We start from the raw sequence: 144,167 nt of genomic DNA on the forward strand, positions 1-144,167 counted from the left end.
AATCACATCTTTTAAATCATATTTAAATAATGCACATTTAAGAAGGATGAATTCCCTTGATTTGTCATTGACCACTAGAAAGTTTGACCTTATTATTGCTCACTACAATAAATTGACAGAATTTATGTGTTTTTGTTTGGAGAAAACACATATATACAATTAACAGTTGATGACCTCTTTGCAATCTTTTAATGCACATGAAAATTTTTTGAATGTATATAAAAGGGCTAGTTTTTCACTCAATTTTTCATAAGAATCCAGTCAGTAAAAATGGCTAGTTTTAATTATTTTTTCTGTATTCTAGGAATACTTTTTTGTCAAGTTTGTAAGTAATGAATATTCTCAATCATATTTTTATCTCTTTCTCTAAGTTATATCACACTCGTGTTTACTCATTATTTTATATAACAATTTTTCCGAAACACGTTTAGGTAAAGGATTTAAACCTATTACCTGCTACTGTTAATTTATTTATAGCAATGTAAAAAAAGAAAACAGTAGCGCGGAATTAGCACTTAAGTTTAGCTTATCAGCTTCCAAAAGTTTAGCTTGTCAGCGTAAAAAAATCAGCAGCGAAATTTCTAAAATAATATTCTAAAACTCACCTTTCCAATTATTTAAAAAAATATTTTAGAGAATCTCTAATAATGTAATTTATTTGTTTAATTGTTTTACAATAATCGTTTGGTCTAAATTGTTAAGATAAATTTAATTTGTTTGAATTTAACCTATCCTAATATTTTTAAAAAGTTGTATTAGTGTTTTTTAAGTTTCTTTCACTTTAATCCTACATCCTGAAAGAAATAGGTTTCTTCCGGACAATTATTACCTCAAAGTTATTTGTTTAACAATATAATTTATTTTTTTAATTATTTAACAATTAAAATGTTTTGTAAAAATGTTAAGCTACATGTAATTTGTTTAAATTTAAGCTATTCTTCAAATACTTCAAGTCAATTTATTGGTCTTTTTTAGTTTCCTAGATTTCTTCCACTTTAAGCAGTTTGAATACAGCATTCTGAAACAAATAGTTTTCTTCTGGATAATCATGCTCTGAAAGAAACTGAAATTTATTTGTTTAACAATATAACTTATTTGTTTAACCATTTAACAAAATAATTTATTTGTTTAACAATTAAACAATTGTTTTGTCAAAATGTTAAGCTAAACTTAATTGTTTTAAGTTAAAGCTATGCCGGGTAGCGGCTCTGAACCTTAAAAAAAAAACATTGATTTAGGGTACACCGGGCAGTGTCATTTAACTAGACCTCGTATATATTTCGGTTTTTTACCAAATCGGCTATTCACCGGTCGGTTCGGTTTTTTTACCAAATCGGTCAACATTCACCGGTGGAATTTAACAACCACCAATTTCGGTCATTCACAGTAACATATATATGAGAACACTTACATGAAAAAATGAATATTTTTTTTCTATCTCCTTAGCTTAACAAAACGCTTATTCACAGTAACATGTATGATATATATACACCGAAGAGCCATTACATTATGACCATCCTCCATCTATAACAACGGGCTCGCCCAGCTTTTCATGGTTTCTAGCCCAGGAGCAATGTTTTCATGGGGCACATTAGGACCCATAATCCTCATAGCACAATCCCTGACGTCTGAAGCTACTTGAACATAGTTGCAGACCAGGTTCACCCATTCATGACAACAGTTTTTTCTGCGGGGGATGGTGGTTACCAACAGGATAATGCACCATGTCATAAGGGTCGAGTCGTCATGGATTGGTTCAAGGAACATTCCAGTGATTTTCAAGTCATGTCTTGGCCCCCAATTCACCTGACCTTAATCCAATAGAGCATTTGTGATCCTACTTGGAAAACCAAATTCGTGCTGCCACGCTACCCGCTCGCAATGTGAGGGAATTGCAGGACCAGTTGGTGAGCGCTTGGTACCAGATACCTCAGACTACCTATCAGCACCTTATGGTATCAATGCCACGGCGGATGCTAGCAGTTTTGAGGGCTAAAGGTGGTCCTACATGTTATTAGTAATGTAATGTAATGACTCTTCAATGGTCATAATGTAATGGCTCTTCGGTGTATACCTCTATTAATCCCATGCGTTATTTAATTCTCTGTGTGTTGTTATGATTGCGCTGTCCTTTCTTTTTTCTTTTTTAACTTTTCTCAATTTCATTAATAACTAATTACTAGTTTAATCCTACTTAATTTTAATTTCACCCAATGTGTCCGCAAACATCACACAGGTACTGAGGTGCCTTCGTTGGCCGTGTAAATGTTCGTACACATTCTTAGTTTCCTCACGTGCGTCATGATTTTAAAATTCCAGAATTTCGGTGTCATTGATTTTAAATTATTTCTATTAATTACGTATAAAAGATTTAAAGGAATTCCATAGGCTAATATGCTACGTAGTGTTGCTTTCTGGACGAATCTTTTATTTACTCGTTTCAAAATTTATGTTATACTCAATGATTCTTCGTTTAATAATTTTGATTTAAAATAATTCTATCCATTATTAAGGCTAAATATTTAAAACATGGATATAACACGCCATGTTGTTACAAATTTACAGTAGTTCGAACACACCTAGAAAAAATTTAAAACTGGTATCAATTTTGTTGTTAAGAAACTATTTTAATGATAGCTTCTACTAACAAATTAAAATTTCATATCCTTCACCTTCGGATCTAGGTATAATTACTGAAAGAAGAGGATTACTGAAATTGAGGGACCTAGAAGCCAGCAGACTTGTTTATCTCGCTTTGCAAGTGGTCACTTGAGGTGTCTCTCGTATGTTCAGGGGCAAAAGACTTTTGGACTTTGCACTAAATGTAGGACTGCTCAGGCTTCGTCCGAGCATATTCTAAACTGTATCGATTTTAAGATCGACGAGGTTTTTTCAAAACCTTATCTGTTTTTAGACTTCCTGGACATTTTTGGACTTATGGAATTGGTCTAATTAGGATGGACCTCTTGGGGATTCGAAACAACAACAACACTGAAAGAAGATAGAATATTCCGGTATCTGCAAACATAATTATGAAGGCACCAATCATATCATGGGGATGGTTAGTCCATTTTTAGCGGTTAGGGGAGGTAGTATCATTGCAGTATTATTTTATTATGGCCGTTTCAGATACATTTCAATTTAGATATGAAGGAGGGATCCCAGAAAAAGAAATAAAGTCGTTTAGGAAAATTTGATTTATTATGTAAATCTTATTGTATTCAACATGGCCGATTCAAAAATTATAAACTAAAGAAAGTCTTTTAAAGAGATCAAAAGAAACATTCTTGTTATGTTCTCTAGAAAAACGATTAATTAGAGTTGGGGCTTAGAGCCTAAGCTTCCAGTACCTACGCCAAGAATTGAAAATTATAAGTAAGTGAATTGTTCCCAACGGACAATTAGGAGCATGGGAAGAGAACCGTGGATGGCGATTTATAGAAACATAAGATAGCCTAGAACAAAGCCACTCACCTCCCCCCCCCTCCCGCAGTCAATATTAAGTTTGAAAATAATATATCTAATCGCCAAAATACTGAGAATTAACAATGCAACTGGAACATTTTTGTGGTTACAAAAAGAGTTATAAACAGATTTTGTCTTCAATTTAGTTACGGCAGTGAATTAACACGTTCACGCCGGGAAAAGTGAAAATACTGGTACGGGAATAGAAAAAATACTGGTAGAAGAACTATTTTAATAGTTCTTCTACCAGTATTTTCTGTCCTGCACCTGCAGATCCGTCGATGTCTTCGTAATCTATTGTAGTAGAGATCCGTATTCGAGGAACAACCTCTCTCGTCCGTGTCTTGGACGATTCTAATTATGATTGTAGTTAGAAAGACGAAATCTTTCTGTTTATGAAATAATAAGATGTTCTTTTAAGAACTTTCCAGCATGTTTTTCTGTCCGTAAATTTAATTATCAAAGTTCACAGATTGTATTTCAGTCTTTTTCACATCAAAGATTAAACTATCGTTTCTAATCACACAAAAAATATATAAAAATAAAATAAAAATTCCCTTTGCATTTATTCATCTTTGTTTTGACTCTCATGAGAACTGAACCAAACGTAAAACTGTTCTCACCGCCAAGTCAAGAAAAAAATGTAGATATGAGATATATATTTATGAAATATTCTTGTATTTTTTTTTCAATAATCGAACTAAATAACTGAAACCTTCAAAATCTGAAATCAATTGACATTCTGCGTTTGTTCTTTCGATTATTGCTTATCGGCAACAGTTGTTTATCGCTTGTTTCATTTGAGATAACGATATCGGATAACGGATCGAAGTAGAGCCCCTGAATTAGACAGGCCGACCTATCATTTATTGTTGGAGCGAAGAGTTATCATAAGCACAGCGAATAAATATTTTCAAGTGGTAGTTTATTAATTGTAATTCTTGGTTTCATAAGTTCAATTTAGTAGATTTTAATCCACCATTATTTCTAAACAATGCGTAGGCTTATATAATTCACCACTTTATAGTAATTTTTACATGCTTTACATTTTTAAAAGCAAGCAAATATTGTCAACTATTTGCAAAATTTACTTTGTAGTTATTTACCGTTTTTTAAATTATTTTGGCGTGTCCGCAGCAGTTGGCATCTCTGCATAACGAATAGTAAAATAACGTTAACTTGCGAACTTGTTTGCTTCAATATTGCTTGATAGGTCAGCTCTGATAGTATAGGAGCCTTAGATCGAAGTATTGTCGGTACATTCCTATTTATTATTGATGTGATGTTTGCATGTTTACTCAAAATTTTGTCTAAATTACCAGCGCGTCAAATAGACGCATAGAGATAGGTATACCACAAAGAAAATTTCAATATTTCAACGCTTTTGAAGAAAATAGACTTCAATATATAGTTACCTCGATCAATGGATAAAAGTCATTACAAGATATAAAATAAAACTTCTATCTGGTTTTGTAATTTTCGTTACAAAACTCAAAATGACGCGTACCATAAACCTAGTGTTAACCACTCTGCGTGCAAAAGGTTAAAATCTTTCAAAATTTGAGTTTACTAAAATCAAATATTTATGTTCTAGGTTTGATCTATTCATCTTGCGAAAAAATAGAAGACCTAAGTGGCGCTATTTCTCATTCCTACTCCATCTTAGGGGATAGGCTCTATCATAAATGTTGGACTTTGGAAAATCCAGACAAGAATGTGATTTTCATTCAACTCAATAACATTACTTTACATAACGGAGTAAGTATATCTTACATAAATTCCATGTAATTAAACGCATTCCATTCAATTATAACAATAATAATCCACGAAAAAAAAACTTTCAAAAAGTGCGAAATTAAAAATGAAGAGGGAATCTTAATTTGAATTTTAATGTTTTCCTAATTTTTAAAAACTTTAAGAAATTCATTTTCCTTCACCTCATTAGCATGAATCTACGCCCCATCGTAGGCGCCACTGCTTCCTCGGTAGGCTCAGAATTCTAGGGGGAAGTTGAGACTCGTATATAAATAAGAATTGAAGAATAAATATTTAAAAATATTTATTAAATATTGAGTATTATTGTATTTAATTTGTTTGAGTATTTAACTTGTTTCGTATCAAAATTTCATAAAAATATTTCACTACGCGTATATAACATTTTATTAATGCAGCAGTTAATTGAATTGTAGAAGCTTAAATGTGAGACGAGAAAATGGATGTGCCTGTTTGGACAGTAAGCCGGAGTTTGGCGGTAATGGGATATGACAGCAGCGCCTTTACTAACCGCTCAACATAAAGTCCAGCACCTTTCCTGGACTCGTGACTCATATTGGTTGGACCCTGGGTTAGATGAGTTACGATTTAAGATGATAGGAGAGTTCGAGGGTGGCAAAGATCCCACGAAATCATAGACCCGCGTTGTGAGCAATGCCCTGTGTAATCTGGTTGTGGCTCCATAATAGTGTGGACTGCTTTTTCATGGCATGGACTTGGTCCTATGGTCCGATTGCACTGATCATTGTCTGTAAATGGTCGCGTTCACCTACTTACAGTCATTCAAGGACTTCACGCACCCAAACAATGATGGGATTTTTATGCCTGTCAATGCGCCATGCTAACTGGTCTTCATTAATCGCGACTGCTGGTTTGAAGAACATTCTGAATAATTCCAGTGAATGAATTGCTTACCTAAATTGTCAACATGAATCCCATCGAGCATTTATGGGACATAATCGAGAGACCAGTTCGTGCACAAAATCCTGTGCACCCGCAACATTTTCGCAATTATGGGCCATCTATTGAGTATGCATGGATGAATATTCCTGTAAAAGATTTCCTACTGTTTGTTGTGTTCATACCACGTCGAGTTTCTACACTACCTTGAGCTAGAGGAGATCCGACACGATATTTAAAGGTATTCCATGACTTTTGTCATCGCAGTGTATAAAGGGCTTGAACACAGAAGAAAAAAAAAACATCATGCCTTTGATTTGTTAGTATTAATAAATTAATCAGCATTTTGAAATTATAAGGATTCTGTAGCATACATTAAATTATGTCTTTTTTTGCTTTGATTATTATTTAGTGTTTGCAGCCTGCTTCAGGTGGTGTTTTAACAATAAAATTCTTGCCAGAAAACGAAGTTTTTAATTTGTCTTCTCAATCTCAACTACGCAATTTTACAACCACATCTTCTGTTGTTGAAATCCACTTCAAAGTGAATGCAGCTCAGCTTGCCGATGGGATGAAGACAGGTTTCTCATTAAATTTCACTCATAGTAGGTATTATTTTTATATTCATAATTTAGAATAATTTAATTAATAAATTCATTTCTCTCGCAATTTTTTCCTCACCTCTATCATTGTTCTCTAACTCTTTGATACCGGACTTTAAATATTACAATACACATAAAAGACGGATATTTCTTTATGTAAAAGTTTGTTTTCCATAATTTCATCTCGCATGAAGAGCAGCACCATCGACTCAAGACCGTTACTTGAGACTTCAAGGTCAAAACGGATGAGACCGTGACACATTTGACTCGCATCCTGTGTAGTGCATCAAAAATATCCATTTCAGGGATAACAGTCGAACAGAAACTCAATGCAGGTGACATGTAGTTTCTTTCACTATGAAACACAAAAAGAACCTGCCTAGCACGGAGCCGAGAACACCAGTCTTAGACAGAAGATGAGTGTAGGCGGATTTTTTGCTAGTGATGAGTCGCGATTCAGTCTGGACGGTGGCTCAAGACGCATTCTCATCTGGCGAGAACCCAGGAGTCGATATCGACCCTCTAACATTGTCGAAAAGGAACACTGACCTCGAGGTGGTTTGATAGTCTTGGAAGGCACATTTCTTGAAAGAATAGCTGCTTTGCCTTGATGTACTATCCAGTTCTTTCCAGTGATTATAATTTTACATTTGGTTTTGTCCGTAATTTAGGACTTAATAAGATAGTTCTGACTACTCTAATATATAATTAATAATATAAAAGTTAAATAGTCCCGCAACAGCTCATTGTGAGCCAAGGGCTTCAGCATTAAAATGACAATGCTTTTTATTTTATAAAAAAAAAATTTATGTCGTTGAATAGCCAACCTAATTTTATTAGTTTACGACTACTAATGTTCAACGCGTAGCTTTGTGATTTTGAACCAAATCCAGAAGACAGGCGAACTCCTGGATTTAGTATTGGGACAAATTTGCCTTGGAGGATTTTTTGATGGAGCTAACCCGCATTTTCGTTACATGGAGAGGAAGACCACGAGAACCTCTCACGGTCAGTCTGATGGGAAGGAGACTCTAACCCGTGATATGTCTACCACTGAGGATAATTCACATCAGCACTGTGGTCGGTACAAGCCGGATGCGAAATTCGTATCGACTGGGATTCGAACCCAGTTCGCCTTATTGGAAGGCGAACGCTCCTCCCCCTGAACCATCGCTGCTCAAAATAGCAATACTGTCGGCATTGAGCACAGATAGCCTTTACTTTCCAGACAAACTGATACCGACCTGTTTTCAAGCAACCACTGAGAACTGTGTGGTGCGATAACCACTGAGGATTCGCTGATCATTATTTTTAGTGTAAATATTTATATTAGGATCTAATGTCAAAGTACGGTACTTTTTTTCAAAGCTAAGTGGCAACCGAAAGAAATAATCGCTTGATATAAGCAAATTTTTGATACCACTTTTTTTACACAGCTGTTTTGCGTAAAACAGGCACTCTAGGGTTAAAGATAGTTTATTGGTATATTTTTAAGTATCGAATCAATTACTGGCGACGAGTTTATATATTTATTGTTCATATTATAATGAACCGAAGTATGAAACACGTATACCTGCCAACTTTCACTCTTTCTGAGAATGAATTTTACAAGTGGTAGTGAAACAATTACAGAAAAACAACCTTACTCAAAAATATAATATTTTGTATTTTGACTAGGTTAAAATTCGCTATCGTTAAGATTAGTATGCTTTGATATATTTGTTGTAATTATTTAAACGTAGTGGTGGTCAAGCTCATTTAAAATTATTATTATAATTTAAAAATTTTAATGACATGACATGAGTTTCGGTACCACTTTAAATACAAAATTAAAATCTTCCGGAAAAACCGGAAGAGTTGGCAGGTATGAACTATGGTTTGTCTATGTAAAGAACTCTCCTAGGCAATCGTCTGGAATAATGGCGGTGACTATAGTGAAGAGGTTTAACTATTTTTACCCTTTGGCATATCATTAAACAAAATCTAAACTGTGGGGAAATAATTATTTCTTGATATAGAAATGATCTTTGACTGCGCTGAAAACAGCAACTCGCAACGAAATGTTGACAGAGAAGCCAACTGCTCCGGACATCCCAAAATAGTTTTTAAAAAAAACAGCAAGTTGGCATCTCTGTGCTGACGACGTCTGAGACACGTCAATTATTGTTTTGACATAAGAAACAAATGACGTCTCCCAGACGTCTCGTATGTCAAGGGGTTATGCAGCGGTATTATATCATTAACCGGTTAACGCCCAGCGTCATATATTTAGGACAGTTCCTTTTTTCAAAGACATTCATTGTGGTGGGAAACATTTTTCAGATTTTTCATTTATCTGGGTGAATTAACCCTTTTGAAGGCCGTGGTAAGTATACTTACCACCACATTTTACCACTTTTAATTTAGGTTTCCATTTTTCAATAACTTCAGCTTTCTTGAATTGAGTTGGAATAAAATTGGTAACCATTTGGAGCAAGTACTTTTTGATCTATCAAAGACTTTTTGAATGCCCTAGCAGTAGAAAAACCAATTAATTTCGATAATATATTATACCACCTTTTTCATAAAACCACTTCTTGTATCATTTCAATATATAAAGTCGGGACAAAACGGATTAAGACAGGTTTTGGTTCGTGTCGGCGAGAGAAAAAAAAATCAGGGCAAGAAGCTCCCCTCTGTGAAATGCGCTATTTCTTGTTTCCATAACAACAGACGGCCTTAGATTTCTTGGCGAGTGGAGTTCTTTCTATAGAAAAACTATACGGAGTTCTTATTGTTTATCTTTCTTTGTTTATTTCAGTCCAGATTTTGTTGTTAAAAAGGTAAAGGCCTCATAATGGCCCAGATTCTATGTAACATAGTCAATTTTATAATTTCTTTTCGTTTCACTTAAAATTATTATAATTTTCAGACTGTAACAGGGTGCTGACTGAGTTTAATGGCAGTATATACAGTCCATATTATCAACAAAACAGACGTATATTGGGAGCAGAATGCATTTATATAATAAGATTGAGACCAGGATATCTGGTTAATATTACTTATCACGATGTAAAAATAGGCTCTCATTTTTATCGTGATGGTTGTAGTGAAGATTATCTAGAGGTAAGATTCTTTTTTTTCTAATCACTAAAGAACCGGTACCCTTTTAAGTAATGATTCACTAAAGAACCGATAATGATTAAAAATAACGTTTAATTTTTAACTTAACTAGGGAAAATGGGGATTTTGTGTAATCTATGCTTAATTTGACATCTCTCAGATTTACGCATCATCACGTAAGCTCTATAACGCAACTTTTGAAGTAACTCGCATATTTTCCTGATACTTATCTTTACGTTGTTTGGAAGCGATAAGAATCATGCAGCTCTTTCATGTATCTGGCATGTTAATCCCCATAATGTGCGCATATGGGATCTGAAAACCCCCATGAATACCTTGAGATACAAAGGGATCCCCCAAGGTTAATGTGTGGTGTGGACTAATGTACGACCGAGTCATTGGGCCTTTCTTTTTTACAGAAAAGACGGTCTCATCAGTCGTATTCTTAGACATGTTGGAAAACTTCGTACTTCCACAACTACTAGAGCTTCAGCCACATGTCTTTTTGCAACAACATGGTGCACCACCTCATTGGGGAATCATCGTTCGTAGTTCTTTGAATGACCATTTTCCAGGAAGATGGATTGGGCGAGGAGGTCCAATTCCTTGGCCAACCAGATAACCTGATATAACGCCGCTGGACTTTTTTTCCTTGGGGATTTATAAAGGACAATGTTTGCAGGAGGATTGTGTCAAACATTGATGACCTAAAAGCCAGAATTACAACCGCAATAGCCTCTGTGGATGCCGACATGCTTGCCGCTACCTGGCGTGAAATTGACTATCGACTTGCGACGAAGGTAGCACACGTGGAAGTTCATTGGAAAGGATCATGAAACTTTTTGAATCTATCTAACCATTTACGTTATTAATTTGAATCTATCTTTATTATTTTATAAGTTATTAAACATCAAAATGGGTCCGGGACTTTATGAACACCCTGTATTTAATTTCAAAATTTTGATTGAATAAGATGTGTGTAATCCATTACTTTTTTATGTAAATGTAAAAATTATAAATACAGTAGTTATTGCACTTAAAATTTTATTTTTGTAATTAAAAACCATTTTCTAACTTTTATAATAATATATAGAAAAAAAAAATAAACAGTCAAAAAATTTTCCATTCTTGGCCCATTTTTCTGAAATATACGTCACTGGTAAGGGCTCTATAAAAATTATACTGCCCTCACCAGTTAAAAATTATAGGGCGGGAGTATTATTGGGGGTATGCCTGGGGTCGCTTACTTTATAATTCAGACCTGCATAACCGATCTGCATAATTGATCACTGATTCAGTTTAACATCTTAGTTCATTTCATTTTATATATTGCATACCTGCCAACTCTTCCGGATTTACCCGAAGATTTTATTTTCATATTTAAAGTGGTAGTAAATATATACTATTATTTCTTTTATAAACTTAATTTTTAAATGATTTTGATCACCACTATTCTTACAAAAATGAAGCACATATATTAATATGCGTTACTATCATGGTTGTCAACTTGAGATTTTTCAAATGCAACGTATTTGTTTGCTTAAAATTGAAGTTTTAATTCCATTTTAATACCACTGGGAGAAATGATAATGGAAGGGATTAAAAGTTGGCAGGTATGATATTGCGATCAACAGCAATGGTATAGTATTTATCCTATTCTAGATTAATGATGGAAACACTGAAAAAAGTCGTCCAATTCGCTTGATTTGCGGAAGTTCGGAGTCGTTTTCTGTTCAGTCAACAAGCAATCACCTATGGATGAAACTCAAAGCTAGCCATTTTCTAAATAAAGGATTTTATGCTAGTTACAACGCAGTAGAGATTGGTAAGATAAATAGTTTTAGGTTTTCTTTTAAAGCGTAATATTTTAAGATATATTTAACATTTTTATTATTATTGATCTTAACTTTGAAGCTTACCTCTTTATTTTCTCTCTTAATCAAACGTTAGTACTGCTTTGAAATTATGATTAATTTTTCTTTTCATTTTTTGAAGTATATCATTTCAATTTCACTCCTAAGTTCGGGTAGGGATAAAAACAAAATAAATATCTCCATACAACTCTCATGGTTTTCTACTTTCAATAGAAACCCAAAGTTTAATTAACATACATAATTTTAAAAAAGCCGAAAAGTGTCCAGTACCACAGATTATAAAAAAGAACTGCTATTATGTGCTAGTGTTCGTAGGATGTTATTGTTGTTTTTTTATTTTTTATTTATTAATTTAAAACGATGTTTTAACTTAAATTTAAATACTGATTCTTTTCCTATTCAAAAATATCCTTATTATTTTACAATTTTTAAAATTATTGCACCAGTAAATACGTTGCTGCCAATACCAGCAAGCCTTGCTTCGGTAGATTAAAGAGAATATAAGGCAGAGGAATGTGCTCCTTGTTTTTAGCGTGACAGAAGGTCAAATATACGACTTTGTCACGCACATACGTTACAAGGGAGATCTCATTCCTACATCTCTCATCCATTTGCAGATCGTAATTTTGACCTGAACTAGAGAAAGATCATTCTCCGATCCAGTAGTAGCCCCCAGAGGCATTTATTTGTTACGGGAAATTAAAAGGACTTTGTGACCCCGACAAATTTAGCATGCAACAGTCACAATTTTTTACATGGTAAGTCTTCGATCGGCGGAATTCAAACTCAGTGCGTTTTGAAAATTGGATAACGTCCTACTATCCAGGCCATCCCGACCTACCAATGAATATTGATCTGAATGGCCAATGAATAAGTGTGCTTAACAAAACTGTTTTAAATTCATCTTCTCCATCTTATTCATATCATCCTTATCACTTTCATTATTTTTTTTTCCTTCAGAATATGAGGGTTGTTATCCTAGAGACAGCTTCGGTTGTGACCGTATCACTTGTATTCCACGGAGTGAAGTCTGCGATGGAATAAAAAACTGCGAAGATGGCGAAGACGAGTTTGGTTGTGGTAAGAGAATCGCATTTAAAATCATTATCACAGTAAAATAAAAAGGCAGTGGTTCGCAATGTATGTATATATATATCTGTTACTCTTTGAAACAATTAACCTAGTAAATGGGTAGTGTGGCCGGTGATTATTGAAAATAAATTCAGAAACATGGAGAAATAATAGAATTTTATTAAAATGAGGGTTCAGAGCCCCATGTTGAGAATATTACATGCTGGTGGATTGATAGAAAAGAGAGAGATTGACCTTGGAAAGAGGGTTTTTATATCTTTTTAACCAATATATTTAAGTATTAATAGATCTTAGTAACGTGACACTGATCAATTTCCGAAGCTATTAAAAACACATCCAGAGATGCCAACTTGCTCCGGGCAGCAAATATTTTCGAGTGGTAGTTTAATAATGAGTGTTTTTTGGTTTACAAAATTCAATTTATGTGGTTTTTATCCCCCACTATTTCTAAATAATTCGAAAGCTTATATTATTCGCCACTTTGTTTTAATTAAGTAGAGGCTTCCCTGGCAAAGCGGTATCGCACACCTGCCAACTCTTCCGGATTTTCCGAAAGATTTCATTTTCATATTTAAAGTGGTAGTAAATATATACTTTTTTTTCTTTTGTAAACTTAATTTTTAAATGATTTTGATCACCACTATTCTTACAAAAATTAAGCACATATACTAATATGCGTTACTATCATGGTCGTCAACCAATGTTTTCTCAAATACAACGTGTTTGTTTGCTTAAAATTGAAGTTTTAATTCCATTTTAATACCACTGGGAAAAATGATAAAGGAAGGGATTAAAAGTTGGCAGGTATGCAGAGATGCCAACTTGCTCCGGACAGCAAATATATATTTTAAAGTGGTAGTTTATGAATTGTGATTCTTGGTTTAATAAATTCAATTTAATAGATTTATAATCACCACTATTTTTAAATAATTCGTTGGCTTATATAATTCACCACTTTATAGTATTTATGTCACCGACAACTCTATATGGAAAATGGCCAAGAAACTGAAAACAACTCCTCAAATAGACAGACCAATAAATGGACCATCAGACACAGCTTACTCAATATCAGAAAAAATCGAAATATTCGCAGATTCACTTCAAAATCAATTTTCACCAAACATCAACTCTGACCAAAATCATCACAATATCATCACAGAAGAAGTTAATAATTTTCAAACTGAACACCTCATCCCAGAATCAAGAAGTTAGCTGCATTATACAAAAACTGAAAAACAATAAAGCTCCAGGTGAGGACGGGATAAAGAATAAGATGATAAAACTATTACCAAACAACTACATCTGCAAAATCACGCATATTTTTAATGTCTGCCTTGTTCATAATTACTACCCACAAATCTGGAAAAACGCATCAGTCATTCTATTTCTCAAGAAAAATAAGAACCCAAGCTGCCCTGAGAGTTATCGCCCAATCAGTCTACTTAACATACTTGGAAAAATATACGAAAAAATCATCTACAATAGAATAAAACCACTTCTTACAGCCCTCCCCGACGAACAGTATGGATTCCGACAAAAACTAGATACCACCAAACAGTTACTCCGAATAATAGACTATACTGGCAGAGCAATCACAACTAAAGAAACAATAGCCTTCCTGATGATCGACATATCCAAAGCATTTGATAAAGTATGGCACACTGGTACAATATATAAACTCATGCAGCTGAATTTTCCACCCGGCATAATCAAACTTCTATCCTGCTATCTTTCTAATAGAACATTTCAAATCACCATCAAAAACAAAAAATCCACAAAGAGAAACATCACAGCCGGAGTACCACAGGGCAGCATTCTGGGACCGATATTATACATATTATACACTTATGATTTTCCTATAAACAAAGCCGATTATAACAGCATAACAGCCTATTACGCAGACGATACCGATATTATTATTAAATCCAGAAACCCAAATCATGCTCTTCAAAAACTGCAAGACCATATAGACGAAATAGAAGACTGGTGCTTAAAATGGAAAACTGCAGTAAATGCTGGAAAATCACAAATATTAATTATACAAAAAAGAAGAATTGAAATACTTCCACAACTTCAACCAAAAATGTTCAACATACCAATACCAATAGTTAAAAAAGCAAATTATCTTGGCCTTATAATCAATAGCAAACTCACCTGGAATGATCACATCAAAAGCACAATAGATAAAGCAAATGCAGCAATAATAGCCATACAACCATTAATATATAATCAGAATATGTCACTTAAACTAAAGAAGTTACTATATACAGCAATGATCCGCCCAATACTTACCTATGCCTCACCTGCCTGGACAACGATACCTCAACATCTACTGAAGAAATTAAACCAATGCCAAAACAAGATCCTTAGAAAAATAACCGGTGCAAGATGGTTCATCCGGAATACCAATATACATGCAGACCTCAAAATACCAACTCTATCACAGCATATATGCAAGCTAAACGCAGATTTTTTCGATAAAGCCATAGAATGTAAAACAGCAAATTTTAATGAAATCTTTAAATTTGAAAATTATATCAAAGATAAAAACTACAGACCAATAGCTGCACATTTCACCTCCGACGCCTCATATCATAACTATCAAAACAAATAATTTCATCAACCTTTCTGAAAATAACGTTTACTCATGCTGATACAATTCTGAACAACTCCAAAATCAAACAAACACAGTTTAGAGCAAGCTGCTCAATTTATTTTTGATTCCTTTTTAGTTATTCAAGCAAAGAGCTTGAAACATTCATAAAAGCAACTCCATTGCCTGCTTACCTCATTGCTCAACCAAAACTGTTCTAAAATTCCAGATGAATGGGATAGGGGGCGCTTCGCGGCCCAGGTGCCCAATAAGATCAAAACACTAGGACTAGTATTTATGTCATGCTACACCTTTTAAAAAGCAAGCAAGAATAGTCAAATATTTGCGAAATTTACATTGTAGTTATTTACCGTTTTTTTAATTATTTTGGCGTGTCCGGAGCAGTTGGCATCTCTGGGTATGGTATCGCCCGCCAAACGCTCTGTTAAGCGTGGAGGTGGAGGGTTCGAATCCCGCCGTAACCCTGGATGCATTCATTGTGATATCCTCCTCTGTGTTGTACTATCTGTCCTTCTATTTGACAAGGTTTTATAAGCCTGAGCACACAAGCCTGGAAATGTATGTTGTATCAATATAATTAAGTCGTAATAAACGGTTTAAAAAGTAGGCAAAAGTAGTCAAATATTTGCAAATTTTAGTTTGTAGTTGTTTACCGTTTATCAAACAAATATGGCTCGTCAGGGGCAGTTGGCGTCTGCACATTTTCTGAGATAATTAGATCAATATTATTACTGTTAAAGGTTTTAAATGATTGCGCGTCAGATATATGCTCTTTTTATGGATTATATTTTATATATAATACTTTTAACTTTACATGATATCCCCTCTCTGAAGAAAGGTCTGACCAATAAGTTAGCCTATACGTCAGAATTTCTTCATTCACGCGATGATAAACAAAATTAATTAAATTTTTTATATTGTCCAATTTTCAGAATTTGTGAAAAGTTATTTTCCTGGAATAAACTGGATCCATTGTTCCGGACTGTAGTTTTCCAAATTTATTAAATTATTCATCCACGGAAGAAGAAATAAATAATGTTTGCAGTCTTTATACTCATTGTTTCATTCTTGAAACACTTATTATTCATAAAGTCATTTATAAAACATTATATATAAATATTAATAGATTTTCTTAGCGAGGGCCTGATCAATTTTCCTAGCTACTAAACATACATCATCGCATTTTCAGAGCTAATTAGACCAATACTATAACTTTCTTTGATGGAAAGGTTTTAAACGTTTGAGCGTTAGATATAAACTCTATTTGAGGTTAATATTTATCACGTAGAAATCCACTCTAATTTTACATTGCTTACTCGTCTGGCCAATCATTTTTTTCTTCCAATGCCCACTTGTGTTAACATCCGTCAATTCAGGCATATACAGGGCGATTTTGTTGGCCTCTCTTTCTGGGCACCATATTAGGTGGGCCAACGTCGCTCCCACAGTGAGGACAGATAGTACAAAGAAGGAAAGAGCATCCATGTCTTGCCCGGAATTCGAACCCAGAACCTTTCTGATGCAAGGACAGTTCCCTCCCCCCTACACGGGCCGTTCGACGTCTGGCCAATTTACTAACTAAAATAGTACTACATATTAAATTCTCAAATATTAGGTAGATTTTGCTAACTTTTTAAAAGGTTAAGCATGATTTATACGGATGCTGGATATTGGGGTTATCTCGGCGTTTGGCGCGAAGCGCCACTAACCGATTCATCGATTCTGTTTTGTCGTATTCTAGGAGGTCCTAAATATCTTTGAAGTTGTAGTATGTTGTAGCGACAAATCAAGTCCTTAAAGAAGTAAATCTTCAGTTTCGAAGTGAAAATCATCTTTGGAATGGGGAGATCCCCTTGAGTAGAGCTTTATGATAAAGTTAATAATATTTTGATAGTATGCTGTCTGAGCATAAAAAGGCGGTAATTGGGCTGAAATTCGAATTATCACGGATTATATCAATATCGAACAACTTATTGAAATCTGATGTGGTGCATGTTTTTGCGTCGCTATAAAATTTTGTAGTCAATTTAGCTATAAAGCAATTGATATCATCAATGTTTAAGTCTTTTCTGAGTAATCTATTGCTAATCGCCCTTGGGGCGCCAGTCATTGTGCGTAAAAATTTACCTTCAGTTGTAGATAGCTTCTTTTTTAGGTTGTTGCTTATAGTAGTGAGGGCTGGGCAAGCATACGTAAGAATTGGTCGAATCGTTTGTATATAGATAGTTCTTTTATTTCCTAGCTCAAGTTTTGAATTCTTATGCAGGAGGACTTTGAGCGCAAAAAACGCTCCTCTGGCTCTTTTGATTATGTCGTTTAAGTGAGTATTCCAGCTCAGATTATATGAGATCGTGACGCCGAGGTATTTAACGTGTTTCACTGGTTTGATCTCAGTATTAAAGAGATAGATGTGGGGAGTACTTTGTTGTTTTTTCTTACTATTTATGATTAAGAATTGACTTTTGTCGGAGTGTAGTTTTGCGCGCCATTTGCTGCACCATGTTTCAACTACTTGTAGTTTATCTTGTAGCAGGGTAATAGCGCGTTTTGTATTCATTGACTTAGTTATGATTGCCGTATCATCAGCATATAGTGCTACAAACTCGTTTAGGTTATCATCATTAGTCGGAAAATCTGCAGTGTACAGGATGTACAGAACAGGGCCCAGATTTGAACCCTGCGGTACACCCGTGATTTATACGGTAAAAAGTGGTGAATTATATAAGCGTACGAACTGTTTAGAAATAGTGGTGGATCAAAATCTATTAAATTGAATTTATTAAACCAAGAATCACAAATAATAAACTACCACTTGAAAATATTTATTCACTGTCTCGAGCAAGTTGGCATCTCTGTGTATATAGATATAACTATTTTTGTGTGTTGCTCGAATTATGTGTTTCTAATAACCTTTGCTTCACCGGTGACCTCCCACGGCGTTACGAACAAACTCAGTGCCGGTCACCTCGGTGACCCCAATGGCATTCAACGTGTTAATATATAATGCATTTAACATTATATATATATATATATATATATATATATATATATATATATATATATATATATATATATATATATATATATATATATATATATAAAAGTTCAAAATGAAGATAAAACAAAGAAAAATTATAGACATATAAATAAGGGGGAAAATAATAAGTAAAAAAATAACAAACAACAGTTTTAAAAAAAATGGATGATATTTTATTTAAAAAAAAACCGGGGGAAAAAAAGATATAATCTTTTCATCAGCTCACACGATTATATCCGCAAAAAAGAGTGCTCTCTGATATTGTATTAGTATAGCCAGAGCAAAATATATTAATACAATAGTGTGAGGAGCACTCAAGAAATATTTTTTACAAAAATTACAACAAATAAAATAGAACACAATAAGTAAAATTAACATATAAAAACAGAAAATAAAAGAAAAAGAAAAATCAGTATAAAACATAGACTATAATGCGAGTAGCGAAATCAGATGTACTTACATGGACGGGAAATTTTTCAAGAATGATTTAAAAATGTTTTCGCTACAAGATTGCCAGATTACAAAATGTGAAAACAAAAGCGCAAATTGAGATTAACTAGAGGGTTTTAAGTGCTGTTCTTACAGCATTGCTGAAGTGATTTGTTATTCTATGCATTGATTTGTTAGTTACCAAGGATGGGCCCGAAATGTATGTGCGCAAGGTAATATTATACTGTATAATTTAAAAAAGTTGACCATTAGCAGTTTTAGAAAATAGATGTTTATTTAAGATAAAATATAAAAGAGAAACATAAATTGCCTGTTTTGCAAATAATTTTAGCCACGGATTTGCCCGAAATGGATTTGCACATGGAAAAATTATATAAATTATGAAAGAAAAAAAATTTTAATCGATAATTTTCACTCGGATTTGCCCGAAATGGATTTGCACATGGAAAAATTTTATAAATTAATAAAGAAATTTTTAATAAATAATTTTACCCACAGTTTTTCCAAAAATGGATTTGCACATGGAAAAATTTTATAAATTAATAAAGAAATTTTTAGTAGATAATTTTAGCCATGGATTGGCCCGAAATGGATTTGCACATGGGAAAATTATATAAATTAACAAAGAAAATGTTTAGTAAATATATCCACAAAAATATGCGATTAATTCAATGATTTTATATAAAATTTTATTACGTTAGTTGGGTATCAATTATTTTTTCAAATTTTGAAAGAGTTTACCGATTTGTTTTTTGAATGAATAGATATTACTACACATTCTTTTAATTATGTTCATTTCATTAAAAGTGGTATTTAAATAGATGCTCCTAGAAACATTAGAATTCCAAGTAATTAGTTCATTAATATTAAAATTAAAATCATTTCTTTTATCGTATAAATCAACAAAGCAGATATTTTCATCTTTTATAATACCCAAATCCAAAAAATTGAAATTAATATTATCATCATATATATATATATATATATATATATATATATATATATATATATATATATATATATATATATATATATATATATATATATATATATATATATATATATATATATATATACGTATAATTTTTCTGCTAATTTAGAGCAGAAGATCGATTCTTTTATATCTATATTCTAATCAAAAATTTTATGTTTGAAAAGTAATATATTTTTTATGTTCGTTCTTTCGTTGTAATAGAACTGGGCGTCTGGGGCCTTGCGGTCCTTTTACATTTCTTATGTTACATTTTCATTTTATTTTCTACATTTGCAGTGATTAATTGTGAAGGTAACGACAGCTTCCGTTGTTCTGAAAATACTTGTATTGCCAGGAGTGAAGTTTGCGATGGAATGATAAACTGTCAAAATGGTGCTGACGAAATTGACTGTCGTAAGAAAAGTTTAGATTTATTTCAATGATAAAGAACTACAAAAATGAAGTGGTATTTAATAAATGTTTTTTTTTCTAAATTGTTATAATGTAATTAGCTTAATACTCGTTCTTCACACGGGGTGAATAAGAGAAAAAAAGGATAAAAACGAAAAAAGTCAATACATACAGAAAGAAACCCTATGCAGTCATGCTCAAAATTTAAAGACGTGTATCAACACTATTGAAGAACTTAGTGGAAGAACCAGGTAAGTAACATTTTAGGGAAATTGGTGAATAAGAGAACGCAACATAAGGTGGTTGCATCAATATGGATATGTTTAATGTAACAGAATTGTTGTTACCTTGACTTTAATCTTAACTAAGTAATCCACTTTACTTTTTAGTATGCTTGCATGATTTTTATTTCAAATTAAGCAACGGTAAATAATGAAGGAAAGAATTGTTAGTCCCGATTTCTAATAAATTCGAATAAAATAGTTCAGAAAGCACTTTTTTCGCATTACAATAATGGCCTCTCCGAAAATGTCACTTATTTCAGTCTTCCACTACGTTCTTCAATTAATAAAGCTAAAATAATTTCAATTTTTATTTATGCAATATTATTTGTCATCCTTTCTGATAACTTTACGTTATTAAACTAAGGAAAACTCGTTTTTTTGTCGTTCATCCCAACAGAGTAAATATTAACTGTATTTAGCCTCACTTGACATGATAGTCAAAATTTACCACGATCAATTTTTCCTATTCATATCCCTTTCAAGGGGTAAATAATCATTATAATACTTGTACCTATGTTATATTTAGTACTTTACGACATAATCCTTTATTCGAGTTTTGTACGAAACACATTTATCAGTGGCAGCAAACTAAATCCAAATTAAAAAAGAAAAAAAATAGAATTCTTGTAAAAATTTGAAAAAGACTTCACCACCTATCTATCTGAACTCAGCAGAATAAAATACATATAAGCAGTGGTGTGAAAAAGTTCTTTTAATTCTAATTCATTAAAATATCTATATATTAAAATAGATCTTTGCTACCACTAAAAAAATATTTTCTGAAATAACGGAAAAACCATTTTATAAGATCTTATCGAAACTGCCCAATTTACCATTGTTACAGATTTACATAGTATCAAAATAATTAAGCGTCATCTGAGTAAGACGATTTTCTACGGTTAAATGAATTTCGAAATAAAAACTATTGCCCATTAACCTCTTGGGGACGGGTGATTCAGAAAAGCATTCGTACAAAATCAGAATCAAGTTGTAATTAAATAAAAAACGGTAACTTAAATGTAGTCGTTGCTAATTTGACAGACTTACTTTGCTTTTACTTTAATTATTGTTAGTTTAATCATATATATAATCCATGTTAATTCAAAGTATAACTAAATAGTTTTATTTTGAACAAAGTATTGGTGAATTAAATAAATCAAACAATTATAACTCCACCCACAAATAAGCTGCTAAAGAAAAACTTTGATTACCAGTTTTATATTTTTACCCTGATTGATACAGTTTTATGCTGTCACGTATTTGTGACAGTCGGCGCGAAAGGGTTAATACGTTCACGCCGGGAAAAGTGTAAATACTGGTACGGGAAAAGAGAAAATACAGTAGAAAAACTATTTCAATATTAGATAATATTCGGGAGGAGTTAATCTATTCTCAACAATAACAATTCACTGTAAGGAAATTTATCACGGCGAAGAAGCAATTCTATATAAAAATTGCATCCGTTAAAAACTATTGATAGTTATGGATTTTTATTATTCCAGGAAAAAAACTAAAAAATGAAATTTATTTGTTACCAGTTTTTACTCCGGTGTGTCGCCAAGATGAGAAAATCTCCCGGCGTGAAAGTGTTAACGTTTTAGCACATTGTTTATTTATACTATATGTTTAAAAAAAAATTCAATTAATGCAGAGATGCCAACTTGCTCCGGGCAGCAAATATATATTATAAAGTGGTAGTTTATCAATTGTGATTTTTGGTTTAATAAATTCAATTTGTAGCTTTTATCCACCGCTATTTCTAAATAATTCGTAGGTTTATATAAATCACCTCTGATTTGTACTTATGACAAGCTATACCTTTTAAAAAGTAAGCAAAAAAAGTCAAATGTTTGCAAAACTTACTTTGTAGTTATTTACCGTTTTTTAAATTATTTTGACTTGTCCGGAGCAGTTGGCATGTCTGAAATAATTCGCAGGCTTATGAGACGCGCCACTTTTTTACAGGTGAGCTGAGTTGGGCCTTGAAAAATGTTAGCAAAATTAACCTAAAAACGGCATATTATAGTTTGTATTTCTTACCGTTTTTTAAAATATTTTGTCGAATCCGGAACAGTTGGCATCTTTGTTAACCCCTCGGGGACGGGTGATTCATAAAAGCATTCATACAAAATCACGATGCAAAAAAATAAAAAACGGTAACTTAAATATAGGCATTGCTAAATTGACGAACTTACTTTGTCTTTACTTTAATTAATGTTAGTTTAATCATATATATAATCACTGTTAGTTCAAAGTATAACTAAATAGTTTTACTTTGAACTAAAGTAATGGTGAATTAAATAAATCAAACAATTATAACCCCGCCCACAACTAAACTGCTAAAAAACTACTTATGTTATCAGTTTTATCTTTTTACCCTGATTGATACGGTTTTATGCTGCCAGGTATTTGTGACATTCGGTGCGAAAGGATTAATGCAGATAGCCCGAGTGGCTACAATTTTGAAAAGTAGTAGAAACTCACTACATTTTTATTTATTTAACATCTCTAATAATTCAAACGTTAGTACCACCATGTCTTGCAATTCAAATTTATTCATATTTAAAGCAAAAACAATCATATCCTTCTTGTTTAAGCTAGTAGTCTCTGTTGGTAGTAGTCTCTGTAAGTCTGTTAAGCTAGTAGTCTCTGTAGGGTCAATCTCAGATGAGGGATTGAAGTCCATGAAAAAGAAACCTACTAATTCTTAGTCTCTTTTAAGAAAGTTTTAAATATTATTGCTTTTATCTCATCGTTACTCTTTTAAAGAGTAGGCGTAATTTTCCTTAATCTACAAGTTTTATTATTTAATTCTATACTAATTTATTAAAACGTTTTCATCAATTTGGCATTTTGGTCGAAGTTACTAGAACTTACTAGTACAATTAAAACAAATATATAAATTGTTTGCCTACACGAACAAATTATCTACATACCGTTTAATTTCTGCACAGCTATAGCTCAGTTTGTTTCAACTTTTTATTACCCAAGCGAAGAAAGAATTTTCATTCAAAAATTTGTAAGCATGTGCGCTAAAGAGTTCAGGGTTTTGGCTTCTCTCTCGCTTGACATTTCATTCATTTGTTGCCCAACTGATAAGGAAAATTAAACAACGTTTTTTTTAACAGCATACATACGCATTTGCGATATATTTATACATTATATATTATTATTATAACAAATGCATGTTTATATGGATGAAATAGTAACAAAATAGAGATACTAATTACATTAATAATTTTTCAGATGACGATAATTCCGCCGATGACAAGTTGGAATCCACAACAATGGCACTCGAATTGCCTCCATATGCAAATGGTAAAAATATTTTTGACAACTATTTAAACGCTGTCTAATATTTAAAATAGACTACTGCAAACAATGCTATAATGTTTAATAATTCAAGAAAAATTCTTATAAACCTAGAGTTTAAATATTTTAAGCGCATAATTAATCTGTGATAATAATATATTAAAATCTCAAACTTTTACCTTTAAAAAGCTAATTTTACATTGAATGACGAAACATTTTGTCGCTTTCAAATCAAACCACTTTATTTTATATCCGAAGTTAAACAGCAAACCCATTTTTGGATTTATGACTATTAATATTCAAATGAGTATTCGATCCAGTAGTCAAGTGAACTCCTGGATCAAGTATTGGGAGAAAATTGCCTTCTTGGAGAACTCTTTAATGGAACTAACCCGCATTTGTATATCATGGAGAGGGAAACCATGAAAACTTGCCACGATGAGTACATCATCTAGATATCACCCACTGAAGCATTACGTAGTTTCATGAAGCTTGGAGAGATTATATACAGCTAGATCTTCTCGCGTCCGTCCATTTAATGCTCGCATGTGTTGACTCATTCAAGCTTTTGACATTTGTGAATAACCATCGCATTTAGTGGATCAAATTCTCATACTTCCATAGAACATCCCACCATATCAATTTTATTCCCCTTTTATGAAGTATAGTAAATATTATGTTGATCTCACCATTTATCAACAACTCTTCACTCTTCTCATCGACATCAGTATCCTGAATATGTTTTCATTGACGTTTCAAAATCTGCGAGATGTGTCAATTGTGGTGTCATCATCGCTGATGATGCCCATAGCTTCAAAATCCCAGATATTTGCTTCGTCTTTACTGCTGAAGCTGTTGCCTTCCTCTTGGCATTGCGGCTGATCTCTACGCGTTCTACAAGGAAGTATTGCATAAACTCCGACAGTATGAGTGTTTTGCGTCAGTTGGAAAGTTTTAACAATGATACTCATCCAATTTTATGTTTCTTTAATAATTTATTGATTATCCTTCACAAAAATAGATTTCATATTTTATCTTGTTGGATACCGAGTCACGTCGTCCAGGGAATGACTTGGCTGATTCGGCTGCAAGATCTACTGCCTCTGTTTTAACTCTATCTGTGCCTTTCTTGGACACAAAAACTTATATTCGACAATTTATCACATCTCTATGGAAACAACAATGGGATCTTGAAATTTATAATAAATTGCATTCAGTAAAAACATATTTTATCCCTTATACTGTATTGTGCCAGTGGCATGCGGATGTTAAGTTAAACCGTCTCCGATTCGGCCACATACGCCTGACCCACATGCATTTGCTATTTGGAGAACCATCTCCCCAATGCAGAACTTGCAAAGGTTTACTCACTGTTCATCATATTTTAATTATTTACTCATGCTTTAACCGTCATCGTCTTACCTTTTCCGGTAGTTCTATTTTAACTCTTAAGGATTTGTTAGGTGACTCCCATCATCCTAACATTTTGGTTCTTTTAGTTGCAATTGGTATTTTATACTGTATATAACTGTTTTATCCTATTTCAAATTTTATCGGTTTTTTTTTCCATCTTAGAATGCAGCTGTTTTATGATGTATTACTGTTTTTACATTTTATCTGATTTTACTCACTTTTGAATACGTCTGTTAAGTTGTATTCAATTTTATAAATCTCATGTGATTCTAGTAAGAAAAATTTGTAGTATGTATTTATCTAAGATTTAATTTAAAACCGTTTGTTTGGCGCTGCATTTCCTTATGAGGCACTTTGTGCCATTAAACCCTACATTCAATTCAATTCCCGCGGTAAATGCAAAGTCACGGGAGGTCTGATCCAGCATCCGTTCACAGCTCAGGATATTTTAAGTCGAGCTGGGAGATGAATTTGTATTGTCCAGTCATCACTGGGATTCAAACATGAGTCCTCTCATTAAGGAGTGAGAGCTCAATTCCTTGAGTCACCACGACTCTTAATTAAACTAATCATCAGTGTTGCCAGGTACCGATAACCGTTCGCGAATTGATAAAACATACCGTAGATTATAAGCTAGGCGATTGCAAGTGGAATTGGCGATGGATTACGCGTAAATGTGGTGGGAGAACGAAATTACATTAACCTAAACAGTGAAATTCGATATTTTTTTTTCTCCTCCTCGACTAGCCATGATGAATAAAAATAACTCATTAATTCATTTTAGTAGAGAATTAAAAAAGAAAATAACCTTTTTATTCTCAGGATCCGGTTACAAATAAACTGTATTTATATTTTATTAAGCGCAATAATTTGTATTTTATAAAACGATCTAGTTTTTTGATATAACAGATTTAATTTTTTAATTTTTTTTTTACAAGAATTGCGTTTGTGAAGAAATAAAAATAATTTATTAATGAACCAATCACAAAAAATAACGTAACATTTTAATACCTTGTTTTATTGGAACACTATTTTGAAGAAATAATTCTATTTAGCTTTTATTGTAAGAAAACATAACCTGTTTTAATTTAGTGATTTTCTCTGTTAAATCAATCTTGATAAAAGAATAATGTAAACTTTTTTATGAACATTTTTTTTTAGAAATTAACAAAGACATATTATTTATTAGAAAAAAAATTGGAGTATTCAAAAATGTTATCTATCACGCTTTAAAGTAAAAATTTCTTGCAAATGAAAAAATCGATATTTTTAGAATTTTAAAGTAATCGGAAATTCGCTAGTGAAAAAAGAAATACGTGAAATAATTTCAAGAAGGCAAAAATGTACAAATGAAGGGATTTTTCTTCAATGACCTATATCGCGTTTGTTTTATTACTAGAAGCATTTATTGTAAAAAAATATTTATTAAATAACTTTTTTTTCAATGGGATGAAGTCTTAAACTTCGTGAAAAATTTATTCAATTCCTTAATATTTATAAAAAAAGTCCGTAAATACTTCACTTATTATGGAGGTCATAGATACTTTGATACTCTTTCAGTATAAGAATAATAAATGCAATTAATAGAAAATGCACAATTTTAAAAATATATTTTATTTACATATATTGTGTACAGGTTATTCTGCAAGGATCATACGTAGCATAAATTTATAGATTCCTAAATACTGTTATATGAATTAGATAATTAAAAACATAATTAAAAAAATAACATAATTAAAAAATAACATAATTAAAAAACATTTCAACCTTTAATTAAAAACTTCCTGTTGTCAAGTATTAATAATAATTATAATTTTTAACAACTTTTTTAAACAAAAATTTTCAATTCTCAAACTTAATACTATCCTTCATATGAAAATATCCGAAAATTTGTAAAAGAAGAACTATATTTTAAAATTGAGCCATTGGCAACAACAGAGGTCAGATGTATATACTGAGTTTAAATGAATTATATATTATAGAACTCACATTTAGGACTTAGATCAATTTATTATCAGTTCATAAGAGTATTTTTTAATAAATATATGTAGTGATTGTTTGATTTATAATTGTAAGTCCTGAGTGTTTAATGTTAAGTTATGTTTCCTTTGAAATAATTTTTGAACTATGCAAAGCAGGGCGACATTCATTTCAACTTAAAATATATCAACTTAACTTTCAATAACTATAGATAAATAAGAAACAAAAATTAGATAAAAACTTTAAATGAAATACTTTTAGAAAAATACCTTCTAAATAAGATTTAAATAAAACGCAATCACTTCGCCTGAGTGATTTTGTAAAGAATTATAAACTTTTTAATTTTACAAGTTAGGTGAAAAGTAAATATCTTACAATAGTGGTAGGAAATTAAGGAATTTCTAAATTAAATGAACATTAAAACATTGAGTGCAAAAATTTTTCAATTCACTTGAAAGTTCACTGGAAAGTTCCCAAGATATGGTGAAATGCGCAAAAAGTAAAGTTAACACTAAGGGGTCCTAACATTGCATTGCTTTCCTGACCAAACTATTGGGATAATATTTCCAGATAGCGGCAACCCCTATATACTGGGGATCAAAAATCCGAATACGCAGGAAAAAAATTTCTCAAAGTAGGCTCGTTTTAGTGTCTGATTTCCGAACTTAAAATATATTGTCTGCTATAATTAAGCGGCATATTTGAACTCACCCTCTCGATCCATTAAGATTGAGTCCTAGAAGGTAAACATCTGATCATTAGATCAAAAGTTAGTTTTAGATTTTTGTTTACTGCTCACTGTACACTAAAACGTGATTTTTTTTCTTTTGACATTTCGATTTTAATGCCATTACTTCGATCTCCTTCGGGTTGTGCTTACTTTATTAATTTAATCTCAACTATATTTTTCTCTTTTTGACTTTTAGACTTTTTCTCCATTTGTAAATTATGAAAAAAATTATTAATCTGATTGCGTAAACAGTTAATTCATTAAAATTGGACATTCTCAATTAATTCCTTTCAATAGTCATTTATATTATTAATAATTATTATTTACACAAAATTATAATGAGGGAAAGTTTGATTAGAAATTTAAAACTTTTTGCTGCTATAAATAGGGAATTTTTATCGACAAAATTCAATTAATTTTTTTTTCCGGAGCAAAATGCATTTTTATTTAAAAGGGAACAATACTGACTTAATATTTATACGATAAAAGACTCTCTAATCGCTAACACCGATGACAGGAGAAGTTTTCAATTTTTTCTTTTTAACAAAAAGTTTAAAACTTAAATTGTTGTTCTTTCATTATAAAGCAATCGTATAATATTCTCGTATCATGTAAAACTTTATAACGAAGTTATTTATCTACCGTTTTGCAGTTATAAAATGAAATAATTATTAAATTATACTTGCATTTTAAAGTGTAATACTCAATTGTTCAATGAATTTTACGATTATTATTATAAAACTGCGTATAATGAACATTTCAATTAAAATAATTAGTACAAAATAGCTGCTAAAAATTCTCTTAAACATTTATAAATACTATACATTTATAAATTTCAGCTTTTCGCATTATTGCTAAATAATCTCTACGTCGAAAAATATTTAAAGAATTTCATAATAACAGAAAATTAAATAAAATTTTAAAAAAATTGTAAATGGTTATCGAGCAGAACCATCAAGTTTAATTAATGAATATAGAATTGGAAACAAAGTCTCTGATAAACAATAAAATTTTTTTTTAATCTTTTAAGTAAACAAACTTTATTATAATAATCATTTCATTATTAAGGATTAAAGGTTATTGTGAAATTATTAATTCTAATTAGTGGATGAGTAGGAAAAGAATTTCACTACTCGAAATGCATTTAATGAAAGTTATGAAACTATAGAATATGTAATAATGCGTAATTTTTCTATCTTAGTTCTATTACGACTTTTTAAAAAACGCTAATAAACACAATTTAGTCAACAGATACAAACGATTATGTTGGCGCTATAACAGAAAAATACGCTTTATATTTTATTTGATGCAGAAGAATCAAATGAAGACCCGCTTAATTTAAATGTCGCACCCATATCTAACTTGTTGAATGCTATGCGATACCGAAAATAAAACAAAAACATAAGCACACAGCTGTTTGGCGATTTCGAGAACGCTCCTTTAACACCAATAGAAACTTTCGCCAGCCCTTTGCAATCTACGGTATGTTTTGGCAATTCGCTAACCGTTCACCCCCAGATGGCGTTGTAAAATCCCCTAAAAATTTTTAAAAAACCCCAAAATTTTTAACTTAATGAATAAGTTTTAAAAAATAGTACAAAAGTTAAATAATGTATAAAAAACGTTGCTTGAATACTTCTTAATATTTTATTATCAACAAATTAATAATGTGCTCATAATTTTAAAAAAATGATGAACAATTGTACTATTAATTTACCTTTAAACTGCTTTTCGTGTTCCCAATCTTTCTTGTACTTTGATACGTACTTCTTTTTTTCTTTATCCTTTGGCATTATTTTTAAACCATGCACATTAAAAATTTTAAATAATTTGAATTCAAATTCACCAACGTACAGGTTGATCGAGCTAAGTAATAACCTACTACATTCAACAAAGGGGTTACGTTCTAAAATTAAATCTTAATCTTTTTGTTTTGGTTTATCATATTGATTTTCATATTACCATCTCACACATTCAGTTATAAAATTTGATATTAGAACGTAACCAAAATGAAACTAGTGAACTTCAAAAATAACCCTAAAACAAACCCCTAAAAACAAATTCCCCTAAAATACCCATTGAAGATAAAAAATCCCCCTAAATTTAGAGGGAAAACCCCTAATCTGGCAACACTGCTAATCATCCCTTTTAAATACAACTCATTTAAAGAACGTTCAACTTGATGGTTCAAGGAATATAGAGCGAGGTGAACCGGGTTTGAATTCAGCGACGGCTGGTCGATACCAATTTCGCAAACAACTCTTACCGACCACAGTGCCGACGTAATATATCCTCAGTAGTAGACAGATCATGGGTTAATGTCCCCTCTATATCACTCAAATCATGGGAGATTTTTGCGGTTTTCCTCTCCATGTAACGCAAATGCTGGTTAGTTCTATCGAAAAGTCCCCGACGGAGGAAGAATTTACCTCAATACTTGATCCAGTTCCCTTGGATTGAGTTCCAAATTAAAAGGCTACGGAATTAAACATTAGTATTCGTAAACCCGACAGTTCTTAAACGACGGTTATGAAATAAAATAAAATGTACTTTTAATTGCGATGGTGTTGTTGAATTGTTCACTTACTGAGATGAAATTTTAATATCTGCAATGCTAACTCGAATTATCATTTACAGTAACCATATAGTTCTTATGGTTGCTTAAAAAAACTTGAATTAAGGGCAATATAACTTTTATTTATAGTTTAGTAAGAATCAATGTATTATTTTAACTCTTCCAAGTTTATAAGTATAAAATCTCGCCCCTAATGTGTAATGCGATTCTTCATTTACATCTATTATTTAGAGTTGACTGCATAGAGATTACAGGGCTACTTTAATAATAATCACTCTGTGCAATCTAAGGTAAACAACGTTAAAGAGCACAAAAATATTATTAAAAGCAGACAGCTGTTTCGGATGCTCAAAGGGCAACCTTCATCAGTGCAATAGTTGCACTGATGAAGGTTGCCCTTTGAGCATCCGAAACAGCTGTCTGCTTTTAATAATATTTTTGTGCTCTTTAACGTTGTTTACCTTAGTTTGTATTTTAGCACAAAGGTCGCCCACTTGTGTATTCACTTTGTGCAATGTTCTTTTAGGAGCCACGCACTCGACTATAAAGGATTTCATGGATATGGAAGTTAAGGAACATCGTCGTCGTTTAGAAGTGATAGAGCTCCAAAAAAAAATACGAAATGGCTAGAATTGAATTCCAAAAACAAATTGAAATTGAAAGACTGAAACAAAGAAACAATACCATAACTTTAAAATTCGAGGAGCTACAAGAAGACGCAATTAGGATAGTTTTTGGGAATAGGTCAGCAAAAGCTGTTGTCATCCATAATTGACGCACCGCTATCTGTTTCTGCTTAAAACCTTTGAATTTGTGAAAAAATAAATAAACATTGTATTTGGTTTTGTTATTGAAATAAGTGTGGTGATTTTCTGCTAATGGACAAATTAAATACACATTATTGGCTAAAACTAACAACCTTACATTTCTAGGGCCATAAATCGTAAGATTACAGTATGAACTGTAAATTATCAACTTGGAATAATCGATATATTTTCAAAATTTCAACGAAACAGAACTTTTCTTCTCTCAAAATATCTCAGCAAGCAAGATACTTAGATTATATCTAGCATATACTTGACGCACTGTGTGACATATAAATATCCCATTTAACAATCTGACGCATTTTGAGAATAAATTCAAATGCTGTACTTCAAAAATTAAAAAGAAAGTCAAAACTGTTGAAGCATCATAAAGAAGAGAGGCTAAGGAGGTTACGACCTATGAAGCTGCTTGGAAAAATATATTTTTCCGACATAAAGAAGTTCAATATGGATGATCCTTATGGTAAAAATTACTTCTGGTATCATTTGCAAACAAGATCTTTAGATTACTTATGTAGGCAGATGGGTGGTGGTCTTGGGAGCCTTAGAATCTGATAGTAAATGTGACCTGCAGTAAATGCAATCGTTATTAAAAACTACTTTACCAACACCTCATACCCTTTGGACAACATCTAAAAGGGTCAAACTGGAAATTGCAGTAAGACAATGGTCATGCCATGCGTCCCAATCAACTTAAAATTAATTAGTTTTTGAAATCAAAAATCGATTTCTAAAACTGGCCAAGCCCTAGTCCTGATCTCAATCTTACAGAAAACTTGTGTGTCTACTTCACTTGACAAGTGTAGGCAATTAACCACCAATATGAATCTGTATACGACCTGGAAGTAGCTATCATGGATGAATGGGACAAAATTCCTAAGACTTTAATTGAAAATTTGGTAGAGTAGATGAAAAAGTCAGTCTTTGAAGTTAACCTGAAAACTTGTGGATCAACATCTTTTTAGTTTTGTCAACAAATTTATTTTAAATGGCGGTTCAATAATTTTGTAACAGATATTTGAGGGGGGATTTTGATATTGTTAGCAAATTATTTATAGTTAAATATAAAATATTTATATTAAATGATATGAACATATTCTGTTTTTCATTCATTTAATTAACTATATTTAATTTTGAAAAATGTATATTACTTATAATAAAAGTCACACAAAAAATGTGGTCTTATTTTGTTGCGCACTGCAAGGTAACATACATAATATAAGGTTACATAAAATACTTACAACTACAAAAAAGGCTGTTGTTGTTTCAAAGAGAAAGCGAATTAATTATAACTTTCAGCTCATTTTTCACTCATTTGCTTTCTTTTCTTCTGCTGTTGATAAAAGAGGAGCTTATTCATTGAACATTGACAAAGGACAAAAAAAGCCTATTTTTACTCAAGATTCCTTTTTCCAGCTTTCTTTTCGGTTATAAACGGAAGGCAATTTAATTGATAAGAAAAATCTTTCGGCTCGTTTTGAAACTGAAAAACGTGGATTAATTACTGACATTTTTTATAAAGTAGTTCATATTCATCGCTGGGTTTACGTAAATAACTGTAACCTGAATAGATACTGTACCTTCAAGAACTGTAACTTCAATAACAATCATACCTTCAAAAAATCTAACACAAATTATAACAGCATTTTCAAGAAATGTAATCTCAATAATAAGCATACTTTCAAGAACTGTTGGTTCAATCAAAACCGTACCTTCAAATAGCTGTAACTTTAATCTTAACAGTATCTACCAGAACTGTAACTTTAATAATTACCGTACAACCAAGAACTGTAACTTCAAAACCTGAAACAGAACTGTTACTTAAATAAAAGTCGTACTTTCCACATATGTAGCTTGAATAATAACTTTAGCTTCAACAACTGTTATTTTAATAAAATCGGTGAAATAATAAAAATCTGTAACACCAAATATTACTGTGTTAATCAAATATTTAATCGCTATTAAAAGTTGAATGCAAAAAGTAGATCTATTTTGCATTCAATAATAATACTCAAAGAAGACTGATAATTTCCTTTTCTTTGAGACAAAATCTTGGTTTTTCTTCATACTGATACTTTTCTTACTTTTCCTAATTAGAATCGAAGTTGATGGCTAAAAACTAAATGTAATGATTCCTAACACTTCGATCTCTCCACTAAGGCACCATCAACAGTCACCACTTTAAAATTAAGAAATTTTACAACTTAATAATTAGTAACCACATTATTATAAGAATTTTTAAATTGTATAATAATATTGTATTTTTAATGCTATAGTGCTGATAATAGATCAAACAGCTTTTTAAAGTACTCCGAGTGCGAAGGGTTAAAAACTATAATTGTTGATGAAAAGCTTCAATTCAGAGCCTTCAAAACCAAATAATAAGTCGGATTTAACGTTATTTTTAAGATGTTCATACCTGTACCAAAATTTAAATCATTTACTCGAGTTAAATCACATCTGCCAATTTTGTCTAATTTCAAAAATACTATTTTAATTAAGTTAATAAGCTGACTAGTTTTCACTTAAGCATATTTTAAGAGATACAATACTATAAATGTGTTTAAATTATTCAAATTTAGTGGAATATAAAGTAAATTTAAAGCACATTTAAGAATAAAATATGAATACATAAACTTTGCTACCAAATTAAATATAAAAGTATAATTCTGTGCAAAAGATGGCAGGAAGGGGTTTAACCCCTTGGGGACGGGTGATTCATAAAAGCATTCGTACAAAATCAGGATGTAAATAAATAAAAAACGGTAACTTAAATGTAGGCGTTGCTAATTTGACAGACTTACTTTGCTTTTACTTTAACTGTTGTTAGTTTAATCATACAAGTAATCAATATTAGTTCATAGTATAACTAAATAATTTTATTTTGAACTAAGTAATGGTGAATTAAATAAAGCAAACAATTATAACCCCGCCCACAAATAAACTGCTAAAGAACTACTTTGATTGCCAGTTTTATCTTTTTACCCTGATTGATACGGTTTAATGCTGGCACGTATTTGTGACAATCGGTGCGAAAGGGTTAAGCATACCTGCCAACTTTTAAACCTTTCGATGATCATTTTCCCCAGTGGTAGTAAGATGGAATTTAAATTACAATTTTAGGTAGAAACACACACAGTATTTTGATAAAGTTTGCGAAAGACTCTACCTCAGTATTATACATTTATATATGTGCTTAATATTTTTAAAAGTAGTGGTAGTGAAAAAGATTATAAATTAAGTTTATAAATGCAAGAAATAAATGAAAAGCATACATTTTACTACCACTTTAAAGATTGAAATAAAATTTTACGCCAAATGCGTAAAAGTTGGCAGGTATGGTTAAGGGTTTGCATTTGCACGGCCCTTAAAGAAGTTAACCTCTTCGAGACGGACGAGTCATATATGCATTCTCAGGCGGAGTCGATAATCAGGATAAAAAAAAAGATAGAACTGGCTGCCAAACTATTTTTCAAAGCAGTTTATTTGTGGGCGGGGTAATAATAGTTTACTTTATTTAATTTACCACTACTTAGTTGGAATTAAAAATTGTATAGTTACACTTTTAGCACTTAGGCTTGTATGTGTTAGTTTTAATGTGAAAGCAAAAATAAGTCTGAGAAAGTAGCTATGCCCAAGCTTAAGCTACAGTTTTTTATTATCCGGATTCTGATACCATACGCATACCTGCCAACTTTTAATCCTTTCCTTTATCATTTTTCCCAGTGATATTGAAATGGAATTAAAACTTCAATTTTAAGCAAACAAATACGTTGGATTTGAGAAAATTTAAGTTGACAACCATGATAGTAACGCATATTAATATATATGCTTAATTTTTGTAAGTATAGTGGTGATCAAAATCATTTAAAAATTAAAATTATAAAAGAAAAAATAGTATATATTTACTACCACTTTAGATATGAAAATAAAATCTTCCGGAAAATCCGGAAGAGTTGGCAGGTATGCATACGACTACATTTATGACTCGCCAGTCTCGTAAAGGTTGAAGAGTAATGCTAATTGTTCCGGACAAGCCAAAATAATTATAAAAAAACGGTAAAGAGCTACAAAGTAAATTTTGCAATTATCTGACTATTTTTGCTCGCTTTTTAAAACGTATGGCTTTATTTAAGTAACGTAGAGAGGTGAATTATATAAGCCTACAAATTATTTAGAAATAGTGGTGGATAAAAATGTACTAAATTGAATTCATTAAATCAAGAATCACAATTGATAAACTACCACTTTAAAATATATATTTGCTGTCCGGAGCAAGTTGGCATCTCTGTAAATGAACGCGTGTTTCTTTATAAAAGATTTCACAGATATTTACATTTGGAAGAATTAAAAATCATGATAAACATATTTTAATACAGCTAATTTTCTTATTTTTGCTACCACATAAGTACTTGAAGGGCCGCGAGAACCCTTAGTTCAATAAAACAGTTGAAAAATAATCTAAATAGCGATTGAATCGCCACATAATATTCTATAGCTTTAAAAAAAAATTTTGTTTAGTTTTTGAACGACACAATATAAATGGTGATTGCAAAATTAAATTTTTTTATAAAAAATAATGCAACAATATCTTGACTTGAGAAAATTTAAAATAAGACATTATGCTAATATGGATGCCAACTGCTCCGCTTTCTCCTTTAGTTTTAGCAAATTGGCTGCGAATTAAAGAGTAAAACTTTTGGAATAAGAACTTTTTTTTAAGTGTCATCTAAATATAACTGTAATTAAGTGAACATGCAGAAATTCTGATAAATTTAAGTAATATATTAATTAATTAATACGTTCTAGACAGACTTGTACATTCAGACTAAAATTAAAAAATGATTTAAGAATTTAATGAACATGCAGAAATTCTAATAAATTTAATTAATATGTTATTTAATTAATATGTTAATCAATTAATACACTCTAAACAGAAATTAAAGGAAAAATTTAATGAACATGCAGAAATTCTGATAATATAATTAATCTGTTATTTAATTAGTATATTAAAATTTAATTCATACATGAATGAATATATTATGAATGACCAATATTCACAATATACATTCACATTTCATTAATAAATAATTATATGTTTACAGTATCATTTAATATTTCTTTTGCAATTAACAAAGTTTTAATCGATCAAAATATTGGGAAACAAGAGTTATAAAATTAAATAAAATACACTTTCGGTTCTCATTAAAATGCAGAATATAAATTTAATCTAAAGCGTTATGACAAATTCCTGAAACTAAAAATTTTAAATATCATAAAATCTCTCTTTATTTCTTACTAAAATATTTAAACAAAAATGAAACTATTTAGTCCTTAAGCAATTTCACACTTTGTACTGAACTAATCTAAAATCAGAAACTATTCTTTTTAGTCCAGCTGCCATAAGAGAAGCAGTAAATAACTGAGTAATTAGATGCTTTTCCTTTCAACTGATACTCTAAATTCTGGGTTTTTGCCAAATTCTGGGTTCAATTTTCCTTTAAATACAGATTTGTTTTTGCAAAAGGTACAGTAGATGGAAACAGGTGCGTTCTATAATAGAAAACTTATTATAAAATGGAGCTATTTTGGTAAAATCTTTTAACATACTCACTACAGGCTTTTCTTTTCCAAATGAAAAATTTATTTCTACATTCTTTGTCTAAACAATCTTATTCATTTTGAAAAATTAATTAATCAGAATATATATTGTAGTACAATTACCCTCTCAAATACTATTAATAGTGTCTCATTTTACTAATTTTAACTCATCAAAAGATTTACACCCTCCTTAAGAGACTACTGCTAATTGATAAATTATTTATAACAATAATTATTATAAATTACATAATTGCATATACAATTAAAAATAGAGTATTGAAATTTCCATTCAATCAACTTCAAATTAAATTTATTTTGTACAAGTACTTAATGTTCAAACAAATATTTAATTAATAATTATTTAAATTTATAATAATTAATGAGGTTATAGTTTTCTATGCTCTATCCTCGGAAACACCGTAGCTTCATGGCACTTCCTAAAACTTTAATACCTAAATTGTATTTTTTATAAGCATTACATAGAACCGTCCTTTCCCATTGAGGTGACTCCGGCACGAATCCCTGCGCTGGCTGGTCGATACGAATTCTGCATCCAACTAGCACCGATCACAGTGCTGCAATAAAATATCCTCAGTAGTAGACGAATCATGGGTTAGAATCCCGTCAGACTAAGGGGTTGTCTTGGAAGGTTTTGTCGTTTTCCTCATCATGTAACACTAATGCTGGTTAGTTCTATCAAAAAGTCTCCCAAAAGGCAAACTTCTCCCTCCACTTGATCCAGGAGTTCACTTGTCTTCTGGATTGGGTTCAAAACTACAAGGCTACGGAGTTGAACATCGGTAGCCGAAGAATCAAAATTGGGTTAAGGGGACATTTTACCTGTATTTCATTCATACAATTATCGAAAATTTGTTTGTGACTCTAATTAAATTTAAATTGATTTGTTAGACAACAATGATGTTGCCACATTCAATTCTTAGAGTCATAAATCTTTTCTTAATTACTTTCCAAAATTATTATGAATTTAGAGTTGGCTCATGATTCGTTTGCTCGATTAGGAAAAATGCAGTAATAACTAAATGCAAAAGTAAAAAGCAGAAGAATTAAAAGTTTTCTTTTATTACCTAAAGAATTATATTACCAAAGACACTTTCAATCCTACTACACTGGAGTGGTCTTTTTATTTATTAGTTATCTAACTTTAATTATGCCATTTATCTGTTATGTAACATGCCTCATTTAATTATTGATTACAAATAAATACTTTCGATTGACATCTCTGATTCATAGTTCTACGTAAACTTCAATTTGTTTCAACATAACGTTGAAATAAATTGATATGAGATCAAATTCTTCTTGCTATAAAAACAATTGATTCCAAGCTTCAATGTTGTAATAGAAATTAGTCGAAGAGCGAGTGTGTTTGCAATGTTAACTTTTTACTTTTTATTTTTCATTTCAGAAATTCTGTTCGGCCGAATTTGTAAGTTACTATTTCGAAAATTGCTTTGATTTCATATGCGTGCGTAAGTATATATATATATATATATATATATATATATATATATATATATATATATATATATATATATATATATATATATATATATATATATATATATATATATATATATATATATATATATTAAACTTAAAAGTAAAAGTTATTAGATATTAAGGAATTTTGTTATTAATTAAAAACATCCTTCATAATTTTAAATATTTTTATAAATCTGATTGTTTTTATTTTAATCAAAATTTTGAGAAAATAATTTTTTTTATTCTTTAGAAAAGAGTATATTTCATCTTATATCCTGTGTATGCCCAATAGTATATACATTCCATATTTATTTACAAATCTTTTGATTCGTATGAGTGATATTTATTAAATATAATAATATTTTGATATTGAGAAACATGTTACTGTGTGCGTTCTTCTTACTATAAATATTACATATCATCGTCCAAAAAGTTTTTGAGCTAGCTATAACATAGGCACAATTATAATATGTAATAAATTTTCGTTATATTATTAGTATTTTGATATTCACACCTACTTGGGGGTCATAGAGTTAAACACAGGGCTGCCAACTTTCAAATGTTTTGTGGGGAAAAAAGTTAATGTTTTATATGATTGTTTAGTAAATTTGGTGTAAAGTAATTTTTCACGCCAGTATAATTGAACATACATTACTTTAAAAAAAATAATGAATAAAAAGAAAGAAAATTTGATTTCGGAAAGTAAGGAGTGTGAGTATAACAAAAAAGTACATACACAAAATAGAAAAAAAGTAACGCTTTTGAAGTACATTTCGAAAAAATCAAAACCCAGATGTACCTTAATTTATATTAAAAATTGAGAAATATAATTTAAAACAAAATAAAACCAAAGTATAATTTCTTTTTAATTTGAAAAAAATTTAATTTTTTAAAATTAAATCAAATGTGTAAAATTAAGAAAATGTTACGTGATTCGATGAAATAATGAACGTTGAAAACTCCCAGAATCACAACTAGATATCAAAACTCAATATTTTCATGTAAGAAGGAGTTTTATCTTTTTTTTGAAATTCAAAATCTTTAGAATTTTACTTTTACTTTCGGAAATAGATTAGTTATGACTTAACTTCTTGGAGAAATTCAATAATCACTATATTTTTGTTTTAAAAAATATTAGTAGATAAATAAAAAAATTTTATCAATATGCCTTAAACTCTTTGAAATCCATTAAAGTAAAAGTTATATTTTGTAATTATATTTATATATTAATATCAAGATCTATAATTTGTTTAATGTTTCAGTTAATTTTCCGAAATTATTTAAGTAAAATGTTAATTACAAAAAAGTTTTTTATTTATAAAAATCCTACAATTTATTGAATCAATTACGAAAAGGATATGCATTTATAAAAGTTTGCATAAGTTTTTCTCATATTTTTAATTTAAAGTGAAATAGTGAAACATAAATAAGAAAAGAGTTTCTCTAAAAAAATTTTTTTGAAAACCATAATTCAGCTTATTTTATTTTCAGCTTATGCATGCTCCATAAACTAACTCTTAGAACTAGATTAGAAACCATTCCAATACCCGTGAATTCAACTGCCTGAGATGAAAACTAATTTTAAAGCTTTTATTTCTTAACCATTAAAAAAAATATTTTTAAAATAATTATTAATCTTTTTATCGTTAGTATATACACTGAAGAGCCAAAAAAACTGGTATACCTGCCTAATATCGTGTAGGGCCCTCGCGAGTAAGCAGAAGTGCCGCAACACGACGTGGCATGGATTCGATCAATGTGTGCAGTAGTGCTGGAGATAATTGATACCATGAATCCTGCAGGGCTGTCCATAAACCAGTGGGAGTAGGAGGGGGTGGGGATATCTTCTGAACATCACGTTGCAAGGCATCCCAAATATGTTCAAAAATGTTCTGTCTGGGAATGGATCCAAGAGCACTCTTCTGAATTTGGACACTTCCGCTGGCCGCCAAAATCCCCAGACATGAACATTATATCGAAAAGTCCATCGAAAGTCCTCTCCATTACCACTCGTTTTAGTTCCAACAAATTAAAATTATTTTCTCCGATTTATTCTATTGGAAAAACACAACTTTTAAATTATTTGTTTAATTTTGTTATCGTTTTTTTTCTGTTTGATTCTTTATTAAAACTTGTTTCCGAATAAAAATAAAAACTTATTTTTTTTTAAGGAACAACTTTTAAAAGAGAAATGCATCATCATTTGATAAAATAAACATATTTGATTGAAATATGGATTTTTAAACAATGATTTCATTCATATTGATAAGCTTTTGTATTGCACAGAAAAGTTTTGTTTATCATCTTAAACCTCTTGAGCACTTGAAATCCTCTTCAAAAGATACATATAATTAAAGAAAAGGGGAAATTTCCCTTATATTATCACTGACCATCGGCAAGTTTGACCTCGTGGATGTTATCTTATTTTTTTCTCAGTAAACGTATATAAAAGAGTGTAAGTAAATTTTGTAGTTTATAATATTAGAGTATTATAGAAAGAATTTTAGTCAGTAGAAATGATTGGAAATAGTATTTTCTTCTGCATTCTAGGAATATTATTCGGCCAAATGTGTGAGTATCGAAGTTTTATTGCCATATTTTTAACATTTTCTCTGCTTTATTAAAGTATAATTCGTCATAAAAGAAAAAATAAACAATCGGTATTTTTTATATTTTTATTATTCCTTCATATGGAGAAAATTCTAGATAACAGTTTAAGTCAAAAACAACCAATATGTAATAGTTTCAAAATAATTATAAACAAAAATGTTAAAGTTATGATTAATTGAACTAATATTTAAATGAGAATATTTACATCTGTTCTGTATCATTTTTAAGCAGGATCATCACCAGTGTTACAAATTTTTAAAAAACAAATTTCAAAAACATGAAAATCAACCAGTATCAATAGTTACTAATATTTGTGACCACCACAGCATTTTTTAAGGAAGTAAAATTGTTCTCAGACTTTTAAGCAGCCCCAAGTTGCAGGATCAGAACTCTAATCGCTGAAGTTACGCTTTATTAAAGTGATACTTTATTAAAGAGATACTTTATTAAAATGATATTTTATTAAAATTACTCCCTCTACGTAAACTTACCACCACTGTTATACGTTTGTAAGATCCACAGATGAGCTAGCAGAACAATTTGTTAGATTTTTTTTTTTTTTTTGCATACAATGAGATATGTTGGTCTCTTTATATGTTTTATTCATTTTTTCCCCAGTTTCTTGTTATTTTTATAATTTTTTTTCTTTTTTTCCCTTTTTTCATTGTTCTGTAATTTTTTCCATGTTTCCTCTACACTTTGAACTTATTTTATAAGTTCTATTTACTTACAGATTATGCACAGTAAATGAAACTTATTGTCTTGCTTAATTTTCTTCGTGTTTTTTTTCCTTTTTGTATTCATTTATTATGCTATATATATATATATATATATATATATATATATATTTGTTTAATTAAACAAATTTTTTTTCTTTCTATAACTATTGTCTAAAGCTTTAATTTGAAAGAATATTTGCATACACAAACAAATAAAAAAACGCTCCACCATGAGTAACTCTTGATTTAATGATTAAATCTTCACGTTTTAGGACTCAAACTTAATGGTCGGAGGCAGTGACCTCAAATATGCTAATTAATTTAAAAGTAACGAAATCAGACACAAAAGCGTACTTTCTCTGACTAAAGATACCTTTATTCGACGAACTCGTATTTCTGACCCTTAAAATATAGGGGGTAGCCGCAATCTGGGAAACATATTCCCATAGTTCAATCAGGAAAGCCATCCAAATCTTAGACTCCCTAATGTTAATTATACTTTTGCATATTACCATTGAAATTTTTGAAATGAAAATTAAAATTTTTTTCCCGCACGATTATAAAATTTGTTTGCGTACAGTTGATTCCATGTAAAAAAAAATTAAAAAAAACTCTACATATAACCTCTACAAAGCTACATATACTTTTTCACCTCTACATATAAAACATTTTAAGTATCATATCCAATGCATCGTCATTGCTACTATTTTGTTTACCCCAATGTTGCTAAATTCAATGTTTTTATATCAATGTTTTTTATTTTTATGATGTATGGGATAGGGGCCGCTGAGCTTCCCAAGTGCCAAGTTTTTTCTAAATAAAGCAAGCAAGCTACTATTTTGTGATGGTGCTTTAAAAAATAGGCGTAATTCTTCTCATTCTATAGGTTACAATAGTGAATTCACTAACAATTTTTTTATAACTTCAGCAGAAAGAGGAACAATTGGCATCCCTATAAGAAACACTAGGTTAACCCATTAAAGAGCAACGCGATTCCCAAGTGATGCTTTACGTAAATTTGTTTCTACCGATGCCAAAAATTGAGGACATTCAATTTTTCATGCCAAATTTTAATTTGTCTTTGCAAACACTCTAATGGTCAGAATTTTATGACATTTGGTTTTAGGGAATATTTTTGCTCCATAAATCGAATTTGAAGGAAACATTTATATGTTTCTTCTGAAAAAATGAGTGTTTTGCTACAAAAAATAGCGAATTCGACTCCGGTTACAGATAACCAAGACGGAATAATCAAGATATTTCTTTGAGATATTGCCATGACAATTTAATGAATGAATGAACCAATAGTTCAAAAGTTACAAGAGAATATAAATTTTCTTTTTCGCTTACATTACAAAGGTTTAAAGATTACTTAAGATAAAATTTAACAATTGCCACTTAAGAAACCTGAGAAAAATAAATCGTAATTTAACTGGCAATTTGATAAAGAATGGATCATCCATGGTCCAGGTTATATACGCAGAATAAGGTGAAGTTCTTACGTCTGCAGGAGTTAAAGTGCTTTAATGCTTAAACATAATTATAATTCTACAAAACATAATTATAATTCTACAAAATGCTACTAATCTTGAAGGTTACTAAAATCAATACATTTCAGGTTTGGTTTTTTGCTCTTGCTCAGAAAGAAGACAAACAAATGGCACTATTTCAGATACCTATGTCGTTCGTGGAAGAAGCTGGTATGAGAAATGTTGGACCATAGATAATTCAGATAAAAATTTACTCCTCATTGATCTAAACAGCCTGAATTTAGGCGATAAGGTATACTCTTTTTTTATTACAAGCTTGCTTCTTATATAAAATGATAAAAGCCTTGTAGAAAGAATGTTTTCTTTAGTGATTATTCAAGAGAGGTGAGCTATTCATGATATAATACACATTCACTCATTTAGTTGAGTGAGACATGAATAATATGTGTGTGCGTGTGTGTAAAATTCAAAATATAGAGAAAAGATGGAAAAATTACAGAATAATGAAAAGATAAGAAGAAAAATTATTAAAATAGAATAACATTAAAAAAAATTTCAAAAAATACATAAATAAAAATCCGGGAAAAAATATGTATGGGTGATTCTCACGAAACATGACATTCACTGTCACTTGCTCCAAGATCTAATACTATTATACTAAAAGAACTTTTTTTAAAGAAAAATTAATAAATAGCATTGCTGTTAGCATTTTAAAATGACTTTGCACTAGCATTGACTGTTGTATACTTAAAAGACTGTTGTATACTTATGAAATTTAATTGAATATCAAAATGTCATTTTCCTGGCAAGTCCCAAACAATATTTCCAATAATAACTAGCTTTAAAACTTCCCATACATTTTTTAAAATCCAATTTTTTTTTATCTTATCCTATGTAAGCATTTCTAGAATATACGCAGAGGGTATTGCTTACTAAAACTTAGTTTAAAAATTTTTTTTCTGTCAATAATTTGTTTGTCCCATGAAAATCTGTCATTTTCCTGGCTACTTTTATTTAGTGATTTGTAACCAAAATAGATAGCACCAGGAATTAATATCTTATGTTAATATATTGATTAGATACCCTCCTATCTGAACATGTCTTGTTTCATGAATAAAGAACCAATTTTCTGGCTCTAAATCTATTTCAAAAATTTTTTCAAGGTGAGTAGGTTTTTATGCTGTCATTTTCCTGGCTTCTTGAAATCATTAATAACAAAAACTACACAGATTTATCTGAGTTATTTTAAGAAATACTGTTGTTTTCTGCAGAATATAAACGCCTTAGGCCAAAATATTAAATTAAAGTTATATGCTATAAAATTATCCGAATTTGTCATTATCCTGGCTGTCATTTTCCTGGCTTATGAATGCCAGGACATTGAAGTGTTACCAGAAATTCTTTTTAACTGCTTATACTGTAAAGGGGGAAAGCAAATATTAACCTAATACCAAGTTTATGTGTGATTGTAATATGCTTGGATGTAATCAAAGTTATTTATTTATTTAATGATTGATTATTATACACAATTTTATTCTGCTAATATCAGCAACAAAACTTTTTCTGTTTCTTTCTACAGTGGATAAAAATAATTAATTTAAGAAATTTATGGTCCATTTAACATAAAGGCTTAAGTTGAGTTACTTACTATTAACTTAAAATGACTGTTTTTTAAACTTCTAAGGTAATATGTCATTTTCCTGGCATTCAAGATTTGGTGAATTGCTATTTTTTTTTCTCTCGAGCAAATGTCAATAAACTACACTGCTGTCTATAAGATATTAATAAGTGTAGCTAAAGAAGTATACAAAAAACTTTTTAGATTATTTTGAAAACTTTGAATTTGAAGAAATTTTTTGGTCAGAATTGTCATGTTTCGTGAGAATCACTCATATATTCTTTTTTTCACAAAGAATTGCTGCCTATTCGTGTTGCAGTGCTAATCGCAGCTGCGGAATTGTTGCTGGCGACTGTGGATAAGCGTCTCCCTAGAGTGCCCACATGTTTTCTATTAGTTTAAAATCCTGGGATCTCTCCGGCTATACCATGCATGCAATATCTTTACTTTCCAACAGTTCTGTGACAGCCATTGTACGACGAGGTGTAACATTATCGTCCAGGAAGATGAACTCAGAATCGACAGCAATCTAAAAAGAGAGGAAGGAGAGCCTTGGTGCATTAACGGACACCAGTGTTTGAAATTCCTTGGAAGATGAGTAGATCAGTATGGGTACCAAGCATCATACCGTCCCCCTCCCCTAAGAACTCCGCACCCTCCAAATCGGTCTTTTTCGTTGATGTTAGAGAAGATATTGCGCGTTTCTTCCTCTCTCCGGGTGCGTATGCGTCCAAAATTACTGGTCAGACTAAATCTGCTCTCATCCGTAAGGCTCCATTGCGTATCTGTCCAACTTTTGTGTTCCCGGCACCACATTAAACGGCGTATCAGGTGAACTATCGTTAATGAACCTCAGTCTAGCAAATAGACCACCCTTGTTCAGTCTATTGGGCACGATAAAACTCGATATCGGGCTTACAGTACTTTGCTGTGCATGCCTAGCGATTTATCCTACTGTCTGCCGCCCGTTTCCTCTACCTTGAAGGAATATATACCAGTCAACCACCGCAGCGGTTGTGCTGGGACGACATCTACTAAACCGCTGGACAGGTGTTTCTGTCCACTGAAAAATGTTCCAAGCTCATGAAACGATGCTGTGGGCGATTTTGAACTGCTCAGCCAAACTGGTCACGCTTCGACCTTCTTCCAACTTCCCGATGACACGACCTCGCGTAAACTCATCCAGATGTCGTCTTCTGTGTTGTCTATCAGCCGTATCACTCCATGACAACAAATTCAGTTCGTTTAAACTTATTGATACTGTATAATTCCATTCACATAAATACTGAGCTTCCGCTATTTCACCACCAGGTCGTTTTATTTCCTTACGACAAGCCCGCTGGTACCTCATGGTGCACATAGGTAAATTTTCTACTTTACCTTACCTTGATTGGTCTTCTTAATGACATTTCCCTCCTTGTAACTGCCTGTTTTTGCGCTGTGGTAGTTTTTCCATTTTGTACTAATTTTTGCGCAGCAGTGTACTAATAGTATAACAAAACAAAACTTAGTAGTGTTGTTGCGTACTATGGATAAAGTCCTTAAAACATTTCACTTTCAAAGAAATGACCTTGAACAATCGTGAGGTAAAATTTTCTACAGGGAAGAAAAAAATTATTTTAGGAGCTTGAACATTATTCATAACCTACTTCAATATTAAAAAAAATCATTCCAAGCAAAAAATCTAAGTTCAAAATAATGCCTCTTATTTATTGACTGTTCATCACTGCTTAATATGTTATCATCCTCATTTGCATAAGAACTGGGCACCTGAGGCTTTGCGGCTCTTTTCCCATTCATCTTGAAAATAAAAGAGAAAAATAAGCATGGTAACAGTTAAAGATACAGCGCGATAAATGGAGCGTTTAAAATTTTATAAACGAATATATATTTAAATATTAAGAAAACTAGTGGTAGTTATAGATCACTTTCCTTGGAGAAAAAAGCGAAAAGGAAATATTCTTTCAGCCAATATTTTATGTCAAAATCTAATTAGTTATTTTTAGTTACATCATATAAATCTTTATTTAAATATTAATCGTGAAAAGTTTTATTATAGCCTTCTTCAGATGGCGTTTTATTCATAACATTAAAGCCGGAGAACAAAGTTGTTTACTATTGGTCGAAATCTCTGATGGGCAATTTTACAACAACTTCACCAATAGTTGAAGTCCTGTTTAAGGTGAATTCAGCCCAGTTTAACGATTTTCAGGAAACAAGCTTCTCATTAAGTTTCAGACAAGGTATGTACTCTTTCCCTTTACATAATCCTGTATTTTAGAGATTTAAAATTCCCTATGAATCTTCATAAAGAGTAAAAAGCGTTTTTTCGAGTCACTCATAAATTTGCAACTCCTGAGAATTATATATATTCAACATAAAAAGCTTCTACTAATCTTTTTATGTTACTTCTTTGCTATAAAACAACTCCTAATTAATTATTCTAATGGAAACGCTTTCTCGTGCTTTTAACCCTTTGACGGTTATGAACGAGTTCAGCTCGCAATCGAATCGTACCTCATAATGCGCGCAGACGAGTTCCGCTCGGGAGCAAGATTTTGACCGTAATGGTTAGTAACGAGCACTACTCGCGTAGTGAAATTTTTTCCCAATGAGCGCTGACGAGTTGAACTCGTTCGCCATTATTATTCTGCCTTGACTATGTTAAAAACGAAAAGTACGTAAAAACTGTTATTTATATACTACGAATACTTTAAGAAACTTTTAAAACGCGTGAGGCGAGTTATCTACCGCATCCAGAGATGCCAACTTGTTCCGCTTTGTAAAATAGTATTTCCTAGTGATAGCGAAAGTCAAGTTACTTTCAGTTTAGTATTTTTCCTTTTAAGTAATTTTCTCACCAGTAAATATCAAAAACTATAAGTAACATATAAAATGCAACGTTGTAGCAACAATCTACTGGTTACTCTAATAAAAAGTAGGCGTAACTGTCCGTCTCCAACGAAATTTACTATTACAATTCCAGAAGACGAAGCAGTTGGCATCGCCACAGAAGGGTGACATTTTCGGAAGAACGGAGGTGGAAAACAGATGCCACTTTCGACCACTGTTTGCATGTAATACTGCGCGAATTAATGAAACGAAAACTGCTCATTTCCCTGACCGTCAAAGGGTTAACAAGCCACAACCTGTTCTTAAATTTATTTTTGGCTCAAGTATGCATAATTAAAAGTAAAGACTTTTTTACTTTTACTCTTTGAATCGCTTGACCTAGTTAATAAACCAATAGTAATTTGTAAAATTTCACTCTTTTCCCTAGATCGAGACATTTTTGGATTTTCCCCGCCAGAAAGACTGAACGTTGATAGAGTAAACTTTACTTTTCGCTTGTCACTCAACAAAGAATGATCAAATAAGAATTATTTTGCTTTCATTAGAATTCTGTGTCTGTTTTCCTACTCGGTCCGACTGCATCATTTTACAAGCCGAGCAGGATTATAAAACCTGCTGGAAACGGGCATAGGATATGAATAAATAATCTTTCTCTTGTCAAAATATAATTCAAAAATAAAATTACAATTGGCTGAATCATGAAATTGATGCTGAATTGACATTGGTGTCTGAATGCTGAACTGATATTGCTCTTGAAACAGATAACACTCGTGAAACATATTATCCCTTCTAATCCTGAAAAGAAAAAAATCCGAAATATCTCTATCTAGGAAAAAGAGGGAAATCTTAGAAATTACTATTGGGTTATTAACAAGGTCGAGCGACTCCCAGAGATGCCAACTGCTCCGGACACTACAAAATAATTAAAACTACGGTAAATAAGGACAAAGTAAATTTTGCAAACATTTGACAATTTTTGCGTGCTTTTTTAATCGGATTGCATGACATAAATATTATACAGTGGTTAATTATATAAACCTACAAATTATTTAGAAATAGTGGGGGATAAAAATCCACTAAATTCAATTTACTACGCCAAGAATCACATTTAATAAACTATCACTTTAAAATATATATTTGCTGTCCGGAGCAAGCTGGCATCTCCGGACTCCCACAAAGAGTAAAAGGAAAAATTTCTTTACTTTTAATTATGCATACTTGTGCCAGAAATAGATTTAAGAGCAGGACGTGGCTTTTTAAGATGTAAAAAGTTTTAATTTTAAAGTGATGACTTCCATCGTAGTGCAAAGAGTTAAAGCATGAAGTTTGTTTGCCAATGAAATATATATATATATATATATATATAAATATATATATATATATATATATATATATATATATATATATATATATATATATATATATATATATATATATATATATATATATTAGCTGTAACGAATCAAGCAAGCTACATTAAAGAAACTGTTCTTTTTTATTAAAACACATTTATTTGGCAAGCACACACAAACTAAGCAAAATTAAATTAAAATACCCATAACGGTTTGATAAAAACCTTGCAAAATAAATGAAAAAAACCGTGACGGCTAAGTATGAACCAAAAATTCAAAACAAAAACTATTCTCATTAAAATCAAGAGATTTTGATGCGACATTCTTTAAATTTTAAATTTCTGCTTCTATTTTAATTATTTTATTTCCTCTATGTAAAACATATGACCATCAAATGACCATACAGTTCTAAGTCTAAGCAAGCAACATGTGTTGTAAATTTTTATGATTTTAATATTCTAATTATTTTTGCAATATACTACCAGTCTACAAAAAATAGATTTGTGGGCAGTTTTGCATTCTCTTTTGAAATAATTTCTTATACAATTTCTTCTACTGTTGCCTATTTATTTTCTTATTAAAATATATTTAACTTTCAGAATGTGGTGGTGTTTTCACTAAACCTACGGGAATACTAAAGAGTCCATATTACCCAGCAGACTATCCAGCTCTAGCAGAATGTATATACGAAATTCGTACGAGTCCTGGACATATAATCAATATTACATTTAACAATATGGTGATAGAACGTGAGACCCGATGTGAATATGACTATTTAAAGGTAAAGTAGTTTCTTGTCCGTTAACACAGGGGCTCTGCCCCTGCTAGCTTCGCTCACCAACTCCTATAATCACCATAATCATTTTTGTGTGTGTGTTTTGTCAATAACATACTATTCAACTGGAAATAAAAATGCGTTTTAATTCAAACTGAATTCAATTCAAGTGTATTAAAATGAAGGATCCCAAAATGTTTTTTTTATTGGATTAACGCATATTTGGTTTTACAGATTTAGTTCCTGATTCTATTGATCTAAATTTGGAATCAAGTCATTTGGCTGGACATCAATAAAACGTCATCTAATATATTTTTCAAAAAATTCCCATTTAATATTTGGTTACTTAAGAAACTTGTTTTTCGACAGAGTGATTAGTTAGAAATAGTGCAAAAATGGTTATTCACAATTATGTCTACAATTTGTACTCGTTATTTTAATTGCCTGTGTAGACTTGAAAATAATTTTACACAAGTTTTTGATCAAGGTAAATATAAATTATGTATCTTATGTATTAAGATTGAAAAAATTAGATTTACATAAGTTTATCAAAAGTAATCATAAAATTTTCCTTAATAAGGTACTGCCGGGTGGATCCTAAAATGGCCCACCCCGTGACGATTTTTTGAAATCTCGCCAAACACGTTTTTGAAATCTCGCCAAACTAGGTTTCCGGAAGATATTTCATGGAGATTATTTTGAACTCCCGATCACACCACCAAAATTCTTAAACCTGATTGGTTATTTGATATGTATACCTACGCTAAAGTTGGATTTCGTTAGAAAAGAGGTAAAAGGGTTTATTTTTTCGCTATTTATGCTTTGATCTCTTGATGTTAGAATCATCGTTATTTTTATCGTCAAGTTATTTTTATTATATTAAAACACATTTTAATCAATATGTATTAATTTAAAATATTTCTTAATAATCAAAAAGTAACGTTGGTTTCAGTAATAATGGCCGATTTGGCGAGATTTCAAAAAGTCGCCTTGAGGTGGTTTATTCTACGATTTTACCAGTAGTGCCACAGTATTTGTAACAAAGAAATACTTTCTTCTAATTTTATGCCTTTAATTTGGAATACAAAGTTTGAAACGTAATGGAGGCAGAAGATATACTAAGAAAAGATAATAAATGTATACTTCATGAAAATTAGGGATAAATAAATATTTTACTGGTGAACTTTAATATTTTTTATTGTTTTAAGCTGATGACAATCTACGAAATTTGATATTCCTGTGAGAAAATTAGATCGTATCATGCAATTTTATGACTAATTTGAATGGGCCAACAGCAATTCAAATTTCTTTTATGCATTCATAACACGTTTCTATATTACATAGAGAAATTAATTACGTTGTATTTTTATTAAATAAAAACAAATGAAACTTTGCAATATTTTAATAAACAAAATTTCTCTGTTGCTTATTTGTAATTAAATATTTGTTACTTTTTTAAAAATTGGTTTTTAATAGTTCAAACACAAATAGCCTTTTTAAAACCCATTTATAACTCAGTTAATTTTCTACTGAAAAATAATATCTTGAATGATTTGTTTGTAAATTATGATAATAAAAGACAGAACCATTTACATTTTTTAATTTAGATTCAAGATGGTGAAGAGAAAAACAGCTCTGTTATCGCACTGTTTTGTGGAAGTGTTGTGCCAAAGCCACTAATATCTACAAACAATTACTTAAGATTGACTTTTAGAACTGATGGTGCTACTGAGTATCGAGGATTTTATGCAGCTTATACTGTTGTAGAAAATGGTGAGATCAAACAGTATTAATTACTTTTTTTTAACCACTCATGTAGAAGGGTTGGACAAAATTATATAACAGTTCTATACTAACTCTATGTGAACAATCTTTCTTTTAGCAACAAATGTTTTGTAATGGCAAAACTGCCAGCACAATTTGAAAAATCATGATTGAAGCTTTCAAAATTGGTGTCTTTTTACCCATTACAAAATAATACCTTATTTGTGCTTCGAGCCCAATGGCATGATTGTGGTATTGTGAAGAGCACTACTCACAGGCTGCCTTTGCTTCCCTGACAAGCTTGTACCCATCCATATGAAGCTGGGTGGGTTTCAAGCGGTCATTGAAGATCGAACTTCAATCCTTCCCTATGAGAATTCAGTGCTTTTAACAAGTCAAGCATCGCGGCTCATAGATGGTTGGAAAGTAGTCGTAAAATTTTGATTACAAGAGCCGCTCTGCTTAAACTAAAATGTATTTAAAGAAGATAAATTATAAATCAACATTTCAATAATAAAAATAGAAATGAAGTGTGTGTACTTATTAAAAGTGTGTTATGAAATAAGACTTACTCTACAATGACAAAAGTTTAAAAAGCAGTATCTGTCTTTTATTTTAGTCACAGTATGGTAAACTGAGTGCATAATTTCGTATTATACCAGGTTTCCAGGGTATAATTAAAATACGAATCGTTATTCTTAGTCATATAGAGAGATTAATTAAATTAAATAATATCTAAACTATAACAGAAATTGAAAAAAAAATAAAACATTGATTAACTGTACATAAATTTTATGTACTATATTATATATTTACTAAGAGAAATTTTTTTTATTAAGAAATATATTTACTAAGAGCAAAAAATTGTTCCTGTCAAAAATATTTCAAAATCAGTAGTAACAGTAACAAAATCAGTATACTAAAACGTCATTTCGTTGTTTTAACACATTTGATATCAGCTTCTCCACAATTATTCTCGGTAAATACAATATCTCCTTAGAGGCTTTTGTTCCTTCAAGCGATCTTTTCAGAATTTTCCTACCTTTTCTAATTTTTATTTCATCTTCTTCTCGAGCACAACACTCTTTTGTAGGCCTTGGTTGTTTCAACCACCTGTCTTTACCACCATCTTGTATCTGCAGCGATACCCCTTTAATTTTTAGCTTTAAGACTTTAAAAAGAAACTTTTTAAAGTCATTCAACGATCCAATTAATGGTTCCAACTTTCTCCAGCTATCAAAATTTTATCAGAGTTACATTGCAAACTTCACCAAATATGGATCAGATATCTTAATTTATTGCGATCGCGTATAAAAATGTTCACATGTCCGATTTTCCAACAAAAATCTCTTGAGTAAATTTAGTGGGAAATTATGTTATTTTATATGAAAAACTATGTATCATAATTGTCGTATCTATTATTCGAAGAATTACATACATTAGTGAGTTTTTCTATGTGTAACTGCAACATCTTTGTCTATTCCCAGAACATAGCAAATGTTCCCTTGGAGATAACTTTCACTGTTCCAATACCACTTGCGTTCCAAAGAGTGAGGTTTGTGATGGAATAAAAAACTGTGAAAATGGCGCTGATGAATTTGGTTGCGGTAAGAAAATGTTATTTAATTGCATTGTTTTATAATACAACGAACAAGCAATGAAGATTTGAAATAAATGAATCGTCTTACTCACAAGAAATTGATTTTTTTTTTAATATTCAGCCGGAAAACACACTACTATATTCTTCGTAGACGCATTTTTCCCATTACTGCAAGTAAACGGTTAAGATTCTTTGTAGTGGTAGCATACCTGCCATACATGTCTCTTTCCAAAAATAATTTCCCAAGCCGTAGTGAAATGAGAATTGAAAAATTAAATATCAGCAAAACTACTTTTATTATTATTATGATGGAGTTAAAAGATATAAGTCTACTATTATTATACAATCATGTAATTGTTAAAAACATTCTAATTTTTAAAAAAAATTCCAGTAATAAAATTTCAAGCTTGCTAAAAATCTTAAAAAGGGATAACTAATCATTGGCAAAAATCTATTAAAATTAGCAGCTATTTTTTCTAGCTCATTTCTTTCAGATATATATATATATATATATATATATATATATATATATATATATATATATATATATATATATATATATATATATATATATATATATATATATATAAAGAGAGAGAGAGAGATACATACACATACCTGCCAACTCTTTCGGATTTTTCGGAAAATCTTAAATTTACAGTTAAACCGGTAGCCAGTTTTCATCCATTTAAACTCGATTCTTGTTTGAATACATTTGTTTAAAATTATTTTGATTACCGTTACGTTTATTAATTTAAACACTACTAATTGTGTCGTCTTTCACTGAGTGGATTAATTATAATTGGAAATTCTGACAATGTCAATTCAAATTTCGTTTTACTACCACTAGGTTAAAGCTATTTTGAAGAGATTAAAAGTTGGTAGGTATGTATTTGTGAGCCACGTCCTTAGCGACCAACCTCATGATGTAAACATACGACTCATAAGGTTTAGAAAAGGTTCATGAAAAATATATATTCAGTTTTTTTTACTACATAGTTATCATAAAACATGTTTGCACACGTTCAAAATCATATTAACATAAACTCTAACATTTGAATTTCTCGCAATAATTTTTTCTAGAGTTAGGAAACTGAAGCTACATTTTTCCTAACTGATAGAATTATCAAATTTTAAAAACATGACTATTGGTTTGTATGAAATTTATATAACAGTTTAAATTACTTATACGTAGTAAATGAGATTCATTTAATTTTAATTCATAAAAAATGTTAATTCAATACTTTTATTGCCATGGAAAAAATATATATTTTCTGAAATTACGGAAATTTCGTAATACTTGAAGAGTATGTTTTTATAACAAACCGTTTTAGAATTGTTTAAATGTTTTAAAATTGTTTAAATGCGGACACATAACTGTGGTGGTATGTCTTCGAATGATGATCCGAAAACATACCATCTCAGTTTTGATTCTCTACAGAGGGGATGGCTTCCCCTCTTTGGGAGCACTTTACGTTAGACCAGTTTCACGAGGACCTATTCAGCGCACCAGCTTTTCCAATGCTGGCGAATCAAAGCTGTCACCCACCCTCTCATTGACTACTGTCAATTATACTTGACTTCAGTGTTCTACCGGGAACCGTGTCCTTACAATCACTTCACTCCGGGACGTGATTTTTAAAAAGTTTACCACACATCAAAGAGTTTTATATTCTTCTTTTGCAAAATTCTTTTTAATATACAGTTTTTACTAATTTGCACTGAATCATTTTGTAACAGGTATAGCTAAAATAGAAGGTGTAGCTGCGGCACTCTCGAAGGAAATACAAAGATTGAAAAGTAAGCGCACTTCCTCCTGGGGTTGGAATGAGAATACGGCTAGGGCTCTCCTTGCGCTGTTTCTATCTGGTGGTGCTAAATTTGACGGGCGAAACCTCGAAGAGGAAGTAATGGCTAAACACTCAGAACTTAAAACATCTATTGCTTTATTAAAGTAAGCTTTAAATCTTTTATTTTCTTTGAATTTTATAATTTTTTTAGATCATTTGATTATTTTTCAAGTTAAAAATATTTAAAACTAATTATTAAAATTAAATTAACAAATTTTAAAGTTTATATTCCATACTCTATTGCAAGTTAAGAAAAAACCAATGCGGTATGGGGATTTAAGTAATCATCTGCGACTGCATATAGTTACATTTAATTTCGTTATCAAATTATACAATATAATTTCGTTACAATTATGCTTTCAAAACAACATAAAAGCCTTAAAAAGGTTAACATGTCAGACAGAAATTTAATTCTTGCTATCTTTTACAATATATATCATAGAATTATAAAATTAAGGTTGTAGTTTCGTAGTCTTACTGGAATCCTTGACTTCGGGACATATTTCGATAAATAAGGAAAACAGCCGCTCTTGAAAATTAAACAACTATATGACGTTGCAAGAGGATTTGATTGGACCACTAAAAAACGGTGCTTCTTATGCTGACTTGCTCTTAACGAATCAAATAAGAGATAAAAGAAACTTTTACTTTTGTTTAGTTGTAGAAGAAATTCGTCTCGAAAAAACAATGTTACTCTTCCATCAATTTCTTTAAATGCGAACAGAAAGACGAATATTTGTTATAATTTTTAGATATCAATTTTATCAATTCTTATTACTTGTTAATTGCAAGTTCAGTTTTCTTTATTTCAAACGATGTTGTATTTCAAAGAAAGAAAGCAAAAAGAAGGCTGTGCAACGTCGTTTCAAGAGTGGGCGATGTTGTTATACGTTCGTATATTAAGTACGTTCTTACTTTCGTTCGTTGATATACGTAGCTTGGCATCCATTTGGTGTCTACTTACAGGGAAATAAGCTCTTTCCACAAGGATAAAGGTTTTTTCTTAATGTGCAACAGTGTATAGGCAATTTATATCGTAATATGCAATTTATTTAAGGCTTTGTGGAGCAGAAAAATTGTATCAAAAAATTTAGTCGAGAAGATCTACAAAAACTGATCACTGTGTACTTGTCCTGCGGAAATGAGGACTCCTCAGTAAATAAGGATCAATTGCTAACTCGAAATTTGAATTACAAAGAAGTTAGTGGATAATTAAGGTTATTATTAACATATTATTATTAGTTAGTTAATATTAACAAATAAGAGAAGAGAAGAAAGGCGAGAAAAAGGATAACACAAAAGTATAGAAAAAAAATCCGTACGCAAGATTAGCTCAGGTTCTATCACAACGTTCTACTCTTAGCCCTAGTATGTATTGGGATCTGGATATTATAGGTTGTGCAGCGGCCCTTGTGCCATCTATCTTGATAACATTTAAATGATGAGTTGAAATCATTGTCAATGGGAATGCTATTTATGTATGCGAGCTCCTTGCTAGGTAAAATAAAAATGATGTGAAATGAAATGTAGCAGTCTTGCTTTTCAGACAATTACAATGTGAAATTAGTTGAGAGTGATTAGCATGGAGGTCTGACATAGACGTGAGGTAACACCACTTTGATAATTTTTCTCCAATTACTTGTTTTGCTGAAGATGGTAAAGTTGAATATTATCTGTTTTGTTAGTTTCGATATGAGGCGTCGTTGCAGAGGTGTGCTGCTGTATGTCTGAGATGGATGTCTTAATTGTAGTTTTCATATTTAAAGATTTGATTGAAGTGGGCTGCGGTACATCCAATTACTTTATGAAAAAAGTCGGCATTTAATCTTTTAATTTGTCCTAGTGTTTTGATTTTATTGGGCACCTGGGCCACGAAGCGACCCCTGTCCCATTCATCTGGAATTTTAGCACTGTTTTGGTTGAGCATTGAAGTAAGCAGGCAGTGTAGTTGCTTTTGTGAATGTTTCAAGCACTTTGCTTGAATAACTAAAAAGGAATCAAAAATAAAATGAGCAGCTTGCTCTAAACTGTGTTTGTTTGATTTTGGATTTGTTCAGAATTGTCTCAGCATGAGGTGTTAATTTGTTCTGTGTTCGAATCGCTTTATGGCTTCAGTTTTCAAAATTAAAAGTGGTTGATTAAAACCAGAATAGGTTAAGTCAAAAGTGGCAATTTTTAGGGGTTTACATTATAATCAAATATAAGTGGGATGGTCACCATGGCACCTGAATGAGTTAATTTATATAAAAAAAACTGCAAATGATTTGTAGAGAAATAAATTTTTACTAAATAATTTATAAATCATATTTATTGTTATGAAGAGAAAAATAATTTCAAAAAATGATGCCTGGAAATTGTAGTATTAAACACAATGGGATTTTATTACTTAAATACAATTCAGATCTGCCAACTTTCTCCACTTTTTTTGAGAAAACTGCTTTTGTTGTTGCTGTTGTGTATGATTCTTTGTTTTGTAAAAGTAAATTGAAGTTATTTTTCACACCCCTACACGTAAATGATTCAAAAGTTCATATAAAACACCACCTATTTTAATGTGGTGATGCTTTTGGCGAAATTACTAAAAATCTGAAAGCTTCAGTTTTTATTTGTCCACCACTCTGTAAGATATTTTACAAAAAGTTAACCAATTAGCATTCGTAACAATAAAAATATAAAATAATTAGAATGTACAAATTGACCTTCTTATTTCAGGAAGTCACTTTCAAATGAACAACTGAGTATGATCGTCAATGGATTATTGGTAACGTGTCACAACCCTCGTCATTTTTATGGACAGAACTTAATCAAACGTCTTAAGGAGCAAGTACAGATGCCAAGTAATTTCACACACCCAATAGCGTATTTAACTCTTTGCAATGCTAAGGAATCTTGGCCGCTTAAAGCTATTGGAGACCTGAATAAAATTTTAAGTACCAATTCTAGCTATCCTTTCATTCGAGGTGAGTAAAATCTACTTAGGAATGAGTTACTATTTTTTTAAAATTATTTTTGCTATTTATTAAACTAACTCATCCGTTACATGTTTTTAAACTACACACATAAAGCTAAATCAAAATAAGACCCCGCTTTTTTTATTGAAATATCTAAAAAATAATCAATATTTGGAACTTTAGCTTGGATGTTGCGTTTGATGCAAAAACACGAAAGTTAGCTCCATGATGCGTAGTATTTCTTTAAAATCTGTCTACAACTTTTTATGTCTGTACTGTGTGTGCGATAGTACTGTCTTTCAACGTCGAACTAGATCTGCATCATTTTGCCTCCATTTTTGCTTATTTTATATAAGTAAACATTTATGCTTTATAAACGTCATATATCAATTCTCAGTGAATTCTGTCTTTTAAATTTGTGTGGTCCTGGGTAAACAGGAAAACAGCTAGGAATCCTAGGAAGAGACGGACATTTATCAGTGAAGTTAACCATGGCTTACAGCTCACACTTTCACCAACCACAGTTCTGGCATGACAGTTAGTCAGTAGCAGACTGATTATGAATGAGAAATCTCTAACCATGAGGCTGACCCTGATTTTTTTCTCCATCAAATACAAATGATGGTTAGTTCCATCTAAAAGTCCTCCATGGAAGCTAGTTTGTTTAAATGCCAATCCTGGAATTCCCATATTTCTGCGCTTAGTTCGAAAGTTGCTGTGGTGTTAAACATTGGTACCCGAAAATCATATGTAGGTTAGTTGGGAAATTTCGGTTGCAAAATACTCAAATATTGTGCATTCACTTACGTAAGTTCTGCCCAAAGCAGTTATTACAGTATTGTGTTTACATGAGAGTTTGCCCAGAACATATGAGCGGTGGCATTGAGGAAAATGCTAAAAATTCGTAATATATATTCGGAGTAATTTTTAATGGGAATTAGGTTATCATTAAAACTTACAAAAATTGAATGTGAGCCGCGATGGCTCAGGGGATAGAGCCTTCGCCTTCCAATGAGGTGAACCGGGTTGGAATCCCAGTCGATACGAATTCCGCATCCGGCTTGCACTGACCACAGTGCTGACGTTAAATATATTCCGTTTTAGACGGATCATGGGTTAGAGTCCCCTTGCCGTCAGGCTAATCGTGGGAGGTTCTCGTGGTCTTCCTCTCCATATAACGCAAAAGCGGGTTAGTTCCATCAAAAAGTCCTCCACGAAGGCAAATTTCTTCCGATACTTGATCCAGAGGTTTCCTTGTCTTCTGGATTGGGTTCAAAATTTCAAGGCTACGGAGTTGAACATTAGTAGTCGTAAGCCCAAAAATTGGGTAGGCTGTCTAATGAAGGTTTTAAAAAAATTGGATATAAATTATTGTTTTAAAATAACATGCAAGTAATTCTCGTAATTAAAATTTAAGGATAGTAAGTTAGATCATAAATGTTAACTAAAAGCCTCCCGAAAAGCACATTAACTAATAAAATTTTATATCAAGTTATTTTTTATTTTTACTGTAACTAAAGGACCTGACTTTCTGGTGGTGTACAAGATCGAAGAAGAGATACTGACTCAAGTTTCAGTTGGTAACGTCATTTGTTTGAAAGTAAAATAAAGTTACCATTCGCAATATGGGAAAATTACTTTTATTAATAGAGCTGATGTTTAAATCTAAGCTAAGAAAATTACATACTTCCGTTGACGTTTTTAGTTTTAAAACACCAATAAAAAATAGTGTATTTATGAACATTTTCACATAAAAGACATAATATTTCAAAATAAATACTAATGAAGTAAGTTTTTGCCATTTAATTTCTGATTATATGATTTTGCAGACTATCAAGCAATCGCAACCATGGCTATTTCTTGTTTCCAGAATCAGACCAATATTCTTGAGGAAACTGAAAACAGCAATCTGAAAAATCATTATCTACGCATCATTCAACAGTTCAAACAAATGCAGCATTCCGATGGGAGCTTTGGAAACGTTCATACCACATCTTTAATAACTCAGGTAAGTTGGAAGAAATCAAATTATATATCTTAAGGCAGTGCTTGGCTTATTGTGGCTCAAGGCTTATTGTGGCTACTTTAGCTTATTGTAGACAATGATGCTCTCGACCACCCGTGATATTTTTGCGATTGGGAAGGCGATTTGTATTTGAATGAAAAAGAAGGAGCGAGGTTTTGAAGCAGCATTTGCATTTTCTTGTTCTCAGGGCATTTATTCTGAGAATGTAATGCTATACACAGGTTTTTATAGATGAGTATGGTTATTAAGTATCGAAATTTATCCTTTTAATTTGTAACTTTTTACTATAGTACAGGTCTCCGCTAACCTCTTATCAGTAATAAAGGCAAGTTTTAGTTTTCTTTTCTTTAAGGATTGTTTTCGAAGGCTCATATGAAATGATGCTTATCTTTTGTGAATAATATGCTACTTTCATAACTGCTGTGAGTTTTTAACAGTCACTCATGACTGTTAAATCAAATTTAGCCTATCTAAAACCAGTAACACCAGTCTAAAACGTCTGTATGGAGAAAAGCCACATCTCTGTGAAAGTGAAAAGCGTTTCTGGTCTGATTTTTTAATATTTCACAACTTTCTCTGGTGCATCTTTATCTGAGCTCATAAAAATTTGCAAAAACTGAGAATAAGGCTATTTTGATAATTATTAATGTAGGTAAAAAAATATCACCAATTTGTCGATTTATTAAAAAGTTTAATAACTTTTAAAATATTTAAGTTATTTGTCCGCCTTACAGCCGAGATCACACAGCAAGATGGTGATTGTCTTCACGGCAAAATGATATATATAAATTAAAATCATCGCTTTTCTTCAAGTATAAGTCACTTAAACTTCAGCATTTTTTGTTTCCTTGGTGACAGAGTTTCAAAAACCATGTAAGTAATCTAAATGTTTTGTGAAGTTCTGAAGTTTGGTAAAGTTCTGGTGTTAACACATTTTTAACCGAGAACACCATATCGCTGGTTCAAAGCTAAAATGACACTTCTGCACTCACTTCTCATGTTATTTGAATGAGAAGTGAGTGCAGAAGTGTCGTTTTAACTTTGAACCAGCGATATGACGTCTTTCGTTGAAATAGTGTAACTCACACACATTAATTACATTATACATTTAAATTATGGATATCGTTAATTAACCGTTTTTTAATTACATTTGTAATTCTAAAGGCAAATCATATAATGAGCATGAATAGCATTAAAAACTCTTTGTAGAGAAACCAGACACGTTATTAACTCCTGTCCATGCTGTTACAGGCACTTCTTTCAAGTGGCCATGAATACTCAAAAGACTGGAAGCTAAATGCCACCATAAAACACTTGATTCGTAAACTATCACTACCTCATGATCTTTTGGCGAGTTACCTAGCTCTTCCAGTTCTCAATGCCAAAAGCCTTTCAGATGTCGCCAGAGTAAATTGCAGTTTAAATCCAAGGAGAAGCGGATATGGTAATAAAATTCTCATTCTATTTTATTTTACTTTTTTGTTAGACAACAACTCTAGCTCGAAAGAACATTTGTTTATTTATTGAATTGGCTTGATTTTGCTGCTTTTATCGTAAAGCTGCTAATTTTTAAATTTTTCAGTCGGATGCTATTCCCAAATAAATTGGTAGCAAAACTTCAGTTACAAGATTTTATTCTTGGTCTAAAATTGGATCAAAACGCAGAGATGACATCTGCTCCGGACACGCCATAATAACTTAAAAGACAGTAAACAACTACAAACAAAAAATTGCAAATATTTGACTAATTTTACTTACTTTTTAAACGGTGTTACATTTCTTAGCCTTAACAAAGTGGCGAATTATATATGCCTAAGAATTATTTAGAAATAGTGGTGGATATAAACCTAATAAATTGAATTTATTAAACCAAGAATCACACATTAATAAACAATCACTCGAAAATTTTTATTTGCTGTTTCGGAGCAGGTTGGCATCTCTGATAAATGACGGAGTGGAGTTTAGATGAGAATCTATTCGAGGTTGAAGTGTTCAAAAGATTAAAACAATCTATTTGTTTTGCTCGGAATCTTGTATATTTCTCAATCTAGCATCACACTATTTGTAATGAGTGCGGTGTCACAATTTATGGTCTTTTCGAAAAATCTGAAATTTAACTTTGCAATATGATGATCTAAAAATTCTATGTTGAGGTCGTGATGTATGTTTTTATTGCGGATAAACCATCTTGCTTTTGTTATTTTCCTGAGGATTTTATTCTGGCATATTTTGAGTTTTTTAAGGAGTGATGTGGAGATGTTGCACAAAGCTGGAGATGCATAAGTTAGTACCGTAGTGTAGCGTCATAATTAAAGCTATTACATACCTGCCAACTCTTCCGGATTTTCCGGAGGAATTAAATGGAAGGAATTAAAAGTTGGCAGGTATGCTATGATATATGTTTGTGTAATTAGTGGTGGTAACATGTTATATGGCTTTTTTACTTTTAATGTATATATGGGTCATTCTCACGAAAACTGTCATTTTTCAGTTCATAAAATCCCAAAAAAGTAAAGTGAATAAAAAGCTCTGAAACTTTTCATATTAATAGAAATATGTAATGGCATTATAAAGAAAGTATATATCCTATAAATTATACTTAATATTTAAATTAATTAATTTTTTAAATAATTAATTTATAATTAATTAATTAATAATAATTAATTAATTAATAATAATTAATTAATTTAATAAATAAATTAATCAAATAAATTAATTAATTAATTTAATAAATTAATTTGTTAATTTTTCAATTTATTTTTCAAATTAATTAATAAGTAAATTAATTATTTTCACTATTTAAAAAGTGAGGGAATGACACTAATAGTGAGGGAATGATATTTTATTTTAATACATGTTTTTATCTAAGTTACATCTACCTAAAGTTTGAAAATTATAACATACTAAGTATATCTAATATTTATTATAATTTAGTCTTATATATTTAATAGTTTTTACAGGTTTGGGAAATAAAATTGACTGGCACGATTGAACAAAAAAAAAAATTTGATAATATACTCATCTTGAATCATTCCCTCACTTCAGCGTCATTCCCTCACTTTATACACTAGTGAGGGAATGACGAATTCAATAAAATTTAAAAATAACAGTTAGGCCTAATTAATTTCTGAAATCAATCGCTTACAATTATATTCATACAGGAAAGCAACATATAATTATCCACTTTCTCGATGAAGTTTTATTTTATTTTACTCTAAAAAATGACATGAGGGAATGACGAATGTAAAACATTTTACCTGGTTTGATTCATTCAAATTTATTCCACAGCAAAGCTTCTTTAAGTTGAAGATGGAAACATACTGCAATTTTGTTCTATGATGCCAGTTGTTAACTTCTGAAGTTTTTATTAAAATATTTTTATTCTAAGAAGATTGCAGGTGATAAGAACATTGTTGTGAGGGAATGACGCGAAACACTGGGGACAAAGTTTAAAATAGTGCTGTGTTAATATTTTTATCAGAAATTAAATTTAAAATTGATTTCCTGAATTCTATATTTCAGTATTCTGAAATAAAAAGCACGAATTTGTAAAAAAAAATTTTTTATTTCAGAAACAATTTTTTTCTTTTTTTAAATCAGCAGTGGGGACAAGTGAGGGAATGACATATTGGTATATTTTAATTACCTAAAATAAATAAAAAATAAAAATTGATAATTTTATTTTTATTCTTTTGTTAGCTCGCATTCTGAAGGACACTTTCACTGAATTTTTTTTCTTCGTAAGCTGTTAAACAAACATAAAATATACTGGGGACATGAAAATGACTGTTTTTGTGAGAATGACCCATATAATAATTCTATTCAAATATAGAATTTTCTTTTAATTAATTTACAGATAATCTTTCATCTGAAATTAGTGATTATGCCGGTCCCAAAATGCGTATCCAGTACTCCCTATTTGTTGGGGACGAAATTGATGTCATCCACACCATCTCACTGAGAGTGCCAGAAAACTATACAGCTTATGACGTAATGGAATTAGCCAAAACTGAGGACAGCAAATTTAAGTAATTATACCAACAAAAAAGTTTTTTTTTTTTTAATGGCGGGCACTTTGGGATTGTCCCATCGGCCACAGGAATGCTAGAACTGCTACTCTTTTCTCGTTATCCAGTGAGAACGTGTGGTGAAGCTACGGCGGTGGAGCAGCGTCGCCCACGTCACACAACCATAAACCTGTTTATAGGGCGGGTCACATTCACACAAAGGAGAAAGGAATTAGAACACACAGAGAGAGAAAGAAACATCCATGGACACAGCAGGATTTGAACCCGCGGACAATGGCTCCGTAGTCAGACACGCTAACCACTCGGCCACCTGGTCGGTCCAACAAGAAAGTTGATATTTTGATTAAAAGTGCTGGTAATTATATAATCATGAAAAAAATTTAATTTTTCTCTTACAAAACGTTCCTAGTATCTCGAACAAATGAGGGTGTTTATAAAAATACATAAAATTTGTTTATAAGTTTATAGAATTGATAAGAATATAAAAATAGCTTCTTTCACTTTTTACTGCATTAGAGAGATAGGCATAATTCTTCTTTTAGTTATAAATTCTGATAACTATAACTGTAAAAAGTTTTAAATATTCAACGAAAGTGACTTATAAATATATGTCATAAGTTGATTTTATTTTAAAACCGACGTTGAACTGCCAAACCATTTTTTAGTTTGTGACTGTCAATGTTAAACTCCATGTCTTTGCAATTTAGAACCCAACCCAGAAGACAAGGGAACTCATGAATTAAGCTGTGGGACAATTTTTTGTTGCTGGATAGTGGCCCTCAATGTGTTACTTCCCACCCATATGACATTGGACTTTTTCAGAAGATATTACATGCAAGAAGATATTACATGATGATCTTAATCTTAAAAAATCAAATCAAAATTTAACTAAACAATGCTGTCTAAATAAAAAGTCAAAATTGTCTAGCTGTCTAAATTAGGGAAATAATAGTGCTTTATTACATACTCGAATTTCTTTTAGTAGTTTCAGAAAATTATGAACACCCCCTTGAAAAAATTCTGCGTACGCCACTGCACTCGAACTCACCTATCAGCTGAAATCGTGACCCATCTGACCCAGGGTCCAACCAATATGAGTCATGAGCCCAGGAAAGGAAAGGCGCTGGACTTTATGTCGTGCAGTTAGTATAGGCACTGATGTCATATCCTATTAAAGCCAAACCTCGTAGCACTGTCCTAAGGAGCACATCCATTTCTCGTCTCGCATTTATGCTTCTGCAACTTAATTAAATGCTGCATTAATAAAATGTAATATATGCGTAGTGAATTATTTTTATGAAATTTTGATACGAAACAAATTGAATACTCAAACAAAATAAATACAATAATACTCAATATTTAATAAATATTTTTTCTTCAATTCTTATTTAAATACGAGTCTCAACTTCCCCTTAGAATTCTGAGCCCACCGAGGAAGCAGTGGTGCCTACGATCGGACGTAGATTGATGCTACTATGGTGAAGGAAAATGAATTTCTTCGGGTGAGTTTTTATAAATTAGGAAAACATTAAAATTAATCATTATCCCTCGTCATTTTTTATTTCGCATTTTTTGAAGTTTTTTTTTTCGCGAATTATCATTGTATAAATTTATATTAGAAGAGAATGTGTTTAATTACATGGAATTTATATAAGTACTTACCCTGTTATGAAAACTAACATTATTAAGTTGAATGAAAATCACATTCTCTTCGGGATTTTTCAAAAACCAGCATTTATGATAGAGGCTAGCGCCTCTGACGAAATAGGTATACGAAATATCACCTGTTAAGCCATTTATTTCTTTGCAAGATGAATAGACCAAACCTAAAACATAAATATTTGGTTTTAGTAAACTCTTAAGTTTGGGAGATTTTTACAATTTGCAAGCCGAGTGCTTAAAAATGCTGTTTGAACTAACGTAAGCGCTAAATCATTTTAAGTCCTTAATGCAGTAATTTGCTAATTATTAATCTATAAAAAATTTAAAGTTTAATGTGGTATTTTTTAATGTCGCCTTATAAGTGTCTTCGAAGTGGAAAGGGTTAACTTGTAGTTGTCATGTAGTGGATATCGTGCTAAAAATTCGACATGTTCTGCTTTGAATAAAGAGTTGAATAGTTCTATTAAGTACCGCTAAGTTTTCACGGTTAGTTGATAGCTTTTGTAGTTAGAATGTTTCAAAGATATAACGAATTTCCCCGAGTCTTAAGAAATTTTGAAAAATTTATCTAAAGCAAATGGATTTAAATTGAAATAAAATTCTAATTTCTTTAATATAGTGGCTGAGATTAGACATCTGAGAGTAAATAGTTAATAGCAAACAGAACAGAAAGTACGAAACTGTATTATCACTAAGTATTATCCGAAAGTAAGACACTGTATTATCACCACTATATGTCATGTGCCTGTAGGTAGAAATTAAAATGCGTATATGTTTGAAAGTTCTGCAAATGGAATTTTAAAAAAATGAAACTCATCACTTAATTAAGATAGATTATATACCAATATAAAATTTGCTTCGTGATAAGTATATGAAGGAAGGATAAATATACCTCTTTCATATCTAAATTAAAATGTATCTGAAACGGCCACAATAATATAATACTGAAATGATACCATTACCATCCGCATGATATAATTGGTGCCTTCATAATTATGTTTATAACTACCAGAATACTTCATCTTCTTTTATAATAATTATATGAAGATCCGAAGGTAGATGATAAGTAATTTTAATTTGTTAGTGTAAACTAGCAACAAAATAGTTTTAGCTACGTAACAACAAAATTGATACCAGTTTTTAGTTTTTTCCAGGTGAGTACGAATCACTTAAAATTTTTAACATCATGACGCGTTATATTCATGTTTTAATTATTAAGCCATAGCAATGGATAAAATTGTTTTTAATCAATATTATTAAACGAAGAATCATAAAGTATAATATAAATTTTGCAAACAGTGAATAAAAGATTCGCATACAAAGTAACGCAACGTAGTTTCTCAGCCTATGAAATTTCTTTAAATATTTTATATGTAATTAGCAGAAATAATTTAAAATAAATGCTACCGAAATTCTGAAATTTTAATATCATAACACATGTGCGATAACGGCAAAAACTAAGAATGCAAAAACCAGGAAAATTTAATCAAATTAAATTAAGCTTAACATTTAGACAAAACAATTGTTTAATTGTTAAGCAGTTAATCAAATAAATTATATTGTTAAACGATTAAGCAAATAAATTATATTGTTTAACGATTAAAAAAAATTTTTTTTTGTTCTACAAATAAATTGTATTATCCTTCAAAACATATTTGTCCAGAAGAAAACTATTTCTCGCAGGATTCTGGATTTAAACTGTTTAACGTGAAAGAAACTTTAAAAACACTAAAACAACTGTTTAAATATATTAGAATAGCTTAAATTGAAATAAATTAAATTAAGCTTAACATTTAAACAAAACAATTGTTTAATTGTTAAACAATTAATGAAATAAATTACATTGTTAAACAATTGAAAAAATAAATTATATTGTTAAACGATTAAGCAAATAAATTATATTGTTTAACGATTAAACAAAAAAATTTTTTTGTTCTACAAAAAATTGTATTATCCTTCAAAACATATTTGTCTAAAAGAAACCTATTTCTCGCAGGATTCTGGATTTAAACTGTTTAACGTGAAAGAAACTTTAAAAACACTAAAACAACTGTTTAAATATATTAGAATAGCTTAAATTGAAATAAATTAAATTAAGCTTAACATTTAAACAAAACAATTGTTTAATTGTTAAACAATTAATGAAATAAATTACATTTTTAAACAATTGAAAAAATAAATTATATTGTTAAACGATTAAGCAAATAAATTAAATTCTTTAACGATTAAACAAAAAAAATTTTTTGTTCTACAAATAAATTGTATTATCCTTCAAAACATATTTGTCTAGAAGAAACCTATTTCTCGCGGGATTCTGGATTTAAACTGTTTAACGTGAAAGAAACTTTAAAAACACTAAAACAACTGTTTAAATATATTAGAATAGCTTAAATTGAAATAAATTAAATTGAGCTTAACATTTAAACAAAACAATTGTTTAATTGTTAAACAATTAATGAAATAAATTACATTGTTAAACAATTGAAAAAATAAATTATATTGTTAAACGATTAAGCAAATAAACTATATTGTTTAACGATTAAAAAAAAATTTGTTCTACAAATAAATTGTATTATAAATATAAATAACAATAAATTATAAATGTATCCAGAAGTAACCTATTTCTCGCAGGATTCTGGATTTAAATTGTTTAACGTGAAAGAAATTTTAACAACACTAAAACAACTGTTTAAATATAGCAGAATAGCTTAAATTGAAATAAAGTAAATTAAGCTTAACAGTTAGACAAAACAATTGTTTAATTGCTAAACAATTAATGAAATAAATTATGGTGTTAAACAATTGAACAAATAAATTTTATTATTAGTAGAGAGTATATAATTAGAAATTCTCCAACATAATTGTTTTTAAATAATTGGAAAGGTGAGTTTTTCAGAATGTTGTTTTAGAAATTTTTCTACTGATATTTTATTTTTTTCTGGGTGCTGAGCTGGTAGCTGGTAAGAGCTAATTCCATGCTACTGTTTTCTTTTTTTACATTACTATAAATATATTAATAGCAGTGGTTAATAGTTTTAAAACCTTTACATAAATATGTTTCGGAAAAATTGTTAAATAAAATATCGAATAAACACGAGTATAATATAACTTTGAGAAAGAGATAAAAATATTATTAAGAATATTCATTACTTACAAACTTGACAAAAAAGTATTCCTAGAATACAGAAAAAAAAATTAAAACTAGTCATTTTTACTGACTGGATTCTTATGATAAATTGAGTGAAAAACCAACCCTTTTATATACATTCAGAACACTTTCCACACGCATTAAAAGATTGCAAAGAGATCATCAACTGTTAATTGCATAAACTGTATTTATGTGTTTTCTCCCAACAATAACACATAAACTCTGTCAATTTATAGAAGTGATAGCAATAATGAGGTCAAACTTTCCAGTGGTCAATGACAAATCAAGGGAATACTCCCTTCTCAAATGTGTATAATTTAAATATGATGTAAAAATTCTGAGGCCATAAAGTATCTGTTGACAAGGGATTTATCCCATCTTAGATATGATTTACAGATGATTTTAAGTGCCCGAATCGACTGATCAAAGCAACTTCCCTGTTTTTACACACGCTTATCAAAATGAATGAAACTGTAGCTTCAGAATCATTATGTCATACATTTTACGCGCGTTTTATCAACACATTTATCACTGCAGGATGTTATGTCTTATTTCTAGCTGTTAAATGCATATATGGCAACGTTGCTTTTAAAAAGTAACGAGTAAAAGTACAAGTATTTTTAAAAAAAAGTAACGAGTAAAAAGTAAAAAGTTCTTATTTTAAAAAGTAACGAGTAAAAAGTACAAGTAAAAGTACAAGTACTGAACAAAAAAAGTAACGACTTAAAAGCCCATTTCTAGGAAATCGAAAATTCAAAGTAACTTAAACTTTTATTGAATAATATTCTTATGTTCTTTAATGATTTTGCGAAATTGTTGTTATTTATTTAATTATTTTTAATTTTGAAAGTTATGGATATTAATTTATTTTTAAATTCGGAAGAATATTATAATATAATTTTATAATATAATCGTATAATATAATTTTAAAATCAAATATAATTTTAATATCAAACTTTTTATGGATTTGCACGAAAAGGAAATTTTATCTATTGATTTTAATTTTTAGTTTATTATTTTTATTTATTTAAATTACCATTGATTTAAAATTGCTCTACTCTTTAGAGACGCGTTTTAAAAGCACAAGCGTAAACAAAGCAAACACGGGGTTTCAGTTAGCTTTGTGACCTTTGAGCTAGTAAAAAATAATTGAATGTGCAGTATAAGTTGAAACAGAAGGTATTTAAACACGAAGTTGGCTGTTAATGCATATATATTACACATTAATTTTATAAATTAAAAAAAAACATAAATATTATTTTTAAATATTTTTTTTTCAAAGCTTACCGAGTTTTAGAAAAAAGTAACGATTTCATTCGATATTTTCGTTACAAATACTTGTACTTTTTCCCTAAAAAAGTAACGAAAGTAGAAGTAAAAGTACTAAATTTAAAAAGTAACGAAGTACAAGTAAAAGTACATACTTTTTACTTGTACCGGCGGTACAAGTAACGAAAGTAAAAGTACTGCCATATATGGTTAAATGTCACTTTATCCATAACAAAAAAATTGCAGTGATTAATGAACAGAAATATTGAAAAAAACTAATCAATCATTTCTTTTTGCGTAGTGATTTCCTCGGAATGAATTATATTATTCGTACCTATATAAATAAATATAAGTTTTTTACTAAATAGTTATCGATTTTAAAGAATTTAGACTCTTTCGCTCTTGGCAAATATAAGTTTTTAACTAGTTAGCAATATTTAATGAAATATTAATAATAAACAGGGAAAAATAACAAAATGGTAACAGATGTGTTAGCGGCTTTAAAGAGTTTAACCCTGTAATGGGCCATTTATTTCTAGTAAAGGTAAATTAAAGTATTTTTGGAATTGGAATTGTTTTAAGAACAGTAATTGATATAAGAAAAAAAACTCATTTAGTTCATAAAAATGCCATTCTTTTGGTGGTAAATACATTTAACCTGACCCATTAGGAACTTATTGACTTTTATTTTTCTTTATTTACAAAAAAATTTTTATAAATGCTACAAATATCAGAAGGAATTATGTATTTTAAAAATTTTATACGTTTTTTTAAACTAACAAAAGGTTTTCAATTTTATTCAAACGCACTTCAAAAAAGTTATTAACAAATCCTTATGAAGTTATTAGAAACCTAAATTAAAAGTGGTGGTAAGTATACTTCCCACGGCCTTTGAAAGGTTTAATTACGATTGCCATAGAGCATTTGCAATAGGATGCCTACAACTGACGTGATGTGGATATCTCGATCCAGATTTGTTGTTGAAACGTGGCATTCTTTTACGTTAGCAACTGTTCCTTTAACTAGTAAAATGTGGTTGATAAAATATTTGTTAAAAGAAACGAATTTATTTACGTATAATTTTACATGTATTTTACGCTTTCGAACCGTTTTTTTGCTATAATTCGACGTTTCAACTTCACATAAACTTTACGAATGCTTTGTAAAATTTAAAGGTAGAATATACGTATTTTTGATGTGCAATTCATGGTTCTCTGCTACCTTGGTAGGTAATGGGGAGACTAGGCGGTAACTCTAACTTGTTCATGTGAAAGTTTAAGAGGAAGCTAAAATTAATATAGCAAAATAAATTCAGTTCATGCTGAATTTTCATAGTTTTCAAGAATATATATATATATATATATAAATATTTATTCAAATATGTTGGAACTAGATATAACGTTCTCACATTTTCGGGAACCAAAGACAACATCATAACAATCAGAAGATAAAAATAAAAGTTTTATTTTCCGGAAAAATATACAGTCACGAAACTGAGTGACTAACTTAAAATAAATTAAAATACAAAATAAATGTATAACACACTGAGTAGTAGTAATAGTAGCTTGGTGATTTCACAGATATTTATATGCTGGGAAAAGTGACATTTGTATCTTGCAGTCGGTTACAGCTAATTTCCGAGAAGAAGGAATATCAAGATCTGCTCGATGACAGGTTGCAGGTTCGGTATTCTCTTCGATTTAGTGAACTCTACAAATATATACAATATATTTATTCAAGAGTTCATATTTTTTCCCATCTAATATTATTGAAAAAGTGCTCAGCATGAAATTTAATTACAAACCAAGTATTATATTCAAATTAGTAAGTACAATTCGTGCTGAACACTTTATCAATTATATTCGATTATAATCTTTTTTTATCACACTGTTTGTTAATAAGCAATTACTGTTTTACTTTTAAAAGCAAATTTAAGAAAATAAAATAATGTCAAGCAGCATAAAAGTATTAAGAAGAACTAATTAAACTAAGGAAATATCTATAATTTCATGCACTTGCAGTTTGCAAACTGTTTTCTTTTTCAAACAGCGTATGATAAAAGCATTAATTTTCAGGTTGAAAGCACACATTGTTTTTTAATTTTGTTGTAATTAATTTTAAGTTCTTAAAAAACAACTGACGAGATTAAAATATTATGACTTTGATTATTTTTATGCTTCTAATAATTTAGTGATAAATAGTGATAAATATTTCATCATCATAGTTGGCCAGACAGTTCAAAGTGGGCCAATGCCTCCCTCTGAAGATATCTCCAAAAGATTTCCGATTTATCTTTGATATCCAATTCTTTATCCACTGAGTTAAAGATTATTTTCTATCTTAAAAATGCGAAACTCTTTTTTTTTCTATTTTTAAAAATAGACGTTGAAAGGGTATATATTAAATTTTGAGAGTAAATGTAGATATTTACTAACCTTAGCCAATTCAGCTTTGCACCATCTTTTTTAAATCCACGAAAAGTTTCATTTTTTCTTAAAACCAGCACCTTTATTCAAATTAACTGATAGAGAGGACTCCAGTCACGGCACTTTGCACTTAAGTGACAGGATATTCGGTTATCTCGCTACCATTTAGTATTTGTAAGATATTTACAACCGTTAGATTAAGTATATATATATATATATATATATATATATATATATATATATATATATATATATATATATATATATATATATATATATATATATATATATATATATATATATATATATATATATATATATATATAATATAAGGGCAACAACCCCTATATTTTGGTGGATTTATTTGTCAAGAAAGCAGGAATAATGAGAACATGTTGTGCACAAGATTTTATTTACTAAATAGATCGTGAAGCCGAAGTCACATCCCCGCTCTCCCGGCTGGAGAGGGGGGGGAGACAAAGTTCCAGTCAGATCCGACGGAGTTTAGTTGGTAAACATTATACACCAAAAAGTCACGCTAAAACATTGCTCCTCTATTTTATAGGGTGATAAAAAGTTGTGAAGAGGGTCCAGTCATATGCTTTTTCTGTATTCTTACGCCTCATCAAATTTATTTATTACTCATAGCAAATCGTTTAATCTTTCCTTATATGGAAGTGAAAGATCTTAAAATAACTTCTCTTTTGAAGTATAAATCTAATTATTATTCATTGGCATGTTTTTAGCCTTGAAGTCCCAAAATAGAATTTCTACTCTTATCTTTTACTAAAGATATTTTATGAAAACGAATGAAGTTTTAATGCTTTTATTAATACAAAAGTATTTAATTTTGTATTACATATATATATATATATATATATATATATATATATATATATATATATATATCGATAAGGAAAAGATTTTAAAAAAAGTAAAAGGAAAAAAGAATTTAATAGAATTTTAAATAAAAAAGAGGTAGAATTATTAAATATTTAAAAAAGTAAAAAAAACAAAACAGAAAATTAACAACGAAAAGATATAATCTCATCATCATAAACAATAGTGCTTTCTAACATTGTGTAAAAAGAGCAAAGTTAAGGATTAACACGCAAATTATACGAACATAAGAATGCGTATACGTACTAATACGAGATGTAGTACAAGTGTACGGAATTGAGATCACGTCCATGCCTTGTCATGTTTACGTCATTGAGTCGCTAGAGTCACTAGGGCTTGTTTTATATATGATACCGTTATCCGTGTAGTGTAAATCGAGCGCTCACGTATGCGTGATCACGTTGCTGAAGGGTTAAAACCTGATAGAAAAATATGAAGTGATGTTAAATTTAGCACACATATGAAATATGCTGAATTTTTTTCTCTTCTTAAAATAATTAAATTTATTTTCCTTTTTTAAGTGATTTTTTAAAAAAATCTTTCTGTGCACTGCAAGTAGTCTTTATATGAAATATTTTTTTTTTAAATTATCTGATTACATTTAAATAAATATTTAAATATATTATATTTGAATGTAGGTCGCAAATCGAATCCGTAGATAAATTTCAAATAATTATTAAATCTGTGCATTTTTATCGTGATTCTATGGGGATTCCTTTAGCAATATTTATTTATTTTATCGCATCCTTAAATACGTCTTATAGTAGTCCTTCTTTTATAGCATTCTTTAAGATTTCATAGCTTTATAAGATTTATCAGAAAATTCATATTCTATTCTTTTTGAAGGTTTTAAGAAAGTTTCACTTTAAAAACAAGTAACCTAGTTACACGAACTAAAACGTTTTTTTTTTTTGATTTTTCAATAAATAAATAAAAATAAAATATATTGAAGAAATGAAATGTTTAAATATTATGCCAAAAAAACGAAAGATATATAATGATAAAAATTTATTAATTCCACAATTGCAAAAAAATTATTCCCAGAATATACAAAAAATAATTTAAATGAGCCATTTTGACTGAGTAGGTTTTTATGATAAAATAAAAGAAGAAATATTCCTCTTATACAACTTTGTCACTTCAGTAAAGAAGATTGCACAGATATCTAACTCTTTATTACTTGTTGAAGCTGTATTTATGTGTTTTTCTGTCCAATTTATAATAAAGATAACACTGACGCGGTTAAACTTACCAGCGGTCAATGACAAATTAAGGGAGTTTTCCCTTCCCAAATGTCTATCATTAAAATATGATTTCAAGTGTCCGAGATGATAAAAATTATGGAAGCAACTTCCTTGTCTTATAAACTAACTTTTCAAAATGAATGAAATCGTTGTTTAAGAATTCTTTTTTTTTTTTTTGCGCCTTATCTCTATATTTTATTCATACAATTATCGTAAATTTAAGTTGCTTTAAGCGACAACACTAATGTGTTCACGTTTAATTTTTAGTCTCAAATCTTTTTTTCTATTACTTTCCAAAATAGTATCAAATTTCAGAGTGGTTTCATCATTTAGTTTGTTTAATTAAGAAAATGCAGTAAAGAAGTACTACTACTTGAGTTAATACTCAACAGTTCGAAATTGTGTTATATTACGTCAATACTTTTTTTTTCTTTACGATAGAATCTTGCAAACCTAATACCCTGGATGGGTATTTTTTTCTTTATTAGTTTTCTAATTTTATTCATCCCGTCTCTGTTTTCTGCAGTATGTTTCATTCCATTACTGATTTCAAACAAACATTTTCTGTTGACAAATCTGATTGATTGCTATACATATAAACGTCAGTTTGTTTCAACATAACTTTGAAATAAATTAATGAGACCAAACTTTTCCTCTATAAAAGCGGAAAGTTTGGGGCGAGCTTCAAAATTGAGATGGAAATAAAGCGAAGAGTGCTTGCTTTTGAAATGTTAACTTTTCACATTTTTATTTTAGAAATTCTGTTCTGCCAAATTTGTAAGTTAAAATTTTTATTTCGGAAATAATTTTATTTTCTTATCTGCAATTGCAAATACATTTTATTCTTATATTTTAAAGTAATGGTAGTTATTAAGAATTTGTTATTAATTTAAGTCGTCCACATACACTATGATTTTAAAGACATTTCTCATTCTTTTTAAAAATCTGAATTAAGATTTTGCGAAAAAAAATTTTTATTATTTTAAGAAGAGAAAAAATCTGTGCCTATTTCATATGTGTGCTAAATTACTAATACGAAGAAATAAATCTATCACGTTTTTAACCCCTTCAGCACCGTTTCTTACACATACGTGAAAGCCCGATTTATATTTCACCGATCATGGTTTAGAATTCTTTTTTCACTTTTAATTTTGTTATGCATTAAATTGATGAGTTCATTCTTGAGGTATGGGACCAGAGAAATCTCATAAATACTTCTTGAGTTGTGAATAAAAGAGAATTACATCGATATTTTTGTTTTTATTGTTTTAATTAAGAATCAGAAATTCTAACCTACATTTCAAACTGGATCGTTTTCAACATTAATTCAAATGAATATCACAAATAAAGAGGGTCCCAAACTGATTGACATGGTCCCAAAGGTTAGAGTTGAAGCAAGAAAAAAACCATGTCAAAGTATAAACTTACTGAGGCTGAAAAAGTCAGGCCAAAGAATGTAGACAGAAATACCTTGAGCGTTGCATACAAACGGAAAAACGAAAGGATTCCGTTCACAAACGCAAGCATGAAGCCCGTTCCTCACAAAAGTACCTAAGTGGTTGACATAATTGAACCCTTCCGAAGAGCAAATGGTGACTCTCCTAACATCTTTCATGTAAATACGAGAACTGGGTACTGATCACCAGGTTAGGGATAAAAGGATCCATTGTCAACGTACCCAATGACTTGCACAAGACCGTATACTGTCTTCCACACATTATAAATAATTCATTCAATATTCATGTAAAATTGGAAAAAAAAAGTTTAGCTTTCAAATCATATTTCATGTATGAACATGTGAATCCGAAACGGGTGTATGATGCAGCTTACAATCTCCATCGAACACCATTGTACCAATCCGAAAATGTTAATATTGATCTCGATTGGCTGTACAATGTCTATTCAGTCATCAGAAGAATTTACACAGAATGTGTCTGAGCTGCATTCTGATATGTCTGTGAAATTGTGTACCGAGCAGTTCAGGATTAACAGTTAAAATGTCCAAAATGAAAACACAATAAATTTGCTTTTCCAAAAAAAATTAGACAACAACCATTTTGCCAATGGTTTACCTATGATCGCCTTGCGGTGATCACTAATTTTCTCTTAAAATTTTATTAGTTTGTTTTATTATATGCATTTAATTTCAGGAGAATATGGAGAATAAATTTCTTTAAGAAATGAAGAAAGCTTGATTATACTGAGTAAATGTACATCCAGAGAATATCTGCATCAAACCTCTTAAAGTACTGTTTTAATTTAGGGACCCTTTATAAATGATGTCACTCTTGGAGGAGGGGGGGAAGGGAGGTTTGTGAGTTGTAAAAATTTGTGACACAGGGTATTATGATATAGGTGTAATATGAAGTGTACTGCCCCTCATTTTGGTTAAAATTAAAAAAATTTCAAAATCAGCAGCGCAAATTTTTTTTCTTCATTAAATTAAGAATTCATATAATAATTATTGTGACGGTTACTAATACTAATACTATTAAAACACGAAAATCAGAAATTAAAATATACTTTGAAATATACGTGTAATAATGGGAAAAAATATCAAACTTTTTGACAAAATTGAGAAGGGGATCAGAAATATTTTTTTTAAAAAGTGTTCAACATTATTTATGGACGGCTCCTTAGTTTTCACTTAAACTGTAAATTCCTGATTCAGCTGGAAGTATGTTCCTTTCAATTTTATAAACTCTTATTGAATATTATAATTTTTGCCAGAATCATGTTTAAAATTCACTTAATTCGAGATCAAGACATTTATAATCTTCTTTTCATTACATGATGTTATGGTAAAAAAAATGGTTTATTAAGATGCTTGAGAAACTGGAATTAATTGATTTTCTCAATAATTTAGATTTTTAAGACATAGCGTGGATTGACCATGTTATTATATGGCTCATTACTTGGTAAAAAATAAATGAAATGGGGACTTAATAAAACTCGAATAAGATCTTACTATTAATCAAATTTTATATTTTTTCAGCATAATTTATTTTGATTGACATTATATTTTTTATTTTTTATAAAAGACTTGATTGTATCTTACTGCTACGTAAGTGATTTTAAATAAAATGTTTTAAAAAGTTCTGTTACAATGTAAACAAAAGAAGTTTTACGAGGTAGATACAACTTCAAGATAGTTTTTTTTTTCATACGAAGAATTAAACTATACTACGGTTTATGATCGTATGAAAATTTTGAAACACCATAAAACTCTGAATCAAAATTTTAAGGCAATTTTTAAGACTCTAGAGGAAAAGCAAACTTTAATTTTTGATTCTAAGAACAATTTTTTTGTTTTTAATGTTCTTAGCTGATTTTGTTTCTAAATTTTGGTGACAAATTTTGGCGAGTTAGAATAAATGTTTATAAAAGTATACAGTATAGGAACAGTAAAACGAGCTGCATTTGTGAAGTTTTTTTTCCTAGTAATATATAAATTTATAATTATGAATAACTATTAATTCTATCATCAGAAAACATCTTGTAACGATATAGAAAGGTTAGTAGGCCTTTAAAGAAAATATTGGGGGCAATTGCTCACAATTAAAAAATTACATAAGCTCTAATGTAAATTTAAAAAGCAATTTTTAATAACATTTAACAATGCTATTTAGAAATGTATTTCAACAATGGTTGTCAAATAATTGAAATGATTCGTTTAGCAAATTTTAGGATTTGCGTGCATTTTAAGTCAACAATGAAATTCTCTTATTATTGTAATTTATTCTATTCTATCTTACTCATTTGAGTTGTGTGAAATCAAATGCTGTGAATTCAAATAAGTTTAGAAAAAACGTTGTTATTTAATACAAGATTTAAAATGGCGAAAGGTGCGAAAAAAATTTCAAATGATAAACGTGCTAAGCGCGTTAAGAAGGCAATTAAAATATTGCAAAAGGAGAAAAAATATACTATCCTTGGCTGTATTGGAGCAGGCTCCTTTGGACAAGTGTTCAGAATGAGAGAGCCCTTGAACAAATCTGAGCTGGCTGTAAAAATTGTGCCGTACGAGATGGTGTCAAAAGCCGAGTCTGAATTATGGAAAAATCTAAGACATCCCAACTTAGTCTCCTTGATAGGCATGCACAAATTGAAGAGACAAAAAACTTTTGTCTTCTTGATGCCAGTGTATCGAAGCACATTGCTTGATTCCATTCAAGACGCAGCTTTTCGAGAAAAGAAGGGAGCTTATAATATCGTGAAGTGTTGGCTGAAAGATGTGCTCCAAGGTTTGGACTATCTTCATTCTAACGGAGCTTGCCATCTTGATATTAAACTTGACAACGTACTCCTATCAGATGAAAATTCAGCACTCTTGTGCGATTTCACATTCTTGAGGGAGTCTAAAAAACCTCTCCACAAGTACGTATTTGGTTTTCAGTTATTATTTCATAAATGAAAGGATTTAGTTACTTCTGCTATCAAATGTAGTTTATATGGAATAGATGATTTTTCTGCTCTGGTAGCTTATGATTTTCTTTAAAAAAATTATATATGTAAACACTGATTTGCGTATTACGACAAAAAAATTCTTTTTATTTTTAAAAAAAAATTTATTTTGTAAAAAACATTCTGATAAAACATACATAATTATTTATTTTAACTAGTAATGGGTACAAAGATCCTTAATATAAGCATTTGAAATTGAATGTTTAAAAAATAATCGTGCTAAGTTTATAAATAACAACATCTATCTTTTGAAGTAATTATTTTCTGAACTAAAGATTATAAATAATGTTATGTTTTAATTCAGGTTCATTATTTACAACTTAATGATTTCAGGTTGAATGGATACTGTTAAATGTCGTGGTAGGCAACTTAACTTAAAAATGAAATTTACTTAGCCAAAAATCAACGAAAAAATTTAATTTTGTGTTGTTGTCGTTTTGGCGTTCTTAGTTTAAACTTTCATCAATATGCTCTAAATGATTTTGGATAAAACTGAACTTCTGGTTTTGATTCGTTATTGCTATAAACGAGATCTTTAAGCAAGGGAAATTTTGACAAGCGTTGCAGAGCTTTTGAAACAACCTAACACCATATGTGTTTTCGTTTGAAGTGTATGAAATTTAATTGTAAAAAAGTTAAGACATTCAAGGTCAATTTTATTGAATTTCATCTTAAGTTTAGTCTTAATACAATAATATAGCTATTTTACCACAATTTAGCACTGTAAATTTAAAACAATGCTTCTTATTTATTAACCAAAAACAAAACTTTTTGTTGCAGACAACATATAGGCGTACCACTTGTATACCAACCCCCTGAAGTTGTCTTGTATAAAGAGAGAAAACACCTTGATGGACCTAGCATAGACATGTGGGCGTTCGGTTGTCTGGCTATGGAACTGCTTAGTTATTTCGCCATAACAAGAGCTGCACCTACGGACCAGAGAAAAGAAATGTATACGACAATACTTAACCGATTAGAGGTAGATTATTATTTCATGCTGTATAATCTAACAGTGGACTGATCATACGATTCAGTTTCTAGTAGATCACCTATGCCGCGAGTGAGTGTTAACTTTTATTAGTCTGCGAAGAGTTAGAGAGAATGCGGTATTGGTCCTCGTTAAACTGTTCATATAAACAGCTCGATTTCGCATACGGGTCTACCAAAGCGTGAGAGTCATTCCCTACGCAGAAGATCAAAATTGGGATGTCGTGTCTTTGGATGATACTTACACCCAATTTACACGAGGACAAAAAAAGGTGTCTGAAAGTAGTCTTTCGACGACACAAGCCTGAAAAAATGTTTGTCAAATTTACACCATTTCTGATGTTAAGAGCACCAACTTGTAAGGAGTAGCAAAAAATAATCACGTGACACAAAGAGCCAATCATCTCATGCCTGAATTCCGGCCTGACTCGAAGTTGTCTTCACCAGGCAATGCTTGCCTCTGAAAACAGTCTAGTTGAAAAATGAGGTTCACATTTGTCTGGTGACATCACGAGCGTGATACCAGGCCTCGTGTAAATGGGAAGTTAGGGATGTTTCACAGACCGCAGCTCCAGTTGTGATGCAAATTGAGTACTACCACTACTAGTCATACAGTTTGAAATCTGTTTAATGCCTTTCTCTTCAACGAACTTAACTTGAAATTACCAAACATTAACATCTGCGTAGTTGTAACTTACGAATTGAGACACCCACACACTTCATTTTCTTTGGTCAAAAATCGCTTCAGTTTTAAGCAAGCTATTTTATTTAATTTGAATACCCACGTGCAAATTTTATTGTGATTAAATAACACCTACATTGATTAAAAAAAATTTTTGGTTTGTAATTAAAGCGAAAACGCTTTCAAAATAGATATATTACATTTTTATTATTTTTTAATTTTTAAAGCTAGTTTTTAATTATATTAATATTTGTTTTAACCATCTCTATACTTTAATTTGAGATTTGATGAGTTTAGAAAATTAATTTCAAATGTGCCAGCAATCACCGACCTGATTTTTAACTCAATTAAATTCATTTTTGTAGCTTACTGGTACAAATACTTATCTTTCACAAATACTATTAAAAAAAAACTTCTTTCCTTCAAATCAGTCGGCAAGGATATGTAATGTAATGTGTGAAGTTATGAGACAAATATAACAAATTTAGAACTAAACATAAATCGAACTTATAACAACTATAATTAATATCTAAATATATACTAGCTATACTTTCTTCGCAGGAAAATAGATTACTGTGGCCAATAATGACAAAAATCTTCAGTGCTGATGACTTGCGTGAGACAGATGTGAAACTTGCTCTCCAATTCATTAAAGAGTTTTTGAAATTTGACGCTTCGCACAGACTACCAGCTTCTAAAGCATTGATGCACGACTTTTTTCACCAAGATGATGACAGCATTCATGATAACGTAGATGCTAAACACACATCACCGACGAATAGCACTGCGCAACACAGCGAGCATTTATCAGTAGATGAAGCTGCGATCTTAGAAAATATTGATGCAAACCAGACAAAAACTCTTTCCGAAAGAAATAGGATGCAAGTGAATGAATCCCAAATGAGTGAGATTGTTATTAATAAATCTACGGATGAGCAAAGTATGCCAGGAACGGAGATGATTACACTGATGTTGAATACTCTTTCCGTAAAGGGCATCAAGTTAGAGGATGAGTGCGGTATGAAACCGTCTGATATTGAGGAATCAGACAAGGAGCAAAGCGTGACAAAAACTGAAGATAATACAAGGATTGATATGGAGAAAAACATAGACCTCATTTTGCTTAAAATGACTGAATTGACAGATGAAGTGAAATACCTCCGTATCAAAATGGAGAATATGGAAAAGAGAATGGAGAATCTTATAAAGATAAACATGAACGACGAAACAATCACAAAAACTGGCGAATCAGGGAATATAAGAAATGAGATAAAAGGAGAGTCTATTGTTCATAAACCCATTGACAGCGTGAGGATAAACTCTGATGAAGTAGCGATTGCTCATAAAGGTGAGAACTCTTAAAACAAGTATAAACAAATACTTTTTCTTTAACCGATTTTGTTGACTTCGATAACTGCATTATTCAATTACTTAACAATTTTAAACAAACTTTTCTCCTTCAACCGTTTTTGTTAACTCTGAAAAACATAAAATTTAATCACTTTAGTATAAACAAAGAAATAATAAGCACACATACTCTACAAAGAAACTACAAAGAAAATTTCGCGGCAACTTTTATTTTTGTTTAAACTTCATTTTTGCTACCAATAAATTAATTAAAATATATTTTTTTGCTTATAAGATATATAGATAATATTAAGGTTAGTATAAAAGTTTGATAATCAATAAGTAATGTGCTAATATGATTAATATTATCTATGCAAAACCATTTTATGCTTAAATAAAACTGTACCATCTACATTAAGTGTAAATTTAAGATTCGATAATGTTTAAGAGTTAATTGTATTTCTACGCAGTTTATAAGGTGTCCCGTACTTTCTGCAATTAATTTAAATTTTTAAAAGCATGTCAAAAAGGAAGGCAAAATAGTCTACTCATTGGGGATAGCAAATATTAATTTCATCGAGGATGAAACAAAAATGCAATCGAAATCTAACAAATCCTTATTTAAAAAAGCGGGAAGTAAAACATCAAAACAAGATAAATAGTCCGTTTTTGAAAGTGTGAAGTGTTTCTAATAATCATGACATTACTCTTCGCAATTTTAATAATCAAACGGTCAATACGTATATTTGTTCGGGTTTATTTCAGAAAAGGATAACAAAAACACAATTTAAAATCTGCCATGACAAAACTTTTGTAATTGTCATAAATAAATAAATTCTAAATATATAGAAAGAGCAGCGATGGCTCAGGGGTTAGACAGTTCACCTACCAATGAGGTAACCAAGTTCGAATCCCAGCATTGACTGGTTGATATGAATTCTACCCCGTCTGACACCAAACACAGAGCTGACGTGAAATATCCTCAATAGTAGACGGATAATGGGTTATTGTCCCCTTGCCGTTACGCTTACCGCAAGAAGTTTTCGTGTTTTTCTTCTCTTTATAACGCAAATGCAGGTTGGTTGCATAAAATAGTCCTCAACGAAGGGTAGTTTGTCCCAATGCATCATCCAAGAGTTCCCTGGGTTAGGTTCAAAATTACAAAGCTACGGAATTGAACATTGATAGTCGTAAACTCAAAATTGAGTCGGCTTTTTAACGGCGGTTATGAAATAAGACTAAAATATCTATATAATTACTGATGAAAACTATTTTTGACAAAATGCTTAAAACTTTACTTTTTTTTAACATAGAGATTACAGTTAAAAAAGAAAAGAAGACAGGACGTGCTTTAAAGTGGATGAGAACTGCTTGCAGAAGTGCATTTAGTTTATTCAAGAAGAGAAGATCAAACTAACTACAAGTAAGATCTTTAATTTATAATTCTTTTTTTAAAAAAAATAAAACCTAAACTGAAAAAATTATGATACAAATATGTGGTACTTAAAAATAATTGTACTGGGCTCAGAATATTACTTAAATGCCTAAGATGGGGTCATAGATATATATATATGATCGCAGACTATTGAATCGGGTTAACTCATAAAACTAATTAAAAGATAAGTTTCTAATGTAATACTCACAATCCCAGTAGCGGAAGCCCTCCTGCACGGCATCAAGCTCAGAATGTTATTTTAGAATCTGCAGATTTTTTATCCGAGTTATCTTTATAATATTAAGAAAAAAAGCAAACGAACTATAAGCAAAAAATTGCTGAAACTCCTTTAAAATATATCTATAAATTTGTTTTTAAGAAAAATTAAAATGGTGAATGTCGAGAACACCACAAAGAACAAAAAGTAAAAAAAAATTAAACTGCTGTTTGTAGAAAATGCAACACCATGAAAGAATCATCAGAATCAAATGAAATTTAATGCAGAAACGACTTGTACTGATACAAATAAATGATGAAAATTTCAAAACAAAAGAAACAAATTAAGCGTCCGAAATCAGTATTTGGTGCAGCCACCACGCGCTGCAATAAGTGCTGCTATACGACGTGGCATGGAGTCAAACAGATGTTGAATATCTGCTTGAGGAAGAGAATTCCATATCGCTTGTATGCGCAACCAAAGTTCGTCTTTGGAAACTGCAGGACGCGGATCACGAGTGAGACGCCGACCAACCATATCCCACACGTGCTCAATAGGCGACATATCCGGCGAATAAGCAGGCCAAGGAAGAAGTTGCATGCGTTGTGCTGAACAGAAGTCTCTAACAGTCCGCGCAACATGTGGGCGTGCATTATCCTGCTGAAAGATAGCTCCAGGGATGCCTTGAAGGAAAGGAACGACTTCGGGCTGTAGCACTTCACGGACGTATCTGTTGCTATTGAGATTACCCTCAATTCGTATCAAATTGGATCGTCCATGATACGAAATCGCACCCCAGACCATAACTCCGGGTGTTCGACCACTATGTCGTTCAATAATACACTCAGGAAGGCAGCGTTGACCGGCATAACGTCTAACACGAACACGGCCATCATGGGTCCACAAATTGAAGCGTGATTCATCTGAAAAGACAACTTGGTGCCAATCAGCTCGCCAGTCTCTGTGCTCAAGAGCCCACTGCCGACGCAGCCGTCGATGATCCGCCGTGAGGGGAATCCTGTATAATGGCACCCTTGCACGCAATCCACGGCGCAGCAGACGACGACGAATTGACGAAGCCGACAATTGTACACCTGTAGCAGTAGACCAATGTGCTGCCAGCTGCCTGGAGGAAGCTGTGCGATCATTCACCGCCATGCGGAGCAGGTGTCGATCATCGCGCTCTGACGTCACCTTCTGTCGTCCAGTGCGTGTTTTTCGAGTTGTTCGGTGCTCGTCGGTCCACTGCTTCCGAACTCGCATCACTGTGGAACTGTTCCGATGCATACGAGCTGCTATTGCGCGATAGGAAAATCCTCCTTCTCGAAGGCCGATTATCCTCCCTCGTTCAAACTCCGTAAGTTGCTTGAATTTCTTATTCTTCCGTCGTGGAGGCATACTCAGGTCTCACTAAACGTTTGCCACTAACAAATAATCATAGACTATTTTCAACGTCCCGCTACAGCACTTTATTTATACGCTTTCAGCATCAATTCAGAGGGCGCTGCGCGCGCCACGCACGCGCGATGGCTCTGAAACTTTATTAATTTGCATAATATCCTATAATTGACATTTGCTGCGAATTTCATTTGATTCTGATGATTCCTTCATGGTGTTGCATTTTCTACAAACAGCAGTTTATGTTGCTTGAATGCAGATTTAACTGTATACGAATTTATTGAATTTTCTTAGGTTCATTGTATAAAATACAACTTAAATTTAAAGAATGTAAAGTTGATAGGTATAAGGACAATATATTTACAAATTTTAATACATGTATGTTAGAATGAGCTGAATATTTACTATTATTTTCACAATTCCTTCCATATAAAATCCTTTTATTTAGCAAATCTTAGATACGATCGATCACTGATTTCCAATCTGCTATTGGTTTCTCTCTACAAAATACAGTTTTTATGCGATTTCATAATGTAATTCTAACCAGGAGTTTTTAAAACTCATTTGAGGGAATACTAAATGTCCCCACATTTCTGCTATATAGGCAATAGAAGAAAGAAGATAATACATTTCAGTTTATGATGCGATGCGTTAAAGTCATACGTTTTTAAGTGTTATTTTCAAAGGAGCAGACAAGTATATTTGTATGTATATAAACCTTTATGTTCCTAATAAACGTGTACATTTAGACAAAAAATATACTAAACTGAAAACATCATTTTGAAGAAGAACTAATGAAAAAAAATGAAAAAAAAACTAATTTGAGATTACCCGAATTAGGTGAAATCAAGTAATTGTACAATTGCAACAAAAAATTTATTCCCCAGTGTGATTGAAGGAACTGAAAACTAATTTTTGTCCGAAAAATTACCATTCAATCTAAAGTCTCGCTTTCTTCTTGAATTGGAATTTGTTGTATGCCTTTTTTTTATTATCATTAAGACATAAAATACTTTTCTTCTAGATTGTATTACTCACAGACTATTGATTTGCATGATAGACAATTTATAATCATTGCAAAAAACGACTTCAAAGTGAAAATTATATTGGAAAAGTAATAAAATGGTGATGACTCTTGAAAAGTTTTTCATTGACGGACTTAAATCTTGAATTTACATTTGGAAATTATTAAATGATGATGACCGAAAAGCTTACCTTTCACTCATGTACGACGGACTATTATTTTGCAGAACGGACAATTGTTTTGCAGAACGGACTATTGTTTTGCAGAACGGACTATTGTTTTGCAGAACGAACTATTGTTTTGCAGAACGGACTATTGTTTTGCAGAACGAACTATTGTTTTGCAGAACGGACTATTGTTTTGCAGAACGGACTATTGTTTTGCAGAACGAACTATTGTTTTGCAGAACGGACTATTGTTTTGCAAGACGGACTATTGTTTTGCATTACGAACCGATTAATATTGTTTTGCATTCTTTTTTAGCAAGACGGACTATTGTTTCATAAGACAGATTATTGTTTTGCATAACGGACTTTTGTTTTGCATAACGGACTAATGTTTTGCCTAACGGACTATTGTTTTGCAAGACCGTCTAATTTTTCACAGGACAGACACAATATTGATTTGCATGACGGACAATTTATAGTCATTGCAAAAAGCGACTTAAGAGTAAAAATTTACGTTGGAACAGTAATATAATGATGATGACTTATGATGGACATGATGGATTTATGATGGTTTTCGTTTCGTTTTACATATGCACGACGGACTAATATTTCGCATGAAGGACAATTTGAATCAATCCAGAAAGATAATCCAATTTTCTTTCTTAAATTATATTTACTGCTATAATGTTATTCTTCATTGTCTAAAACTGGTATTTGGTAAATGTTTCAAAATTTATTTATTTTCCTTTTAAGGAAATAAAGAATTATTTTCATAATACCTTTTAGTCGTTAATTCATTAAAATACACGCAGTAATTGTAAAGATTTTATTTAAATCCTCTTTTTAATAAATTATCTAAATTGTCTCATAACACATTATTGAACTCGATGAAAAATTATTTATGCATTTTTTATAATTAAAATTATTTATAACGGAAAACGTTTTGATTGGTAATGTATAATTAGTTTTATTAATGTTAAAAAATGTTATAGAAACATCATTTTTTAAAATAATTGCCGATCATTTCCTTAAAAAATTTCATTCAGGTTTAAGAATGCAAAAAACAAATTGTTTATGATTTGTTACAATATTATAAGACCAATAGTAACCGACCTACCCCCGAAGGAGTTTGCGGATAAGGGTTTCACCCGTTTGCACGTGACTAAACACTACCAAACTACAGAAAAGTAAAAGTACTAAATTAAAATGATTAAAACACATAGGAAAAATCCCAAAACCGAAAAAGTAAAATAAAATAAAACAGAATAAAGAATAAAAGTACTTAAAACATCAAAGTGGATAAAATCAACCGACAATAAAAGTGTCAAAAATACAGGTAAAAACATATAAAAGTAAGGTCAATTAAAACATCAAAGGGTAAAATATGAAAAATCACATTAAAAATAAAAAGACTAAAATAAGCCCAATAGAAAAAATAAAATAGTCGACTAAAAGTTCAAGTGTCTCCCTTTCAAGGCTAAGTGCCTCTAAGATCAAAATGTTCTAAGGTAAACCAAAGTTTCACTGAGGTGATAACACTCAAAGATGACACCAGGTAAGACAGAGGGTGCTGAGCTTGACCAAGAGCAAGATTTCATTTTGAATGTCCTATGTATAAGGAAGATGCCAGTTTAAGGAAACGGCAAGTGCCGGAGTAAAATACTAAAAGCAGAAATTTAAAACCAGAAAACCTAAAAGCCGAACGTTTAAAAATAAAACCAGATAAAATTAGTCAGGTGTGCTCGCAGGGGCAAGCAGATCATCGAGGGTATATTTAAGAATTTCGATGATTTTCTCCCTGCAGTCAATATCAGCATAAAGTTGATGTTGAGTGTATTGATCCCATTTTCTGCCACGGATCCTCTGGAATTTGGGACAAAATTTTATGAGGTGGTCAATGTCTTGTACTCTGCCACAAAATTTACAATTTGCTCTTTTATTAAAGAATTTCTGCTGATATATATTGTTACAATATATAAAAAAGAATCTTTTCGGCAGACTTCAAGCTTAAAAACGAATAGTATTTGAGCCGCATATTACAAAAATACATATTAGTTTTAGAGAATTTATTTTGGGTGACTCCTTCAACATTAATATGACGTTGGACACGACTTCTCCATAACTATTGCTCCGAGCTCATTGAAATTCTGAAAACTTAATCTAGATAATAGCTGTACCCTGCGTGCGTTGCAACGCATTCATTCTGAACTTTAATTTAAAAAAACTGCGTATACATCGCAATGAAAATAATTTACATCATTTTATGTTCATATATCATATCATACCTCATTTTCATTATTACACATCGGCTGATAAGTTTCCGGTCTGACATAGAGATGGCGCCCTAAATGCAGAATTAGTATTTTGTTTAGCCAGTCCTAACCTTCAAATAAAAGGTGTCAAAATTTTATAATGATCTGTAGATTGGTTTTAAAGTTAAAGTGATTTTAATCTTTGGCCTCAAAATAGGCGTTTGTTTCGACAATCACTTCCTCATTCGTGCTGATCTCTTACTCGCGAACACTTTTTTCAAGTCTGCAAACAAGTAGAAGTCACTAGGAGCCAAATCTGGTGAATAGGGTGGGTGCAGGTGAATAGTGGGGGGCAGACACAACGTCAAACAGCTCTCGGAATCATCAACTCGTTGTTGTTTTTGGTCAACTGTTAAGCATACGCGGCACCCACTTCGAAAACAGCTTTCTCATAAACAAATGTTTGTGCAAAATAAAGCCTACACGCTCTTGTGATATATTTAAAGTATCAACTATGTCATGCAACTTCACTTTGCGGTTTTCTATAACAATTTTGTGGACTTTTATAATGTTTTCCGGATTAACATCACCTTTAGGGCGTCCAGAGCATGGCGCATCTTCAACATTTGTACGACCACGTTTAAAATCAGCAAACCAGTCAATAATGGTGAATTTTCCTGCTGAAGAACACGGATAACACTTATCGAGCCAAGCTTTAGTTTCTACCGTGTTTTTTCCCATTATAAAATTTTGACACCTTTTATTTAAACGTTAGGACTTGCTAAACAAAATACTAACTCTGTATTTAGGACCCCATCTGTATGTCAGACCGGAAACTTATCAGTCGATGTGTTATTATGTTCATATATCAATTTTTCTGTCCATATGTTAGTGAAAACAATTTGATAATTTCACGTTTCTCTGTTACAACTGCGTATTAATCAGATGGTATTTAGTCGACGGCAATTCTAAATAATCTAGTTCAGTGGTGCGCAAACTTTTTTCGACTGCGACCCCTTTAGTAGAGAGAAAATTTTTGGCGACCCCTTGAGATAAATGTTTCCAAATAAGATGTATATTTCGCGCATTTCTTTCGTTTCATCCAATAAAAACATCATCATATTTGACTCATATTAATTTTATTTATAATTTTAAGAAAATACTTTTTGTATAACACAAAAATCAGTAAATTGCCCTTTAATGAGATGTATGTGGCAGCAAGTTTCTAATTATCTCATCGATGTTTTGGATGTATGTTGTTAATTGCAATTCGCATATCATCCTCAGGGTTTAAACGCGAGCGGTATTTTGTTTTTATTGAAACTAGTTTTCAAAATCCAGTTTCACATAAATACGTTGATGCAAATTGTATTAACACTCTGATGGCATTCTTGCATAAAATGGGATATTGTTTTTCCACGGATAGCCAAAATTTTTTGTCAAGGCTAAGTCTTAAATTGATTTCGACTCAGTAGTTCTCACTAATTTGAAGAGTTGAACTGCATATGTCAAAGGAAAATGGATCACGAATCCAACCAAGATTTTCAGGAAAATCCTCGAGTCTTCTCGAAGAATTTTTCTTTAACTTTTCAATGTGATTTTAATGTTGAAATGATGTTTTTAAATGTAAATATATCTATATTATTTTTTTTCCTTGATAAAATCGTTAAAGCAAGGGAACATGGTGTTGTTTTTATTCAGTTCAGTTTTGTCAGAGACTAAGATTATTCTTCAAAGCTTGAATTTTACTGGCTGCAGTTATGATAGTTGAATTCTCACCCTGCAAGCTCAAATTTAAGTCGTTAAGTTTTTCGAAAATATCAACTAAATAGCTCAGCTTCCCTAGCCAAACTTCATTGATATAATAACTTGCCAATCTATGTTTCTTTTCGATTAAAAACGTGTACAATTTATTTCTTAAATCAAATATCCGTCGTAGTATTTTCCCACGTGAAAGCCATCTGACTTCGGTGTGTAACAGTAAATCTCTCATACGTTGAACCCATCTCATTGCAAAGTATTGAAAAGAGACGGCAGTTGCATTTAATGTAGTTAATTGAACTAACAGCGTCTTGTAATATGTTGTGCAATTCTTCATCCATATCTTTTGCAACAAGAGCTTGCCGATAAATCATACAATGATTAAATACCCTCTGAGCCCCTTATTCGAACCTGTTAATGCTGCAGCACCATCAGAAAGAGTGGACAGCATGAAATTGCAATTAAACAGGGAGTGACGGCGCTTCACTCTTTATAAGTACACTGTATGGTATGCAGCATGCAGGGATAATGCATTTCATAAAAATTTGGCGACCCCAAAAAAACTTCTGGCGACCCCCGCAGGGGTCACGACCCCTAGTTTGCGCACCACTGATCTAGTTAACTGATTATCTTGATGGAAAAATTTTTGTAATTCGGCAACAATTTCTCTTTAAGTGTTAGTATTTATACGACAACATTGATTGATGTGATCATTAGTGCTATCCATGAAATAAATTTGCTAGAAATTTAAGATCAGTGTCAGGCAATAGTTGAAGTGATCTGGCGCGATGGGAAATTTGCTCTCTGTAGTTCTCGCGCATGATATGTGTAACACCAAATTGAAGTCATTTGGAAACATGAATTGCATTGGCGTATATATTTACCAAGAAATATTTCGATTGATTTATTGAATCCGATATCAACGTTCATAATGGATCGGTTAATAAATTAAATTTGTTAGTTTCAACTAGAAGCAACTGAACAACACACAGTATTATTCATCATAGAAAATTGTGCTGCCAACTGACTTAGAGTAAATTCTGCTACCAAAGCATTTGCGTACATTAAACGGTTAAATTTTTCAATTTAATTTAAGTATATATATTAAAACTTTGATTATGAATTCTTCAACAATACCCTTATTTTTCATCCAAAAGAATTAAGTACCCGAAAGTTTTATACGATAATTGCAACAATACTTCAATTTTTAGAAATGTTAAGTGAATTGTGTAATTTATTATATTGTAACAATGGTTTCATTTAAATCATTGTTGACAAAATAAAGTTTAATTGTTAAGATCAGACATAAAAATTATTCGAACAATTATTAGCTCATTCTCTATTGAATATCTTTGGTGAATGTTGTGTTATTCACTGCGATTTATAAAATGTCTAAAAAAAGCGATTTATATCACTTTGCTCTTTTAAACCATTGGTTTAAAGAACGGAAGAAGTACCCTCGATTACCACGTAAGTGCTTATATTTTTGTACTATTTTTCTTTAAATGTTTTGACATGATACTATTTTGCATTATTATATTATATGTTTTTGACATGATACATAGGTTTTTGTGAATAATTGTAGCTATCTATTCAAACTCGAGATGTAGTACTGTCTTGATGATATTTTCAATTTGTTTCATTATTATAATATCCTTAGAAATAATAAAGCAAGAAAATTATGCAATGAATTATCGAAATTATGTCATCACTATTGTCATAATATAAGCGGAAAGACAACTCCTAACAAACACATTTTTAAAAAAAATAAACAATTGCTGTAAAACATAATAATTTTATCCATAATAATTAGCACAATCATTTGATTTTTTATGACATGTAGCCTTTTTTGATTAAATAAAATATCAGATTATACGAAACACGTTTTTAGAGTTCATCTCATCAAAAAAAAAATTATATATATATATATATATATATATATATATATATATATATATATATATATATATATATATATATATATATATATATATATATATATATATATAATGCTTTTATTTGAATTTAATACTAAAATTCGATTGCAAGAGTGAAAGTTAAAGCAAAAACCGGTATTTTATGGATATCTCATACAAGCATTGGTTTGGTTGAAAGTTGCTTACTTTTGCTGAAAAGGGGAAATGTAGGTGGGTACTTTAAGTCGCACTAGAACTGCACATTGGGCTATTGGCGACGGTCAGGGAAACATCCCTGAGGATCATCCGAAGACATGCCATCGCAATTTTGATCCTCAGCAGAGGGGATAGCTCTCCTGCTTTGGTAGCCGGAAGACCTGGGCATGAAGTCGGGCACTTCATGGTATAACAGTTTAACGAGAACCGATGCCGTGCACCTTCGGTCCCTACGCAGACTGATCAGAGTGGTCATCCTAAATATGAAACTGATTACTGATTATGAAGCAAGAAATGTTTGTCTTAAACATTGTTTCTACCTTTAGATAATATCTTCTTCCAACTTATCTTATTCAAATTAAAATTTATATTCAGCTCTAAATTCATTGATGTGTAGATAAAAAATGGCTCTTTCTTTTAATTTCAGAGTATTTTTATTTCTTGAAATTAATTTTTTTCTTCGAATTTTTAGACGAGGATGATGTGTTGGAAAATGGAGAGAGTGGAGATGAGTTGGAGTATGTATAACTTTTTTTTAATTTCGCGCGTTATTTTTTATTATTTTATGTTATAACCGTCGTTGAACAGCCTGCCCATCCGATTAACATAAATAATAAAAATCAAAATAAATAATTATTCATTGAATCCTCTACAAAATTAAAAATTTTAAAAAAAATCTTTTATAATTTCAGGTATGATTCCCAGTATTGGGAGGGTGACAATGGTAACAGTGCGGAGCACATAAAGTAATTTATTTTTTGATTTAATAAATTAAAATTATTGTGTAAGAGATTTATAGTTAACTAAATATTGTTTAATATCAATACAAATTAATAACTTTTTCATACATAATTCTTTATGCCACTTAACAAATTAGATATACTGACAACTTTATGAATTAATTTATTAAATTATTTATGGCATATTGCATCAATAAATCGTAGAGATTTTTTAAATTTTTTATTTTATTTCCATTTTGGGTCATTTTTAAACAAAATTTCTTTTGTTATATGAATTGAAAGAAAATATTTCAAATAAAGCTAACTGCCTTTAACTATAATGTATTATAACATTAAATATTCTTAACTTTTTGTTTATTAAATAAATTCTTTTACGGATTGACATATTGGGAAAAAATTTAAATAATACGATTTATTTCTTGAAACTTTTATTAAATAGTAAATTAAAAATGCTCTTTTATGTTTTTAGCTTTGATCATATAATATTGGACGATGAATTGGTGGATAATTTTGAGATGGATTATGATGGATATGGGGCTTACCCCAGGTTCAGTAACGAGCTGGATGTTTTGAGAAGGTATAAGTTTTAAGTGTAACTTTACGTTTAAATTATTGAAATATATCGTGCATATGATTCATAATAGTTTTATGGATATAATATATTCAATCCAAATCGAGTCTCATTTTTAACATTCGACATATTTGGATGTAATTAAATATTACTTTTAAAGTTTACTAAAAAAGAAGCTTTTAATTTTAATTAATATTACCTATGTTGTAACAACCAAATTTACACATATAATCATTTCTTCGATTTTAAGGAAGTGTATGATTGTATAAAGAGAAATAGGGTGTTTCAAGAGTTGTCTTATTTTAATTTCCAACAAAGTCCTATCAATCTAGTCAAAATGAGTTTTAAAAATATAAAATATTGGATAAAACTTGCGTCAAATAAGTGTGATTTTTATGACAAATATTTTCTATACTGTTTGTCTAAAATAAGTACTCTGCCAGACATTCGTCTGGAGCTGTGGCGGTGACTATGGTAACGAGGTATGATTATTTCAAGCAGCGAGCGGGGTCCCTCTTTAGGACTGGTTTCGGCGAGAGAAAAGGAGATCTCTTCATCGAAGCTACACTCCCTAAAATGCCCTCTTCTGGTTTCCATAGCACCAGACTACTTCAGACTTTGAGGCAGGCAAAGTACCTATCTTAGACAAACGCGTACAAAAATAAAAAGAACATGACAAAGAGGTCGAAAATACAAAAGGTGGTTGAATTGCGTCAAGAAAATTTCACAACTGCGGGAGTAGAGAAAAGGGGAATTATTCTGTCTAACTGTTCTGATTTCGGAAAGGTCATAGTGCTGATGAAAAAATTTTTTTAAATCAAAATTATAACAAAAAAAAACATTTAAATTTTTTTTTTTGTTTTTTGTTTCGTTGAGAAAACTTTAAGACTTTGGGTGTTGAGTGATGGCGAATTCTTCTGTCGAAACGTTCTAATTGGAGGAAACGAATTCAGAAAGCCTTAGCTTGCACTAGGTGGTAGTGTTGATGAAGAAGGTTTTTTAATCGAATTTTTTTATTTTTTATTGGCGGGCACTTGGGGGTTGTCCCATTGACCATAGCAATGCCAGAACCGCTACTCTCTTCTCGTTACCCAGTGGGCACCTGTGGCGAAGCCACGGCAGTGGAGCAGCTTCGCCCACTTCACACAACCACAAACCCGTTTAAGGGCGGGTCACATTCACACAATCACACACAAAGGAGAAAGGACACAGAACACAGAGAGAAAGAAACATCCATTCCCTGAGCAAGATTCGAACCCGCGACCAGCGGCTCCGCAGTCAGGCACGCTAACCACTCGGCCACCAGGTCGGCTTAATCGAAATTATAACATAACAAAAAAAATAATAATCAATTTTTTTGTTGTTATTAAGTTAAGGAAAATAACTAAATTTAAATAATAGCTTAACAGAAATGTTAAATGCAATTTTTTTAATAGAACAATTTAGCTTCTATGTTAAATATATAAATATAATTTAATCCTTAGCTTTATGTAAGTAAATATAAATATAATTTAATCCTTAGTTTATGTGTCCTTTTTTTCTAATGATATATTTGTTAGGAATGTTTAAATGACTTTTATTTATATCATTAAAATGTGATAAAATACTGAATTGTTTTACAGAAAAAAAATAATTGCTTCATTATAATTTCAGCTCGGTCCATATTATTTACGATGATCAAAGTGGATTTGATTTGCAACTTGGCGATGGTTACAAGGAAAGGAAAACGTAAATTACTTTGGAAATTTCTTTGCATTTCATTAAATTTATTTCTTATACTTAGTTTACGATTTAAAATTTTCTTTCATGGAAATTTTTTTAAAAATTATTTTAATAATCTAAAACAATCCCATTTTTAATAGAAGATAAATTTCGGTAAGATGAAGTAAATATGATTTTTCAGATGTGATTATACTATTTTAAACAATTTATTTCCTTAGTTATTAAACTATGTGAATCGAAAGAAATTCACTTACACTGACTGACTTTTAGAAAAAACTAACAAGTAAAACTGCAATTATTTTCCAGAAGTGCTTAATCTTTATCTTTAGTGCTTAATTTTAATATTAGTTCAACTCTGTGTTCATAAATTTTTTTTTCTGTTACATTTAATAAATACTATTTTAGGAATTACATTTTCATCTTGAACATTTCTTAAAATATTTTTTTTAAAATACAATTTTATAATTTTAGATCAAATCAAATCTTATTGGATGATGAAATGTTAGATGATTTTCAATTCGATTTCAACGCACATGGTGCCTATCCGATCATCAGTTATGAATTGAATGATGCGAAAAGGTATTATTCTTTATGTTTTAAATTAATAAAATTTATTATGTATATTTTTTAAATGAATATGTTTTTAACTGTCATGAATATTTTGCATTAGTTTGAAATGCAAATTTAAGCAAAATAAATGATAAAAATAATGAAACCTACAAGAATAAATTAGTCGTAGTCCTATCTGTTTGCTAGGGTGCCTGAGGCCGAAGTGGCCCTTTACCCTTTCATCGTGAGATCAGGATCGTTGAGGTGGTAAGCCTTCCGGTCCTTGTAGCTTAGAGGTAGTAAATGGGCACATTACCCGAGTGGATATCTTCAGAGACAATGCAGATTATACATTTAAACATGAAAAAGATATGTATAGTAAAAATTATACTTCCTGTACGAAGTTCGGCAGTATAACAAAACATATAACTACTATACATCATCTAACGCTTGTTCAACAGTACAAAGCTAAGTCTAGTGCCATTTCAAATCAAGAAATCAATCTAAGTGCCATTTCAAATCAAGTTGATTTGTGTCAACGCTTTACAAACATTTATATTCTATTTCAATTGTATATTCTTATCGAATATCTTCATATATTGCCAGGGCCCGACATAGCCTGGTTGATAGGGCACTGGGCCCACATCCAAAAAGTTGTGGGTTTGATCCCCGCCAACCGAAGACTCCACGTGTAGTGAGCACGTTAAATTTATCGAGTCACAAAGTCCGTCATGTTCCCATAACAAATCATACCTCTGAGGGTACTAATCCACGAGCTTCCTTGTCTTCTGGATTGGTTCAAATTTTCAAGGCTACGGAGTTGAACATTTGTAGTCGTAAACCCAAACTTCGGTCAGCTGTTCAACGACGGTTATAAAACAAAATAAAATACATATTGCCTTATAAATTGCATCACATGTGTTGCATCACAGGTCAATGTTGCATCACATGTGTAAAGAAGTGTGCAATCGACCTCAGGGAGGCGTCCTTTATGAGATTCTCATAGTCAGAGATTGAATCTAAATTCGTTGCATTACAGTTCAACGATTTGTCAAAGAAATTTCGATTCAGTTCGTAAAAGCGGTGATCGAAACTGTCAATTTCTAGGTCCAAGTGAACATCACTATTCCTTTGGTACCATCTCGCATCCGTGATATTTCTCAGAATTTTATTCTGTAGTACAGTGAATTTTCCAATTTCACGTTACCATATGTTACACCATAAAAAAATAACTAATTTCGCATAATGAACAAAACCTTGCTTTTTATTCAAATAACAGTTTCTAAAAGCGAAAACGTGCCGTTTGAAAGCGTATCCTATAAATTTTTCAAAAAGTCTTTGCATTTACTTACTGTGATATATTCTTCTTCTATATATATGTGCACTGATGTAATCTGCTAGAAAGTTTTAATTTATAAAATGTTAATTGTTTTTCAGAAGTGAAAATGGGAAAGAAGGGAGTTTGAATAGTGAAATGGAACAGAAAACTTTCAGCTCTTTTTTAAGATCTATTTGCTGGGTTTTCTGCTGTTGTTTCAAAGGAAAATCTAATTAATTAATACTCTTGCCACCCATTTGCTTTCTTTTCTGCTGTTGTTAAAAAAAAGAGGAGCATATTGATAACTAATAAGAGAAGAAAAGAAAACTTTCGGCCTATTAATATCCATTTACTGGTTTTCCTCATATTATTACAAAAGGAAATCAATTTAATTAATAATAAAAAGAAATCATAGGCTATTTTTGCAGTCTTTTTCCTGGCTTTTGTGCTGAAGAAAGTGATACATTATTCACATTTTCTTTTAAAATAGTCCTATGATATTTACATACCTGCCAACTTTTAATCCTTTAAAGGCTGATATTCTCCAGTGGTAGTAAAATTAAATGTAAATTACAATTTTAGGTAGAAACATTTGCTGTATATTGAATAAGCTTATGCGGATTGCAAGAACAATATTACATATTAATGTATATGCTTAATTTTTTAAAAAATAGTGGTGAATTAAAAATATTATAAATTAAGTTTATAAATGCAAGGAATATATAGAAAACATACATTTTACTACCACTTTAAATATAGAAATAAAATTTTAAGCCAAATGCGTAAAAGTTGGCAGGTATGTATTTATCTCAGCTTTACTTTAATAAATGTACCTTAATAGTAGCCATACCAGTAAGAACTGTAACTTCAAATACCGCAGCTTCAATAACTGTAACTTCAATAACAATCGTACCTTCAAGAAATATAACATAAATAATAGTCATAATTTCAAGAACTGTGACCTCAACAAAATCTCTACTTTCCAAAACCATAACTTCTATAATTACCGTAACTACCAGAACTATAACTTATCAAAATAACCATACCTTCAAAAAATATAAACTCAATTCTAACAGTACATTCAAGAACTGCAGCTTCGATAACAATTGTACTTTAAAGAAATGTAACTTCAATAATGATAGTACCTTCTAGAGATGAAACCTGATAAATAGCCGTACCCTCGAGAACTTCAATAACAGCCATTTTTTCAAGAATTGTAAAGTCAATAACTATCGTACCTTCAAGAACTGTACCTTCACTAATAATTTCACCTTGAAGAAATGTAACAACAAAAACCGAACACACAAAAACTGTAACTTCAATAATACCTACCACGTACCTTCCAGGATTGTAACTTAAATACCTATCGATCGTATCTGCAAGAACTGTAACCTGAATAATATTCGTAGCCTCAAGAATAGTATTTACGACGGTTGTAGTACCTTTAAGAAATGTATCTTTACTAATAACCGTTTCTTCAAAAACTGTAAACTCAATAAAAACCGCACCTCCATCTTCTTCTTCTTCTTCTTCATGCTTGAGCTTGTCAGATATGTGGCACCTCTGCACATGTTGCATTTTGTACCATACTCCAAGCCCAATTTTTCCTAGTTCCATTGTCTCGGGTCGCCTACTTTATTAATATAGTCTGACAGTCCCTTAATGGAATTAAGGTGAAGCTCTTTAGGATATGGATTGCCTAAGGTAGTGAGGCGCGTAAGGGCGAGGGCATCACATTCGTATAGGATGTGATGTGCTGATTCTACTTCTTCACGGCATTTCCGACATATTGGTTCTTGTTCGAAAAGTCCCAATCTATGTAGATGTTTCCTGAAATGATAATGCCCAGTGATGAAGCCTACAATTGTTTGAATCTTCAATCTTGGGAGCCTAAGAATTTCAGAAGCAATTTTTGCAGAAGGGCTGCTGATCATGCTTTTAGCATGTTTTTGTCCAGGAGAATTGCGCCAAACTTTGTTCATCTCCTGTTTTTCCCATTTTAGGACAGCCTTCTTTGTAGTCTTCATATTGATTCCACAGAAGGGTTCCGTTCCTATTGGATTGAAAGAGGATCCCTGTTTTGCGAGTTCATCAGCTCTTTCATTACCATCAATTCCCATATGCCCTGGTACCCAAATAAGAATGATTTTATTCCTTTTTGCCAGTTCTATTAGGAGATTCTTGCATTCCAGAACAATTTTTGATTTTACTTGAAATGAGTAAAGAGCCATCAAGGCTGCTTGACTGTCGCTGAAAATAAGAATCCGCTTACCATGGTAGCCTTTCTTAATATTTATCTGCAGACAGTTTACAATAGCAAGTACCTCCGCCTGAAAGACAGTAGCATACTCCCCAAGACCTTCAAAAAGGTTGAATCTTGGTGACAAGCCACAGACACCCAGTCCTGAGAGGTTACCTTTCTTTGATCCATCGGTATACCAGATTAGATCATCATTTTTTGTATCGATCGTGTTGTTATCCCATTCTTCTCTGGTAGGAAAAACTACTTCAAATGGTCTTTCAAACACGTACTTTCTCTCCATGCAGTCAGAAGGCATAAGGAGAGTTGGATGGTAAATTTTCTTAGTAATACTGGTATGACCTCCAGAAGAGGGCTTGTCATACCATTGATATTGCAATTTCATTCTATATGCAGTCATTCTGGCAGAGCTGCACATGAAGATATCTAAAGGAGTCAGGTCCAGAATTGCCTCAAGTGCTCTGGTAGGGGCCGTGGACATTGCACCTGTGATACACAAGCAGGCTAGTCTTTGCAGACTTCCCAGCTTATCCTTCACAGTTTTCTGTTCCACTTTACACCACCATATCACTGAAGCATATGTGAAAGCAGGCCTGACAATTGCTGTGTACATCCAAAACATCATTTTTGGTTGTAATCCCCAGTTTTTACCAAGCATGCGTCTGCACATCATTATGCATTTTTTTGCTTGATTGATTTTGTAATCAACATGTTTATTCCAGGTGAGTTTTTGGTCAAGAATTAAGCCTAAAAATTTCACCTCAGAGGCAATATTGATTTCAACGTTAAAAAGTTTTGGGATAAAAAAGCCTTCCCTTTTTATTTTACGAGTGAATGGTACTAGATTGGTCTTCTGTGGATTTATGTCCAGATTCCTATCCCTGCACCATTTGCTTACATAACTTAGAGCGTTTTGCATAAGTTGGCAAGTTATGTGAAAATCTTTGCCAAGGATGAGTATGACAATGTCATCCGCATATCCCTGGGTATAGTAGCCTGTATTATTTAGATGTTTGATTAGGCTATTTACAACCAGATTCCAAAGTAATGGTGATAGTACACCTCCTTGTGGACAGCCTCTGGTTGTTTTCTTTTCTAATGTCTCGTTGAAGATATTCATTTGAATGGCTCTATCCATAAGTAGGGACTTAATCCATAAACATAAAGTTTGGTCTATCCCTGTTTCCCTTAAGGCATTAAGGATGGATGGGTGAGAGGTATTATCAAAAGCACCCTGAATATCTAGGAAGGTGGCCAATGCAATTTCCTTTCTCTCCAGGGTGTCTTCAATCTTAGATACTAGCTTGTGTAAGGCTGTCTCTGTAGATTTACCAGGTTGGTAGGCAAACTGTAGATTATGCAAGGGGTTATTGCTACCCAGGTAATCCCTAATATGCCTATCAATAATTTTCTCCATAATTTTAAGAAAGAATGAAGATAAGCTAATTGGTCTGAAAGACTTAGCCTGGTCATAGTTACTTTTGCCAGGTTTAGGAATGTAAACAATCCTGGTCTTTTGCCATAGCTTTGGAATATGTCCCAGTGCCAGACTGGCTCTGTAAATTCTGGTTAACACAGGGATGATAGGGTCTCCTGCCTTTTGGATCATTATAGGAATGATTCCATCAGGTCCAGGGCTTTTAAGTGGTTTGAAGGTGGAGATAGCCCACCTGACATTGTTTTGATTGATAACGTTCTTAGCATAGGTCCATTGATTTCTTTGTATTCTTTTTACAGATCCAATGAAATGCTGTCCTTCATTGCTATCCATATCAATGGCTCCTGGAAAGTGAGTTTTGGCCATAACTTCCATTATCTCCTTTCCAGTGGTAGCAAAGTTGCCATCCTCATCCTTTAAGGTGCCAACCATTATGGGTTCATCCCTTCTAAGGATTCTCTGGAGTCTAGCTCCTTCAGAGATAGAATTTACCTCTTCACAGAACTTTCTCCAGGATTCTTGTTTGCTTTTCCTGACATTTTTGTTATAGTTGGTGAGGGCTCTTTTATAATTGTCCCACTCACCATGTTTCTTTGCTTTATTAAAGAGTTTTCTAACATTTGCCCTTTCAGTTTCCAAGGAGTTGTTCCACCAAGGACATTGGGGCTTTGCTCTTTTGGTACGTATTGGGCAATTTTTATTGTATGAACCTAGAATTTCGTTCTGCAGAGTTTCTGCTGCAATTTCTAGATCATAATTATCTCTAATATAATTTTCTCCCAGTTGAGTCAGCCCCATGATATCATCTTGGAATTTCTTCCAATTTGTTCTCATGGGGTCTCTGAAGCAGCGGTCAATATTTATATTGGAGTTTATTTCAAAATGGATATTTTGATGGTCGGAACCTGATGGTCTCCCATCTACTTTCCATTTCGTGATATTTTTACTAATAGCCGGTGTTGCTATAGTAATGTCAATTACTTCAGAACGATTAGAAGTTATAAAGGTAGGGTCATTGCCTTTATTCAAAATATCTAAATTGTAATTAAGAATAAATTCTAAAAGACACTCACCTCTTTTATTTGTGTCTGTGCTGCCCCATACAGTATGGTGAGCATTGCAGTCCAGCCCTAAGACTACCTGCAAGCTGTTTTCTGCACAAAACTGCAGGAGTTTGTGCAGTGTTTGGTCAGGTGGAGCCTTCTCTTCATAGGGTAGGTAGACTGAGCAAAAAACAATTTCTCGGTCTCTTCCCTCTATGTTGAGTCTGACTTTCACTGCTGTTAAATCCCTATGAATAAAATCTGTTAGAGGTAGAACCTTAATATCTTTATCTATTAGGATACATGTTCTAGCTTCACTATTAAGATTATAAATGAGCTTACCTTTTGTTCCTTTGAGGCCACTGATTTTTCCCCTGACAAGCCAAGGTTCTTGGATCAGGGCCAGGTGAAAATCCTCATCAAGAAATTTCTTGGTGAGGTTTGTGGTGCCACTTCTACTGTGGTGGATGTTGGCTTGAAGAACCTTCACCCCCATCGTTTTTGGAAGGTTTGTCTAGGACTTTGGCTTGAACTTGGTGAAGTCCGATATAAAATTTATATCCCCTTTTGCCAAGTGTAGCCGCGTCCAGTTCAGGCACGCTAAGGACGATGGTCTGTCCTGATGGTTCATTCTTCCGATGAAGTATGTTCCATTCGGTTGGAGTAAGCCCACCATTTTGTGCCTCAATCTTTCTCAGAACCTCTTTGGACTCCAGTTTACTACAGACTTTCGGCAGTTTAGCAATGATCTTAGTAGTTCTGACAAGTTTCCTTGCCTCTCCTACCAAGAGAGTTTGCTCCTGCCATGGGTTTATCTCAACTACAATCTGTTCCAGCCACTTAGAGCTCCCCAGATCTGCACAATTGATGATAAGTGCCCCATTTTCTAGTCTGCAAGAAAGAAAAGTGGGGACGAAACCCTCTTCATTTCTAGAAATTTTTTCAGTTATCAAGAACTCAAGGTCTAGGGCCTGTTCTTCGGATAAGCGCTCAAGAGGATGTCCTTCAAGAATCACAGCCATTTTAACTGCGGTTAGAGCTTCCTTAAAGGTTATACCTTCAGGTCCTTCTTTCCTGGCAGCCTTTGGGGCTACATCTTGTTCCATCCTTTGGCTTTGTCTTTTCTCGCCTCTCTGCTTTGGTTTGGGTTTTTCTACCCAGGTACCCTCAGCCATCTTCTTTTCTCGGGCAAGTTTCTTTTTCTGTGCACCAGATAGTCTTTTTTTAAGTTTGATCCCATCCATGGAGGCAGTCATGCTATTAATAGCTTCCTGCCCCACTTGAGATGTTGATTGGGTAGAGGTCATTTCTACCTCTTTTGATGAAGGGTTCATTTTATCTCCTTCAGTTGGTTTTTCCCTAGTTTCCTTTTCTTTTGCAGAAAGGTCTACTTTGGGATTTTCACCTGCAAATGCAGTAATTTGAGTTGTATTTTTGTCATTTTCAGCCATAAATTACCTCAAATAAAAAGCTCAGGTAAAGAAAGTCAGCCCAGCATTGCCTGAGTTACTGGGTAAGGCAATTACTCTAGATGTTCGCCAGTCAAACTAGAGGCTCCGTTAAGACACTATAACCGCAGTGCCATTCACCCAAGGCACGGGTCGCGTAACACCTGGGTTACGGGAGTTGGTTCGCGACCTCCTATTTGTTATTCAGAGGCTATCCTGTCAGTGCTACAGGACATTCGGCTATCCACCACCTGCCGTCGCGCCTGGTAGCCGCTCAAGCCTCAGGGCACCTCCATGAACTATAACTTTAATGATCGAACCTTCAATAACTGTAACTTCAAAAATAACCGTAAATTCAAAATCTACATCTTCAATACTAACCGTAACTTCATAGTAGCCTTATCTTCAAGAACTTCAATAATAGCTGTACCTTGAAGAAATGTTGTCTGAGTAACAGCCATACCGTCAAAAACTGTAACTTCTATATTAACTGTACCTTCAAGAATTGTATTTTCAATAATCATGATACTTACAAAACTATAACTTCAACAATAACCATCATTTCAAGAACTATAAGTTCAGTAGTAATCACACCTTTCAGAACTGTAACTTCAATAATTACCGTAAATTCAAGAACTGTAACTTCAAGAATAACCATACCATCCAAAACTATTACAGCAATGCTAAACGTACCTTCAAAAACTTTTCCACAAACAATGGCTGTACTTTCAACATCTGTAACTTCAATAATAACCGTACCTTAAACAACTGTAACTTTAATAAACTCTATAACACCAATAAATTTTGTGTCAATACGAAAAATAGTATTTGAGCTGGTTTAATTTACTGTGACTTTTTTTAAAAAAAGAATTCAGTTTTACAATTCAAACATATTTATTTGTATTTATTTTAAATATTCACATGCAAGGAACTATTTCGTTTCAAAGTTCCGTAAAAAAACAGATTGCTAGAAAATTATATTCGGTACCTATATCAGTATACAGTAAAACCTCCAGGGAAAACCACCATTATACGATCACCTCTATTTACGACCACTTTCGGGAGGCACAGAATTTTCCATAGACTTTGTTTTGAAGAAAACCTTTAAAGAGAAACCATTAAAACCTCCCCCAGTCACCGGTCATTATCGCACCAAGAAAATAACACTGACTAAAATTGAAATAGTTTACGAAAAATCATGTACTTTCTATTACAATTTCCAATTCAATGGAAGTAACATCTAAGAGCGACCAACATCCATCAACGGACATTTTACTGTGAGCGAAGGTTGATCGCTCCCGAATGGTTTCACAGTAAGGAACCAGTTTCCACGATAATTATAGTTACAATAATCTTAATTACTGTAGCGTTTCTGCGGCCGATAACTGTGTTTGGCCCCTTCATTACTGTTTTTTACCTTTGGATGAAAAAAATTAATGAAACCAATTAGCGACGAATTATATTATTTTAAAATAAATTTTAAATGTTGCATTTTCCCAAAATCAGTTTAACCATTTAAATAGCTACGACAGCAAGGAATTTAAATATTTTGGTTATTATTGAATGCTATTATTGGTTATTATTGGTTAATATTGAATGCTAAAGGAAATTACCATTTTTGAATAAAATATATAATTAACTAGGAGGCTTCGCCCCCTGCTCGCCAACCCCCGGAACTGCTTTCGCAGTTCATTTCGGATTGCTTCGCAATCCGATGCTCGCTTTGCTCGCTCATTGGATACATTCTTAACGTCTAGCTTTTGTATACTTTTTTGAACACTGAAGTTCCGAAAACTTCTCTTTTTTTTTTAGAAAATTCTAAACCTCTGCATTTCAATATTAATTTGAAATTACAAACAGTTGACATATTTTTCTTAATCACACTATTCTAAATTTCAGTTGTTGAGAAAAGTAACTGTTCTAAGTTTTGTTTTAAAGTCTGCCCCACCAGAGGGCTAAAACCATGTGTTGTAAAACAATATGAAATAGTACTGAACGCCGGATGTAATGCATCGGCTTCGATGAAGATAATTTTGTGAAAATTTTTTTGATAATTCGGTGAGAATTCACCCGATTACCCATATGATGCTCACTACGTGCTCTTGCGCGCCGAAGCCTATCAGTTAAAACGTGTTAGCGTTTTATATAATATAGATTAGCCATATGATGCTCACTACGTGCTCTTGCGTGCCGAAACCTATCAATTAAAAATGAAAACTATTGAAGACGCGAGAAAAGAAATATCATCGGTTTTATTGATACATACGTACGTATTAGCGTTTTATATAATACTAGGAAGCTTCGCCCCCTACTCGCTGGCGCTCGCCAACCCCCGGAACTGCTTTCGCAGCTCATTTCGGATTGCTTCGCAATCCAATGCTCGCTCATTGGATACGTTCTTAACGTCTAGCTTTTGTATACTTTTTTGAATTCCGAAAACTTTTCACTGTAGAAAATTCTAAACCTGTACATTTCAATATTAATTTGAAATTGCAATTGTTAATTTGGCCATTTGGCGATACAATACTTATAGAATTGAAGGATTTGTTACGTCAAGCGCTCAGGTATCATAATTTTGATCTAGTTGCGCTTCTATGTCATTTTTGATTTATGTTGCTAAGTTAACTTTTAAACAATTCTATGGCTGGCAACAGCATTTTTATTTTTTAAGTTGTTTATTTTAATTTCTTTTAGAATTCGTTCTTTTTTTAGCGAAATGTTTTTTAACCTAACAGAATTCTTTGCCGACTGTTTTTTCTATAAATGAAGAAAATAAAGTAAATATTTAAGAGTTGTGAAAAGAATCTTATTTAGTTGTACAAAGTACTTCAGAAAAGCGCTTTCGACAAAATACTAAAATAGAGATCTACTACTCACTTCTGCCTAGCTTAATAGTATGAGATTATCGCAGCTGAATTGAACAACCTGATATTGCTCACTCTGGTTATTGTTTCCGTTTTTAAAAGCGCTATATGTTGAGCCACCTCATTTAGATTTGCCATGTGACATTTTTAGCAGCAATCATTGGTCGATTTTCTAACGTTGCCATTCGGGGAGTTGTAATGAGGCTTTTTTTTGGTGCCGTGTAAGAGAAATATATATATAGATAGATTTTTTAAAAAAATTTTCAACTGCACTGAACTTTTTCAGGAAATTATTTATGTAAACCAATCAAAATCCATTTAAAAGAATGGCAGAAACATCTGTCATATCAACCAATTAAAAATCATTTTATAAAATAGCACAAATCGTATGATATACTAACCAATTAAAATTCGTTTAAAATGATGTCATAATGACGTCACACATTCTAAACATAACATCCGATCAATTGCTAACAAATTTAAGATATAAAGTGTCTTTATTTTTGTACTGAATTTTGAGCGAAATTAAGTAAAAATGTTCAAGATGGTAAAGAAAACGTAAGTTTTAAAAAGTTCTATTTCAATTAAAATGTAAATATTATGACTACTTCTTAAAAATTTCATTAAAGTTTCTAAAATATTATTTTTTGAAGCTTTGTAAGCATAGCAAGTCACACTAGCAAAGTAAAATTTGACAATATAAATGGAAATCTCGATGCATTTTAAATTATAATTCTGTATTTCCATGACGTTTTCAGCTATTTAATATCTTGGCAATGAAAATGTAAATCAACAAAACAACTAACATTGAACTATTCTATTAAGTTCACGGTATCTTTATTAAATTTTTACATTTTATTAATACATGAGAAGCGAAAATCTTCAACTTGCTAATAGGAAAGAAAAATGATAAATGAAAACTATGGTTTCGTAGATTTTATATTCGTAGTAGTTGTTTGCATTGCATATTTCGATTTGTAGCTTATTTGTTGCAATACTTGTTCCAGTAGAATAATTCAAGTTCTTAGCTTAATAGCTTAAGTTACGTTGCATAATTTACATTATTAAATAATTAATGAGATGATCTGTGTTTATTAAGTGCCAATAATTCATTACCTTTTGATGAAAATAACTTTGATGCAATTGGTTTTACTTTGATCATTTGTTTACATTTTAGGCGAAAACAAAATTCTCGCGCTGCGTTTTATAATTTTTGAATTAAATTTCATCTGCTTAAGTCAATGAATCTTCTTAAACTATTTTGATTTTCACGCGAATTGAATATTTTGTTTTCTCTTTGAATTAAGGCTCAGCTGCTCATCTGATAAATAGTTTAACTTTGTTTTCAACTTTGCCCATTAAGTTCCTAAATTTTATTGAAGTTATACTTCTTATGCGACTTCCAACAAGGTTGCGTTAAACCATTGGTTCTCAACGGGGACGATACCGCCCCCCTGGGGGCGTTGGGAGTATGCTGAGGGGCGGTGAACTTGTTTTGGGCAGTAGGGGGTCGTTGGGTATGTTTTGGGCGGTAGGGGGCGGTGAGCATGTTTTGTCATTCAAATTTAAAACTTAGAAATAAAATTATTAAATTAAGATTTATTTAATAAATAAAATTAATCTAAAATTAATATTAAAGAGAAAAAAAATTTAATTAATATAATAAATGAAGATTATCCGATACACCATTTGTACCAGCAATAAAACGAAGTCATACGGCACCTATTCTCCGATCCGAACCAACACACCTCAGCGCATGAGTCTGTACCTTTTGCCTTTGACTTATTCAAGCCATTTGGTGAAAATTAAAGTCATTGCGCTTTCAGTATGAATTTTTGATTTGACCCGTGTTTCTTATAATGGTTTTTCTTAGCTTCATTACAGTTTTTCCCCTGCAACACCAACAATGTCGGTTAATAAAAAGAGGTGTCATCAATACAGTGCCACATACTTGAAGTTAGGATTTGTTCAATCACTGTTGAACTCTCAACTACCCATGCGTTTACTTTGTAATAAAGTTTTATCTAATGAGGTAATGAAATCTTACCGTTATCAGGAGCATTTGCAAAAAACTTATCCTGACAAACAAAATAAAGATTTGACATATTTCATGAACATCTTCTTTCGCGCTTCTGAAGGCACCTTCGGTCTCTGGGTTACTAGCAAACTCATCACAAAAATGCGACGATGGTTTAATAGCTTCTTATATAATATATCAAAATTTATTGCTAAATCTGGGAAAGCTCATACCATCAGAGCAGATTTGATACTGCCGTTTGTCAAGGAAGTTTTAGAAACAGTTTTACACCCTCCAGTCGCATCCATTGTAATAAAAAAATATCCCGTAAGCAACGATACAGTGCGGCGACGAAATGATGAAGTGGCTGAAGACGTTGAAATTTCTTTACGCAAACTTTTGATATCCAACGAATTTTCCTTCAAGTTGATAAATCAATCTTGCCAGATAATGTAGGCTTTACTGTAGGCATAAGTCCGGTTTGTAAAGGTAGGAAAAATATTCGAGATATGCTTCTTGCAAGAAGTTTGATTGTAAATATCAAAGGTAAATCTATTTTTAATACTTTCAAAGATTATTTTAAAGAGAAAAACATTCCTCTTGCGAATATTATGTCTATTACCACTGATAGGCTCCTGCAATGGTGGGTCGACATTGCCCTTTTGAAAAGGAAGGTACCAGATGTCTTAGCTGTTCACTGCATGATTCACAGAAAACATTTAGTAGGAGAAAATCTCAGCAACCGTTTGCATCAATCATTGCAATATGCCATATCTGCTGTGAACAAAATTCACTGCAATGCTCTCTACGATTGATTATTCAGACAGCTGTGAAAGAAAAACGATAAAGAATTCAATCATTTGCTACTATACACCAAGGTTCGCTGACTTTCCAAAAGCTTCTGTTTCAATAGGTATTGGAATCTTTTCGACTCTATGCTTGAGTTCCTCGAAAACAGAGATGTAGCTCTGAGAGACAGATTGCTAGAATTTAAGAAAGACTTTGACAGATTTATCTGTAAAATTTAAGGGTGATAATTTACATCTTCAAGGCAACGAGCTCAATTTGATCTCTACAAAATCAGTTATTTCTGCCTTTCTAAAAAAACTCATTTCGTGGAAGCAGAATTTTGGTTGGAATGAGTTCAGCCAAGCAGGTGAGTCGATGACGCACAAGAATATTGTCAACACTTTAACTCTTTGCACATGAACTTTTCTGACCATTTTAAAGATGTTTTGTTCCCTAGAAGTGCCTCAATGGGTTTATGGGTACTGGACCCTTTTGTGAATATTGAAACAGCAGACGTTCAGATTTACGAGGAATTGGTTGAACTTTTAACTAAGTAAACTTTGAAATGATGATCGTCTCACAGAATTTTTGCTTAAAGGTAACATCAGTCGTCTCTATCCTGGACTGTAGACTATCATTAAACATTTTTTTAATTGCCTCCCCTTGCCCCCTAGCTTGTCTAACGTGGAATCAATGTTGTTACAGATCTTATCACATAAAGGAGAAATCGACACAAAATTGTGCAACGAGGGGATTAGCGTCTTCATCTCACTAAAAGTATTGAGCCGACAGTTAAGAAATTGGTTCTGAACCATTAAGTACAATCATCCCACTAACATAGTTACTTGAATGTTTCGCTGATACTACTTTTTAGTGTTAAAAATCATTTTGGTTGTTTTTTTAATTATCTAATTGAGAATAAATTATTTTTTTAAGCATAGGTTTCTTTGTTGTATTTTTTTCATTAAACGTATTTATTTTTATTATAACAAATACATACTTGCCAACTTTTGATCCCTTCCATTATGATTTTTCCCAGTGGTAGTAAAATGGAATTCAAATTTCAATTATAAGCAAAAAAATACGGTACATGTGAAAAATTTTTTACTGACAACCATGAACTTGAACTTGAACTAGAGTAGTATACAAAGTGCCTGTCCGCGAAGCGGACAATTGACTTTCTCATCTGTGGTAGTGCCCGTGGGCGCCTGTAATGATGTTGGTAAAAAGATAACCACAGGAGTGCTGTGGATGTCTTGGGTGATGATCGGCATGATGGGGATATCACTGCGCTACTGCTTGTCGGCTAGCAGGGATCGTAGTAGTTTCATGAGGTCTTGGTCCTTCAGTAGTTGCTGCATTTCTTTAAAAAGTAGCAGGAATCTGGTGGCATTGTCCGAGGTTTTTGCTGGCTTGGTCTGTCGTCCTCTGGATTTTCTTTTGGGTCTTGCACCGCAGCCTGAGAAACAGGCTGGGTGCTCACCTAGGCAGTTTACACATTTCGCTGGCTCGCCCCTTGGCTTTATACAAGTGTACGTGAAATGTGCATGGGCACACTTCATACAGGCGGGTTCAGCTGTGCAGGATTTCTGTGTATGTCCGAATTTCTGACATCGGAAGCATTGTATTTCATTGCGCCCGCCACGAAATCTTTCTATCTGTACAGGGGTATCAAACAGTCTTTTGATGTTGAAGATGTTGCGATGTTTTTCGCTATCTGGAAGTATAACCAAGTAGAGGGGGAGGGGCTTAAGTTCCTGGCCACGCCTCTTCTTTAGCTGTTCTATCTTGATTGGCCGTTGCTCAAAAACTGTTAGTTCTTTCTCGAGATCGGTGATTTCGACTTCTGAATTAAGTCCTCGGATCAGGGCTTTTAAATTTCTGCGGGTGGTTTGCAGAATTTCCATCGGTTCAGAATTTTCAGCTGGAGTCTCGACGATTGCCGGGGATGCAGTTGTATCAGGTGGAGAATCTGTCACATTAGTGGTGGAGTCGATCTTTTTATTCGGGCGATGGGGTTCGCTATCTGAGTCGGGTCCAGTGCTATTTTGTGTCGCCGAGTTGACACTGCACTTTTTCCTCTTCTTCTTTTTCTTTGGTTTTGTAGTAGTAGAGTCTGTCTCAGGGGTGGGACTGGGGATAGGCACATCTGTGTTGACGTCAGCTACGACTGGGATTGGCTCCTCTGAAACTATTGGAGTATCAACTGTTGTTGGGGAATCAACTGCAGTTGGTGTCTGGGTGGTTGCAGAGTCTTTAAGGGCTTCCAATGCTTCAATAGAGTAAATCCACTCGTAGTAGGAAGGATAATACTTGTGTGGATTTGGTGAGCTTTCAATGAATCCAAGGGTTTCATCAAGGTCTTGGTAATCCTTCAGAAATTCTTCAATCTTTTCGTAATCCACGGTTCCATCATAAGAAACAAGGCTTAGGTTGTAGATCTTTCTTCTCGTCCGCTCTCTCACTTCATCGTGGTCTATGGCTGGTTCGCGTGAGGGTCGGAAAGCCTTCCCTCCGCGTCCGAATCGTTGAGTAGTCATCGTAGTAGGAGCTCGGTTTGACAGCCATGATAGTAACACATATTAATGTACATGCTTTCACACATATTAATGTATATGCTTAATTTTTTTAAAAATAGTGGTGATCAAAATCATTTAAAAGATAAGTTTAAAAAAGAAAAAATAGTATATATTTACTACCACTTTAAATATAAAAATAAAATTTTACGCCAAATGCGTAAAAGTTGGCAGGTATGCAAATAGACTGCTATTACCTGCCGCGAGAAAATTATTGAGTTAATAAGCACATTATATTTTTTAAAGAGACCAAACAAATTTAAAGCATAAAGAAATTAAGATTTTGCTTATAATTCAGCACACCTCCCTCCGTCCCCATACTCTAAACAACTGCATTTTCACGGAGGGGGGCGTTGAAATGTTTTTTGCTCCTTAAGGGGGCGGCAACGTTAAAAAGGTTGAGAATCTATGCGTTTAACGCTACATTTTTATTGGCCGGGAAATCACGTGGTAGGATCCAGTTTTCCCTTATTCATTTCCATATTGTTTTGGTTCTCACTAGCATAAAAGTAATAAAAGTATTGTTTTTTTATAAATATTTTTTTAGTTTGTTTTGATACACATATAATTTAATAGAGTAGTATTTTTTATTTTAAAATTTAGTGGATAACAATTGTAAAAAATAAGTGAAAACAATCCCACGGACAATGCGACGGATTTAAGGTTATGTCACGGTACGCCTCTTGTGAATATCAATTGATTGTTAGGTTTTCTCTTCTGAAATTACATTATGACGCATCCACATACATTATTAATACAAATACATTTTCCGGGACGAGACGATGAGGCAACCACAAGTACTTCCACTGGTTAAAGAGGTCCACGAGGGAAAAATGTACAATATTACCGTGATTACAGATCACGGAAGCGAGCGGAGCAGGAAAAAGAGTCGTTGAATAGAACTAGTGATACTTCTACGACTGCTGATTCTTCTACAATTAACATCGCAGGTTGCGAAGTTTAACTTCTTCCGCGCGAAGGGACTCCACGCACTATTTTTTTTTCTAATTGAGATTCAGAACATAGTATCTTATAAGAAAAAAAATAATGGCGTCGTGATCTCTACGTGTTTTGGATTTTTTGGTATTTTATGGATATGAAAATGGTCTATTTTCATATCCGTAATGAAATATTAATGAAATATTTCCTAAAAACATAAGAAGTATTTTAAAATATTTCAAAAGTTAAATCGCTGCATTTGGACACGCATCAAAACACTAAAGACTTTTTCTAAGAATACTTCAATTAGTAAAATATAGCTGATCGGCTGCTGCCATTTCTTGAAGAAATTATTAAGCAATCGTTCAATTGACGCATAATTATTATTTTTCTTTTTTAAAATCCGCTAGCCACTTGAAAAAAATTTTTAAAGTAAGGTATTTAATGTAAATTTTTTCAAATGTAAGAATTTCTGAGACTTTTCCTAAAGGAAGGAAATATGGAGAGCATTTATTCTAATAAAAAAAAAGTTACTGCGATATTTAGAACAACTCACTTTACGTCAAAATAAAATTTAATAATAGATAACTAAAATATAATTTATAGAAAACATTTTATTAATTTTTTTAAAATTCTTTTTGTTTTTGTTTTTAATGAAGTTTCTGGTAAATCAAATATAAATAGAAAGGCAGAATGGTTAAGAATAAAATGAGTTTAGGAAAAAAGTTGCTTTTTCCGCTCTTTTTTTTTATTTTATAGAGCTTTCTTATTTATGTCAAAAAATAGAGAACAGTGAACTACAACATGAACTCTCGCAACTACGATATCCGATACTCCCTCTATTACGATAATGTTTCGTAGTCCCGACGAACTTTCATATGAATTAACGTTATTCTCCTCTCAATATTACGATATTCTCTTAACCAATAAACCCTCGTAAAAAGATTTTTTTCCTAATTTCTACCATATTTTCTCCATTTATATTTGGTTTTCAAATAACGTACAAAAAATCTTATTTTATCATCTTTAGCCATTTTTTCATTTTTTTTTTCTGACAAGAAAATAATTGATCACCCCAAGAGCTTCCATTCTTAGAATTGCCTCCCTATCTCTTAAGAAGTCATAAATTTAACATTACTACGAATCTGATTTCACTTCCTTCGTGTTAAAAGCTGATCATGCGTCACAAATGACCACAAGCATCTCATTAACACCTGAAAGAGAATTTAGAGCACCGTTTACAATTGAAACTCAATTTCGTGCTTTGTTGGTTGACTTTACAATTAGAAGAATGAATAAAATATATATATATATCGGATTATTTTCAATAAAAATGGTTTGTCAGGTATATATATATATATATATATATATATATATATATATATATATATATATATATAATTCTGAAATGGAAGTACCAGTTTCTTCTTTGACTGCTCTTGTTTTTAACTTTTCTTTGAATTTTCGGGATGCCAATCTGTCCTCACTTGACACATGATTGCGATATTCAGCTCGTGCTTGAAACATGTCATTTCTTCATGTAACACGTGCAGCAGACGAACATTTCCAAAATTAGAAACATCTCCAATATGATGTACTTAAGCGGCGATGGCTCAGGGGATAGAGTGTTCACCTTCCAATGAAGTGAACCGGGGTTCGATCCCGGCGAGCGCTGGCGATACGAATTCCATAACCGGCTTGCACCGACCACGGTGCTGATGTGAAATATCCTCAGTGGTAGACGGATCCTGGCTTAGAGTCCCCTAGACTTCAAGCTCACCGGGGAAGGTTCTTATGGTTTTCCTCTCCATGTAATGTAAATGCTGGTTAGTTCCTATCAAAATGTCCTAAACGAAGGCAAATTTCTCCCAAAACCTGATCCAGGAGTTCTCTTTTCTTCTGGATTGGGTTCAAAATTACAAGGCTACTGAGCTGAACATTGGTAGTCGTAAATCCAAAGTATCCCATTCATCTGGAATTTTAGAACAGTTTTGGTTGAGCAATGAGGTAAGCAGGCAATGGAGTTGCCTTTATGAATGTTTCAAGCTCTTTGCTTGAATAACTAAAAAGGAATCAAAAATAAATTGAGCAGCTTGCTCTAAACTGTGTTTGTTTGATTTTGGAGTTGTATCAGCATGAGTAAACGTAATTTTCAGAAAGGTTGATGAAATTATTTGTTTTGATGGTTATGATATGAGGCGTCGGAGGTAAAATGTGCAGCTATTCGTCTGTAGTTTTTATCTTTGATATTATTTTCAAATTTAAAGATTTCATTAAAATTTGCTGTTTTACATTCTATGGCTTTATCGAAAAAATCTGCGTTTAGCTTGCATATATGCTGTGATAGAGTTGGTATTTTGAGGTCTGCATGTATATTGGTATTCCGGATGAACCATCTTGCACAGGTTATTTTTCTAAGGATCTTGTTTTGGCATTGGTTTAATTTCTTCAGTAGATGTTGAGGTATCGTTGTCCAGGCAGGTGAGGCATAGGTAAGTATTGGGCGGATCATTGCTGTATATAGTAGCTTCTTTAGTTTAAGTGACATATTCTGATTATATATTAATGGTTGTATGGCTATTATTGTTGCATTTGCTTTATCTATTGTGCTCTTGATGTGATCATTCCAGGTGAGTTTGCTATTGATTATAAGGCCAAGATAATTTGCTTTTTTAACTATTGGTATTGGTATGTTGAACATTTTTGGTTGAAGTTGTGGAAGTATTTTAATTCTTCTTTTTTGTATAATTAATATTTGTGATTTTCCAGCATTTACTGCAGTTTTCCATTTTAAGCACCAGTCTTCTATTTCGTCTATATGGTCTTGTAGTTTTTGAAGAGCATGATTTGGATTTCTGGATTTAATAATAATACCGGTATCGTCTGCGTAATAGGCTGTTATGCTGTTATAATCGGCTTTGTTTATAGGAAAATCATAAGTGTATAATATGTATAATATCGGTCCCAGAATGCTGCCCTGTGGTACTCCGGCTGTGATGTTTCTCTTTGTGGATTTTTTGTTTTTGATGGTGATTTGAAATGTTCTATTAGAAAGATAGCAGGATAGGAGTTTGATTATGCCGGATGGAAAATTCAGCTGTATGAGTTTATATATTGTACCAGTGTGCCATACTTTATCAAATGCTTTGGATATGTCGATCATCAGGAAGGCTATTGTTTCTTTATTTATGATTGCTCTGCCAGTATAGTCTATTATTCGGAGTAACTGTTTGGTGGTATCTAGTTTTTGTCGGAATCCATACTGTTCGTCGGGGAGGGCTGTAAGAAGTGGTTTTATTCTATTGTAGATGATTTTTTCGTATATCTTTCCAAGTATGTTAAGTAGACTGATTGGGCGATAACTCTCAGGGCAGCTTGGGTTCTTATTTTTCTTGAGAAATAGAATGACTGATGCGTTTTTCCAGATTTGTGGGTAGTAATTATGAGCAAGGCAGACATTAAAAATATGCGTGATTTTGCAGATGTAGTTGTTTGGTAATAGTTTTATCATCTTATTCTTTATCCCGTTCTCACCTGGATCGGAAAATTTACATCTTTCTTAAATTGAACGATAGATCGTTAAAAGTTCAGATTACTGGTAGTCTTATTTTCGACAGAAATTTTTAAAATTTTATACGTAAAATTTATGTTTCTTAAACTAAACTATAAAGCTTTTTCTTTGAGCATTAGTGCATTTTAGAAATAAATTTAGAAATTTGTTTGGATCGTCATTAAATCTATCCTTATCGGCAAACATAATCTATGTGACAAAAATTAATATTCAATTTTTAAAGATGTTAAATATTTATCCAAAATTAATCATTATCGGCAACTTTATATTTTATAGAATTTTATTTGATAAAAAAGAATTATCTACTACATAACACAAAAACATCTTGATAACCTATTTAAATTTGATATTTTGCTTTTAATTTTTTTAAATACTTAGAAAACAGTATTTTATTTGCTTCAATAGCATTGTCCGCTGAAGTGGAAATAGGTACGAGCACAAAAAAAGCACTTTTTGTGCTTAAAATATTTATTACTTCTAAACTGTTAGCTCTATCGTCATGGAATTGGTTTTAATTGTAAAAAACTGCATCGAAAACAAAATCTCTTATCAGAGCATAGTTCTATTCACCCTTTCTTCCACCTTTTGATCCAGGTCGCGTAAAACCATGAAACTTTTTATCGGGCAGTGGTGAACTGCGCTCAATAATTGCCTAAATTATAATTCCCACCCCTAACAGTATGCTGATTGCGCTTCTAGTGGGTTACGCTTCTGTGTAGGTCACTCTTCTCATTAACATATGAGGGTTGCAATTTATAAAAGTCAAGCACTATCTTGGCAACCGGCTTCTACTTGGCCGAAGAATATATCAAAATATATTATGCCAAGTTATTAAATTTGAGATATTGCAATCAGGATTAGATTTGCAATTAGAATAAAATGCGTTTAAAATTGATTTATTTAAGCTTTAAACTGACTATTCTCAGCAAATTTAAGAACTGCTTAAAAAACTTACTCTTTTTTTTCTTTAATTATTTTTTCTCATATATATCTATGGATATTTTTATTTCACGATTTTTGTTATTAATTTAGTACAGGACATTATTTGTGCCATTAATTAATACATACTTTCCTTCTGAAATAAAAAAATTTTTTAATAAGAAGAGGTCTCTTCATACGGTAACTTACTACTTATCATTTTAAAAATCTTTTCAACATTTTTATTTAATGATAATTTTTAGGACAAAATTCATAGATTTTATGAGAGTAAAATCATTAGCTTAAATATTTTTATATTAATATGAGTATTTATATAAATCTTTGTCGAACTTATAGTTTATATAAATCTTTGTCAGCTAGTTAGATTTAACAACCTAAAGAAAGATTTTTTAAAAAAATTGTGTTACTTTTCCTGTGATGTATAGCTATGCCTAAGAAAATTGATGCTTAAATATTTTTCCAAATATATACTTTTACATGTATACTTTTTCTATTTTAAATGTAAACCTTTCATTCAATTTATGATGCTTTTAAGAAAAACATTAATATAAAACTTAACTATTTTGTCTATTCATATTTCGATGTCTCCGAGCCGTTTGCGGTAAATAACGGTCTTCGTTGCGCGTTGTTGCACGTCTATGCCCTTGCCCCGATCTTCGGCCTGCATTTCCTGTCTCCAAAAAATGGTTTCAGATCCTGGAAATCACACTTTGTGAAACTCCAGTGGCTTCTGCTACTTCGACTTATGCAAACATAAGGTTGAAGGGGGCCATAAGTCAAAGGTGGGTCAAAAAAAAAAACCTTTGCGGGCAACAAATCTCCAAGCTTCTGATTCGGTTAAATGACTTCGTTAAGACATCGCACACAACGCGCTTTCTAAATGCTGATCATACTTTTTCCGCTCTGTCTTAAAATCAAATTCGCTACAGCTAAAGAGTCGTCTTTAACAAACTCAAAATTTGCATACTGCCGAGTTTGAAAATGAGAAAAACTTCCATTTGTGACCCTCTTCTTCCATTTCAGGCAACAAAAACAAATTTGCTTTTACCGTTATTTTATTCAAGAATTACAATATTCTTTAAATTTCTGGAGCTGTGTATTTGAAACTTCATGACGTAGTCTAAGTAAGCTTATACTCACTTACGTTTATTTACCTACGTTTACTTTAAATGGTAGTTGCAGCGTGCATAGGTCTTTCTTAACGCCTGAATTTAAACTTGGACAGGTGTTTTAACGAAGTACCTGCCCGCGAATGCGGGCACCTCACTTCTTCATCTATTTATTGGCCCTAGGGCACCTGTGTGAATTTAAACATGGTTATTGAAATATTATATAAAATTTTCTTTAAAAAATGTAGTGGTCGATCTTTAATGATAGAGATTAACAATGATTAAGCTTAATATATCTTTTTTTTAATTTCGAGCCTTCTTAAATTGTGGTCATATTCATATAAAGTAATATTTGCTGTCTGTTTTATCTCTATTACTTTGTATTTAGAGTTTTCTTAATGAAAGCTTCCATTTTGCTACTTAGTACATATTTATTAAATAAGAAATAAATAAAATTAGAATATTACAAGTGTTTTAAAAGTGATTATTAAAAAAAATGTTTTGCCAACATACATTAAAATCAAAAATTATAAGATACGCCTACTTTTTACTGTGTGGTGTAAGAGAAAAAGTAACGCCTACTTATTAGTCAAAGAATTATTGCATTCATAGGTACCCATGTCGGCGATACCGTCCCGTGTTCTCATAGTTATTAAGTTGGTACCCGGTCAAAGATGGGCCTTTTCTCATTCTTCTTGAAATATTGGACATTGTGATGTGTCAGTAAAATAACAAGAACGCACATGTGATGTAGGATAGGGATATAAACTGTGTTTTAAGTTGATCGAGATGAAATTACTGTAAAGAAACAATGATTGCATACTGGCGCTGCATATTGGCATTGGTATGTTTTCTGTGGGACAGTCATTATATATTACATATAAGTATAGTTTTTCATTTTTATGGTGTAAAACTTCATCAAAAGTTTTTTTTTTTTTTGTCTACTTCAGAGAACTTCTCAGTACTAAGGACTACTAATAAATCATATTTATGCTGGTTTATCCTTTTATCAATAAATGTATATTGGTTGTGCTACGGATAGTGATTTTATTTTATTTTATAACCGTCGTTGAACAGCCGACCCAATTTCATGGGTTTACGACTACTTACGTTCAACTCCGTAGCCTTGTAATTTTGAACCAATCCAGAAAACAAGGAAACTCCTGGATCAGTACCCCCAGAGGTATTGATTTGTTGTGGGAACATGGAGGACTTTGAGACTCGACAGATTTAACGTGCATCAGTCATCATTTACTACACAGGAAGTCTTCGGCCGGCGAGGATCGAACCCACGACCTCTTGGATATGGGCCCAGCGCCCTACCGACCAGGCTATCCCGGCCCTACGGATAGTGATTGTAGCATCTACACTTTTCAAAACCAACTAACTTGTGCCGACAGAGACTGAGAGACCGGGAATATAAATACAGAGACGCGAAAAAGTATTTTTGACTGGTTACAAAATTTAAGTTATTTTCAGTCTGGTATTTTTCATTTTAAGTAGTTTTTTCACCACTGCCTATCAAATATTTGAATTACCATATAAATACCAACTTTATTGCAGAGGGGACGTGTAAATACTCTTATTTTATAATTTTTACTATTTAATTCGCTACCAATTTATTAAAACTTTTGCAGAAAGCTTGCAGCCCCGTGCCCGTATCCCGAGTGGCAAGAGAGTTAGCATCCTTGTAAATATTTTTGAGGAGTGGTCTTTTAACGCATTATTCTTTAGTATATTCGATTTCTAGGGATTTTACTCACCACTACTTCTAAATAGTTCAAATACATTAGAACATAGTTCAAAGAAGAAATTCCATCTACTTCTAATCAGACTTTATTCTTCCGTCGCTTTTATTGCTCAATAACTGCAGAGATGCCAACTGCTCCGGTCCGGACACGCCAAAATAATTAAAAGAACGATAAATAACTACTAAGTAAATTTTACAAATATTTGACTATTTTTACTTGCTTTTAAAGAGGAACAGCATGCCATTAATAACATAAAGTGGTGAATTATATAAGCCTACGAATGATTTAGAAATAGTGGTGGATAAAAATCTATTAAATTTACTAAACCAAGAATCACAATTGATAAACTACCACTTTAAAATATGTATTTGCTGTCCAGAGCAAGTTGGCATCTCTGTAACTGCTTGGAAGCGACTAGTGCCGAAAGACAGATACCACAACAAATACGCTCCCATTAAAGCATTATTAAATCTCTATTCCACCCTACCATGGCTGAAAGCCTTTATATAGCAAGACGGAAAAGAGAAAAAAATGCATACCTGCCAACTTTCACTCTTTCCGAGAATGGATTTTCAGAGTGGTTGTAAAACAATAACCGAAAATCAATCTGATTCAAAAATATATTTATATTTTGATCCCGTTGAAATTTGCTTGCGTAAAGATTATTATGCTTTCATATATTTATTGTAATTATTCATATGTAGTGGTGGTCAGACTCATCTATAATTATCATTATAATTCAAAAAGTTAATTGGAATAACCTGAGTATTGCTACTACTTTAAATATGAAAATAAAATCTTCCGGAAAATCCGGAAGAGTTGGCAGGTATGAAAATGGTACGTAAGACATTTCATTCCAGCATTTTTTTCGAAAAAAATAAAATATCTGTAACTATCAAGATTTCTTTTATAATTTCAGCATATTTACAAAGCTTCTTATTTTCCAAGATAAAGTTGATATTGTTGAATAGTTTAAAAAAGGAAAAGTAAACTCCTCCCAGAAACTAGCTATATCTGAAAAGGTTTTACTACCAGCCTTTTCTCTTTTCCGCCTCGCTTTCACCCCTTCCCCCTACTGCCTATAAACTATAACATCATAGTCAGAACTTCAATGATCCTCTATAACACACTATTACTTTTTAACTTCACTTGCATTTCATCGAAACACCACAAAGTTAAAGCTAACGATTTATGGGGAAAGGGTCGAAAGCCTCCACACGGTTTTTTTGTAGGTAGTCCGATCAGACCACTATAAAAGAGAACTAATTTGTTAAAAAACCATTCAATAAGAAATATATTAAAAATTAGAAAGTGGTAGCAAATATGTGTCTAAAAATTTGTTTAATTTATGAATATAATTGGTTTGTTTTATTCACTTGTCTACCACTACAGATTCAATTCTCAAATATATATCATAAATTCCTCTCGAGTCACTTCTTGAAATAGAATATGGGTTCATGCGCACCACACAAGTGGCTCGCTTATTAAACAATCTGAGCAGACTACTTATAAGAAACCGTGTGGAGGCTTTCTGATATAGGAGGTGATGCCCAGATGCTTTATACAGTTCTGTTCAGTTCAAATCTCCAGGCGAAGTGGCATCAACCGATTCGTCGGATTTTGGAGACATATAATGGGGCGATGTGTGAAGAGGGAGCAATTTACGTCTCAATTTTATTCGTATTTAAAAGGAAAATTCCTACAAACTATTTCAAACCAAAGTAAACTGAAAGAAATACATAAAAATTTGCTAAAATTAGTATTTTTAATGAATTTTGAAATTTTATTAGGCGCATGCATGAACGAATGTTATAAATGCTTACAAACATTTTTAACTTACTTAAATAGTTCTATAGCTTACTTTTCAACATAACTTCTTCAAACAGCAGAAATGCCAACTGCCCCTCCTTCTGCAAAAGTTTTTGCGTTAGACTTGCGGAATTATGATTAAAGACAAGTTAAAACTCAAAATGTATGTCTTCGTGCCCGATTTTTGTTTCTTAAAACTTCAACGCCACAAATTATTTACATATCAAAGGCTGTCTCTTTCGAACATTAGGATTACTGACTTTAGGCTAGGCGCAAACAGTTTAACCCTTTGGCTACTATCGGGACTCATTTGTCCCAACAAATGTTTAAAAATTACTAATGGGGTGAAAAGCACTTAGAAACTCATTGTAATATGTCCCAGTCGTAGAGTCGAATCATGTATACGTGTTTCATGTGTCGAATATCCCCTAGATGGCGCTAAAGGGTTTTTTTTGCATGAAATAGCATTGTGATTTCGCGCTGGGACAGATGTATCCCACTAGTATTCTTCATTGGGACAGATATATCCCATTCGTATTCTTCATTGGGATTGTTATGTCCATTCATATTTTATTCATATTTTCTCAAATGAACATAGAAAAAAAGAACAAATATGAGTTGTCCAATGTGTAATGTCTGGTTATGCAAAGATTGCTTCACCCTGTATCATACCATGTAAGAAAAAGTCCATATATGTAATAAATTTTTCCGGAATGATAAATGTGCTTGTAGTAAGTCAATCACTACAGGTGGGACATATGTATCCCACCATTAAATACGGCGGGACATATATGTCCCAGTCTCTAAATTGATAACCGCTTGTCAGAAAAATCCCAAATACTGAATTTGCCTTATTTGTGACTATTTTGTCCATTTGAATAATAAACGGAACAAAAAAATAATTTTTTTTAAATTCGTAGTCAAAGGGTTAAGAACGCCTTTGCCCCTTTCTTTTGGGTAAAAAAATATATCCTTATTCATTCAATTTTTTTAATAAGCCTCACTAAAATATTCGCAGCAAGATCTGGGTAATCTAATGTTTTTATTCGTTTTCCCTACATTTTCCTTAATTTTTGAATGAAGTTTTAACAATTTGTGATGATAAATGACAAATCATTATATATACATTTTTAAGTAGATTTTCGGCGAAAGAAAAGTAAAAAGAGTGTGTCAGATTCTGGATCACAAAGAACATATATTTTAAAAAATTTGGCTGAAAAGATGGAACATGTTCCCTTGAGAAAAGAAACTCGCATACACTCTTTGTTTGGTGGTCATAAATCAGATAAATTTGAACACACGTGTTGTAGAATTAGATAAAGGAATCCAGAGAATAACTTGACTTGTAACATGGAAGCTTTAGATCAAGCATCTATTTGTGATACTATAACACCTGTTAGCTCTGGACCCTGGTTAAAAGAGCTTGAAGAAATGAATATAAAGTTGTCAGACGTCGGAAATGAGTCACAACCAGTTCAAATTCTGCTCAGAGCTGACGTAATAGGAAAACTTATGACTGGAAAACGAAGAGTATTGGCCAGTGGATTAGTAGCAATAGAGACACTACTGGGATGGACTTTAACAGGGAAAACACCTGAATATGATTTACCATCAAGCAACGCAATGTTGGTTACTTCCCTTTTTGTAAAAGAAATAGATATTTCTGAGCTGTGGAGATTAGATTCTTTAGGAATAAAAGATCCTTCAGAACAAAAATCTAGAGAGGACCTGCAAGAAGCCTCAATGGAACATTTCTTAAATACAGTGAAAGTTGAAGGAGATGACCCTTTTATAGTTAGTCTGCCATGGCTTGATGGGCATTTGCCTTTGCCAGATAATTATGATTTGGCGTTAAAGAGATTGCAAATGACAACACGCAAGTTGAAAACCGACAAATTGTATGATGCCTATGGAGAAGTGTTCAAGGACTGGGAGAAAGAGGAAGTAATTGAAGAGGTTCCAAAAGAAGACATGGGGATACCTTGTCACTACTTACCTCATCGACCTGTGATAAAGGAGAGCAGCACAACTAAAATTAGGCCCGTGTTCAATGCTTCTTCTAAGAGAAAAGGAGTTCCTAGTTTAAATGATTGTGTAGAGAAAGGGTTAAATTTGATAGAAGTAATTCCCCCAATGATAAATAAATTTCGAAGATATAAATTTGGTGTAACAGCTGATATACGTAAGGCTTTTTTGCAAGTAAGTCTTTATGAGAATGATAGAAATTTCTTGCGATTCTTATGGTATGGAGAAGATGGACAGCTGAAACAATTTCGAAGAGTTGTGTTTGGCGTTTCCTGTAGTCCGTTTTTGCTTGGAGCCACTATTCAATACCATTTGAATAATAAACTAGAGGAAGCAATGGGAGGGAATGAAAAATACCCTAAAGAGATTATACAGGAACTAATATGCAGTTTTTATGCAGATAATTGCCTCACAAGCGTGAAAACTGAATCAGAGTTGAAACAATTCATGGAAATTGCTACTAATATTATGGCTGAAAGACAATTTGATTTACGAGGGTGGGAGTCTATTAACCCATCAGAATCTAATTCTAGTGAGACCAACATTCTGGGAATGAAGTGGAATAGACAAAGTGATACTCTTTCCATAAATATTCCTGATGTTAATGAAACAAAGAATGAAGTGATCACAAAGCGAAATATTTTATCTGCTTCATACAGAGTTTTTGATCCCATAGGGATAACCAGTCCAGTTATGATGCGTCCAAAACTCTTGCTACAAAATTTGTGGAAGTCTAAAATTGGTTGGGACGCTGAAGTTGATCTAAAAACGAGCGAAGAATTTCTAAAATAGTTAAATGAGCTTGAATATCTGAAGAATGTAAAGGTGGCAAGATGGTTGCACTGCGATAAAGGAGTGGGAAATATTTCCCTTCATTTTTTTGTGATGGAAGCAAATATGCCTATTCGGCAGTAGTCTTTCTGCGAGTTTGTTATGGGACTAATGTTTATGTACAGCTGGTACAAAGTAAAACAAGAATTGTCCCTTGTGGGAAGAAAGAGACAACAATTGCAAGATTAGAACTTCTTGGTGCCACCATATCTGCTCGTCTTTCCATTGAGATCCGAAAGGAGTTTAAAACCGCGATGTATATTTTTGGACAGACTCCACCACAGTGTTAGCTTGGTTGAAAAGAGAAGAAACGTGGGGTGTATTCGTGCAGAACCGTGTTCAAGAAATTAGGAAACTGACACCAGTTCAAGCATGGGGACATTTACCTGGATCCTTGAATCCCGCGGATCGGCCAAATAGAGATTGTTCAGCTAAACAATTGCGCCAGTCAAAATGGTGGGATAGTCCCTGTTGGCAGTATTTTCCATCCCGTGAATGGCCAACTAACGACTCAGAGGAAGATGTCAATGAAGAAGAAGTGATTAGAGAAAAAAGAAGAACGATCGTATCTTCAATTGTAAATATTGAAATTACAGAAATATTTTTTTATTTCCTATGATCTGCACAATCAGTCTGCCCGATGAGCAGACCTAGTGCGTTCTCCGGAAGTGGTATCCACTCTTTCAGGACCACCACAATGGGTGAGATACCGTTGGCCATGTTAATTTGGACGTCCTGTTTCTGCCACACTAGATGGCAGCACCAAGACTATTTGGATGCTAAAGTGTACTAGGAATTTAATTTTGCCGGAAATGCCTAGAGCCAATAAGGCACTCCAGGGATCTTTTACATGCCGCATAATCATACGACATGGCCGTTAATTACAGAAATATGGAGCGATCATTTTTCCTCTTACAGTAGAAACATCAGAGTGGTGTCATGGATTCTTCGTTTCATACATAACACATCACATGAAAATAAATTAAAAGGTAACTTGAGCTATGAAGAATTCAAAGAAGCAGAAACTCACGTTCTCAAATCGATACAATTAAAAGCGTTTCAAGATGAGAAGTTTCTTAACAAAATGCAAGCATTTAGAGATGAAAAGGGATTACTGCGAATATGAACCAAACTTGTAAATAGTAATGAAACTGAAGATTTTAGATTTCCCATTCTTTTACCTGGTAATAGTTTCGTTATGAAGTTAATACGAGAAGAGCATGCTGGATCTTCCATCGTACTTGTCAGACTTAGGGAGAAGTTTTGGATTCTTAAGGCTAAAAAGTTAGTAAAAGAAGTCATTTCTAAATGTGTGACATGCAAGCGTTTCAAATCTAAACCAGTTGAAGTTCCCTTCGCTCCGCTGCCTAGAGAAAGAGTTACCTTGACAAAAGTCTTCGAGGTAAGTGGCGTAGATTATGCTGGTCCTCTCTACCTAAAGTCAAAAGGAAAAGCTTGGATCGTTTTATTTACGTGCGCCGTTTTACCGAGCGGTCCATTTTGAACTGGTACAATCACTCACCACAGATGCTTATATCCAAGCCCTCAGACGAATCATTGCCAGACGATGCCGGATTTTAATCCTTTATTCCGACAACGGCTTGATTATTTAGTATTCGAATTAGTTAGGTTTTGTAAATATCACTAAATTTAGATTGCTGTAGAATTAATATATGCTTGTTAAGTTTTAATTCGTATCTGTTTATTCATCTGTAGAACTTGTAGTTCATTTGAATAACACAAAAAGGCGTCCGCAATATTTATTTCAACTTATTAACGACAATGATTTTCTTGATTACTCTCCACCGAATGCAACGAAAACAAATATCGAAATCTGAATTTATATTGCTTTCAATCTACTACAATGGGCTTTCGTACCGGTTTCTGGCAACAGCTAAGTTTCTTTTGTCGAACTTGCTTGCAAGACCTATCACGTGAAACGGAAGCTGTCATCTGATCTCACGTTCTTTTGTTTTAATTTTCAGTTTTGATTGTGAAGCGCCATCGAAAATTCTTATTCTCATTAAAAAATAGAGAAAAAAAACTTTTGCTTGCTCGATGGTATTACTTGGTTCATATACTGTAGTCAAATCGGAAGCTGGAACTAGCATCGAATTTGATTGGCTATGGAGCTCAGCAATTGGCACAAAACTGAAAGTAATGACAACATGGCATCACGGAGAATGAATGTTGTCTACTCGTTAAACGAGATTTTCTTTGCCGTTTCTCCAGGTGGAGAGACAGCTTTAGACAATTCCGCATCACTTACATCAAATTTGCAATCTTTTTTTCAGTTTTGAGGAAATTAAATGCAATATTCCTAATCAGAATTTTTCATATTAAAATTTCTTCAGGAATCAATAGCAAAAAATGTGAAGTATTAAATACCAACCTCATTGCCTGTTAACCTCAACGAAACTAAACAAAATGACAAATACTACACGATTAATGGGAAAATCATGTTATCTTGTAATCATTATTACAAGTAATTGATTACTGTAATTGAAAAATGTAATCAATTATATATTAATCAGGTTTACAACTGTAAATAAAGTTGACATCACGATTATAAGTAATTGATTACTGTAATTGACTGTTGTAATCACGATTACAGGTGAAATCAAAATCATGTTATCTTGTAATCATGATTAGAAGTAATTGATTACTGTAATTGAAAAATATAATCAATTATATTTTTGCCAACTCTGATATATATAAAGCTTATTATATCTAATATGGGGGACATAAACTTATTTCACTGTGATAGCAAGTATTTAAGACTGCCTCCTCACCAGTAGTTGCTTTCTATTAATAGTATATTTAAGTAAGTCCAGCTTTTGTAATTATTTAATGTAATTTTGAGTCAAATTGATGCAATTATTGCATGTTTTATAAACTAATAACTGTAAATAAAAGAAATCAAGTGATATTTAGCTAACTATGCAATCTTTTCTTATCAGCTCAATTGATTTAGATGAGTAGAGGTGATTTGTTTTATGTTTAATTAATGCCAATTTAAGGTCATACGTCAACAATAGATGTAAACTAAATTGATGGTGTAATATTGCTAAAAGTGTAACGATTTATTTTGTAAAAAATAAATAAATAATAAAATTATGGTACCAAAGCAATAAAAATTATACGGAGTAAATTTTTATTTTTCTCTTATTTTTAAATAATTTAATTAAGCAATAAATTTAACTAAGCATAATACTTACTGAGATTGTGGATAGATTTTAAAACAAACATTTAATTTCCAATTTAGAGAAATATACAAAAATAAAGAAACAAAAACAATTAATGTTACTAAATATATGAAAAATTATTTTAAAAAATTGTATGAGAATTGTACTTTTTTTCTTCTTCTTTTATTGGCGATTTTCCGTAAACTCGGCTGTTTAACGCTGTTTAAGAAGAAAATAATAACAATTTATTATTTGTTTACTTTAACTTCATATTCTGAATTGAAGAGAATAAAGAAATAATCAAACTAAAATTTTATTCGCATTTCTTATATATTTTTATTAATTATATACGATCGAAGTTTTACTTTAAATCAACTAAATATTAAAACTACATAAGAAAAACCGAATCAAATCACAAAGCATAGGCATTATTTTTTGTCTTATTCAATACAATGGTTTTTAAAGGTTTAACAATAGATTCATTAACAAGTTAGTCGAAAATACCCAAGAAATAATAAATTTAATCGATTATAAATTTTTCGCAATGATTCCGAAAGGGGAGAGCATCTGCTTCTGGTTGCTAATGGCAACTCGATACCGATTAGTCATGTGACCAGTGCACTCTATTGTCACCCAGGGCATGGCTAGTTCATTCCTCTCTTAGAGCTGAAGCTACGATTTCCCTCCTCATGACGTCGCGCCGCACACAGATTTTGGAGATCCCAAGCAAAGATATTACGAAAACTATGCACGTTTCTCTCTGTAAAAATAAGTTCGACTTTTTCTCGATATTAGCTTTCAAACGTTACTCAATTAACACATTATTTCCGCTCATAGTACAAAAAATTTTCTTAGCCATAATATAAATAAAAAATACCATTTTAAACTAATGAAAATATTTTACTAGTTGTCATAATTGACATTATAAATACTTCATTTTTTAAAGTTTCAATTTTAACTTTTATTATTAAAAAAAAAATGAAAGCATATATCGACACTTTTTAGCTCTATATTGTTCGATAACAATAATTTGTAAAGTTGGGTAAAATTTGGAATCCTGATTTTAAAATATGATGTTAATGGCAATTTGTTCATACTTAATCATTAGGAAACAACAACCTTAAACGCTAATTACTGAAACAAAAGAATAATTTAGGTTCCTAATAATATTAGCAATTTTACAATTGTTTATAGATATTTAAATTTAAGAGAATATAATTTTTTAAACAATCATAAATATTTAGAATAACTACATGAAATTAGGAAATTAGGAGAATTTTAACTATTAATTATTTATATTTTTCATTTAAGTTATTATTCTCTTTTACTTGTTCCATTTTCACAATTTTTTTTGCCTGCTTTTCCTTTTTAAATGCATTCCACAACAAGGTGACAGCACAGTATTAAGGTGCCTATGTTTGTATTGACCTTTGTGTTTAGATTCTATTTCGTTAAAATTAATTGATTATTTTGAATGTTTGTTCTAAACTGTCTAATACACAACATTGAATTGAGACTAATATCTGTATGCTTACCAGCCAGCGTAACAAATCAGTTGTAAATAAAAGGGGGGGGGGGGGAAGTAGAAAAACAAATTTCTTTTCATTTTCTCTTAAATTAACAATTCAAAGGCTATTGTAATATCCCTGATGTCAGAATTTTGGTTATATAATATTTTTAACCCAATTATGTGATTCTGTGGAGATGGTAATTGTGATGTCACAATAGGCATTAGATATTTCCTAGCTTTTAAAATTTATTTAATTTTAAAACTTCTTTTTTTTTTAACATTCTTAATGGAATTATAATTAAATTAAAACAATTAGCTAATTTTTATTAAAATTTATAAAAAGAAAACATAAAATATTTTTATTCTTTTCCTATCGATAAACTTAAAGGCTAACTTTTTATTTCAATACTAATCTAAGACTCATTAATTTACTGTCGCTCCTAATAGAAAACAAAAATCTCAAAACAAGATTAGTTGTCAATCCATGAAGTACATTAAGAAGAGGTTTTAAAAATATATTTAATAACTATCGTGCATAAATTCTTCAATTTTGTTCTCTTTTTTTTAATGCGTTTTTTGAATCATTCATCATCACTTGATCAATTTAAATTCACATCATTTCAGAATAAAAACATTCGCATATCCAAAGATAATTCGCGATCGCAACGCTCGAGTACGCCGTCTAGCGGGAGCCTAAAAATATCGGACATTAATTTATCACGTTTTCATTTAGTTCCATCAAAGTCATTGACTGAATCAGACGCCATTTTTTAGCAGCAAATAAGAAACAAAATTTCCCTAAGGAAAAGGCCGAAGAACTTGAAAAAAATCTCCAGAATATTAGTAAATCTTTCAGGAACAGAACACGCCAAACATTTGAAGAAAAATTCCTCAATAATTTTTAATTTCTATTATCAACAAACTTGCAACTGATGACTTCCGATTTCGGATACTGTTACAGATGTGTGTATTAAGGTAAAATGCATTTCTTCTGTCTTCAATTCATTACGAATTAAAGTGAAGTCAACATTGCTTTCGTCATTCCAGTGAATAAATATGAATTCAGAACATACAGAATTGTAATAGTTATAGCATATTCTTCTTCGTTATAGAATAGTATATATTTCTGTATCCATATAATTCGGAAAACAACAATAAAAAATTATCCAAGTTACTTGAAATAGTGCCATTTGTGCTGATTCTTAATTAATTTTAATCGTTTTCTTGGCAAGTTTTTTTTAGTTTTGAAAGAATAAGTTCAACTAGAATTCAGCTATTCTGTTTTTAGCTACATATTCAAATTCATATCAATTATAAAATTTTGCAGTGTAGTATGTTATTCAAAAGTAATGAATGTATAAACTATGTATCTATTATTTGAGAATAAAGTTTTCAAACAAGGAACTTATCATTTTGGAATTCTCCGGGAATCATAAATCAGGTAAGTGCAATGATTTTTACAATAAAAAATTTGCTTGTAAATATTTTTTTTTTCATTTGATGATGGTTCTCTACAGAATGGTTTTTTACGTCTGATTAAGAACTATAAGAATTATAAAAAAAGAAACAATATGAAAGTTTTTATTTCAATGTTAAGAATTCTTAAAATCGTTTTTTTCATCCTAAGAATTCTTTATTTTCCGTTTTTTAGTTTATAATTTGTTCTAAAATACTTTTGAAAAATTAAATGGTATAACATTATGTGTTTATGTATACTTCTTGTATATTCCAATGTTTGAAATAATATGATTCAGAAAAGTATGGAATAAAAATTCGGTACTTACGTATTAACGCCACCGCCGCTACAGATTTGGCGGTTTTTAAGTGCCGCCAATCTACACTTAAAATTTTTGCGACAATTCGTAAAATAAAACACTTTATTTAAAATCAAAATAGTTAATCGGATTTCGGTGGAAAATGAGCCGATATAGAGTTTAGCATAGATTCAAAACAATCATATCGCCATATGAACTCTGATGAATAAGATTCCAAATGAAGTAACATTTCCAAAACGTACGTTTACCAAGATAAAGTTTTATGTTGTGGGAATTGGTACATTTTCGTTTTTTCGGTAAAATATTTCCCTCATGAAAAAATAAAATTGCATCTTGTTTTGTTTTTGGCAGATCCCAAAGACGAATATTCGTAGCACTAAAAATGGCGACAAAAAAGAATTGTTTTTTTTTTTTTTTTTTTTTTTTTTTTTGTTTCGTCAGCATTCTTTATTTTACGTTTCTTAGTTTCTAAATAATGATTTTTATTGAAACTTGAAATTTTTTGATAAAAATTGTTGTCAAAAAACGTTGTTTACAAAATTAAATTTCATAAAATTATGAGGCTTATGTATACTTTTTGTTCATTTTAATTTTTGAACTAATATGATTCTTAAAACTATAGAATGTAAAGTTTAAATGGGCCTTTCATGTTGTATCATTAAATTTAGTAATACTATTTCTCTGGCATTAGGTTTTAACTCTTATAAGAATATACATATTTTTTTCTGTTAATGTACAAATATTTTTCCGATGTGTTTTGGATGTTCCTTCTCTAATAAAAAGAGATACCATTTTGTTTTCGGTTGTACAAGAAAGAAGATCAAGCATTTTTCTTTTTTAAATTTAATAAGCCACATTAAAGAAGGAACGTTGCAATGCTACCCGCTACATTAACGACGTCTCCAGAGTAACTGAATGAAGGTTCATATAGAAATCGCAGGTATGCGTCTCATACAACAACGCCCCCTATAGTTCGTTGCGATCGCGAATTGCATGCAAAAATATAACTTTCAGTGAATATTTATTATTTTTTGTTATTTAATAATATTCAAAAATATTTTGATTTGTGTAAGATGTGCAATTATTGCATTTTAAAGAATACAATTTTAAATGGCAAATAAAGTCCGAGCGAAAACTTGTTACTAATTCGAATCAGTTATTCTTATCGAAATAGGTTTAAATTATAATGAAAAATAGTTTCTTAAATTTCAGTTAGTTTTGTTTCACGGTAATGCTATGTCATATAAAGTTAAACATTTCTTGTAAAACCTGAGACATTCTAACGTATTTATCGTTAAGGACTTAAGATTGTCCAATTACAGCATTTGATGCATTCGGATAAAAATTAAAATAAAAAACATTTCTTTTGTACTTTTTTAAAATTTAACACAGCTAAAAGTCTTTAGGGCAATTAGCAACATATACATGGATGCCAACTGCTCCGCTTTCTACAAAGTAAATAAAAAATAAAATAGTAAATCTTGAAAAGTAAGGATAATTACGCCCACTTTTTAAAATAGTCACCACGAGATCACTACAATAAAGTTGCATTTCATATGATGCTTTGAATACTTGATATGTAGTGGTTGAAAAATTGCTTAAAATGAAAAATACAAAACTAAAAATATCATAAATTTCGTTCACCACTAGAAAAATATTATTTACAAAGCGGAGCAAGTTGGCATCTCTGCATATATAATAATACGAAAGATATGATAATTTCGTGATTCTCAATGAAGTCGTTTAAGACATGTTACTCGAATCAGTGATCCAAATTACTAGATTCGAAAGGAGATCTGAATCACTTAATTTAAATCGCTGCTCCGAACCACATGATTCGAGTCACTGATCTGAATCACATGATTCTCCTCGGTGATTTGAATCATTGATCAGAATCACTTTGTACGAATAGTAATTGAAATCGCATAATTCGAATCAGTGATGTGAATCACTTCATAAGAATCCGTTATTCGAATCATTTGATTTGAATCAGTGATTTTAATCACTTAATTCGAATCATTGATCCGAAAGGCATGATTCGAATAACTGATCTGAATCGCTTAACTCGAAAATTGATTCAAATCACATGATTCGAATAACTGATCTGAATTCACTTGATTTGAAAATAGATCCTGATCAAATTAATCAAATAGTGATCCAAATCACGTGATTCGAATCAGTGATCTAAATCACTTAATAAGAATCAGTTATTCGACTCATTATATTTGAATCAGTAATTTTAGTAACTTAATTCGAATCATTGACCCAAACGGCATGATTGGGTTCACTGATCAGAATCGCATGCTTTAAATCATTGATCCGAAGCACTTGATTAGAAAACATCTGAATTTCTTGATTCGAATCATTGATATGAATCGAATAGATGTTCAAATCGCCTGATTCTAATCGGTTACCCGAATCATGTGATTTGAATCAGTGATCCAAATAGCATGATTCGAATCAGTGATCTGATTCACTTCATAAGAAACAGTTATTCAAATCATGTGATTTGAGTCAGTAATTTAAATTACTTGATACGAATCACTGATCTGAATCACTCGATTTGAATCACTGATCCAAATCAGATAATTCGAATTCGTAATTTGAATAACTATTCGAATCATGTGATTTTGATCATTATTCGAATCATGCGGTTCAGATTAATGATTCGAATCATGCCATTTGAATCACTGATTCTTAAAATGTGACACAGATCCCTGATTCGAATCAAGCAATTTGGATCACAATTCGAATCATAAGATTTGGATTACAATTCGATTGAAGTGGCTCATATGAATGATTCAAATCAAATTATTAAGATCAATCAAAAGATTCAAATCACTGTTTCAATTCATATAATTCGGATCACTTTTCGAATCAAATGATTCTGATCAGTGATTCGAATCATACCATTTTAACAAATGATTAGAATTAAGTCATTCAAATCACTGATTCAAATCATGTGATTCGAATAAATTTATCTTATGAAGTGATTCACATCAATGATTCGAACCATGCTATTAGGATCACTATTTGAATCAAGTGATTCCCATCAATGATTCAAATCATGTTATTCAAATGACTGATGCAAATCATGTGATTCGGATCAGCGATTCGAATCAAGTGATTCAGATCTCATTTCGAATCTAGTATCTTTGGATGACTGATAACATGACAAAAACGTCTTAATTGTAAATCACATGATTCAAACCAAATGCTTCAAAAAAATTCGGCATTGCAAAAAATTTGAAATTTTTTTTTATCGCTATTATCTATCACTATTTTTTTTAACTAATGACAATAGAAATTTTTTTTATCAATAACGAATTATTTTAAGTAAATAAATATAATTATTATATCTTTCGTATAATTATATAATGCATGTTGCTAATAGCTATAAAGACTTTTAGCTGATTAAGCTATTTAGCTGATTTAGCTGATTAAGCTTTAGATTAAATTTATATCTCTATAAAATTAATACTTTTTAAATAAAACGGTTGTTTATTTAGTTTGAAATTTAAGAAACAATTATTCATTATAATTTAAATATATTTCGATACACAAAAAAACTTTTTCGAATAATTAATTCAAATCTACAAAAGTGAACTGGTTCTATTTATTCGAATTGCCTAAATGATTGTTCAGTTCAACACTTCTTACTTTAATACTGCGGTAACTCTCACCTAATCCACGGCCAGCAAGAGTTTCCGCAAATTCTATGAGAAATAGTGTCAAAGTTTTATAAATAAGGACGTCGATAAATTAATAGTGAAACTTTTACTTCTTAAAATAAAACGGTAGTTTATTTAGTTCAATAAATATATTAAATTAATGCAAATCTTGCTTTACTCGAAATCAGTGTTGCTTAACCCGCTTTACTCCAAGAACCATTAACTCGTAACATATTTTAGTAGTTCATCACGAATTCTTCACGCTAATTTGAAATATCCATATAATTTTACGTATACAAAATTGTGGAACTTAAACAATTTGACTAGTTCGTTTCTGACCATTCACATATTCTCTTCAATGAAAAACATTTTAAGCCTAAATCAATTTGAATATAAATAAAATTTATATGAATTCAAATACAAATAAAAATTTTGCGATTCAAATACCACAACAGTGTTGATAACATATCAATTCTAGGTGTCAAACCTAGTACAGCACTTAAATCAGACGAAGCTTAAGTATATTTCGATGCTTTATTTTAATAGTACTCATAGAGCAGCGATGGCTCTAAAGGATAGAACGATCACCTTCCAATGAGGTGAACCGGGTTCGAATCCTAGCTATGGCTGATCAATACGAATTCTGCACCCGGCTTGCGCCAACCGCATTGCTGACGTGAGATATCTCAGTGGTAGACGAATCATGGTTTAGAGTCCCCTCGCCGTCAGACTAACCGAGGAAGGTTCTCGCGGTCTTCCTCTCCATATAACGCAAATGCTGGTTAGTTCCATCAAAAATCCTCCACGAAGGCAAAATTCCAATATTTGATCCAGGAGTTTCCTTGTCTTCTGGATTGGGCTCAAAATTACGAGGCTACGTAGTTGAACATTTGTAGTCGTAACCCCAAAAATTGGGTCGGCAGTTCAACGACCTAAAACAAAATAGTACCCATACTCCAAAAGAATGGAAATGATCAAGTTTAACATTTTTAGCCAGTTAAGTATTTTTCAAATATAAAAATCTTGATTCTATACATAGAGTTAATTCTGGTAACAATTTTTAAAAGAAATAAAAGCTGGCATTATAATGGTACCAATTACAACCAAGATTAAAATTTTTGAAAATAAAAAAACTGTTAAAGATTGTTGTTGGATTGCAAACTAGCTCCATGACCCGAGAAGTAAATCACACCTAGTTTTGTACCTAGATTTTGCAAATAGATCTTGAATATAAATTTAAACTCGGCTATTCTCTCACACGACCTTTCAGACTTACGATTTACTGTCATTATTCAAAGGACACTAACACCGATTACGAAGTGAGGTGTATAGTTTGTCTAAAATAAGAACTCCTCTAGACATTCTTCTGGATCTGTGGCGGTGACTATGGTAACGAGGTATGACTATTTCAAGTAGGGGTGTGTGGTCACTGTTTCGGCTCGGGTCGGAGAGAAAAAAAAGAATCTCTTTCTTCGGTATAGTGTGTTGTTCCTAGCATGAAGCTACCCTCCCTAAAATGAGCCGTTCTACTTTCCATACCACCAGACTTTGTGGCGGGAGGAGTTCACAGCTTAGACAAACTATACACTTTGTGGACAGGCACTTTGAATCCAAATCAAAGCAAGCAAGATATGGAGTTAATCTTAAAGTGAAACGTAAAAATTAGACGTTTTCTTAGGCTTAAATCAAATGAAACTTATATATATCATAATATATATATATATATATATATATATATATATATATATATATATATATATATATATATATATATATATATATATATATATATATATGATATATATATATATATATATATATATATATATATATATATATATATATATATATATATATATATATATATATATATATATATATATATATATACATAATACGTAAATAAATACAAGAAAACACGAAGAAAGTTAAGAAAAACAATAAGTTTCATTTATTGCGCTTAAGCTGCAAGTGAACAGAACTCATTAGATAAGTTGTCTAAATAGAAGTTGATTAATAAGTTGTCTGTTTTGCGGATATAATCGTGTGGGCTGAAGAAAAGATTATATCTTTTTTTTCCGGTTTCTTAAATAAAATTTCCTTCATTTTTTTTTTTTTTTTTTAATATTTATATAAACTGTTTGTTATTTTTTACTTATTATTCCCCCCCTTTTTTTTGTTCATATGTCTATAATTTTTCTTTGTTTTATTCTTCATTTTGAACTTATATATATATATATATATATATATATATATATATATATATATATATATATATATATATATATATATATATAGATAGATATATTGGACATTTAAAGAATCAGGAGAGTGTTACAACTTCAATATAATTTTTCCATTTCATTCAATCTTTGCATTTCGTTGCGACCAGATAATTTATAAGTATTTGTTGTTCTGCCATTCTATACAGTTTTTCTCCAGCAAAAAAGAAAAAATATAATATATAATCTTCTTTTCCTGATAACAAACATGACCAAATGCAATAGAGAACTAGAATTCTCAAGTTGTCCCTGCTTTTAAATTTTTAAACATTTATATTGTAGATATTGAACAGGAGTAGAATTTCTTTTTTGTTGATTTCCTGAGATAGTTCACGTAATTCTACCATTACTCTATATTGTTCGAACAACAACAAAAAAATCTATTTCTTTCCAATTGACGATGACTATAAATTATGATATATCGATTCATATTTTCATGATAACAAGCATGAACATAAGCAATCGAGAGCTAGAATTCTTAAGTTGTCTCAGTTTTTAAATTTTTAACTATTTATAACTTGTAAATATTGTTCAGTTTCATGAAAATTAAATTTTATTCATTTCACAGGTTAATTCGCGTAATTTTACAATTTTAACTATTTATAACTAGTAAATATAGTACAGTTTTCTGAAAAATTAAATATTATTTATTTCACGAGCTGATTCACGTAATTCTACTATTACCATGCGTTGTATGAAATTCAGTTCAAGGTAGAAAGTAGGCGTTACTTTTCATCGCACACCTGAAGCTTGACTTTGGTGTTCTACTGGGTACAACCTCTTGTTATATCTGAAACCCTCCACACGGTTTTTTGTAGGTACTAGGTAGTTTGATTTAGAGTCCACAATGTTTACGAAGTGAAATGGCACGAAAATTACTCTTTCCTTCGCCCGATTTTAAGATACATCGCCACCATCCTGCAATTCAATGCGAATGGCAGCTTATTTTAAGTAAGCATCTTCGAATTTCAAATATGAAAAAGACCGATAATTGCATACTAAAATTACTAATATAAATTTCTTTATAAAATTTAGTGGTAGATATTTAATTATAATAGAAGTTAAAAATTGATTAAGCTTAATATGTTCTTTTTTTATTTTTTTGTTTCGAGTCGTCTTATATTGTGGTCTTATTACTATAAAGTAATATTTGTTGTCTGTTTTATCACTATTACTCTTTATTTAACATTTTCTTACCCACATCTTCCATTGCACATATTTACTTTGCACATATTTATTAAAATGAGAAAGAAATATAAATAAAATACTACAAGTGTATTAAAAGTGATTATTAAAAAAACACTCTATTGCATATAATATCAGCTGAGTTGAAATAATAAATAATGAATAGTAAGTAAATGTTTTGCTAACATACATTAAAATCAAAATTATGATATTCATTACTTACGCCTACTTTTCACAGTTGGGTGTAAGAGGAAAAGTAACGCCCACTCCTTAGTCAAAGAATCATTGCAATCAGGTACCAGGTAGGCGGTATCGTCCACTAGCAAACAGGCTTTTACATGAGAACAAGCAATATTTTGTGTACTTAAGGGGGGAAATGACATCTGTTGTGTTGTTCTCATAGTTATAAAGTTCGTACCCGGAGTCTGAGGCCTATGATAGGCATTTTCTCATTCTTCTTAAAACATTGGACATTGTCATGTGTCAATAAAGTAACAAGAACGCAAATGGGATGAAAGATAGAGATATAAACAGTGTTTTAAGTTGATCGAGATGAAATTATTTTGAAGAAACAATGATTAAAATTAGAACACACTGAAATTCATAATCATTCTGGTTTTGTGTCGAAGAAGTATTTATTTTTTTAAAACAGCTAATAACAATTCTTATTAAAGCTGTTTCATTAGTTTTCTTTAGAAAAAAAAATCGATGTTAATTTCCATAAATTAAAATATTCTTACCTTTTTATTTCTTCGTTACATGTCTTGTGGCAAACGATAAAGTATTAACGATTTTGATTATTATTTTCCTATGCGCTGTATATTGGCGAGTTTTCTATGGGACAATCATTATATTTTTCAAGCACAGTTTTTCATTTTTGTGGTGTTAAACTTTATCAAAAGCTTTTTTTTATTTTTTTTTTTATGCCTATTTCAGTCTTTGCACTTTACAGTACTGAGGACTATTAAATCATATTTATGCTGGTTTATCCTTTTTTCAATAAATTTTTAGTAGTTATGTTGCGGATAGTGGTTGTAACATCTGCAATTACAGAACCAACTAACTTGCACCGGATTGCAGATAAATACAGAGACGCGAATTTTCTCAGCTTTGTGAAAAAGTATTTTCCATTGGAAACGATACGTAAGTTATTTTTAGTTTAGTATTTTTCATTTTAAATAATTTTTATACCACTTCCAATCTAACTTTCAAAGTATCATATGAATTGCAACTTTATTGCAGTTGCATCCAGGCAGAGCTCGAAAAACCGCCCGTTCTCGACGGTCAAAAATTTCCCACGGACTACGAATTTCTGGAATCTGACGTCCGCGTGGACGGACATTTTCCCGTTAATGTACGTGATACATTTTCAATTTTTGTTATCTTACAAGAGTCTAGCGCCTCACTTCTAAAATGACCCTCTAATCTAGAAATACAGCAATATACTGCGTATGGTGGAGTTGATGTTTTCTCTGTCTGGGAGTACTGCGGTGGTTGAAAGGGGCTTTTCAGCAATGAACTTACAAAAAAAAACATAACATACTGGTCTTAAACAAGAAGCGTTAAACGCAATTATGAACATCTACCTAAATGGAAAACCCCTTTCAGATTTCTGCGCAGAAACCTCTGTAAATCATTGACTTAATTGTGGAACTGGCAAACGTCATATTTGAGTAATTTAAAAAACGCAGTACACTCGGATAAATTGACATTCCAGGTAACTTGACTTTCGTCATTTAAATTATTTCATAAAAGAAATACTAGGTTACTATCAGTAACCTAGTATTTCTTTTATTACTGTATAATGTAATTCTAGTAACTACTAATTCATTGTGCAATTTATATAAATGCTTGTAATAAAAAAGAGAAAATTACATTTTTATTTATTTAGGAGCTTATTTTATTTATTTAAGATATTATTTTTATTTATTTAGGTTTGTTTCCGAGGAGGACGGGTACATTGTTGGACAAGCCGTCCTCGGGGACGGGTAAAATATCTGAGTTATTTCGAGCCCTGCATCGAGGTAACACTTTTAAAGAGGGGACGCGTAAATACTCTTATTCTAAAAGTTTTACTATTTATTTCGCTACCAATTTATTAAAACTTTTGCAGAAAGCTGTCTTCTCCGTATCCCGAATGCCCAGAAAGTTAGCATCCCTGTAAATATTTTTAAGTGGTAATCTTTTAATGCATTATTCTTTCTTTAGTACTCTCGATTTCCGGGGATTTTACTCACCATTACATCTAAATTATTCAAAGGAATTAGAACATTATAACATAGCTCAAATCTCAACGTTGCTACCACATTGTTACATAATTCAAAATATTTTATTCACTGTATATAATTTTTATGATGAATGGGGTAGGGGCCGCTGCGCGGCCTAGGCACCCAGTTTTGTTTAAATAAAGAAAAAAAATCTCAACGCCACCCTACTGCATATAACTACACAGTCAGAACCTCAATGATCCTCGATACCAGGGTTTTCCAACTTGCATGAGGCCAGGGGCCACAATTAAAAACACAAATCAAATGGCGGGCCGCAACTTTATCAAAATTTTTTGTAGGACTCTTTTATGTTTGAAGGAACATTAAATATTACTGTCAGAGTTTTACCAAGTTGTATGAAACAAAAGTATTGATTACAAATTAAAATAAGAAGTGGATTTTTAGAAATATTTATTTGCTATTAATAATATTTTTAAAAATATTAAATAAATAATAAATATTCAGGCTACAATAACTTAATGTGCACCTATGTATTAAACAATTAATGTGCAACAGATATCTAATTGTTAAGGTATTAAAACTTACATAGTAGCACACAAAATATTCAATGAGAAAATGGAGGTTTGTCTGCTGCAACCACCGGAGAATAGATATTTAAATTAAAATTTACAAATGTGTGTGAAAATATTTTCGTCCAAAATGAGTGGTTTCAAAAAGTTAAATATGAGAATTTCTTCGAGAAAATTTCTGATACGCACATGCTAAATTATATTCACAAAATACAAAAAAAAATGAAATAAAAAAGAGCAACATACACGATTATTTTTGTATTTGAATAAATATGTTCTTGGATGCAAAACCTGAAAAATAAATTTCTTTGCACCGTTGGTATGTTGAATTTCACGGAAACGAAGATATTAGGTTTTTATTAACGAGAAAAGTATTTTAAACCCATACAGTTTTTTTACGAAAATTGTCCGTAAAAAAATGACAACTAATATATTTTAGTTCACGGGCCACAAAAAAAGGCTTCGCGGGCCGCCAGTTGGAAATCACCGCTCTATACACACGATTACTCTTTTTATTTACATTTCACTACCTCATCGAAACACCACAAAGTTAAAGCTAAAGATTAATGGGGAAAGGGTCGCAAGCGGTCTCAGGTGCCCAGATGTTTTATACAGCTCAGTTCAAATCTCAATGCGTTACGAAGTGGTATCAACTGATTCGTCGGATTTTGGAGACATAATGGGGTGATGTTCGAACAATTTACGTCTCAAATTATTCGAATTTTAAAAAAAAATCCTACAAACTGTTTCAAACCAAAATAAACTGAAAGAAGTGTATAAAAATTTGCCTAATTTAGTCTTTTTTAATAAATTTTGAATTGTATTAGGCGCATGCATGAACGAATGTTATAAATGCGTACTAAAATTGCTTAATTTGCTTAAATAGTTGAATGAACAACTTCTGTTTCAACAGCAGAAATGCCAACTGTCCCACTTTCTGCAGAAGGTTTCATGTTAGACTTGCGTAATGGGATACCTGCAAGTGACGTAGTGTGGGTATCTCGATCCTGATTGGTTATTGAAACGTGGCATTTGTTTAGGCTAGCAACTGTTCTTTTTATTCTACTTTGAGGAAGCCAAGCCAGTCAAGTACCAATTCTCTTAAGTAACGCAGCCTATAATCTTTCACAAATATTTCAATTCTACCTCTATATAATAACACAAAGACAGGCACGAAGCCATGTAGAACACAAACAAACTTATTATGCATCGAAGTTGCCAGGTTCACAAAACAAAAATATATAACAGTTACAATTAAATACATGAACAAATAATAAATTAAAATTAAGTAAAAGAAGTAGACTAGAAAGATTTATATTTCAACAAATTTGATTTGCTATACGGCTCTCTATTTAATTAACTCAACGTTAATTAATATTTTAAGTTATGTAGAGAGACTTAGCTCAACTTTAATACTCCATATTGCTGATAAAGATTAACCGGTGCTGACGTCATAGGTCACATGCATGGGTATTGGTTGTCTTCTTCTTCTTGGAGTGCAGTACCCAATTACTGTTAACACGTTGAATGACACGCTAATTTTACATGTCTTGCCCATCTGGTCAAACGGTAAATAACTACAAACTAAATTTGCAAATATTAGACAGATTTTGCTAGATTTTTAAAAGGTTTAGCATGATATATATGAATGCTGGAAATGGATGAAATCTCGGTATTTGGCGCGAAGCTCCATCAACCGATTCGTCGAATATTTTTGCTCGTAAACTAGGAAGTCCTTATTTCAAAAAAGTTCTAGGATGTTTTAGCAAAAAAAAAAAAAACCAAGTCTTAAATGGTGTCAGGCCTGAGTTGGAATAAGATGATCATCATTCGGAAGTGGAGATCCCCTTGAGTATAGTTTGTAATAGGCCACAAGCACTTCTTCATTCTTTATGAGCTCTTATAATACCTTCACAAGACGATAAGCGGAAGAGGCAGGTGAAGTTACCTTAGTCTGTTGTCTTTTTCCACTGGGGTGGACCTCGCACCCGGTGAAAGTGGAGGTGTGGTTTTTCTCACAGTTGCAGCATTTGGCTGAATAGTCTCTACTTTTTCAGCATAGGTACGAGTAGTGACCTTTTGCACATTTCATACATCTGCTGGGGTTGTTGGAATAAGTACGCTGAGTATGGCCGTAGCTCTGGCATCGGAAGCACTGTAACGGCCGCCACGAAATCTTTTGATGCTCACGGGAAACTACTTGATACTCTTCATAGAGTAGATCCGTTCATGATTAGCTAGTGGAGTGATTATGAGGTAAAGGAGGAGAAGTCTATAGGTTACGCCCACCCTCTTCTTGAACTGGGTAATTTTGTGAATATCCAAGTCCAATTTTTCTAATTCAAGGGAAATATGCTCCGTTTTAAAGTCATTAGGAAGCTCTCGGATTAGAACTTTTGCATACTAAATAGGCTGCTCTTTCTCTACAGTAGTGGCAGGTTCTGGGGCTTTGTTGGAGTTCTCCTTGGTTCCCAATGGTGTTGAAGTAGTAAGCTCCGGCAAGGAAAGAGATTCAGAATGAGGAACGCTAGTTGTAGAACTATTAATGATTTCTTTGGCTTGCTTCTTATTATTACTTTTTCTTTTTTTGGCCGGAGGTTCTTTACTGTTTTGAGTCTGAGGCTCCATCTCAGAGGCAGAGGCCTCCTCGCTAAGCTCCACTTTTTGTTCTGTTTCCTTATCAATTCTAGTGTAAATCTGACTTATTCTGAGGTTGATTTCTGAGTCCCTGTCCGCGAACCGAACAGGTAACTACTTTCATAAGAAGTATTGCCCGAGGGCTCCTGG

The 144,167-nt window shown here is 31.7% G+C and overlaps 7 protein-coding genes across 9 annotated transcripts; 6 read left to right on the top strand and 1 right to left on the bottom strand.

Moving 5' to 3' along the window:
• Positions 1-220: 220 nt before the first annotated feature.
• On the top strand, positions 221-32,551 carry LOC107442793 (uncharacterized). The gene is made up of 9 exons (XM_071186647.2): positions 221-325; positions 5,060-5,223; positions 6,551-6,743; positions 9,652-9,845; positions 11,505-11,667; positions 12,677-12,796; positions 20,180-20,296; positions 23,824-23,895; positions 31,114-32,551. Exons 1-9 carry the CDS (start codon positions 271-273, stop codon positions 31,215-31,217), a joined length of 1,182 nt encoding a protein of 393 aa, XP_071042748.2. The 5' UTR covers positions 221-270; the 3' UTR covers positions 31,218-32,551.
• Positions 32,552-38,363: 5,812 nt separating this feature from the next.
• Positions 38,364-64,172, top strand: LOC122268452 (uncharacterized). 2 transcript variants are annotated; one of them, XM_087151078.1, is made up of 11 exons: positions 38,364-38,456; positions 43,460-43,623; positions 47,009-47,192; positions 49,754-49,935; positions 51,537-51,702; positions 53,181-53,300; positions 55,034-55,247; positions 57,856-58,103; positions 59,924-60,102; positions 61,372-61,564; positions 63,977-64,172. In XM_087151078.1, the coding sequence occupies exons 1-11, from the start codon at positions 38,402-38,404 to the stop codon at positions 64,150-64,152; spliced, it is 1,881 nt and encodes a 626-aa protein (XP_087007204.1). In that variant the 5' UTR covers positions 38,364-38,401; the 3' UTR covers positions 64,153-64,172. The 2 variants fall into 2 exon arrangements, with proteins under 2 accessions (XP_087007204.1, XP_087007202.1); XM_087151076.1 differs by lacking the exon at positions 38,364-38,456 and adding an exon at positions 40,933-41,083 and having other exon boundaries at positions 63,977-64,171.
• Positions 64,173-78,632: 14,460 nt separating this feature from the next.
• On the top strand, positions 78,633-79,211 carry LOC147803402 (cyclin-dependent kinase-like 4). The gene has a single exon (XM_087151289.1). It carries the CDS (start codon positions 78,633-78,635, stop codon positions 79,209-79,211), a length of 579 nt encoding a protein of 192 aa, XP_087007415.1.
• Positions 79,212-79,561: 350 nt separating this feature from the next.
• Positions 79,562-87,226, top strand: LOC107453130 (uncharacterized). The gene is made up of 4 exons (XM_087151072.1): positions 79,562-80,243; positions 81,495-82,281; positions 83,594-83,703; positions 86,355-87,226. The coding sequence occupies exons 1-3, from the start codon at positions 80,130-80,132 to the stop codon at positions 83,695-83,697; spliced, it is 1,005 nt and encodes a 334-aa protein (XP_087007198.1). The 5' UTR covers positions 79,562-80,129; the 3' UTR covers positions 83,698-83,703; positions 86,355-87,226.
• Positions 87,227-92,616: 5,390 nt separating this feature from the next.
• Positions 92,617-97,908, top strand: LOC139426792 (uncharacterized). Of its 2 annotated transcripts, XM_071186781.2 has the most exons (6): positions 92,617-93,184; positions 93,359-93,412; positions 93,876-93,983; positions 95,631-95,705; positions 96,171-96,278; positions 97,686-97,908. In XM_071186781.2, the coding sequence occupies exons 3-6, from the start codon at positions 93,922-93,924 to the stop codon at positions 97,801-97,803; spliced, it is 363 nt and encodes a 120-aa protein (XP_071042882.1). In that variant the 5' UTR covers positions 92,617-93,184; positions 93,359-93,412; positions 93,876-93,921; the 3' UTR covers positions 97,804-97,908. The 2 variants fall into 2 exon arrangements, with proteins under 2 accessions (XP_071042882.1, XP_087007200.1); XM_087151074.1 differs by lacking the exon at positions 92,617-93,184 and having other exon boundaries at positions 93,213-93,412.
• A 4,415-nt stretch (positions 97,909-102,323) lies between these two features.
• On the bottom strand, positions 102,324-104,055 carry LOC147803403 (uncharacterized). Its single transcript, XM_087151075.1, has 2 exons — positions 102,650-104,055; positions 102,324-102,555 (listed from the first exon to the last, which is right to left on the bottom strand). The coding sequence occupies exon 1, from the start codon at positions 103,756-103,758 to the stop codon at positions 102,763-102,765; it is 996 nt and encodes a 331-aa protein (XP_087007201.1). The 5' UTR covers positions 103,759-104,055; the 3' UTR covers positions 102,324-102,555; positions 102,650-102,762.
• A 19,414-nt stretch (positions 104,056-123,469) lies between these two features.
• LOC107453127 (uncharacterized) lies at positions 123,470-124,936 on the top strand. Its single transcript, XM_016069820.2, has one exon. The coding sequence runs from the start codon at positions 123,470-123,472 to the stop codon at positions 124,934-124,936; it is 1,467 nt and encodes a 488-aa protein (XP_015925306.2).
• The last annotated feature ends 19,231 nt before the right edge of the window (positions 124,937-144,167 follow it).

This window comes from Parasteatoda tepidariorum, chromosome 9 (genome assembly GCF_982258835.1).
Source record: "Parasteatoda tepidariorum strain Cologne lab strain chromosome 9, Ptep-v5.0, whole genome shotgun sequence".
Taxonomy (NCBI): domain Eukaryota; kingdom Metazoa; phylum Arthropoda; class Arachnida; order Araneae; family Theridiidae; genus Parasteatoda; species Parasteatoda tepidariorum.

What these genes read in the sequence shown, in the direction of transcription:
- LOC107453127 (XM_016069820.2), top strand. Translation starts at nt 123,470, where the DNA reads ATGGAAGCTTTAGATCAAGCATCTATTTGTGATACTATAACACCTGTT.
- LOC147803403 (XM_087151075.1), bottom strand. Translation starts at nt 103,758, where the DNA reads ATGGCTGAAAATGACAAAAATACAACTCAAATTACTGCATTTGCAGGT.
- LOC107453130 (XM_087151072.1), top strand. Translation starts at nt 80,130, where the DNA reads ATGTGGGCGTTCGGTTGTCTGGCTATGGAACTGCTTAGTTATTTCGCC. An exon ending in CAATACTTAACCGATTAGAG is followed by an intron (nt 80,244 to 81,494) that starts GTAGATTATTAT and finishes CTTTCTTCGCAG; the next exon opens with GAAAATAGATTACTGTGGCC. An exon ending in AGTAGCGATTGCTCATAAAG is followed by an intron (nt 82,282 to 83,593) that starts GTGAGAACTCTT and finishes TTTTTAACATAG; the next exon opens with AGATTACAGTTAAAAAAGAA.
- LOC107442793 (XM_071186647.2), top strand. Translation starts at nt 271, where the DNA reads ATGGCTAGTTTTAATTATTTTTTCTGTATTCTAGGAATACTTTTTTGT. An exon ending in GTAGTGAAGATTATCTAGAG is followed by an intron (nt 9,846 to 11,504) that starts GTAAGATTCTTT and finishes ATCCTATTCTAG; the next exon opens with ATTAATGATGGAAACACTGA. An exon ending in TTACAACGCAGTAGAGATTG is followed by an intron (nt 11,668 to 12,676) that starts GTAAGATAAATA and finishes TTTTTCCTTCAG; the next exon opens with AATATGAGGGTTGTTATCCT.
- LOC147803402 (XM_087151289.1), top strand. Translation starts at nt 78,633, where the DNA reads ATGGCGAAAGGTGCGAAAAAAATTTCAAATGATAAACGTGCTAAGCGC.
- LOC122268452 (XM_087151078.1), top strand. Translation starts at nt 38,402, where the DNA reads ATGTTAACTTTTTACTTTTTATTTTTCATTTCAGAAATTCTGTTCGGC. An exon ending in TTATACTGTTGTAGAAAATG is followed by an intron (nt 51,703 to 53,180) that starts GTGAGATCAAAC and finishes GTCTATTCCCAG; the next exon opens with AACATAGCAAATGTTCCCTT. An exon ending in TAGCTATCCTTTCATTCGAG is followed by an intron (nt 58,104 to 59,923) that starts GTGAGTAAAATC and finishes ATGATTTTGCAG; the next exon opens with ACTATCAAGCAATCGCAACC.
- LOC139426792 (XM_071186781.2), top strand. Translation starts at nt 93,922, where the DNA reads ATGGATTATGATGGATATGGGGCTTACCCCAGGTTCAGTAACGAGCTG. An exon ending in GGTTACAAGGAAAGGAAAAC is followed by an intron (nt 95,706 to 96,170) that starts GTAAATTACTTT and finishes TTATAATTTTAG; the next exon opens with ATCAAATCAAATCTTATTGG. An exon ending in GAATTGAATGATGCGAAAAG is followed by an intron (nt 96,279 to 97,685) that starts GTATTATTCTTT and finishes ATTGTTTTTCAG; the next exon opens with AAGTGAAAATGGGAAAGAAG.